Genomic DNA, 142,807 nt, shown 5'->3' with positions numbered 1-142,807 from the left:
GAGCAAGATGAATCTTAAGGTTATAAGAGGCCCATCAAATTGACCTACATGAGCTCACAGAAGTTACACGTTTCCTAAGGCCAAGGAACTGTTTCATGACCTTGAAGGGTATATTAGTATTTCTATTCAAGTCATTACATTTTCAAACATTGGAACTGCTCAGATTTGGTTCACTGCACAAACCAATCACTTAGAATGTTAAAGAGCATGACTTTGGTCTCCTGGAGACAGCTCTTCTGTGATTGAGCTCTCCTTTGCACGGCCTGTCTACCTTCCCTTTGAATTTTTTTTTCTTGTTGTTGTTGTTTTTTTTTTTTTTTCCCCTTGTCAGCCTACATTGTGAATGCAACTGATAGAACAAACACCAACACCTAACACTGGAAACTCTCTCCTCTGAACTCATTTGAAACACATGCTGAGGTTCTCAATCGGCAAGTTTTATAAAATGTCAGAACGTTTTATTAGAGTTGGGAGTGATTGTTGGACTCATTATAATCACACAGGGAGCTTAAGAAAATACTAATGCCTCAGCCCCACCTTCAGAAATTCTGAATTAACTTGTCTGGGGAAGGCTGCAGGCCCCTATGTTTTTAAAAAGTTTTCCAAGCAATTTGAATGTCCAGCCAATTGGAGAACCACTGGGCTAGTCCCATGCGATCAGATAAAAACAGAAATTCATATAGGATTGGACATAGCAAAGGGCACAAAACTAGACATCAGAATAGCTGAGACTAAACACTGACGGCGCCGGCCCTCCCCGCCCCGCAGAGGCCCGCGCGGCCTCCCTCCGCCGCGGGGACCCGGGGTGGCAGCCGCCGCAACCCCCGTCCTTCCCGCGCCCCGCGCCCTGCCGCCGCCGCCGCCGCCGCCGCCGCCGCCGCCCGCACTCACCTCAGGGGCGCAACCGGCACAGCCGGCCGGCGGCCTCGTTGCCGCCGAAGCGTCTCGGTGCGGTACTCACTGCGCGGGCCGGTTCTTCCCCGGCGGTCGCAGGGGGTTCAGGGATGGGGGGGCGGGGAACGGCCGTCACAGGAGCAACGAACCGAAGCGCCGCCTGGTGGCATTTTCCACAGGCCGGCGCCACCGCAGCCGCCTTGGGTCCGCACAGCCCCCTGCCGGCCGCAGCTCTTGCTGTCTCGCCGAGCCGACAAGCCTCCGCGGACAGGGGAGGGAGCCGCGGCGCGAGTCGGAGGCCGAGCGGGGGTGTGCGCAGACTCTTTCCTCTTGGGACTGCGCGCATGCGCACCAGCGGGGCGGGACCCGCGGCCCCTGCGTGGGGGCGGGACCCGCGGCCGCTGCGAGGGGGCCGGCCCCGCCCAGGGGCGCTGGCCCGGCTCAGCCAATCGCGAGCGCCGGGTACCTCTTGGCGCGGGCGATTTGAATGGTTCGCGGCCGCCGGAGGTGGCGGCAGGTGGGCACGCCGCTGCCCTTTTGGGAGCTTCTCTGAGATCGGGAGGGGAACCCGCCCCTCGTCCTTTCGCCGGAGCCCCACCCTCCCCAGGCCGCGGGACTGGCGAAAAAAAAAACAGCTGGGAAAGTAAAACAACACTGACTTCAGGATAACGGTTACCTCTTTGGATGCAAAGAAGGGAATGGGATAAAGGAAAGGTGAAAAAGAAACTTCAAGCATTTGTATATGATCTGATTTCTTAAAAGAAAGATTTTTAAATGCTAACGTTTTGCCACAATGCTTCAATGTTTTGAAGAAATAAAATGTTAATATGTAATTTTATTACATAAAAACCCAAAATATAGCCATGCATATGCACACAGATATGCATATTTTATATGTAAACATAAACAACATGATTCAATGAATAAAATGATAGAGATTTTCTTTATCATTGAGCTTTATTCTTTTCCTGAACTTACGGTTATTTCAGGTACTTCAGGGCTCCAGAGCTTGCCAGGAGACGCACATGTCCAAGAAGGCCAGTCCCCAGCAGGGAAGCAGGATGGAGCCCCAGGTGCAGGTAGGTCACGGCACGATGGGGGTACTGGGGATGGTCGAAGGCAGGCAGGGAGGCTCGGGGTCAGGCAACGGGGAGGGAAGCATCGGGGTGTATGTGGGGCACAGGTAGGCCAAGGCAGGATGCAGTGAGGGGCGCTGTGTGGGACCCAAGTAGGAAGGGAGGGGAGGGGTGCTTCAGGAGCCAGGGTCGGGCTATCCCCTCCCCCCACCTCCTGCCACCTCCCAAAGCAGCAGCTGAGTCCCTCCTGAGCTCCCTGTCGGACAGGCCCAGCTTTGGCATCTGCGTCCTTGCCCCAACTTGCTACACGGCTCCCCTCATCTGGAGCCCCCGGCCCACTTTTCTTTCCCACCACAGACTGAATGCATCTTTGGACATGTGGCTGGCTCTGGGATGAAATGTTTCCAGGGCACTTCATTGGCACTCTTAACTCGTGTCATAACGCACTGAATTGTTTTATAAGTACGTTTATAAATAGCTCATTCACAAGAATATCAAACTTCCTCACTCTTGGTCAACATTGACAGATTGTCATTTATCTTAGCATGTTATACATACTCCAGTTAAGTATTTTTCCCCCTTTGTCTGTGATCGTCTACAGATAAAACTGGCCTGCTAGTAGCTGAGAGTCCATCTCTGCCTTTGCTCTTTCATTTTTCCTGAACTTCCCGTGTGGGATAATTTCTCATATTGCTTTCCCTGATCCTAACTTACTTATTATAATTAAGCGGGGTGTAGGAATAGGAATATAGTATAGTTATGAATGTACAATAACATATATTCCATTATTCTAAATTGATTTAAATTTACTTAAAAATTATAGTTGAAGATAGAGTGCCTCATTTGGAAGGGAAGGGGGTCTACAGAATATTTGCTTTTATAAAGGGGGTATTGGGTCCGAAATGATAGCTATGGCCATAAGTTAGCAACGTTTGCTAGGAACTGGGTTGATGTTAACTCTGCTAGTTCTGATGCATAGATCATAGTCCTTTGTAGATCTATGGTCTATTGTAGACTTTGTGTGTTAGGTGCAGCATTTATCACATTTTATGTACCGCATTATATATATGACATTCTGTAGCTTACCCTTCTAAATGAAAAGATAAAAGGACTATAGATGAGTAGATTCTTAGTGAGCTGTTCCCCGCCCTCTCCCATTCCCACTAATTTGGTTAGAGATAGCCAATACAGAAGATTCTTTAAACATGTGGATGAGGATAGAAACTCAATCCTTAACCATTACACATTTTCAGGACTGACTTTAAATTAAATTTTAGGCTATCATTAGCAAGGTACCGCTATTCTCAGGTTTCTTTTATAGTCTCTTGTTTCGAAGACCTTTTCGTACTTCGGTCTTTGCTTAATTTCATTCAGAGGTAGAAAATATGGTAATTTTTAACACCTCCTTTGTAATTCTGCAAATACAAAGGAAGTTTTAAAAAGGCAGATTTAAAAGAAAAGAATTGATTTGATTCCAAAACTGGTATTAACATATTTTAATGCAGAGGAAAGATAAGGAGCAAGATGAATCTTAAGGTTATAAGAGGCCCATCAAATTGACCTACATGAGCTCACAGAAGTTACATGTTTCCTAAGGCCAAGGAACTGTTTCATGACCTTGAAGGGTATATTACTATTTCTATTTCAGTCAGTACATTTTCAAACATTGGAACTGCTCAGACTTGGTTCACTGCACAAACCAATCACTTAGAATGTTAAAGAGCATGACTTTGGCCTCCTGGAGACAGCTCTTCTGTGATTGAGCTCTCGTTTGCATGGCCTGTCTACCTTCCCTGTGAATTTTTTTTTTCTTGGTTTTTTTTTTTTTTTTTTTTTTTTTTTTTTTTTTTCCCCTTGTCAGCCTACATTGTGAATGCAACTGATAGAACAAACACCAACACCTAACACTGGAAATTCTCTCCTCTGAACTCATTTGAAACACATGCTGAGGTTCTCAATCGGCAAGTTTTATAAAATGTCAGAACGTTTTATTAGAGTTGGGAGTGATTGTTGGACTCATTATAATCACACAGGGAGCTTAAGAAAATACTAATGCCTCAGCCCCACCTTCAGAAATTCTGAATTAACTTGTCTGGGGAAGGCTGCAGGCCCCTATGTTTTGAAAAAGTTTTCCAAGCAATTTGAATGTCCAGCCAATTGGAGAACCACTGGGCTAGTCCCATTGGATCAGATAAAAACAGAAATTCATATAGGATTGGACATAGCAAAGGGCACAAAACTAGACATCAGAATAGCTGAGACTAAACACTGACGGCGCCGGCCCTCCCCGCCCCGCAGAGGCCCGCGCGGCCTCCCTCCGCCGCGGGGACCCGGGGTGGCAGCCGCCGCAACCCCCGTCCTTCCCGCGCCCCGCCGCCGCCGCCGCCGCCGCCCGCACTCACCTCAGGGGCGCAACCGGCACAGCCGGCCGTCGGCCTCGTTCCCGCCGAAGCGTCTCGGTGCGGTACTCACTGCGCGGGCCGGTTCTTCCCCGGCGGTCGCAGGGGGTTCAGGGATGGGGGGGCGGGGAACGGCCGTCACACGAGCAACGAACCGAAGCGCCGCCTGGTGGCATTTTCCACAGGCCGGCGCCACCGCAGCCGCCTTGGGTCCGCACAGCCCCCTGCCGGCCGCAGCTCTTGCTGTCTCGCCGAGCCGACAAGCCTCCGCGGAAACTGGAGGGAGCCGCAGCGCGAGTCGGAGGCTGGGCGGGGGTGTGCGCAGACTCTTTCCTCTTGGGACTGCGCGCATGCGCACCAGCGGGGCGGGGCACGGGCCCCTGCGTGGGGGCGGGACCCGCGGCCGCTGCGAGGGGGCCGGCCCCGCCCAGGGGCGCTGGTCCGGCTCAGCCAATCGCGAGCGCCGGGTACCTCTTGGCGCGGGCGATTTGAATGGTTCGCGGCCGCCGGAGGTGGCGGCAGGTGGGCACGCCGCTGCCCTTTTGGGAGCTTCTCTGAGATCGGGAGGGGAACCCGCCCCTCGTCCTTTCGCCGGAGCCCCACCCTCCCCAGGCCGCGGGACTGGCGAAAAAAAAAACAGCTGGGAAAGTAAAACAACACTGACTTCAGGATAACGGTTACCTCTTTGGATGCAAAGAAGGGAATGGGATAAAGGAAAGGTGAAAAAGAAACTTCAAGCATTTGTATATGATCTGATTTCTTAAAAGAAAGATTTTTAAATGCTAACGTTTTGCCACAATGCTTCAATGTTTTGAAGAAATAAAATGTTAATATGTAATTTTATTACATAAAAACCCAAAATATAGCCATGCATATGCACACAGATATGCATATTTTATATGTAAACATAAACAACATGATTCAATGAATAAAATGATAGAGATTTTCTTTATCATTGAGCTTTATTCTTTTCCTGAACTTACGGTTATTTCAGGTACTTCAGGGCTCCAGAGCTTGCCAGGAGACGCACATGTCCAAGAAGGCCAGTCCCCAGCAGGGAAGCAGGATGGAGCCCCAGGTGCAGGTAGGTCACGGCACGATGGGGGTACTGGGGATGGTCGAAGGCAGGCAGGGAGGCTCGGGCTCAGGCAACGGGGAGGGAAGCATCGGGGTGTATGTGGGGCACAGGTAGGCCAAGGCAGGATGCAGTGAGGGGCGCTGTGTGGGACCCAAGTAGGAAGGGAGGGGAGGGGTGCTTCAGGAGCCAGGGTCGGGCTATCCCCTCCCCCCACCTCCTGCCACCTCCCAAAGCAGCAGCTGAGTCCCTCCTGAGCTCCCTGTCGGACAGGCCCAGCTTTGGCATCTGCGTCCTTGCCCCAACTTGCTACACGGCTCCCCTCATCTGGAGCCCCCGGCCCACTTTTCTTTCCCACCACAGACTGAATGCATCTTTGGACATGTGGCTGGCTCTGGGATGAAATGTTTCCAGGGCACTTCATTGGCACTCTTAACTCGTGTCATAACGCACTGAATTGTTTTATAAGTACGTTTATAAATAGCTCATTCACAAGAATATCAAACTTCCTCACTCTTGGTCAACATTGACAGATTGTCATTTATCTTAGCATGTTATACATACTCCAGTTAAGTATTTTTCCCCCTTTGTCTGTGATCGTCTACAGATAAAACTGGCCTGCTAGTAGCTGAGAGTCCATCTCTGCCTTTGCTCTTTCATTTTTCCTGAACTTCCCGTGTGGGATAATTTCTCATATTGCTTTCCCTGATCCTAACTTACTTATTATAATTAAGCGGGGTGTAGGAATAGGAATATAGTATAGTTATGAATGTACAATAACATATATTCCATTATTCTAAATTGATTTAAATTTACTTAAAAATTATAGTTGAAGATAGAGTGCCTCATTTGGAAGGGAAGGGGGTCTACAGAATATTTGCTTTTATAAAGGGGGTATTGGGTCCGAAATGATAGCTATGGCCATAAGTTAGCAACGTTTGCTAGGAACTGGGTTGATGTTAACTCTGCTAGTTCTGATGCATAGATCATAGTCCTTTGTAGATCTATGGTCTATTGTAGACTTTGTGTGTTAGGTGCAGCATTTATCACATTTTATGTACCGCATTATATATATGACATTCTGTAGCTTACCCTTCTAAATGAAAAGATAAAAGGACTATAGATGAGTAGATTCTTAGTGAGCTGTTCCCCGCCCTCTCCCATTCCCACTAATTTGGTTAGAGATAGCCAATACAGAAGATTCTTTAAACATGTGGATGAGGATAGAAACTCAATCCTTAACCATTACACATTTTCAGGACTGACTTTAAATTAAATTTTAGGCTATCATTAGCAAGGTACCGCTATTCTCAGGATTCTTTTATAGTCTCTTGTTTCGAAGACCTTTTCGTACTTCGGTCTTTGCTTAATTTCATTCAGAGGTAGAAAATATGGTAATTTTTAACACCTCCTTTGTAATTCTGCAAATACAAAGGAAGTTTTAAAAAGGCAGATTTAAAAGAAAAGAATTGATTTGATTCCAAAACTGGTATTAACATATTTTAATGCAGAGGAAAGATAAGGAGCAAGATGAATCTTAAGGTTATAAGAGGCCCATCAAATTGACCTACATGAGCTCACAGAAGTTACATGTTTCCTAAGGCCAAGGAACTGTTTCATGACCTTGAAGGGTATATTACTATTTCTATTTCAGTCAGTACATTTTCAAACATTGGAACTGCTCAGACTTGGTTCACTGCACAAACCAATCACTTAGAATGTTAAAGAGCATGACTTTGGCCTCCTGGAGACAGCTCTTCTGTGATTGAGCTCTCGTTTGCATGGCCTGTCTACCTTCCCTGTGAATTTTTTTTTTCTTGGTTTTTTTTTTTTTTTTTTTTTTTTTTTTTTTTTTTTCCCCTTGTCAGCCTACATTGTGAATGCAACTGATAGAACAAACACCAACACCTAACACTGGAAATTCTCTCCTCTGAACTCATTTGAAACACATGCTGAGGTTCTCAATCGGCAAGTTTTATAAAATGTCAGAACGTTTTATTAGAGTTGGGAGTGATTGTTGGACTCATTATAATCACACAGGGAGCTTAAGAAAATACTAATGCCTCAGCCCCACCTTCAGAAATTCTGAATTAACTTGTCTGGGGAAGGCTGCAGGCCCCTATGTTTTGAAAAAGTTTTCCAAGCAATTTGAATGTCCAGCCAATTGGAGAACCACTGGGCTAGTCCCATTGGATCAGATAAAAACAGAAATTCATATAGGATTGGACATAGCAAAGGGCACAAAACTAGACATCAGAATAGCTGAGACTAAACACTGACGGCGCCGGCCCTCCCCGCCCCGCAGAGGCCCGCGCGGCCTCCCTCCGCCGCGGGGACCCGGGGTGGCAGCCGCCGCAACCCCCGTCCTTCCCGCGCCCCGCCGCCGCCGCCGCCGCCGCCCGCACTCACCTCAGGGGCGCAACCGGCACAGCCGGCCGTCGGCCTCGTTCCCGCCGAAGCGTCTCGGTGCGGTACTCACTGCGCGGGCCGGTTCTTCCCCGGCGGTCGCAGGGGGTTCAGGGATGGGGGGGCGGGGAACGGCCGTCACACGAGCAACGAACCGAAGCGCCGCCTGGTGGCATTTTCCACAGGCCGGCGCCACCGCAGCCGCCTTGGGTCCGCACAGCCCCCTGCCGGCCGCAGCTCTTGCTGTCTCGCCGAGCCGACAAGCCTCCGCGGAAACTGGAGGGAGCCGCAGCGCGAGTCGGAGGCTGGGCGGGGGTGTGCGCAGACTCTTTCCTCTTGGGACTGCGCGCATGCGCACCAGCGGGGCGGGGCACGGGCCCCTGCGTGGGGGCGGGACCCGCGGCCGCTGCGAGGGGGCCGGCCCCGCCCAGGGGCGCTGGTCCGGCTCAGCCAATCGCGAGCGCCGGGTACCTCTTGGCGCGGGCGATTTGAATGGTTCGCGGCCGCCGGAGGTGGCGGCAGGTGGGCACGCCGCTGCCCTTTTGGGAGCTTCTCTGAGATCGGGAGGGGAACCCGCCCCTCGTCCTTTCGCCGGAGCCCCACCCTCCCCAGGCCGCGGGACTGGCGAAAAAAAAAACAGCTGGGAAAGTAAAACAACACTGACTTCAGGATAACGGTTACCTCTTTGGATGCAAAGAAGGGAATGGGATAAAGGAAAGGTGAAAAAGAAACTTCAAGCATTTGTATATGATCTGATTTCTTAAAAGAAAGATTTTTAAATGCTAACGTTTTGCCACAATGCTTCAATGTTTTGAAGAAATAAAATGTTAATATGTAATTTTATTACATAAAAACCCAAAATATAGCCATGCATATGCACACAGATATGCATATTTTATATGTAAACATAAACAACATGATTCAATGAATAAAATGATAGAGATTTTCTTTATCATTGAGCTTTATTCTTTTCCTGAACTTACGGTTATTTCAGGTACTTCAGGGCTCCAGAGCTTGCCAGGAGACGCACATGTCCAAGAAGGCCAGTCCCCAGCAGGGAAGCAGGATGGAGCCCCAGGTGCAGGTAGGTCACGGCACGATGGGGGTACTGGGGATGGTCGAAGGCAGGCAGGGAGGCTCGGGCTCAGGCAACGGGGAGGGAAGCATCGGGGTGTATGTGGGGCACAGGTAGGCCAAGGCAGGATGCAGTGAGGGGCGCTGTGTGGGACCCAAGTAGGAAGGGAGGGGAGGGGTGCTTCAGGAGCCAGGGTCGGGCTATCCCCTCCCCCCACCTCCTGCCACCTCCCAAAGCAGCAGCTGAGTCCCTCCTGAGCTCCCTGTCGGACAGGCCCAGCTTTGGCATCTGCGTCCTTGCCCCAACTTGCTACACGGCTCCCCTCATCTGGAGCCCCCGGCCCACTTTTCTTTCCCACCACAGACTGAATGCATCTTTGGACATGTGGCTGGCTCTGGGATGAAATGTTTCCAGGGCACTTCATTGGCACTCTTAACTCGTGTCATAACGCACTGAATTGTTTTATAAGTACGTTTATAAATAGCTCATTCACAAGAATATCAAACTTCCTCACTCTTGGTCAACATTGACAGATTGTCATTTATCTTAGCATGTTATACATACTCCAGTTAAGTATTTTTCCCCCTTTGTCTGTGATCGTCTACAGATAAAACTGGCCTGCTAGTAGCTGAGAGTCCATCTCTGCCTTTGCTCTTTCATTTTTCCTGAACTTCCCGTGTGGGATAATTTCTCATATTGCTTTCCCTGATCCTAACTTACTTATTATAATTAAGCGGGGTGTAGGAATAGGAATATAGTATAGTTATGAATGTACAATAACATATATTCCATTATTCTAAATTGATTTAAATTTACTTAAAAATTATAGTTGAAGATAGAGTGCCTCATTTGGAAGGGAAGGGGGTCTACAGAATATTTGCTTTTATAAAGGGGGTATTGGGTCCGAAATGATAGCTATGGCCATAAGTTAGCAACGTTTGCTAGGAACTGGGTTGATGTTAACTCTGCTAGTTCTGATGCATAGATCATAGTCCTTTGTAGATCTATGGTCTATTGTAGACTTTGTGTGTTAGGTGCAGCATTTATCACATTTTATGTACCGCATTATATATATGACATTCTGTAGCTTACCCTTCTAAATGAAAAGATAAAAGGACTATAGATGAGTAGATTCTTAGTGAGCTGTTCCCCGCCCTCTCCCATTCCCACTAATTTGGTTAGAGATAGCCAATACAGAAGATTCTTTAAACATGTGGATGAGGATAGAAACTCAATCCTTAACCATTACACATTTTCAGGACTGACTTTAAATTAAATTTTAGGCTATCATTAGCAAGGTACCGCTATTCTCAGGTTTCTTTTATAGTCTCTTGTTTCGAAGACCTTTTCGTACTTCGGTCTTTGCTTAATTTCATTCAGAGGTAGAAAATATGGTAATTTTTAACACCTCCTTTGTAATTCTGCAAATACAAAGGAAGTTTTAAAAAGGCAGATTTAAAAGAAAAGAATTGATTTGATTCCAAAACTGGTATTAACATATTTTAATGCAGAGGAAAGATAAGGAGCAAGATGAATCTTAAGGTTATAAGAGGCCCATCAAATTGACCTACATGAGCTCACAGAAGTTACATGTTTCCTAAGGCCAAGGAACTGTTTCATGACCTTGAAGGGTATATTACTATTTCTATTTCAGTCAGTACATTTTCAAACATTGGAACTGCTCAGACTTGGTTCACTGCACAAACCAATCACTTAGAATGTTAAAGAGCATGACTTTGGCCTCCTGGAGACAGCTCTTCTGTGATTGAGCTCTCGTTTGCATGGCCTGTCTACCTTCCCTGTGAATTTTTTTTTTCTTGGTTTTTTTTTTTTTTTTTTTTTTTTTTTTTTTTTTTTTCCCCTTGTCAGCCTACATTGTGAATGCAACTGATAGAACAAACACCAACACCTAACACTGGAAATTCTCTCCTCTGAACTCATTTGAAACACATGCTGAGGTTCTCAATCGGCAAGTTTTATAAAATGTCAGAACGTTTTATTAGAGTTGGGAGTGATTGTTGGACTCATTATAATCACACAGGGAGCTTAAGAAAATACTAATGCCTCAGCCCCACCTTCAGAAATTCTGAATTAACTTGTCTGGGGAAGGCTGCAGGCCCCTATGTTTTGAAAAAGTTTTCCAAGCAATTTGAATGTCCAGCCAATTGGAGAACCACTGGGCTAGTCCCATTGGATCAGATAAAAACAGAAATTCATATAGGATTGGACATAGCAAAGGGCACAAAACTAGACATCAGAATAGCTGAGACTAAACACTGACGGCGCCGGCCCTCCCCGCCCCGCAGAGGCCCGCGCGGCCTCCCTCCGCCGCGGGGACCCGGGGTGGCAGCCGCCGCAACCCCCGTCCTTCCCGCGCCCCGCCGCCGCCGCCGCCGCCGCCCGCACTCACCTCAGGGGCGCAACCGGCACAGCCGGCCGTCGGCCTCGTTGCCGCCGAAGCGTCTCGGTGCGGTTCTCACTGCGCGGGCCGGTTCTTCCCCGGCGGTCGCAGGGGGTTCAGGGATGGGGGGGCGGGGAACGGCCGTCACACGAGCAACGAACCGAAGCGCCGCCTGGTGGCATTTTCCACAGGCCGGCGCCACCGCAGCCGCCTTGGGTCCGCACAGCCCCCTGCCGGCCGCAGCTCTTGCTGTCTCGCCGAGCCGACAAGCCTCCGCGGAAACTGGAGGGAGCCGCAGCGCGAGTCGGAGGCTGGGCGGGGGTGTGTGCAGACTCTTTCCTCTTGGGACTGCGCGCATGCGCACCAGCGGGGCGGGGCACGGGCCCCTGCGTGGGGGCGGGACCCGCGGCCGCTGCGAGGGGGCCGGCCCCGCCCAGGGGCGCTGGTCCGGCTCAGCCAATCGCGAGCGCCGGGTACCTCTTGGCGCGGGCGATTTGAATGGTTCGCGGCCGCCGGAGGTGGCGGCAGGTGGGCACGCCGCTGCCCTTTTGGGAGCTTCTCTGAGATCGGGAGGGGAACCCGCCCCTCGTCCTTTCGCCGGAGCCCCACCCTCCCCAGGCCGCGGGACTGGCGAAAAAAAAAACAGCTGGGAAAGTAAAACAACACTGACTTCAGGATAACGGTTACCTCTTTGGATGCAAAGAAGGGAATGGGATAAAGGAAAGGTGAAAAAGAAACTTCAAGCATTTGTATATGATCTGATTTCTTAAAAGAAAGATTTTTAAATGCTAACGTTTTGCCACAATGCTTCAATGTTTTGAAGAAATAAAATGTTAATATGTAATTTTATTACATAAAAACCCAAAATATAGCCATGCATATGCACACAGATATGCATATTTTATATGTAAACATAAACAACATGATTCAATGAATAAAATGATAGAGATTTTCTTTATCATTGAGCTTTATTCTTTTCCTGAACTTACGGTTATTTCAGGTACTTCAGGGCTCCAGAGCTTGCCAGGAGACGCACATGTCCAAGAAGGCCAGTCCCCAGCAGGGAAGCAGGATGGAGCCCCAGGTGCAGGTAGGTCACGGCACGATGGGGGTACTGGGGATGGTCGAAGGCAGGCAGGGAGGCTCGGGCTCAGGCAACGGGGAGGGAAGCATCGGGGTGTATGTGGGGCACAGGTAGGCCAAGGCAGGATGCAGTGAGGGGCGCTGTGTGGGACCCAAGTAGGAAGGGAGGGGAGGGGTGCTTCAGGAGCCAGGGTCGGGCTATCCCCTCCCCCCACCTCCTGCCACCTCCCAAAGCAGCAGCTGAGTCCCTCCTGAGCTCCCTGTCGGACAGGCCCAGCTTTGGCATCTGCGTCCTTGCCCCAACTTGCTACACGGCTCCCCTCATCTGGAGCCCCCGGCCCACTTTTCTTTCCCACCACAGACTGAATGCATCTTTGGACATGTGGCTGGCTCTGGGATGAAATGTTTCCAGGGCACTTCATTGGCACTCTTAACTCGTGTCATAACGCACTGAATTGTTTTATAAGTACGTTTATAAATAGCTCATTCACAAGAATATCAAACTTCCTCACTCTTGGTCAACATTGACAGATTGTCATTTATCTTAGCATGTTATACATACTCCAGTTAAGTATTTTTCCCCCTTTGTCTGTGATCGTCTACAGATAAAACTGGCCTGCTAGTAGCTGAGAGTCCATCTCTGCCTTTGCTCTTTCATTTTTCCTGAACTTCCCGTGTGGGATAATTTCTCATATTGCTTTCCCTGATCCTAACTTACTTATTATAATTAAGCGGGGTGTAGGAATAGGAATATAGTATAGTTATGAATGTACAATAACATATATTCCATTATTCTAAATTGATTTAAATTTACTTAAAAATTATAGTTGAAGATAGAGTGCCTCATTTGGAAGGGAAGGGGGTCTACAGAATATTTGCTTTTATAAAGGGGGTATTGGGTCCGAAATGATAGCTATGGCCATAAGTTAGCAACGTTTGCTAGGAACTGGGTTGATGTTAACTCTGCTAGTTCTGATGCATAGATCATAGTCCTTTGTAGATCTATGGTCTATTGTAGACTTTGTGTGTTAGGTGCAGCATTTATCACATTTTATGTACCGCATTATATATATGACATTCTGTAGCTTACCCTTCTAAATGAAAAGATAAAAGGACTATAGATGAGTAGGTTCTTAGTGAGCTGTTCCCCGCCCTCTCCCATTCCCACTAATTTGGTTAGAGATAGCCAATACAGAAGATTCTTTAAACATGTGGATGAGGATAGAAACTCAATCCTTAACCATTACACATTTTCAGGACTGACTTTAAATTAAATTTTAGGCTATCATTAGCAAGGTACCGCTATTCTCAGGTTTCTTTTATAGTCTCTTGTTTCGAAGACCTTTTCGTACTTCGGTCTTTGCTTAATTTCATTCAGAGGTAGAAAATATGGTAATTTTTAACACCTCCTTTGTAATTCTGCAAATACAAAGGAAGTTTTAAAAAGGCAGATTTAAAAGAAAAGAATTGATTTGATTCCAAAACTGGTATTAACATATTTTAATGCAGAGGAAAGATAAGGAGCAAGATGAATCTTAAGGTTATAAGAGGCCCATCAAATTGACCTACATGAGCTCACAGAAGTTACATGTTTCCTAAGGCCAAGGAACTGTTTCATGACCTTGAAGGGTATATTACTATTTCTATTTCAGTCAGTACATTTTCAAACATTGGAACTGCTCAGACTTGGTTCACTGCACAAACTAATCACTTAGAATGTTAAAGAGCATGACTTTGGCCTCCTGGAGACAGCTCTTCTGTGATTGAGCTCTCGTTTGCATGGCCTGTCTACCTTCCCTGTGAATTTTTTTTTTCTTGTTTTTTTTTTTTTTTTTTCCCCTTGTCAGCCTACATTGTGAATGCAACTGATAGAACAAACACCAACACCTAACACTGGAAATTCTCTCCTCTGAACTCATTTGAAACACATGCTGAGGTTCTCAATCGGCAAGTTTTATAAAATGTCAGAACGTTTTATTAGAGTTGGGAGTGATTGTTGGACTCATTATAATCACACAGGGAGCTTAAGAAAATACTAATGCCTCAGCCCCACCTTCAGAAATTCTGAATTAACTTGTCTGGGGAAGGCTGCAGGCCCCTATGTTTTGAAAAAGTTTTCCAAGCAATTTGAATGTCCAGCCAATTGGAGAACCACTGGGCTAGTCCCATTGGATCAGATAAAAACAGAAATTCATATAGGATTGGACATAGCAAAGGGCACAAAACTAGACATCAGAATAGCTGAGACTAAACACTGACGGCGCCGGCCCTCCCCGCCCCGCAGAGGCCCGCGCGGCCTCCCTCCGCCGCGGGGACCCGGGGTGGCAGCCGCCGCAACCCCCGTCCTTCCCGCGCCCCGCCGCCGCCGCCGCCGCCGCCCGCACTCACCTCAGGGGCGCAACCGGCACAGCCGGCCGTCGGCCTCGTTGCCGCCGAAGCGTCTTGGTGCGGTTCTCACTGCGCGGGCCGGTTCTTCCCCGGCGGTCGCAGGGGGTTCAGGGATGGGGGGGCGGGGAACGGCCGTCACACGAGCAACGAACCGAAGCGCCGCCTGGTGGCATTTTCCACAGGCCGGCGCCACCGCAGCCGCCTTGGGTCCGCACAGCCCCCTGCCGGCCGCAGCTCTTGCTGTCTCGCCGAGCCGACAAGCCTCCGCGGAAACTGGAGGGAGCCGCAGCGCGAGTCGGAGGCTGGGCGGGGGTGTGCGCAGACTCTTTCCTCTTGGGACTGCGCGCATGCGCACCAGCGGGGCGGGGCACGGGCCCCTGCGTGGGGGCGGGACCCGCGGCCGCTGCGAGGGGGCCGGCCCCGCCCAGGGGCGCTGGTCCGGCTCAGCCAATCGCGAGCGCCGGGTACCTCTTGGCGCGGGCGATTTGAATGGTTCGCGGCCGCCGGAGGTGGCGGCAGGTGGGCACGCCGCTGCCCTTTTGGGAGCTTCTCTGAGATCGGGAGGGGAACCCGCCCCTCGTCCTTTCGCCGGAGCCCCACCCTCCCCAGGCCGCGGGACTGGCGAAAAAAAAAACAGCTGGGAAAGTAAAACAACACTGACTTCAGGATAACGGTTACCTCTTTGGATGCAAAGAAGGGAATGGGATAAAGGAAAGGTGAAAAAGAAACTTCAAGCATTTGTATATGATCTGATTTCTTAAAAGAAAGATTTTTAAATGCTAACGTTTTGCCACAATGCTTCAATGTTTTGAAGAAATAAAATGTTAATATGTAATTTTATTACATAAAAACCCAAAATATAGCCATGCATATGCACACAGATATGCATATTTTATATGTAAACATAAACAACATGATTCAATGAATAAAATGATAGAGATTTTCTTTATCATTGAGCTTTATTCTTTTCCTGAACTTACGGTTATTTCAGGTACTTCAGGGCTCCAGAGCTTGCCAGGAGACGCACATGTCCAAGAAGGCCAGTCCCCAGCAGGGAAGCAGGATGGAGCCCCAGGTGCAGGTAGGTCACGGCACGATGGGGGTACTGGGGATGGTCGAAGGCAGGCAGGGAGGCTCGGGGTCAGGCAACGGGGAGGGAAGCATCGGGGTGTATGTGGGGCACAGGTAGGCCAAGGCAGGATGCAGTGAGGGGCGCTGTGTGGGACCCAAGTAGGAAGGGAGGGGAGGGGTGCTTCAGGAGCCAGGGTCGGGCTATCCCCTCCCCCCACCTCCTGCCACCTCCCAAAGCAGCAGCTGAGTCCCTCCTGAGCTCCCTGTCGGACAGGCCCAGCTTTGGCATCTGCGTCCTTGCCCCAAGTTGCTACACGGCTCCCCTCATCTGGAGCCCCCGGCCCACTTTTCTTTCCCACCACAGACTGAATGCATCTTTGGACATGTGGCTGGCTCTGGGATGAAATGTTTCCAGGGCACTTCATTGGCACTCTTAACTCGTGTCATAACGCACTGAATTGTTTTATAAGTACGTTTATAAATAGCTCATTCACAAGAATATCAAACTTCCTCACTCTTGGTCAACATTGACAGATTGTCATTTATCTTAGCATGTTATACATACTCCAGTTAAGTATTTTTCCCCCTTTGTCTGTGATCGTCTACAGATAAAACTGGCCTGCTAGTAGCTGAGAGTCCATCTCTGCCTTTGCTCTTTCATTTTTCCTGAACTTCCCGTGTGGGATAATTTCTCATATTGCTTTCCCTGATCCTAACTTACTTATTATAATTAAGCGGGGTGTAGGAATAGGAATATAGTATAGTTATGAATGTACAATAACATATATTCCATTATTCTAAATTGATTTAAATTTACTTAAAAATTATAGTTGAAGATAGAGTGCCTCATTTGGAAGGGAAGGGGGTCTACAGAATATTTGCTTTTATAAAGGGGGTATTGGGTCCGAAATGATAGCTATGGCCATAAGTTAGCAACGTTTGCTAGGAACTGGGTTGATGTTAACTCTGCTAGTTCTGATGCATAGATCATAGTCCTTTGTAGATCTATGGTCTATTGTAGACTTTGTGTGTTAGGTGCAGCATTTATCACATTTTATGTACCGCATTATATATATGACATTCTGTAGCTTACCCTTCTAAATGAAAAGATAAAAGGACTATAGATGAGTAGATTCTTAGTGAGCTGTTCCCCGCCCTCTCCCATTCCCACTAATTTGGTTAGAGATAGCCAATACAGAAGATTCTTTAAACATGTGGATGAGGATAGAAACTCAATCCTTAACCATTACACATTTTCAGGACTGACTTTAAATTAAATTTTAGGCTATCATTAGCAAGGTACCGCTATTCTCAGGTTTCTTTTATAGTCTCTTGTTTCGAAGACCTTTTCGTACTTCGGTCTTTGCTTAATTTCATTCAGAGGTAGAAAATATGGTAATTTTTAACACCTCCTTTGTAATTCTGCAAATACAAAGGAAGTTTTAAAAAGGCAGATTTAAAAGAAAAGAATTGATTTGATTCCAAAACTGGTATTAACATATTTTAATGCAGAGGAAAGATAAGGAGCAAGATGAATCTTAAGGTTATAAGAGGCCCATCAAATTGACCTACATGAGCTCACAGAAGTTACATGTTTCCTAAGGCCAAGGAACTGTTTCATGACCTTGAAGGGTATATTACTATTTCTATTTCAGTCAGTACATTTTCAAACATTGGAACTGCTCAGACTTGGTTCACTGCACAAACCAATCACTTAGAATGTTAAAGAGCATGACTTTGGCCTCCTGGAGACAGCTCTTCTGTGATTGAGCTCTCGTTTGCATGGCCTGTCTACCTTCCCTGTGAATTTTTTTTTTCTTGGTTTTTTTTTTTTTTTTTTTTTTTTTTTTTTTTTTTTTTCCCCTTGTCAGCCTACATTGTGAATGCAACTGATAGAACAAACACCAACACCTAACACTGGAAATTCTCTCCTCTGAACTCATTTGAAACACATGCTGAGGTTCTCAATCGGCAAGTTTTATAAAATGTCAGAACGTTTTATTAGAGTTGGGAGTGATTGTTGGACTCATTATAATCACACAGGGAGCTTAAGAAAATACTAATGCCTCAGCCCCACCTTCAGAAATTCTGAATTAACTTGTCTGGGGAAGGCTGCAGGCCCCTATGTTTTGAAAAAGTTTTCCAAGCAATTTGAATGTCCAGCCAATTGGAGAACCACTGGGCTAGTCCCATTGGATCAGATAAAAACAGAAATTCATATAGGATTGGACATAGCAAAGGGCACAAAACTAGACATCAGAATAGCTGAGACTAAACACTGACGGCGCCGGCCCTCCCCGCCCCGCAGAGGCCCGCGCGGCCTCCCTCCGCCGCGGGGACCCGGGGTGGCAGCCGCCGCAACCCCCGTCCTTCCCGCGCCCCGCCGCCGCCGCCGCCGCCGCCCGCACTCACCTCAGGGGCGCAACCGGCACAGCCGGCCGTCGGCCTCGTTGCCGCCGAAGCGTCTCGGTGCGGTTCTCACTGCGCGGGCCGGTTCTTCCCCGGCGGTCGCAGGGGGTTCAGGGATGGGGGGGCGGGGAACGGCCGTCACACGAGCAACGAACCGAAGCGCCGCCTGGTGGCATTTTCCACAGGCCGGCGCCACCGCAGCCGCCTTGGGTCCGCACAGCCCCCTGCCGGCCGCAGCTCTTGCTGTCTCGCCGAGCCGACAAGCCTCCGCGGAAACTGGAGGGAGCCGCAGCGCGAGTCGGAGGCTGGGCGGGGGTGTGCGCAGACTCTTTCCTCTTGGGACTGCGCGCATGCGCACCAGCGGGGCGGGGCACGGGCCCCTGCGTGGGGGCGGGACCCGCGGCCGCTGCGAGGGGGCCGGCCCCGCCCAGGGGCGCTGGTCCGGCTCAGCCAATCGCGAGCGCCGGGTACCTCTTGGCGCGGGCGATTTGAATGGTTCGCGGCCGCCGGAGGTGGCGGCAGGTGGGCACGCCGCTGCCCTTTTGGGAGCTTCTCTGAGATCGGGAGGGGAACCCGCCCCTCGTCCTTTCGCCGGAGCCCCACCCTCCCCAGGCCGCGGGACTGGCGAAAAAAAAAACAGCTGGGAAAGTAAAACAACACTGACTTCAGGATAACGGTTACCTCTTTGGATGCAAAGAAGGGAATGGGATAAAGGAAAGGTGAAAAAGAAACTTCAAGCATTTGTATATGATCTGATTTCTTAAAAGAAAGATTTTTAAATGCTAACGTTTTGCCACAATGCTTCAATGTTTTGAAGAAATAAAATGTTAATATGTAATTTTATTACATAAAAACCCAAAATATAGCCATGCATATGCACACAGATATGCATATTTTATATGTAAACATAAACAACATGATTCAATGAATAAAATGATAGAGATTTTCTTTATCATTGAGCTTTATTCTTTTCCTGAACTTACGGTTATTTCAGGTACTTCAGGGCTCCAGAGCTTGCCAGGAGACGCACATGTCCAAGAAGGCCAGTCCCCAGCAGGGAAGCAGGATGGAGCCCCAGGTGCAGGTAGGTCACGGCACGATGGGGGTACTGGGGATGGTCGAAGGCAGGCAGGGAGGCTCGGGCTCAGGCAACGGGGAGGGAAGCATCGGGGTGTATGTGGGGCACAGGTAGGCCAAGGCAGGATGCAGTGAGGGGCGCTGTGTGGGACCCAAGTAGGAAGGGAGGGGAGGGGTGCTTCAGGAGCCAGGGTCGGGCTATCCCCTCCCCCCACCTCCTGCCACCTCCCAAAGCAGCAGCTGAGTCCCTCCTGAGCTCCCTGTCGGACAGGCCCAGCTTTGGCATCTGCGTCCTTGCCCCAACTTGCTACACGGCTCCCCTCATCTGGAGCCCCCGGCCCACTTTTCTTTCCCACCACAGACTGAATGCATCTTTGGACATGTGGCTGGCTCTGGGATGAAATGTTTCCAGGGCACTTCATTGGCACTCTTAACTCGTGTCATAACGCACTGAATTGTTTTATAAGTACGTTTATAAATAGCTCATTCACAAGAATATCAAACTTCCTCACTCTTGGTCAACATTGACAGATTGTCATTTATCTTAGCATGTTATACATACTCCAGTTAAGTATTTTTCCCCCTTTGTCTGTGATCGTCTACAGATAAAACTGGCCTGCTAGTAGCTGAGAGTCCATCTCTGCCTTTGCTCTTTCATTTTTCCTGAACTTCCCGTGTGGGATAATTTCTCATATTGCTTTCCCTGATCCTAACTTACTTATTATAATTAAGCGGGGTGTAGGAATAGGAATATAGTATAGTTATGAATGTACAATAACATATATTCCATTATTCTAAATTGATTTAAATTTACTTAAAAATTATAGTTGAAGATAGAGTGCCTCATTTGGAAGGGAAGGGGGTCTACAGAATATTTGCTTTTATAAAGGGGGTATTGGGTCCGAAATGATAGCTATGGCCATAAGTTAGCAACGTTTGCTAGGAACTGGGTTGATGTTAACTCTGCTAGTTCTGATGCATAGATCATAGTCCTTTGTAGATCTATGGTCTATTGTAGACTTTGTGTGTTAGGTGCAGCATTTATCACATTTTATGTACCGCATTATATATATGACATTCTGTAGCTTACCCTTCTAAATGAAAAGATAAAAGGACTATAGATGAGTAGGTTCTTAGTGAGCTGTTCCCCGCCCTCTCCCATTCCCACTAATTTGGTTAGAGATAGCCAATACAGAAGATTCTTTAAACATGTGGATGAGGATAGAAACTCAATCCTTAACCATTACACATTTTCAGGACTGACTTTAAATTAAATTTTAGGCTATCATTAGCAAGGTACCGCTATTCTCAGGTTTCTTTTATAGTCTCTTGTTTCGAAGACCTTTTCGTACTTCGGTCTTTGCTTAATTTCATTCAGAGGTAGAAAATATGGTAATTTTTAACACCTCCTTTGTAATTCTGCAAATACAAAGGAAGTTTTAAAAAGGCAGATTTAAAAGAAAAGAATTGATTTGATTCCAAAACTGGTATTAACATATTTTAATGCAGAGGAAAGATAAGGAGCAAGATGAATCTTAAGGTTATAAGAGGCCCATCAAATTGACCTACATGAGCTCACAGAAGTTACATGTTTCCTAAGGCCAAGGAACTGTTTCATGACCTTGAAGGGTATATTACTATTTCTATTTCAGTCAGTACATTTTCAAACATTGGAACTGCTCAGACTTGGTTCACTGCACAAACTAATCACTTAGAATGTTAAAGAGCATGACTTTGGCCTCCTGGAGACAGCTCTTCTGTGATTGAGCTCTCGTTTGCATGGCCTGTCTACCTTCCCTGTGAATTTTTTTTTTCTTGTTTTTTTTTTTTTTTTTTCCCCTTGTCAGCCTACATTGTGAATGCAACTGATAGAACAAACACCAACACCTAACACTGGAAATTCTCTCCTCTGAACTCATTTGAAACACATGCTGAGGTTCTCAATCGGCAAGTTTTATAAAATGTCAGAACGTTTTATTAGAGTTGGGAGTGATTGTTGGACTCATTATAATCACACAGGGAGCTTAAGAAAATACTAATGCCTCAGCCCCACCTTCAGAAATTCTGAATTAACTTGTCTGGGGAAGGCTGCAGGCCCCTATGTTTTGAAAAAGTTTTCCAAGCAATTTGAATGTCCAGCCAATTGGAGAACCACTGGGCTAGTCCCATTGGATCAGATAAAAACAGAAATTCATATAGGATTGGACATAGCAAAGGGCACAAAACTAGACATCAGAATAGCTGAGACTAAACACTGACGGCGCCGGCCCTCCCCGCCCCGCAGAGGCCCGCGCGGCCTCCCTCCGCCGCGGGGACCCGGGGTGGCAGCCGCCGCAACCCCCGTCCTTCCCGCGCCCCGCCGCCGCCGCCGCCGCCGCCCGCACTCACCTCAGGGGCGCAACCGGCACAGCCGGCCGTCGGCCTCGTTGCCGCCGAAGCGTCTTGGTGCGGTTCTCACTGCGCGGGCCGGTTCTTCCCCGGCGGTCGCAGGGGGTTCAGGGATGGGGGGGCGGGGAACGGCCGTCACACGAGCAACGAACCGAAGCGCCGCCTGGTGGCATTTTCCACAGGCCGGCGCCACCGCAGCCGCCTTGGGTCCGCACAGCCCCCTGCCGGCCGCAGCTCTTGCTGTCTCGCCGAGCCGACAAGCCTCCGCGGAAACTGGAGGGAGCCGCAGCGCGAGTCGGAGGCTGGGCGGGGGTGTGCGCAGACTCTTTCCTCTTGGGACTGCGCGCATGCGCACCAGCGGGGCGGGGCACGGGCCCCTGCGTGGGGGCGGGACCCGCGGCCGCTGCGAGGGGGCCGGCCCCGCCCAGGGGCGCTGGTCCGGCTCAGCCAATCGCGAGCGCCGGGTACCTCTTGGCGCGGGCGATTTGAATGGTTCGCGGCCGCCGGAGGTGGCGGCAGGTGGGCACGCCGCTGCCCTTTTGGGAGCTTCTCTGAGATCGGGAGGGGAACCCGCCCCTCGTCCTTTCGCCGGAGCCCCACCCTCCCCAGGCCGCGGGACTGGCGAAAAAAAAAACAGCTGGGAAAGTAAAACAACACTGACTTCAGGATAACGGTTACCTCTTTGGATGCAAAGAAGGGAATGGGATAAAGGAAAGGTGAAAAAGAAACTTCAAGCATTTGTATATGATCTGATTTCTTAAAAGAAAGATTTTTAAATGCTAACGTTTTGCCACAATGCTTCAATGTTTTGAAGAAATAAAATGTTAATATGTAATTTTATTACATAAAACCCCAAAATATAGCCATGCATATGCACACAGATATGCATATTTTATATGTAAACATAAACAACATGATTCAATGAATAAAATGATAGAGATTTTCTTTATCATTGAGCTTTATTCTTTTCCTGAACTTACGGTTATTTCAGGTACTTCAGGGCTCCAGAGCTTGCCAGGAGACGCACATGTCCAAGAAGGCCAGTCCCCAGCAGGGAAGCAGGATGGAGCCCCAGGTGCAGGTAGGTCACGGCACGATGGGGGTACTGGGGATGGTCGAAGGCAGGCAGGGAGGCTCGGGCTCAGGCAACGGGGAGGGAAGCATCGGGGTGTATGTGGGGCACAGGTAGGCCAAGGCAGGATGCAGTGAGGGGCGCTGTGTGGGACCCAAGTAGGAAGGGAGGGGAGGGGTGCTTCAGGAGCCAGGGTCGGGCTATCCCCTCCCCCCACCTCCTGCCACCTCCCAAAGCAGCAGCTGAGTCCCTCCTGAGCTCCCTGTCGGACAGGCCCAGCTTTGGCATCTGCGTCCTTGCCCCAACTTGCTACACGGCTCCCCTCATCTGGAGCCCCCGGCCCACTTTTCTTTCCCACCACAGACTGAATGCATCTTTGGACATGTGGCTGGCTCTGGGATGAAATGTTTCCAGGGCACTTCATTGGCACTCTTAACTCGTGTCATAACGCACTGAATTGTTTTATAAGTACGTTTATAAATAGCTCATTCACAAGAATATCAAACTTCCTCACTCTTGGTCAACATTGACAGATTGTCATTTATCTTAGCATGTTATACATACTCCAGTTAAGTATTTTTCCCCCTTTGTCTGTGATCGTCTACAGATAAAACTGGCCTGCTAGTAGCTGAGAGTCCATCTCTGCCTTTGCTCTTTCATTTTTCCTGAACTTCCCGTGTGGGATAATTTCTCATATTGCTTTCCCTGATCCTAACTTACTTATTATAATTAAGCGGGGTGTAGGAATAGGAATATAGTATAGTTATGAATGTACAATAACATATATTCCATTATTCTAAATTGATTTAAATTTACTTAAAAATTATAGTTGAAGATAGAGTGCCTCATTTGGAAGGGAAGGGGGTCTACAGAATATTTGCTTTTATAAAGGGGGTATTGGGTCCGAAATGATAGCTATGGCCATAAGTTAGCAACGTTTGCTAGGAACTGGGTTGATGTTAACTCTGCTAGTTCTGATGCATAGATCATAGTCCTTTGTAGATCTATGGTCTATTGTAGACTTTGTGTGTTAGGTGCAGCATTTATCACATTTTATGTACCGCATTATATATATGACATTCTGTAGCTTACCCTTCTAAATGAAAAGATAAAAGGACTATAGATGAGTAGGTTCTTAGTGAGCTGTTCCCCGCCCTCTCCCATTCCCACTAATTTGGTTAGAGATAGCCAATACAGAAGATTCTTTAAACATGTGGATGAGGATAGAAACTCAATCCTTAACCATTACACATTTTCAGGACTGACTTTAAATTAAATTTTAGGCTATCATTAGCAAGGTACCGCTATTCTCAGGTTTCTTTTATAGTCTCTTGTTTCGAAGACCTTTTCGTACTTCGGTCTTTGCTTAATTTCATTCAGAGGTAGAAAATATGGTAATTTTTAACACCTCCTTTGTAATTCTGCAAATACAAAGGAAGTTTTAAAAAGGCAGATTTAAAAGAAAAGAATTGATTTGATTCCAAAACTGGTATTAACATATTTTAATGCAGAGGAAAGATAAGGAGCAAGATGAATCTTAAGGTTATAAGAGGCCCATCAAATTGACCTACATGAGCTCACAGAAGTTACATGTTTCCTAAGGCCAAGGAACTGTTTCATGACCTTGAAGGGTATATTACTATTTCTATTTCAGTCAGTACATTTTCAAACATTGGAACTGCTCAGACTTGGTTCACTGCACAAACTAATCACTTAGAATGTTAAAGAGCATGACTTTGGCCTCCTGGAGACAGCTCTTCTGTGATTGAGCTCTCGTTTGCATGGCCTGTCTACCTTCCCTGTGAATTTTTTTTTTCTTGTTTTTTTTTTTTTTTTTTCCCCTTGTCAGCCTACATTGTGAATGCAACTGATAGAACAAACACCAACACCTAACACTGGAAATTCTCTCCTCTGAACTCATTTGAAACACATGCTGAGGTTCTCAATCGGCAAGTTTTATAAAATGTCAGAACGTTTTATTAGAGTTGGGAGTGATTGTTGGACTCATTATAATCACACAGGGAGCTTAAGAAAATACTAATGCCTCAGCCCCACCTTCAGAAATTCTGAATTAACTTGTCTGGGGAAGGCTGCAGGCCCCTATGTTTTGAAAAAGTTTTCCAAGCAATTTGAATGTCCAGCCAATTGGAGAACCACTGGGCTAGTCCCATTGGATCAGATAAAAACAGAAATTCATATAGGATTGGACATAGCAAAGGGCACAAAACTAGACATCAGAATAGCTGAGACTAAACACTGACGGCGCCGGCCCTCCCCGCCCCGCAGAGGCCCGCGCGGCCTCCCTCCGCCGCGGGGACCCGGGGTGGCAGCCGCCGCAACCCCCGTCCTTCCCGCGCCCCGCCGCCGCCGCCGCCGCCGCCCGCACTCACCTCAGGGGCGCAACCGGCACAGCCGGCCGTCGGCCTCGTTGCCGCCGAAGCGTCTTGGTGCGGTTCTCACTGCGCGGGCCGGTTCTTCCCCGGCGGTCGCAGGGGGTTCAGGGATGGGGGGGCGGGGAACGGCCGTCACACGAGCAACGAACCGAAGCGCCGCCTGGTGGCATTTTCCACAGGCCGGCGCCACCGCAGCCGCCTTGGGTCCGCACAGCCCCCTGCCGGCCGCAGCTCTTGCTGTCTCGCCGAGCCGACAAGCCTCCGCGGAAACTGGAGGGAGCCGCAGCGCGAGTCGGAGGCTGGGCGGGGGTGTGCGCAGACTCTTTCCTCTTGGGACTGCGCGCATGCGCACCAGCGGGGCGGGGCACGGGCCCCTGCGTGGGGGCGGGACCCGCGGCCGCTGCGAGGGGGCCGGCCCCGCCCAGGGGCGCTGGTCCGGCTCAGCCAATCGCGAGCGCCGGGTACCTCTTGGCGCGGGCGATTTGAATGGTTCGCGGCCGCCGGAGGTGGCGGCAGGTGGGCACGCCGCTGCCCTTTTGGGAGCTTCTCTGAGATCGGGAGGGGAACCCGCCCCTCGTCCTTTCGCCGGAGCCCCACCCTCCCCAGGCCGCGGGACTGGCGAAAAAAAAAACAGCTGGGAAAGTAAAACAACACTGACTTCAGGATAACGGTTACCTCTTTGGATGCAAAGAAGGGAATGGGATAAAGGAAAGGTGAAAAAGAAACTTCAAGCATTTGTATATGATCTGATTTCTTAAAAGAAAGATTTTTAAATGCTAACGTTTTGCCACAATGCTTCAATGTTTTGAAGAAATAAAATGTTAATATGTAATTTTATTACATAAAAACCCAAAATATAGCCATGCATATGCACACAGATATGCATATTTTATATGTAAACATAAACAACATGATTCAATGAATAAAATGATAGAGATTTTCTTTATCATTGAGCTTTATTCTTTTCCTGAACTTACGGTTATTTCAGGTACTTCAGGGCTCCAGAGCTTGCCAGGAGACGCACATGTCCAAGAAGGCCAGTCCCCAGCAGGGAAGCAGGATGGAGCCCCAGGTGCAGGTATGTCACCGCACGATGGGGGTACTGGGGATGGTCGAAGGCAGGCAGGGAGGCTCGGGGTCAGGCAACGGGGAGGGAAGCATCGGGGTGTATGTGGGGCACAGGTAGGCCAAGGCAGGTTGCAGTGAGGGGCGCTGTGTGGGACCCAAGTAGGAAGGGAGGGGAGGGGTGCTTCAGGAGCCAGGGTCGGGCTATCCCCTCCCCCCACCTCCTGCCACCTCCCAAAGCAGCAGCTGAGTCCCTCCTGATCTCCCTGTCGGACAGGCCCAGCTTTGGCATCTGCGTCCTTGCCCCAACTTGCTACACGTCTCCCCTCATCTGGAGCCCCCGGCCCACTTTTCTTTCCCACCACAGACTGAATGCATCTTTGGACATGTGGCTGGCTCTGGGATGAAATGTTTCCAGGGCACTTCATTGGCACTCTTAACTCGTGTCATAACACACTGAATTGTTTTATAAGTATGTTTATAAATAGCTCATTCACAAGAATATCAAACTTCCTCACTCTTGGTCAACATTGACAGATTGTCATTTATCTTAGCATGTTATACATACTCCAGTTAAGTATTTTTCCCCCTTTGTCTGTGATCGTCTACAGATAAAACTGGCCTGCTAGTAGCTGAGAGTCCATCTCTGCCTTTGCTCTTTCATTTTTCCTGAACTTCCCGTGTGGGATAATTTCTCATATTGCTTTCCCTGATCCTAACTTACTTATTATAATTAAGCGGGGTGTAGGAATAGGAATATAGTATACTTATGAATGCACAATAACATATATTCCATTATTCTAAATTGATTTAAATTTACTTAAAAATTATAGGTGAAGATAGAGTGCCTCGTTTGGAAGGGAAGGGGGTCTACACAATATTTGCTTTTATAAAGGGCGTATTGGGTCTGCATTCCGGAACCCACTCGACCCTTCACCCCAGAGGCACAGTGTGCAGCCTTGGGGACCCCGGGCAGCCCTGACTGGCTCCACATCTGCCCTGCCTCCGCCTCCCTCAGCCCTCACGTGGAAGACCCTTCTCTTCTTCAAGACAAAGGTGAACTGCGTCCACGTGTGCGGGAACTCCCTCTGGTCCCATCACACGTGCATCGACCACGTGTCTGCTTCAACCCCCCTGTCCCGCTCTCCCCCCGATGCCGACAGAGGTGCCTGCGCAGTCAGTTTCCAGCACGTGCTTGCCGGACACCCAGCTGATGAAGGGGTACCGATAAGAACAGGAGATTTCCATGTTGAAAATCGGAAATGCCGGCATTAAGCATCTCAGAAATTCCCTTGCATTTAGAAACACAGAAATATTTCACTAGCAGACACACACGTGCTCTGTGCGTGATGCCAAGTCCTGATAGGAGCCCCCCTTTCTGTAAAGAGAAAGGGGGAGGGACGAAGGGGGGTTAGGGCTGAGCCCCAGGCCCCCACACACAAGGGAAACATGAAGAAGTGGGTCCCACCCGGATCATCTGAATTTGCTCAACGGCAGTCCTTCCAGAAGCAAAACAGAATGTTCCTATGTCCGTGGTCCCTCCTTCCTGTTCCCTGGATCCCAAGGCGGGGGTGTTCCCACACCCCAGCACAAATTCCATGTCCCCGGGGAAAGCAGGCCTCCGCACTCTGCAGCCCCGGGCAGGTGGGCTCCCTCCCGGCCTGGCCTCCGCGTCCCAGAGACGGAGCCCTGGCTTAGCCCCCACACCCCTCTCCAGCCTCAGCTCAGACCACACCCTCCGGATGCCCAGCCGCTAGCTGGCACTGTCCCCGGACTCTCAGGGCAGGGCCCCCCTGTGGGCACCCCGCCTGCTGACTGCCAGGGTGCCCTCCCAGGAGTCCGTACCTTGACGGCCCCTTTGAAGACTGATGGTGGTGTCATGTGGGGGCCACCCGCCTCCCCGCCACGGCACTGGCACTCAGCGTTGGCAGGGGCAGCTGTGCTGGCTTGCAAGGCCCACTCACCTCTCCCTCCACTGGCTGGGGCTGCCGCCGGACACCGTGCAGGAGGACAAGAAGGCCCGCTGCAAGGAGGGCGCCATGGGCACGTCGGCCCAGAACACTGTGGGCGTGGGTCCATCCGGGCTCTGTGACATCCCCACGGAGTGACCGAGAATCTCAGGGCAGCCTCCTGGTTCTGGGGCGAGACACAGGGTGGGCTGTGAGGAACGGGGTCCCTGCAGAAGCTCTCTGCTGCAGAAGGTGACAAGTGCCACCGAGCGCGGCTGCCTCTCTCCAAGCACAAGGAACAACCCCAGTGGGCACCCGCGTCCGTGACAGCGTGGGCCCCAGTTACCCTGATGCAGGTGCCACGCTGATGAGGCCGGCTGCCTCCACTCTGGGAAGGGCACGGCCCCTGTGCAAACCAGCCACCGGGCCCTCAAAGGAAAGACACACTTCGCATAAAGTGCTGGCACAGCGGCTGCGGGCCGGGGGCGCCTGACCTCCCTCTGTGCCCCAGGCTGGGCCGCGTGCTCTGGGGTAACACTTCCCACCTCCAGCACAGCCCTGCCAATGATGTCCTCGCCCCAGAGAGGGGCAGAGACCACCCTGCCTGGCCCCCGTCCGCCACCGGGGATCCAGAGGCCTTGAACCAGGAAAGCCTGCCTTCCGACGCCCGCACACCCCGTCCATCCATCCATCCAACCACCCAGCCATCGCACGTCCCACTGACAGGTGTCTGTCCGGCTGACGGCCCCGCATCACCACTACTTCTGGGTATTTTTTTAAATGTTGCCTTTTTTAAGAAAAACACTAAGATTTGAGAACCCGACAGATCCACCACACTCAAGAAAATAATATTTTGAGAACAGGTTATTTTGTTTTCTGCCTTAGAACAAGGGGGGACTGATCAGAAAATACTACAAAGTTCCGTCTCACTCATGTTACTCAGTTCCAGGACCAGGACGGCACCGAGGCAAGTGGTTTGTCCTTGGTGGTTTGTCCCCAGCCCCGGACCCGTTGGGAGCAGAGGGAACAGAGGCCAGACAGACCTGTGAAACCCCACAGTTCTGGGGAGGTAAAAACGGGTCCAGAATGACCCAGGCAGCCAGGAATTGAGGCGTCTGCCTGGTGACCAACACAAACACAGCAGCTGAGGAAACAAAAGCTAAGCGGGGAGCTCGGCGTTTCCTGGGGGGCGGGGGAGCTCAAGGCACTGAAGCAGGAAGAGAGGACTCTGCAGACACTGCGAGGATTCCAGGGCAGGTCCCCAAAGGCTGCAGCCCCGGAGGACAGGCACTAGTCACAAGTCAGCCTGCCTAGGGCTAAAGAGTCTGCCCAAGAGACGGTCCTGTCCTCTGGGGAATACACCACCATCCAGAGCCTGCCGCTGTCTGTCTGTCTGCCATCCATCCATCCACCCACCCAACCATCCATCCAACCATCCACCCACCCACCCACCCACCCATCCATCCACCCATCCATCGACCCACCCATCCATCCACCCATCCATCCATCCATCCATCCACCCATCCATCTATCCATCCATCCATCCATCTAACCATCCATTCATCCATCCATCCATCCATCTAACCATCCATCCACCTATCCATCCATCCATCCACCCATCAAATCATCTATCATTTTTAGGCATTTGATATATCAAATATTTAATAGAAAACCTGATCAGGCATGCCACGTAACAAAACAAAGAAATAAAAAGACACAAAAAAAGAAGATAAAAAATGCCCACAACCAGTATAAACATGGGAGTTAAAAGACACAGCCTCTGAGCTGAAAATGTAAGAACAGATAGGAGAATTTCACCAGAGGACTGAAGTCCATTAAGAACAATCCAGTGGAAACCCCAGAACTTCAAAACAAAATTAACGCCAGTGAGCACGGGGTCGGTGGTTCCGTGGGCAGATCAGACGAGGAGGAATGATGAGTGACCTGGGAAGTAAGTCGGACGCGAATCTCCAGCCTGAAGCAGTGAGAGGGAAAAGATGGAAACACGGAAAAGAGCAGAAAACCCCAGGGGATGTGGTGAAAGGTGCTGACACGTGCATAACTGGAGTCCAAGAAGAGGGGGGAGAAACGTAACGAGGCAGAAGCAGACTGGAAAAGATTTTCCCAGAGAATTTCCCAAAACAGACCGAAGAAATCAAGCCACAGGTTTAAAACCAACTTATGGCTTCTAAGCAGGATCAATGAAAAGGAAAGTATGCATATTCACTTAGTTGTAAAACTTAGGGAAACCAAAGACAGACACTTCAAGGGGGGGAGCCCAATGCAGCATGATTTTTTTTTTTTTAATATTTAGTCAACTTTTCATCATGGGAAAGTCCGGGGCTGGTGTTTCATTTGTACAACCCACTCTGTGAGCCCTGGGGACGGGCACTGCCTCCCGCATCCCCTGCAAACGCTCCGTGGGCACCCCGGGCTGCGCTTGGTGCCCGCCTGCTGCCCAGACTCACCCATGAGTCCCCAGAGCAGACACAGCCGTTAGGCTCGAGCGGCAGGCGGCGCGCAAGCCAGGGTGACACCCCCGGTCAATACACACACACATATATATATATTCTAAGACAAATGTGTGCTGAATTAATTAACCAACCAGATGGTCTTCAGAGCCCACCCTTCAGCCCTGCTGATCAAAGTTGGGATAGGAAACCGGACGCTTGGTGTCGCAGAGGGCCCCTGCACTCCTCCCTCACGTCTGCCTGGGTCCACCTTCCCCCTCAGGTGTGTCTGCTGAGCGGTTACCTGCCAGCACCACGCTGGGTGCTGTGGGAAACCAGGCCCCTGCCCGCCAGGTGAGCGTTTTGTCCACATGGGGAGACTGGCATTAGCATCACACTGAGGGGCCCATGAGCTTCAGAAAGGCCTGTGGGGGGAACTGCTTCTGTCTGGGGAGAGCTGGAAGGCTTCCTGGAGGAAGTGGTAACTGCTAGAAGCCTGGAAGGTTGGCGGGATTCTGACGGACCAAAAGCTGTGCGCGTAGGGGTGTGATGGGCAGCTTCCCGGGCTCTGCGCTCACAGAACAGGAGCTGGCAGCTGGCGGGGGCTTCGGGTCAGTGGTTCTGTGAATCAGTGAGTGAGTCCACAGAGGCCAAGAGGTGAAAGGGGAAAGTTCAGGGCGCGATGTGCAAATATGGGTCGGGGGCTGGCCCGAGGCGGGGGAGGAGAGGAGCTGATCAGCCCCCAGGGTCCCGCGACAAGAAACAGCACAGAACTGTGGCATCAGAAGAACGTTTATCCATCGAGTCTGGTGCACCTGCTTCAGGGATGTGCGAGCATTTGCTGGGCCACGTGGAGAGGTCGCGGCCCGGAGGGCACGCGCAGCCCCTGCTCCTGGGATCACCTCCTCTGTTAATGGCCGTCACAGCTCTGGGCCAACCTGCTCTGGGCCTCTTCTCAGTCCCGGCATCTCCCGGCTCCTCCTCACCATGTTCTCACATTGTACCTTCCCTGGTGACGCCCAGAGACAGACGATGACACCTTCAGTTTGGAAATCCGCCTCGTCCCCCTTCCTGGTTCCCAGCAGACGGGGTACTGGGGCACCGCGGGCGGAAGGAGGGAGCGGGCCTCTCCCGCTGGGCTCGGGGATGTCCAGCCCCCTCCCTGCACTTCCTTTACCCAGTCAGGCCGGGCAGGGGTCCGAACGCTGACCGAGGCTCCGTGGGAAGCTGGCTGACGTGTGTGCTGTCTGCTCGCCACAGTTTACATCACACGTCAGTTCCCAGGAAGAAAGGGGACTCGTGCTGCTTGCAGGAGGGGCCCTGGCTGCCGGTCCTCCACAGCCTGGTGCTGGCCGGAGGGAGTGGCCAGGCAGAAAAAATGACAGAGGGGGCCAAACATCACCCTTCACCCACACGCAGCTCTTCTCAGAGACGCAGGACCCACCACCTTTAACAAAAGTCAGGCACGTGACATTACAAAAAAACAAAAAACAAAACAAAAACATTTCCTTGTCTTCCTAGTTACATTTAAAAAAATCTTAAAAACATAAAAAGTATTCACTTGTGCATTAAATTACTCTCAATAATTACAAATTGCCGTTCAATCTTTTCTATGACTTAGCGAAAAAGAAAATAAATTTAGCTGAGGTCAAGACTGTACTTGCCCATCCAGGTGAAGAAACTTTAGTTTTGTTATTTAACTGCCTGGAAAGTCAGCTTCCACCTCTGGCCCGTAATAAACAGACAAATTCATGGTAAACTTTTAGAAGTGAGTGAGACCACCTGCATCTGTCTGTCTGTCTGTCTGTCTCTCTGTCTCTCTACCTGTCTATCCAACCGTCTACCAATCTGTCTGTCTGTCTATACATCTGTCTATCTATCTGTCTGTCTGTCTGTCTATCCATCCGTCTACCGACCTATAATCCATCCGTCTTCCGACCTATAATCCATCCGTCTTCTCCATCTATCTCTCATCGACTGCTGTCCATCTGCCTCCCAGATCTATGCTCCACCCCCTGTCTCCATCCCTCCACCCCTTCCTCCTGGTCACACTCTGGGGTGAGGCACCAAACTGGGAAGCTCTTGTCTCCACCATTTGAGAGAGTTCTGCGAAATGAAGCAGTAACACCTCTCTGGTCTCCTCCTTTCTCTCTAGTTCCAGGTGTGAACCTCGGGGCTGCTGGAAGGAGAGCCCAGACCTCCAGGTTCCGGTCGCAGACCACGGAGCATGGTGCCCCTCTCTGGGACCCCAGCTGCTTCACCCTCAGAATCCCATCAGCAGAGTCGACGCATTGGTGGGTGGGTTTGGCTCCAAGCTCACCTCCCCACTGTTTCCTTCTCCTTCCATCTCCCTTTGTAAATCGGAGGTTTCCGTCCACGGGGAATCGCTCAGTCTGTGTTTCATGTCTGAGCTCTTGATTTTTGCCTTCTGGTTACCACGAATTTCCCACAAAACATCTCATAGGTAAAACAGTCCTCTTCCAGCTGCCAAACTCTAAATTTAAAGTATTATTTTAAAAGCAAGAGCGTACAAGAAGTTTGATAGCAGTGATCTTTTTTTTAAAGGGAAGCTTATAATCCTCTCGTTTGTCTACAAACAGCAGACCATTTCGCCAACCTTCTTTCAAGCAGGGGAATGAGGCACAGGCAGCCAGATATAAAGACAATTTAGCAGAGAAAACTCCCTAAAGACTGAAAAAGTGATGCCACAGCTGTTTTTTGATGAAAATCAAAGACCTCACAGAAGGAAATGATCACATCTACAGGTGACTGGATAAGGAAGGTGTGGTGTGTTTACACAATGGAATACTACTCAGCCATAAAAAAGAATGAAACATGCCATTTGCAGCAACACAGATGGACCTGGAGATCGTCATTCCAAGTGAAGGAAGCCAGAAAGAGAAAGAAAAATACCACATGTGGAATCTAAAAAAAGAGAATAAAAGGACACTGTGAACTCAGCTACAAAATAGAAACAGACTGGCAGACATAGTAACAAACTTATGGCTACCAGGGAAAAGGGGGTGGGAAGGGATAAATTTGGGAGTTTGAGATTTGCAAACGTTAGCCACTATTTATAAAAATAGATTTTAAAAAAACCAAATGCCTTCTGCACAGCACAGAGAACTATAGACAATACCTTGTAATAACCTATAATGAAAAAGCATATGAAAACGAATACATGTGTGTCTATGCATGACTGGGACGGTGTGCTGTGCACCAGACATTGACACACTGTAACTGACTGCACTTCAATTACTAAAGGAGTAAGAAGGAAATGATCAATGGTCCCCAATGGATAAACACACACTTCCTTGGCTTTGAGTGAAAATTCTCCTCTGTGAATCCTTATGTCAAACAGTCACATCACACGGACGTGCCCTGTGGGTGAAGGCCAGCGGGGGGCCCTCCCAAGGATGAACCCGCTCCCTCCTGTTGCAGCGTCCACGCCCTCATCACCCCCGACAGAGCCAGACAAGGCGCCAGCAGCGCAGACGTCGGGCGCCCTGCGCTGCCCACAGCCGGGGACTCTTCTGTGAAGTCCCCGTATCCAAACTGGAGTTACCCCTCCAAAAAACACGCCACCACCACCTTCCTTTCACTCAGTAACACACAAGAACCCGAGAATGCAGGCAAAACCACCCACTGCAATTGGGACCTTGTTCCTTCTCGTCTTCTGACGACATCCCGTTTCTGTTCAGAGGTTTCGATCCAAACACACTGGGAAGAAAACACACTGGGCCCCGTTCCACGGGTGCTGCGCAGGGAATCCTAATGTGGGAACAGCTTTCTCTTCACAGTGAGTCTTGCCCAAGCAGTGTCTGCTCTGCAAGATGCCCGGAGAGAAGCCAGCTTCTCCACTGATGATGGAGGGCACTTGGCAACCGGCAAGGAACGAGCACACCGCAAACCGGGCTCAGGAAAACACACCCCTGCTCTCCTGCGGGCTGTAAGGAGGAATGGCCTCGGGGCTGCAGGCCCCCCAAAGCCTGCACACGGGGCTGCGGAACGGGGGCCGGGGAAGGGGCCCTCGTGTCTCCTAGCCTGAGGCAGGACCACCCTCTGGGGCCCTCGTACGCTTTCCTCTTTAGAAAAAGCTGAGCCAAACCAGACACAACACGCTTCTTGTGCGCAGTCATGGGTGCGAAGACGGCTCACATGTGGGGCAGCCCTCCGCCCACCGCTCTCCGGGACTCTCTTGCAAAACAGGAGCGCCATCCCCATGAAACCCTAACCCCAGGGCCTCGCGCGTGCTAAGCGCGCTCTACCACTGAGCTACAACCCCCCCACCAACTGATCTTTAAAAAACGAGTATCAGGCCTGGGAACCGGGTTCTGGCCACAACAGAGCAGCCCACTCCTCCCGGGTCCCACCATGTCCAGCCACAGCCCCGGGCACCACACAGCCACGGGCATGGGGATGCTGACAGACAGAAGGAAGGATGCAGGCTGGAGAGGTGCCCTGACTGCCTCCCGGGATCCCGGACCGTCAGACAGAAACAGCTCCAGGGAAAGCCTGCGGCTAACCAAAGACCCAAAACAGAAACAAAAACAGTGTTGTAACAGCAGCAAACCTCGGCAATACCTGCCCTGTTCTGACCCAACACCCAGGGGACCCACAGCCTAGCCCACCATACCACACCGAGCGGAAAGTGGACCCTTCATGTCACCAGCACCCCCAACCCTGTCACAGGAGCAGTGGCCCTGGCTGCCCAGTGGGGCAGGGTCCGCAGGGTGCAGGGAGAGCTGGCGCCCCCCACTGAGCCTCCAGACCGAGTGCAGGGCTGCAAGTCCGAGGGCCAGCCCTGCACCCACCACCCCACTGCCCCAGGGTCACGGCCGGCTGGAAGGTGCGTCTGAACATCCAAACACCCACGTGGCTCAGGACCACCGCCGGGCAGGTGCGCTGCCTGAAAACAAGGGGGCAACCAGAGCTCGGGCGCGCACACCAGAGAAGTCCAGGGTACAACCTAAACCCACAGGCGGCAGGACCTCGGGAGCAGAGGGACGGGATGGCGGGGTACAGACACCCACAGACACCCAGGAGGGACCCCGAGACCCACACCTTCCAGGACCAGAGCGTGCGCTCACCTTCACAGGGCTGCCCGGGACCCCCGGCATTCTAGGAGCGTGTCTCTGTGCGCCCAGGCGCCCAGGAGAGCTGGCTGCCCAGTGCGTCCCAGAGCCGTCACACCCTCATCCCAGTCCTCCCACCCCTCCACCCCCTCCCACTGCGTCTGTGAGGCCCGCCTGGCCTTCATGTAGCCAACGGGCCTTCATGTAGCCAATCCGGCCCCTGCCCTGCCTGAGGCGACCTGCACATCAGATACCAGAGGTGCCTGGTATTCAGCAGCAGAGCTGGAAGGTGAACTGGTTCCCGGCCCCCTCAGGCCGGGACAAGGCAGTGACCAGCCTGAAGCAGGACACGGGAGAGTGGGGTCCGGGGGAGGGGCTTTTGGACATCCAGCGCCTCCATGAACTACACTCGGTTACCTTTGAGTCCCAAGATCAGACCTGCGGTGCCGACGCTTAGGTGGGCCGTCTGCAAAGCAGGTGGGACCCCGGGGCCAGGGCCAACCCCTGACTGGCCTTAACACCCTGTGGCCACACCCCCCTCACCCCCACGTGGGGATTCCGACTCAGCTGAGCGCTTCACACCTTTGGATGTCATTCAACTGTTTTCTTCAAATACAGGGAGGGGAAGCTGAAGGGGACAAGTGGGCGGCAGCAGAATGACCGTCGATTAATGGTCCTCAGTGCGCGCACTGCTTGCCTAGAATGCACACTGACCATCACACCCAAACTCCACCCGGTTTCACTTTCCTCCTGCTCTCAGAGCCGCACCCCCCCCCGTCCCCAGGCGCCGATCGGAGTGTCCGCGGCTCTGAAATCATGAGTGTCTCAGACGTTTTTAAATCTGGGCAACGTCACATATACCAACTTCCTTTATAGCGAGGACAGTAACAGAAATTGGAGAGACAGTGGCTTTTGCGGAGCGCCTACTGCTGTACAGAAAAGGGTCGCCCCCTCCTACGGACGAGGAGAGCACTGCTGAAAGGGGAGCTCAAGAAACTTGCTCGGGGAATTGCAGCTCTTGGGGACGGATGGAAATGCTGGCTGTCGTGACCGTGGTGGTGGTTTCCTGGGTGCGGACGCCTCCACCAAATCCATCAGCCTGAGCATCTGAAACATGTGTGGTTTGCAGACAGGAACCACACCACCGCAAAGGTGTTAAGAATTAAAAAGGAAAAAACAAAGTTGTTCAAACAACTTACTATACGTAAGGTGAACAGCACAGGGAACTATATTCAGTACCCTGTCATGGCCTGTAATGAAAAAGAGTATGAGAATATATATATAAATGGATCTCTGTGCTATACACCGGACACTAACACTAGTTTGTAAATCAGCTACACTTCATTTAGAAAGAATGCAGCTTGCTCAAAGGCGGTCAGCTCATCTCTATGCCTGAAAGCTGTGTTTTCCAACAAGACACCCTTGCCCCTCCATCAGGGAAATCTCAAAGTCAGCAGCCTCAACGCAATAAAACAGCCCTGTCCTAAAGGAACTGCCTCTTTGCTCCAAAAGCAGTGGAACGCCTGCCTCGGAGGGGCCCGCCAGCCAGCTTCCCGCGCGTGGATGGGGCCCGGGGCCTCCGGGGTAGCCTGCAGCCCTGGGACCAAGGCTCCCGGGCTCCTGCCAGCCACCGTCAGCAGCAGAGAGAGACCACTCTCTCCCTGGATGTACAGGGGCCAAAATGCTCTTAAATTCACCTCTGGAGCTGGAAAAAGATTTCTGTCCCACCCGGACAGTTTCTAACATGTCAACACCCACATGGAGCGCGTGGAAAATTACTGCCATGCATACAGATGGCATTAAAGTGACGGGAGATGTCTGGAGAGACATTATCTTCCCTTCAGCCACGGATAAGTTAAGTCTCCCACACCTGGAAGGCACTGCTCGCAGGACGTTCAGGCTGGAGAGGCGAGCGGGCAGTGGGAGCACCAGCCCAGGCTTGCTGCGCTGAGCGTGACTGCCCCCTCCCCCGGAATCGCCCCCCCCCCGGAATCGCCCCCCCCCTCCAGTCCTTCCAGCTGAGACACGCACACAGGCCTCGTCACTCTGGCCAGGCCCGTGCCTACCCGCCCTCCGCGGCAGCCTGGGCCACAAGCCGCCAGGCTCACCTGGAGATTGCAGAGGTGAGCCTCTGGGAGCCCTGGTGACAACCGGGTGGGTTACCTTGCTGACTGTGTGTTCTGCTTTAAAGTCTTGGGCTCTGAAACCCTCCAACAGGCAAGGTGAGGCTCATTCAGAAGCCCCCACTTTGACCCCCAGGCCGGCTTTCGGCGCCGAGTGAAGCAATGCTCTCCCAGGAAGGTGAAGAAGCACCTGGGCCCTGCGTCCTCCCGGGGCAGCCGGCGACCCCTCTGGGCCGGGGAGGAACCGGGCAGGCGGAGGAGTGATCCGAGCCGGGAAGCAGCCGGCTCCAGACCGCACATCTGTAAGCAGGCTTCCCTCTGCCCCGGGAGCCCTGGCCGCTGAGACAAAGCAGAGCTTTCTTCTGGAAGGAGGCGCCTCCGGACTGCAGGGCCGGGCGTCCTGTCCCACAGCCGTGGGACCCGGGGACACTGGGAAGAGCAGGCCCCTCAGCAGCTGGGTCCCCCATCGGGCCCTGCGCCCGCATCCCAGCCCCTCCCGCTCCCCTCCGCCCCTCCCCCACCTCCGGGAGGTCAGTTCTCAGCCTCACAGAGACATGGCCAGAGGCTGTGGGGAGGGGACCGGCGTGTACCTGGACGCCGCGGGCGCCGGGCAGTCCTAGGATAGGCCGGGAGACCGGGCAGCGGGAGGCGACTGCAGGAGGGCTGTCCCCAGAGGCGGCCCCCACCCGCCGGGGCCGGGCGACTCTGGTTCCGGTGTCCCGGGGGAGTCGGGGCGGGTCGCGGGGCGGCCACCTCCGAGGAGGCCCATTCAGAGGGTGGCGGGAGAGCTCCTCCGAGGAAAGAATCTGGCTGTCCGGGCGGCCTGCCCAGCGAGTGCCTCCCTCCGATGGCACGGCCGGCCCCACCCGCTCCCTGCCTGGTTTGCTTCCTCTCCGTTTCTTCCCCCTTTTCCTTTTCCCTCCCTTTCATCTCTCCAGGCTCCTGGCTGAACCCTGCACCACTGGGCTCCAGCCCACGGCCAGTGCCACCCGAGCAGCTAGCGCGAGTGTCTGTGGGGCTGGGACCCCAGGGAGACAGCCACCCCGAACGAGCCCCCCAAGGCCCCCGTCCAGGACCTGCGCCTTGACAGAGGCAGACGCGCTTCCCTGGGATCCCAGGCTCACAGCGAAGCCTCCTGCCCTGTCCCCTTCCCTGGGACCAGGGCACCGCCTCTCATCGCCCCAGGCCTTCACTCCATCCCCTGCCCGGGGCAGCCGGGGGTGAGCGCTTTCCTCAAACCCCGAAGGGCTTCCTCCCACAGCAGTGGCTCCCATACCCTCCTGCTGGCTGACTCTCTTTTCCAACCAATCAGCCGGCTTCACCTGGCCAGTGGCTTAGCTCAAACACACTAGATCCCTTTCTTCCCTCTGCTCTGCTCAAGTTCTTCCCTCTACATGGAAGACCTCCCCTGTCCCCGACCCTAAGCAATCCAGCGAGCTCCTATATACTCGTCAAAGCCCATTTCAAATGACCCTACACTTGGGACACTGTCCACCCTCAGTCAGGTAAGTCCATGCTCCATCCCTCATGGCCTCAGATCTGACTGTAAGAAGTCCGTTCAGCAGAGCAGAAGGGACTTGTCCTGGGTGTGGCCTCTGACATCGAAGTCCCGGGTGGTAGGCAGTGTATCACGAGGTCTACATCCACCTAGTGCAGCACAGAGTGGGTGCTCACCCCTCGCCTCTCCTGCCTCACGGGCCAGGCACAGTCCCACTCGTCCGCCAAATCCTAGTGCGGACGCCACATTCCCTGAAGTCCTCCCTGGAAGAGGGACCCATGACCCTCCTGGGAGGCCAGGGGGCCAGCACTCGCCCCACCTCCAGGGCTGCATGGAGGCACCGGGCACGGTGCACGTGGCGGGCTTCCAGGACACCTTCTAGCCACGCCGTGCAGAGTCACCCCTGCGCAGCCCTGCCGTGACCCTCTGACCCACTTACCAAGCCAGTGGAAGCTCACAGGCACTCACCTCTCACAGGATGGACGCCTGGCCCACCTCCCCAAGTTCAAGGCCAGGAAGACCCCAAGGACCCTCCACCCTGAGGGCCACGCAGGGCACTTCCTCTGGGTTGTTTATGGCCTGCAGGGTCTGCAGGAAATGCCCGGCCACAGCCCAGGGCAGGCCCAGCCGGCGGACGGACGGGCTTTTCCCGTGGCCCACGGCTCCCCGAACAGAGAGGAAGGCGGCCATCCAGCAGGGCAGCCAGGCCCAGGAAGGGCTGAGATGGACAGCACTCCCCAGGGTGGGTCCTTCCCCTGGTGCGGGCGGGGCAGCCCACGGGTGGGCAGAGGGGACAGCCGGGCCCGCTTTCTGAGATGCCACCTCTGTGCTGTGTCCAGCCTCTCTGTGACCAGGGCAGCTCTGGTGCAGACGCTTGCAGACTGGCCTGCCCTTCCTCCTTGTCCCCTCTGCTTGGCAGGGTGGGAGCAGCGGGGACTCGGCTGATGGCGCGGGCGTGCTCCAGGCGGAAGCAACTCCCATGAAAGGTCACATTCAGAAAACTCGTCCCTAAAACCGTGCTGCCCCCAGGAAGCATCCAGGACCTGGGTCAGAGGGAGGTGGGCGCCCACTCACCCCTTGTGCAGTCACCACCCAGTGCAGACACAGCGTCCCATCGGCAACGCCGACCCTCCCGCCCACGTCCGCAGCCACCGTGCGCCGGGCTCCCCGAGGGAACAGAGTCTCCCTCCCACTCACTCACAGGTGCTCACGCCTTAAAAACAACAGAGTTTCACCCAGAACCTCTTGGACGCTGGATGCCGAGAACGTAAGGGTGAGTGAGGAGCAGACGGAGGACAGTTTGGAAGTTAAAGGGGGCAGAGACGGAAACCCCATGCAGGCCTCTGCCTCCTGCAGGCTCTTCCCCGCCAGCCCACCCTCCCAGTGCCCCTGAGAACAGGAGGGCCATCGGGGACAGCCTGCCACCCCTCCACCCCGACAGGCAGGGCTGGGCGCCCCTCCTGACCCACTGCACACCGCAGCCACACCGGTGGTGACGTGAGACCGTGACACGCGGCAGGGGTGGGGGGGGCAGCAACCACGGGGCGGGGGGCCAATCTCTGGGAACCCCACCCCTTCCCCAAGGAGCTGGAATAACCCTCCTGCCTGTTAGCATATGAAGTTATTGGGGCACCTCGGGGCTCATCTCAGTTTCCTGGACGACCCCGTGCTCCGGGGCCACCTCTGGCCTCTCCAGACAGCCTGCATTCTGTCTGTGGGGTGCGTCCCCCTGAATAAATCTACCTTCACTCCACTGCTCTTGAATTCTTTCCTGCATGGAGCCAGGGACCCTCACATGATGGGGCACATCCCCGGGGCTCCGCCCAGCCCTGGGACCTGGCCGTGCCCCGCCCCATGCCCCCACAACCCCAGCCCCAAGTAAACCTCTCCCCGCACCACTGACTGGTGTCCGGCTCTGTTTCTCCCTGACCTCATCGGCTGGCTGGCTGGGGGACAACCCGACACGTCTGGGTTACGCCAAGCCAGCACCCGGTTCAGTCCGATGTGGGAAGACACACTAGTCAGAAGTCAGAGCCCAGCTGAGACCATAACATCACAACCAGGCAAACTGGGAACAGCCACGGAGCCCCGAGTCAGGTCAGCTGCTCGAACCACCCGCATCTCCCCCAAGTGCAGCCCCGTCCTCCCCTCTTTCCAGAAACCACTGCGGCCCGAGCACTCCACCCGCCTGGCACTGCTCTGCACACGGCAGCCGGACCAGCGTGTCTCCGGTGGACCCGGTTGTGGCGGCGTGGCACCCACTGACTTGGCCCAAACCCACTAACTGGGTTCCAGTGAGCTGCCCATCGTGGGGGACAGGGGACGGGGCTGTGTGGAGACGGAGACACCATCCCTTTGCGTCTGAGTTATTGAAACAGAAGAACACGCACGAGGCTACACACGGCAGCGTGGGCACCTGTCCGCCATCCTTGCATTCGACGTTCAGAGGCGCCAACACAGCACACACTTCTCCACACCCTCCACGCACTCATGCTTGCTAAGGAGCTGGTCTCTGCATGTGCACACTGGGCCACACGGGAAACTCTGCAGGACAGACGGCCCTTCTGTTAAACGACCTGGGATCTGGGTTCCTCAGGAGGGAGGGGCAGTGGAGCGGCCATCGTCCCCAGGACAAGAAGTGGGATTAAACACACAGTCAGCCTCCCACCTTCCCAGAGGTGCACCTGAGGGACCCCCTCCCCACTTTCCGGGGCAGAAAGCAGCGACATGGAGAACCCACGATGACTGAGAAGAGCGATTTTTAAATGGGAACACGGCTTGAGCCGCAGCCCCTCCACCGCCTGACTATGGACTCTCCAGGCAAGTGGCGTCTACCCGGGAGGCGGAGCTGAGTAGCCCAACCAGCACGCATCCACGCTCCCTCCGTGGGGTGGGCGCAGGGGCATGGAAGGTGCCCAGGAGGGAGCAGACCCACCCCTGTGCTGGGGGACCCAGGATGGGGACCACACCCAGGACGTAGGAGCCAGGACAGGGCCCCGGAGGCGGCAGAGGTCCAACGCCCCAGCAGATCCTAGCTCACCCCTGCACCCCTCCACCCCATGGCCAGTGCTGCCCTTGCCGTCCAGGCTGCTGCGGTGCGACCCAGGCACGTGGCGGTGCTCCTGCATGAGAGGACGCCCAGGGTGGAAGAGAGCGGGGTCTTAACCTGAGCTCCTCTGTACAGGCTGCTGCCACCCATCGGGGGCCCTGGGGGGCTGAATGGAGGGTAACGGGGGGTCGTCACTGCGGAATAAAGCAGAGTGAGGCGCCGTCCGTCCCCGAGTCCTCCCTGAGGGGCCATCATGCAGGCGGCCAGCTATGCTCCCTCCTTACCGTACGGCGTCTCCGGAGACATGGGGAACGCAGGCGTGAGGGGCAGGGTCTCACTGCCACTGCCAGTGGGCGAGAAGACCCTGCCGTCGACCCCGTCCAGGTCCTGGGGGTACGCGGGGATCGCCGTCTGGAAGTGGCACGGGGTGGGGGTCAGGTGAGCCAGCCCTGGTCTGAGCGCGGGCCCAGGAGGCAGGGGTGGAAACCCAGGAAGTGCAGTGGCCATAAAGGTGGGGGAGCGTCGGGTGGTCCGGCTGGTGACAGCCACGTGGTGAGTGGAGCTGGTGGGGAGTCTGTGTGGGGGTGAGCGCCCGGGGAATGAAGTAGGTGAGTGACCTTCGCCCGCAGTGTGTCCCCAGGCAGGTACGCACATGGTGCACTGAACCCACAGCTCAGGGAAGAGGCTGCCTGGACCCGTTTCCTCTATGGGCCCTGGCTCGGTGCCTGGGTTAACATTAACGGTGACGTTCTCCTCCCCGTCTGCTCTGGGCCCCAGCGCTCCCACCTGGACAGCACGTGAAACCTGACTTGAAAGGGTTCCTGGTCTGGGGGCTTGCTGACCCGTCCTACTTCGATTCTGGTTAAAACCCTGAACCATGCCTCCCGGAAGATGCTCTGATGTTCTCCACGGGGGGTGGGGCGGGCGTCCCATGTCCACACTGACCCACACGTTCTCCCTGCCCCCCTCCCGGGGACCCCGAGGGGCCTTGGGTGGGGACTTGGGCCCCCCTGCGAGGACCTGGAGGAAGTCTGTTTGCGGCTGGTGGCTGCTGTCCGCCCGCGGAGTTCCGGGCCCTCATCCCTCCCACGGGTCAGAACACAGAGGTCCGATGACCAGAGCGAGGCACACGCCCAGGGCCCGCTCGGGACAGCAACCGCGCACCCGTGCTCTGCACCCACACCCTGCCTCGGGCCAGGCCCCGGGCGCGCTGTGGCTACCTCCTTGGCGCTGGCTGGAGAGAGAAAGAACACCAGGCTTGGGGCCTGTTCCGCGCTGGTGGGCTTCCCCCAGCCGCACTTGGACTTGGAGAAGGCTGGGGGCCCCCCGGTGTTATTGTCATACTGCCCAACGCTCAGCTTCTGGAACCTTCCGCTCGGGGGCTCGTCACCTGCAGGGAGGGAAACACGTGGGCTGCAGGCGCGTTCCGCGCGGGGCAGACCGCCAGCCCGTAACCGCGACCGACTTTAAACCTCTCAGAGACACTCGATTCATTATTTTTTCTTTTTCTGGTTCCAGAGCACCTTCCTCGCCCGACAGGAAACCCCAGCCCCCTCCCGCGGCCCCAGCAACCACTAACCCACTTTCCGTCTTGACGGGTTTGCCTGTTTGGACATTTCATTGACAGGGAACCCCGGGGCTCCGGCCGCTCTCCGCCGGCATGACCGGTTACCACCCGCTGTCAGTCTCTCCCACCACCGGTTCCACCAGGACCTGTGTCCAGCGGGCTCCCCAGAACCGAGAGCTGGCCGGGCACCCAGCGGGGGCTCAGGAAGCACGGGGTGGGGGAACCCGGGGCCCTGGACCGAGCCCGCTTCCCACCCCCCAGAGTCAGCAAGAAGGACTCTCCGTGGTGGTCGAGCTTGGAAAGGCCCCGGCGGCCACAGGCACGGGGACTCACAGTCTGAGACCCCTGCCCGAGCTCAGCGCCCCCTCCTGCAGCACCTGCAGGCACCTCTGAGGCCAGAGGGCCTGCGTGCCGCTTCAGGACCACCACGGAGGGAACAGCCACTTTGACCAGACACAGACGTCTTTTTCTTGGGTCACGAACGTGTACACATTTCCACCTGCCTACACGGTCGGTCGCCTTCTTTACATGTTGTACTGCGTCTTTTAGAAACATTTTACCCCTTCTCGTTTTTACAGAGAGGGCGTGGGAGGGGGGTGCGGGGCCCCGGAGGGAGGTTGGCCCCCACCCCGGCACAGGCAGGGCCCAGGCGCCATTCCCAGGGCAGGACAGGTGCATGGTGGGGGCCCAGCGCTTTTGGAAGGTGGATCGGGTGGAAACGCCCGTGGGTGTCAGTCAGTGATGGGCAGGAGGACCCTGTGAGCCTGGCCACCCCAGGAGGGGATGACTGATGCCCCCCAAGGCTGTCGGGTCACAGCACGCGAAGCATGTCACCCAGGGAGACACCCAAAGGTGCTGCTCTGAAATGGTGCACAGCGGGGCGGCCCTTGACCTGCCTCCTGCGGCCCATCAGAGCTGAGAAATGCAGAGGCCTTCCCGGAAGGGACGGGGGGACCAGGAGATGGCCTCTGTCCGACAGGCAGGGCAGAAACGGTGTCCTGCAGACGTGGCCCACTGCGGCCATGCCAGCACGCTGGGAGCAGGGTGTGGGTGCTCCCCAGGGGTCTGCTGCTGGCCTGCAGAGGACAACCTGCACCCTGACCTCCACGTGATGTGACCTCATCCCTGACCTTTGAGCCAGAGGGCTTCAGGAACCGAGGCCCCCTCCAGCGTGCGGTCCTGTGTATGAGACCAGCCTCAAGGATGCACTCAAAGGCACTGCTGTGAAAACACATCCGGGTGGGACCAGGGCCCACGAGGAAACACGCAGAGCCGAGCAGGCAGTCTCAGGAGCCGTCCGTCCCTGCAGCTGGTGCGGATCTGTGGGTGGCCCCGCTCCTGGGCTTCCTCCAGGCCCCGGAAACATCCCCTGGGAGGCAGGACACACCTCCACAGCCAGGCGGTGCTGTGGGCACGTCAGTGATTAAGCACATGTGTGGCCGCATCACCGTGCCGCGTGCCAGAAACTGACACGGCGTTGTGCACTGACCGCACTTCAATAAAGAATGTAATAAACACAAAAATACAACAAAAAAGGAATAATCTATGTGGACCATGGAGTAGGGGGGACCCCTGGCTGAGATCGGGGACCCCTCCTTCTGCACACATGCCAGCGCGGCCGTGGACGCCCCCTCCACCTCTCATGTCCTTCACCCCTCGTGAACTTCGGGTAACGACGTCTGAGTCCTCCCAGCTTTGGAACTGCCCCCAGCAGGCAGAAGTGCCCCGTCCCCGGGCAGCAGCCAGGCTCCAGGTGGCCAGGACACAGACGAACACAGACAGGCTCCAGGCGACGCTCAGGCCGCCTGGCTGCGCGCAGGAATCACATTCGTGGTCTGGACCCTCGGGCCGACCCTGCCCTGTGAAGTCACAGCCTGCGGAGTGAGGCCAGGAGGCTGGCGTCTTCGTAAAATTCCCCAGCATTTCCAAACACACAAACCAGCGGGAGGACCAGGGCCAGTCTCCAGCATAGAGTCACGCACGGGGGAGCGTTTAAAATCACTCTGACACCAAGAAGGATCCAGGCCAATTCACCCCAACCTCCTGGGGGAAGCCCGCGGGCATGTGCAAAGCTCCTGCGACTGACACACTCCCAGGTGGCAGTGCCGAGCGGGCGGATGCACGACCTTCGCCTCCACCTGGGTGGCTGCCAGGGGCAGCATCTTCACACGGGGGCCTGCCCACGGGTTCTGGAAACTCCCTCACATTCCTGGGAGCAAAAGCCACCACCAGGGATGCACGCAGACGGCCTGCCCCCGAGTTAGCTCCAGGCTCCCCATTCGGATAAACGTGCTTCCTCTGCAGAGCGAGTGTCAATGGGAGAAGGGCAGAGCAACAAGGAGACGCCCAAACGCGCTTCCAGACTGATTCAAGCGGCTCTGCTCTCCCTGACGCGGAAATGCAGACGGACTCCCCCACAGGGCGTGTTCCCAGGGAGCGGAGACATCTGTCAGTTAGTCCCCATCCGACCCCAGGGCCTCAGGGGACGTGGGAACCAGGCCAGCAGGCTCTGCAGATCTGTGCCCAGAGGCCCGGGGAGGGCAGCTGCCTTGAGGACTGTGGGACTGGATGTCCTCCGCACCGGGAAACGCAGAAGAGCTGGGCAGGAGGGAGCCTCTCCTCTAAAGACATTTTTTAATGGAAATGATCATGTCCAGAAAGCTAGGAGGCGCACCCTTGCACTGCGAGGAGTGCAGGAGACCGTGTCCTGCGCAGGCATGCCTGCGACTCACGGCACAGACCCCATGGGACTGCTGCCCTCAGGGCGCCAGCGGCAGAGGCTGGCGCCTACTTTCCACTCCTTTCTGCTTCTTTGAGTCTCTTCCTTTTCTGTCATTGCCTGCCCGCTCCGCCCCCGCCCCAGAGCCCTGGATCTCACCGGCCGCCTCCTCAAACACTTGAGGAAGCATGATGTTTCCACCACACACCTCAGGACGGTCACAAGGACTGTCCACTTGTGGGGCCTCCTTCCACAGAAGGTGAGCCAGGAAGGTGCAGCCCCAGGCACGCACGGCTGATGGCGGTGAGGAGGAATGGCACAGGACTTCGGGTCCCGGGCCATCTTCCCATCATCTCCTCCCTGTCCTGACCCAGGGGGCTCACCACCACCCACCCCGGGATGAGGCAAATTCCACGTCTCGCCCGTGAAGGCCCATCGTGCATCGGGGGTCACGTCCGTGCAGACCAGCTCGTGTCCACCACGCCGAGATAGAGCTTCCAGAAACATGCCCCCGACACCGGACGCCCGGGGTCTCCAAAGAGGGCTTGCCAGCACCTGAGGAGGCATCTCCTCAGCACGTCAACGAAAGAGCCACTGGGGGAGGGGGTTATAGCTCAGGGGTAGAGCATGAGCTTAGCAGGCACGGGGTCCTGGTTCAATCCCCAGCAGAAAAGAACTGTTAAAGAAAAAGGAAAGAAGGAATTGCCACGTGGCCCGGCAGCCCCACTCCCGTGTGTGTGCCCCAGGGAACTGAGAAGAGGTGATGGAACGAACACTTGTGCACGAACGTTCACACGGCCCTGCTCACAAACACTGGAGGTCCCCACCCACGGACGGAGCACAGCGCAGTGCAGCTGTGCAGAGGAACGCCACTCAGCCCTGAGCACAGCAGGGATGAACCCGACAAATGTTAGTTATGGCTGCATTGACACGGAACACCCCGAAGAGGCCGATCCACGGAGACAGAAGGCAGACCGGGGGCGGTGGGATCTGGGGAAGTGTGGAGCGGGGCCGACTGCAGTGGGTGCAGACTCCTCCTGAAATGACAGAAGTGTCCTGGACCCAGACAGTGGGGACAGCTACGCAACACGGAAGGCACATGATGTCACGATACTGTGCACTTGAAAACGGTGAAAATGGTCAATTTTATGTCACATGTATTTTTCTGCAGTGAGAATGTGAGGGTGATCCACAGATCTCTGATGGCTGCGTGTGTGAGCAGCTTACGGGAGCCACAACCTTGGTTTCACGATGGTGAAGACGGTGCCAGGAGACAGAAGTTCTAAAAGCAGGACCGTGGGCCCGGGAGGGTTCAGAACCAGAGCTGCAGGCCAGCCCAGCATCCAGGGACGTGGGAACACGCCCGTCAAGGTGACCTCGTGGGGCCCCGAAACCCCTGTGTGTGGAGCAAGGGTCGTTGGGGGCAAAAGGAACTGAGTCACTCACCCCAAATTCAAAGGGCGCTTCTGCAGAAAAACAGAAAGCAGCTCCAACAAGAGCTACCTTACTTCCCACCATGAAGGATGTTCCCACCCGGAGCGCGGAGCTTCCACGTGCCTGCGGGCACCCGACTCGCGGCCCCTGCTCACAGTCCTGAAGAATCCGTCTGAAGCCACGTGGGGCGCCCGGCGTCCGGACCCCAGGCAGGAGTGTCTTTTTAGATCTCACGGCACAAGCACATCCCACCCGCCCCTTCATCTCAGGCAATGAGAGCTCAGCTGGAGAAACTCCAGTTTTGTCTGCGGCTGCGAACAGAGGGAAGAGTCCTTCACAGGAACACAACCGACCCCCTGGCCCTGGTCGCTGGCCCTCAGCCCGCAACCTCCCCCATCCTGGGTCCCTGGTGGGCCTGGCAGGAGCAGCCCCCCCGTATTCCCGGGGCCCCCTGTTCTGCAGGAGCTCCTGATGGGGGAGGGGACAGTGGTGTCTGGGAGGAGCTGGGACCCCTGGGCACAAGGGGAAGAGACGGGTCGGGAGGCATCTCAGAGAGAACGTGACCCTGGGCTGACCCTGGGGACTTGCTCAGCTCTTAAAACGGCATGAATGAGCCCAAATCCAGGCTGCATGAGGCCTGAGAGCCTGACATCTCAAGACAGGTCTGTCTGTGGCCAGGCCCCCTCGCGGTCTGAAACCCACCAAGAGAACCGAACCGTGGCTCCAGGGGGTGAGCTCTTGCTGTCTCCCGGGTGACCGGGGGCGTGACCTCCACCCTCTTGTCCCTGAGACCGCCTGCCATTGCCAACGTTGGGCCTCTGCCAGGCGGGACACAGAGCTGCCGCGCGGGGACACCGGGCCGGCCCGCCCCCAGGACCCAGGAGCAGCCCCGTCTGCAGCTGGTCGCCTGGACTTGGAAGGGCAAGGAGGACAGGCCCGAGGGTGGAGAGGTGAGGCCGGAGCCCTCCTTCTTGGCCCCACACATCCCCAGACCTCGGGCTCTGCCCCTGAGCTGGGACCCTCTTCCCGGACATGCCTGGGAACACACACAGGGTGGCCACGCAGGAAGTGCCCCAGGCCGGGTCTGAGCCTGAGTCACCCACCCTCTCTGACCTGGCGCTTCCTGTCTGAACGGACAGGACAGCCCATCCTTGGGCGCGTCTACCCAGAGGAGCCAGGAGTGCCCCGCGCACGCCGCCTCCTTGGTTCTGTGCAGCCCAGCTCCTCTGTCCCGTGCCTGGGCAGGCACGAGGCTGCTCCCCAGAGCCGCAGAGGGGGCGCAGTCTTGCGGCATCGGGCTGGGTTCCCCAGCAGGCGGGGGTCCTGCTGCTGTGGGGTCGGCCTGAGATGCCCTTTCTGAGAAGCCTGCAGAGTCTGCGTCCCCGGGGAAAGGAGGTGACCCCGAGGGCAGCCGTTCCATCTCCTGACCGGGTCAGGGGCCTGTCCGGGCACCTGGCCCCCCAGCCCTGGGACACCCGTGCACTCCCCACACCTCGGCTCTCCCCGCGTCTGCACAGCCCGGGGCAGCCATCCTCCAGGAAAGTCCATGCTTCCTGCTCCCCAGTGCCCCTGGCTCTCTGCCCCGCCCACCACCTGGGGCTCGTGCGCGCCACCTCCCCGCCACACGCCCCCGGAGACCCACACGGTGGGAATCCATGGCTGAGGTCCTCGCTTTCCACACTGGATCCCTGTGGCGGGGCACGTGTAGCTTTACGTAACTTAAACTGATGGGCTCCCACTGTCAGCAGCTGAAGTCGGTACTTGTCACTGCTCTGAACTGCCTGCAGCATAAATCAGTCCTTGGACGCAGGCAAGACACCTGTGTCTGCAGAAGCCCTCGAAGGCAGCACTGGCCATGACGTCCCAGAGTGTCTGTAAGCAGAACGGGGGGCTGCCGGGGCCCTGCGACTGTTGGCGGCGGTTGATGTAACAGAAACACGGTATTTGGACAACAGGAGGCAAGTTGCCCTTAGGTATGTGGGAAACGGAGGGCTGCCTGCCATCCATCCTTAATTGTCACAGACTTCTTCTGTTTCTTGGGTACCATCCGTTGAAATCTCCCCCCATGTAGAGGATGTGATGGAAGAAACCCCTGTGGGCAGGGCGGCAGAGCAGCGGGGAGACCTGGGGTGTGGGGTGGCACCAGGTCCCAGGGCGCCCAGACCAGAGCCGGGTAGCCACGGGGGCACCGTGAGATGCCCCCACATCTCAGCCCATTTACAAGCTCCTCCGAGGCTCTCTGAGACCAGACCCCACCTCTGCAGGGCCTCTCTCTTGTCCTGTAGGGAGACTGGCTCCCTGACCTGTCCCATGATGAATCTCGCTGAGGTCCCCACGCCAACCCAGTGGAGCCACAGGGGACCCGGGAGAGTCCTCTGCATTTCCGCCAGCACCGCACCCTCTATTCACAACATCAGCACGTGCCAGGAAACAAGATGAATACGTCACTGGCACTGCCCTTGAGGGGTTATACGGCTGGTGGCAAAACATGAGACTGTGCAATAAGGACACAGCCATGGGATGCAGAGTCAGATACACAGAAGCTCAGTTTACACATCATGGTGAGTGTGAAGGCCAGGGTGACGCCGACAAGCTTCAGTGTAGTGCCTGGAGTAGTACAGGTGCTCAGAGCAGCAGGGCTTACCAGCACATTTACCACTAGCATCCTCATCACCACCATCACCATCACCACCATCACCATCACCACCAACATCATCACCATCATCACCACCACCATCATCATCATCACCATCATCACCACCATCACCACCATCATCATCACCATCATCATCACCAACATCATCACCATCATCATCGCCATCAGCACCATCATCACCATCACGACCATCATCACCATCATCATCACCACCATCATCACCACTATCATCACCATCATCATCACCATCAGCACCACCATCATCATCGCCATCAGCACCATGATCATCACCATCACCATCATCGTCTTGACAATCATCACCATGATCTCCACCGTCACCACCATCACCACCATCATCACCACCATCACCATCACCACCATCATCACCACCATCATCATCACCTCAGGGCATTACCTGTATGATCCTTACTAACTTCATGACACTGGGGTCTCTGTGACGACCCCTTGTCCACAGCCAGAATGAAGACACGTGTGGCAGTCAGCACCTGGGGTCAAGATGCCAGGCAGGCCAGGGAGGGTCTCATGCAGAAGAGCCAGCGTCTTGGAATTTTCCAGCCTATTTCCCATCTGTAAGCAAGACTGGAGGTGGCTCTGATCAGACACTATCCCGTCCCAAGAGGGCTGAGCCTCAGGCACACAGACATGGAACAACACCTCTGGGGGTGACAGCCACCGTCCTCAGCGTGTCACGGGGCCTTTCAGACTCGCTGCGCCCTCCAACTCAGTAAGATTGGACTGAGAGCCATGTGTGGACCGGCTCAGCTGCACAGCCCTGGCTCCCCAATCTGGGGGAAGGAAACCTGCTGGGGCTGGAGTGCCTTCAAAGCACAGGTTTCCAGCACCCCCAAGCCTTCTGCAATGTTCCACGCCTCAGGGTCAGCAGGGCAGCTCTACAGTTTTATGACTTCCCTTGCATCAGTGACTTTTTTCCTCTCCCTGGCTGATCTAGCTTTCTGCACCTGAGAGATGTAAATACCGACATTTAAGTATTAAAATCAAGTGGGTAAACAATGAGGTCCTGCTGTACGGCACAGAGAACTACACTCTATACCTTGTAATGACCTATAATAGTAGAACATGAAAAGGAATATTTATCTGTATAAATGAATCACTACTCTGTACACCAGAAATTAACACAACATTGTAATTGGACTATACTTAAAATTTTTTTTTCAATTTAAAAATTTTAAAAATCAAACAAAAATCTCTCTGTACCTGCCAGGGAGGGAAGGACGGTCTCCTGCCCCCTCAGTTCTAATAGCTGAGAGCTACAGATGTGTGCATTCTTGGCAAGATCTCTATCAAGACAAGATGTCCCAGAAGGAGAACCAGAAGTCAGCGTGCAGGCTGTTCTGAGAGCCCCCCACACTGTCCACGAGCTGCATCAGATGCCGTGTGAGTCCCAATGCGCTGCACCTCCCAGCTTGGCACTGCCCTCACACAGGAGCTCACTGTGGGTGGAACACCGGCTCTGGGGTGGGAGGCCAGTCCCTGAGCCATGAGCCACCCTCGTGCTCCTACCAGAAGCTCACTTCCAAACTTCAGGAAGGTCTCTGAGGATGAGCATCCAATTTGCTCACCTCTACTCCCCAGACACCACCAGAGCTCTAAAAGCACAGGGGAAAAAACCCAACGCATGCCCGAGATTCCTACCAGGCAAGAAATGGATTAAGAAACACTCCAATTGGATCTGCATAATTAATAACCAAACATGCTGAGTGTTACGGATCTGTTGACGTATTCAAGTCCTTTCATTTCAAAAATGACACTGAATTATTTTTATGATAAAAGGAACTGGAGAAGATCTAAAAATCAAAATAAAAATTCCAGTAATTCCAGTAGTGAGTTTATCAAGTCACTGAAGCATGGCCACCTGGAAGGGGAGGAGATGGGGACCTGGAAGGGGAGATGAGGACCTGGAAGGGGAGGAGATGAGGACCTGGAAGGGGAGGAGATGAGGACCTGGAAGGGGAGATGAGGACATGGGAAGGGAGGAGATGAGGACATGGAAGGCGAGGAGATGAGAACCTGGAAGGGGAGGAGATGAGGACCTGGAAGGGGAGATGAAGACCTGGAAGGGGAGATGAGGACGTGGAAGGGGAGGAGATGAGGGACTTGGAAGGGGGGAGATGAGGAACATGGAAGGGGAGATGAGGACGTGGGAAGGGAGGAGATGAGGACGTGGAAGGGGAGGAGATGAGGAACCTGGAAGGGGAGATGAGGACGTGGGAAGGAAGGAGATGAGGATGTGGAAAGGGAGGAGATGAGGACGTGGAAAGGGAGGAAATGAGGGACCTAAAAGGGGAGGAGATAAGGACCTGGAAGGGGAGATGAGGACGTGGAAGGGGAGGAGATGAGGACCTGGAAGGGGAGGAGATGAGGACCTGGAAGGGGAGATGAAGACCTGGAAGGGGAGATGAGGACGTGGAAGGGGAGATGAGGACCTAGAAGAGGAGATGAGGACCTAGAAGGGGAGGAGATGAGAACCTAGAAGGGGAGGAGATGAGGGACCTGGAAGGGGAGATGAGGACCTAGAAGGGGAGATGAGGACGTGGAAGGGGAGGAGATGAGGGACTTCCTCAAACCCCGGGCTCTCTGCTTTACGGTCGTCATGAGGACTGACACCCATCATGGGAGAGAGAGGCCATCAGACAGTAACCGGAGCCTTGGACTTCTTTCCCCCAATATACTCGCATGCTTCCGACCTCCTCCAGGTCTCAAAGGAGGTTTCAATCGAAGGAAAAATAAGATTTCCGGTTTTAACTTTCCCAAGTGCTTTCTTTTAAGTAGGTTCAGCGAGCTGAGACAGTTTTATTCCCACTGAAGCGTGTTTTAAACTCAGAATCTCCTGAACGTACTTGACCGAGCGAGTCCACAAGGCAAACCCTCGCACCCGGGCCTGGCCGTATTCAGCTGCTGCCATCAGGGCTGTGGTCAGCTCCTCCCGGGGACCCCTCCAGCTTCGCCCAGCTCTGCGCACCAACACCCAGGGTCGCAGGTGCTCGGGGGGCCGGGATGTCACTCCTGATGCAGGTGCAGGATGCTGCGTGCAGACCCGCGCTCCCTGGCCCGCCCATCACCCGGGCACGGGACAGGGTTTCTTTTAACAGATGAAGTGAACAGAAGTCCTTTACTCAAGTCACACAGGGGACCCTAAACAGGACCCAGGTCTGCAGAGCTGAGGTTCCCCCAGCCACCTGGACCCGGGAGGGTCTGAAATCCTCCCCGTTGGACTACCAAGCGGGCAGGGTCCCTGGGTGCAGCCACAGGGGCCGATTCCTGTTCTCTGCCAACGACCCGTGTGACCTTGGGCAGGCCACTAACTGACACCTCCGGAGGCTCCACTGTGAGATGGGAGGTCCCTGCACCGAGGGGCCTCAGAGGACGAAGGGCCTGAGGACAAGGCAGCGTGGTCCATCCCCATCGGTGATCCCAGCTCGGATTTTGGCCGGCATGCGGGCAGACTCGGGAGCAGGAGGCAGCCGTGGGGCCCTTCCTTCCTCACCCTTCCTGTCCTCAGATTTAGAGGCAGGGCCACCAAGGAACCAGTGATGCCCCAGGTGGGGATATACGGGCATGCTGACACTGGAGGGAGGGCCTGGCCTCACCGGGTGCCCCACACCCAGCCCTGAGGTGGCCTCTGGGTCCTCGCAGCCCCTCTCCTTCCACCTCCCCAGGCCTCAGGGCACCCACGCCTGGATGCCTGACCCGGCCCCATTCTCCTCCATGTGGAAGCCTCTAGACACACCTTCCCCTGTGACTTCACACCGTTCCTAGAGCCAGATGCCCCCACTCTGTTCCAGTGCCCTCTCCTCCAGGCCACCCTGGCCACCTCTCCTGGGCCCCATGGCCTGTGTCTCCCGCCTTGAAGAGCCTGTCTCAGACCCCAGTGCCTGCCCCCACGTCCATGCAGCCACGAACCCAGGTCACCTTGTCCACGACAGCCACCCTGGCCTTTCCAGGCCTCCCAGCAGGACAGGAAGGCCTGGCACTGCCGCTGCACTGCCACGTCCCAGGGGTGACAGCCTGCCAGCCCCGGCCACCATGGAGCACGGCCCCCACTGCTCTGTGGCCTGGATTTCCGCTGCACCTCTCAGCCCCGACTCTCTGGACCTGCCCCTTGGTCACCGCTCCCAAGACCCTCTTCCTCTGGCTTGTAGGCTGCTGCCCCAGGAACAGCCTCCCCAGTCCTGGCTCGGAGAATCTCCCACACCCAGTTGGGGCAGTTCTTCCCCTGCCCCCACAAGCCCATGCTCCAGACACAGTAAGGAGCCAGGCATCCTGCAAACCCAGACGCTGACCAGCACACCTCCCGTGAAATGCCAGCTCACCTTGTCTCGCGGGGCCCCTGCCAGGGCCTCCCCCAATGTCCTGCAGGTGGCCGCTGGCCCGCAGTCCACCTCCCACGCCATCTGGGGGCGCGGGGCCATTGGCCGGGCTGCCCGGCACGCTCATGTGGGTGGGGATGGGCTCGAAGGTGGGGTCCAGCTCCAAGATCAGTCTGTTCAGCTGCTCGATGGACTGGTCGATGTCCAGGGTTGGGGAGCCCGGGGAGGGGTCTGCGCTCAGCTCCGGGACGGTGCCATTCACAACACTAACGTCCGGAGCCCTGGGCTTGAAGGCCACTCTGCCGGGAGGGGGTCTTTGTGTGTCGGGGGGATGTGGCCCGGGGCCCACGCCCCTCTGGATGGCCACTCGACTGCTGGCCCCCTGGGTCGGGGTGACCGGGACCCTGGGCTGGGTCTGTGCCGGGCTGCGGCCGCCGAGCCTGGCCTCCCCGTCGGGGGCGAAGCCATACTGGTGGGCAGCCACCATCTGCTGCTGGCGCACCCAGGTCTGCGTGGAGTAGCCGCTCTGCCCATAGGCCTGCGTCGGGGCAGGCGCGGGGGGCTTCCTGAGCACGGGCTGTGGTGGCCTGGGCTCGCGGCCCCAGAAGGCGCACTCGCGCTCGTACAGGGGGTCCCCGCCCAGGCCCAGGTCGGGGGCAGGGGCTCCGTGCTGGTCCTCGCCGGTGCTGCTGCCAAACCCGTCTGACAGGAGCGAGTTCTGGCTGCTCTGGTGGCAGGCGAAGGGGCTCAAGTGGGCGGACGCGTGGCCCTCTGAGGAGGACAGCGTCCCCATGCTCTCCACGTTGCACAGGTCGTGGCCGGGCATCTCGTCATCCAGAATGTCCATCTCCCGGTCCTTGGGGGCAGCGTCCCCGTTCACGTGCACCTGGGCCGGCACCATGTGGTGGGTCCCACCGCACTTGCTGTGGCCATCGCTCATGTCCTGCAGGGGGCTTCCAGGGTCCTCCAGGCCAAAGCCGCTGAGCAGCTGGTCCAGCTCAGCCTTCTCCTGGGGGCTCAGGCCCCTCTTGGGTCCTGGGCCCGGGTGCTCCTCGGTCCTGTCGGTCCTCCCCGAGGCCATGGAGTGGCCGGAGTCACTGCTGACGGACAGGGTGTGGTCGCTGTGGTTCGGGCTGCTGGTGGCGGGGACAGCCGGGGGCCCACCAGGGACGCCGGGGTCCGAGCTGCTCTTCTTTCTCACCTTGGCGTAAAGGCTGTCATCGACGGGGCCCTGCGTGTGCAGCACTGGTGGGGAGAAAATGAGGTGAGTCAGGGATGAAAGGCGCTCCAGGTTCTTGGAAGGGGTCTGCTCATCTGACTGAAGACGTAAATAATCTCACAGCAGACAATCCAGAACAGTCAGGCCCGGAGACTCCCCAAAGCTCTGCATACACCCCTGCGACGTGAACGCCAAGCAGTTAGCACACTCACACGTCTCGGCCCCAGACTCGTCTCCACCTTTTCATGCAAAGGGCACAGGGTCCCTTAGAGAGCTATGGGATTCTCCACCCTCGGCGTCACCCGACTGGAGGACTCACTATTAATGTTACCCCTCGTCTGAATGCTGAGCTCAGCTCAGCTCACAAACCCCCCAGATTCAGGCATGGACGGCGTGTGTCAGACAAGAGGGAGCTCCTGCCAACTCTGCTGAGCGCCTCCCCGGGCGCTGGGTACCAAAGTCCTAGCAAACAGAGCCTCTGAGTCGGGAGCTGCTGAAATCTAAAACGGAACTCAGTGGAAGGCCTCGGGCCTTCCTATAAGTGCAGCATCTCTGGGCCCGGAAGGTGCCATGAACACAGGGCAGGGCCTGAGAACACTGGACCAGGTCTGGAACCACAGACCTCCACGCATCGGGATGGCTGGGAAAACAGAGCCCGGCCTCTGATGGGAAACTGCGCCGCTCAGTCAGCCATCCCCCCAAGCCCCAAACTGCTGCCGAAGTCCCTGATAACTGGGAGGGAGGGCGCCCCACAGGTAGGAGGCTTACCATCAGCACCTCCCCGCCACCCTCCTCTGTCCCCATTTCCCCAACCATGAAACTGGATTCCAAGCAAGGGCCTGACCCACGCCGTGTGGGCCCCGGGGGGCGCTGAGTACCAGCGGCCACGGGGCCTGGAGCCGCTCACTCCGCAGAGGCCCAGTGTGCTGGGTGTGCTGCACCGTCAGTGGCCCCAGCTTTTTTGAAGGCACTGAGGTGACACTTGAGCACAGAGACCTGTGGGGTCTGCAGGGTGCGGGGCCAAGGGCAGGCACGACCCCGGGCTTCCTTCCCGTTTCAACTGCACCCCAGGGAAAGCAGGGTGAGAAGTGATGCGGACAGCGGACACTGGGGTCCCGGCCGGGGTGGAATCTCAGTGACTCAGCCTAAAGCCGTGCCCGGCGGGGAGAGCTGGGCGGAGAAACGGCGCACACAGCGCTGTCCATAAACCAGGCCATAGATGGGCACCTGGTGACGTGCGTGCCTCAGGGGAGCAGCTGGACTGAGCATTTGGAGCAAGCACCTGCCGGCATCACCCCTACCACTGTGAAGGTGCCACATGAACCTGCATGTGTGTTTCCAGGTCATCACTCAGGTCGCTGTTGGGTCATGCAGGAGGGCTGGAGCTAAGATCAGACAGCCGTCCTCACATCCTGGCTCGACCCCACCCCACCCCAGGGCCACCACCCTGCGTCTGCCGAGCATGGGCCCAGAGGTCACAGCTCATGAACCAGTGTCCTTCTAGCCCTGAGGAAACACCAGCTTAACCTGGCTTTGGAGAGGGACCTGCTAGGGTGGCCAGGAAAATGCAACCAGCGTGCAGCCTGGGGGCCAGGTCTCTCTTGTCTCTTCTGCTGAGTGTGAGTGGGGACGACACTCCGCTCCCTGAGAACCCCAGGCCCCCCAGAACGGAGGGTCGGACCAGCGCCAGGCCTGGGAGGGCGGGCCGCCAGAGGACAGACCACTGGTCTCACAGCTGGATGGGCGAGGGGCGGGGTCAGTGGGAGTCTGCGATTTCTAGAAACAGATGTCATAGCACAAAGGCTGGGCGTCTACGTCCCTCTCCCTGAATTGGAATGAAAATGGACCGTCACAATGAGTTAAGAGGAGAAAAGAAAGAAGCCAAGAATGAGCTGGGTGAAAATGCCTCTGATCCGAGTTAGGGTGGTGCCCACAAGTGCAGGGTCACCAGTCTGACTGGGGCCCCAGGGCAGCCCCAGGCCGAAGACGGCAGGCCCGGGAGCACCTGCGGGAGACAGGACGGGACAGTCCCTTGGCCGGGGAGCTATGAGGAATCTCATTCTTGTCATTTGCATTAGTAGGAGAAATCTTACAATAAGAGTGAACTCAGGATAAAAACATGACGGCTGCCTGGAGTAAGCAGGTGGCTGAGCGTCCAGACCTGGGTCTCCCTGGCCCGCGCGGCCGGGCGGGCACAGGCTGCCATCCCCGGGAGCTCGGGACACAGCCAGATGCCTCCACGGACTCTTCCCAACTTCCTACCATGCACACAGATCACTGCCCGCAGCAGAAAACGCCCGGTGAAAGTCACATCTACAGCAAAGTGTGAACCAAATCAGGGAACCCTCGTGACAGGCCCGCCCAACCTTCCAAAGCTCTCTGTAGGAGCTCACAGGGCCCTGGGGGGGGCGGGGGCTGTCGGGACCTCGTCCATGCTTTGCGCCCCCAGGGAGGGGGAGTCGGACTGGGGGGTGCGAGGAGGAAAGGGCCTCCAGCATCCACTGCCCCCGCCCTGCATTCTTGGCCAAAGGAGTCCGACTGACTTTCCCGATGGACAAACGAGATGCCCGATTTCCCCAACAGCCTCGGGTGGGGGGGTCCTGTTCTGCCTTGGCTCTGCCTTCCTGGGCACAACATGAATGTTCAAGCCCCCAACTCTCCTGTTATGACGGAGAAAGATTATTTGTATCCTTCAGTGCAGTTACAAGAATGAGAGGACACGTACGAAATCCCCAGGTCCTGGGCCCCCAGCCATAACTACTAAAAACTCCTCCCGGGGTGGATGAGGCCTGGCATGTCCCACCTGCTCTCACCGCCGCCTGGCCCACCCTGCTGCTCCCAGACCACAGCGGGCGCGCCTGCCCCAGGGCCTTTGCCCGAGCTGTGCCTTGCCTCCAGAGCGGTCCTGGCATGCTCCCGAGCCTCCTCGGGATGGGCTCTCCTGACCTTCCTTCCCGCCCACGGGGTGTTGGTCTGTGGCACACCCTGACATGTGACATCCCACATATGTGTCCAATGTCACCCCCACAGGAGCGTGGGCTCCGGGAGCGAAGTCCCCTTTTCACTCCCCATGGTGTCCCCGTCATTAGGGACCAGCCCTGTGCCCGGGGGCACCGAGTCACTGAGACCCTGCGCCCGGGGGCACCGAGTCACTGAGACCCTGCACCCAGGGGCACCGAGTCACCGAGAGGCAGAACGTTCTAGCGTGTTCTCATGTGGCAAAGCCCCAGGAGCCACTATGGAAAGATGGGCAGCTGCCTCAGTGGGCAAAGGAAGCTAAAACCAGCCCACCCTTCCCGAAGGTCAACGCGCCCACGTCCCCTTCTCCCTGCTGCCCCTGGGCCTCCCCACCGGACATCAGAACAAGCTCTCCCCATGGCGGGCGGCACAGCCCCGCCAGCTGCATTTCCAGGGATGCCACCGCTCCCCACCCTCCTGGCTGGTACTCAAATGCCCCGAACAAGACTGGAAAGGAGCTGAAGCCCCTCAACGCGAGGTTCCAAGATGTTGAAGGAAACGGACGCTGTGAATGTACATGCCATGTGAGCCCAGTGTGCCCGCCAAGCAGGCAGAGGGGCCAAGGGTCTGAGGGGCATCGGGACACTCTGTGCAGCCCCTGGGGGTGTGATGGGGACCAGACAGGCCCAGGCACATGGCGGGCGCCAGCGGGCAGGGGGCACGCCCATCCCACCCGCACCCGTGTCCCCCCACTTGAACGTGGCCCACCCACCTCTAACCACACCTACAGGGCACGAGCTGGCCCACCCGGGCTGGGGTCCTGTCTTCTGAAACCCTCGCGTGAGAACTGCAGGGCGAGAGCAATGAGGCCAGAATCACAACCAGGAGCACAACTTATTCAGGGAGCCTGAGGGGTTCCAGGGGGGTACTGCAGAGCCGACTGCCAAGCCCTCCGTGTGAAACGGGACAGGAACCCCACTCCTGCCATGTGAAGCCCCCCAGAACTCTGGTCAGTCATTAAGGGCACCCTGGTTTACCTGATGGCGGAGTGCCCCTTATACTGTGGCCCAGCTCAGGAAAATTGACGCAGAAGGTTAACTTTCAAACCCTGTTCTGGGGTCCCTGGCAAGGCTGGAGCTGGGGCCCTGCCACCACCACCCACCCCAGGGGCTTCCCTCAGGGAAAGGAGGCTCGGGGCTGCGAAGCTCTGCTCCAGCTCAGAACTCAGGGGGAGGTGGAAGCCATGGTGTGGGTGTGGGGCCAGGACGCGAATTCTGCAAAGTGGGTTTGTTCACTCCTGCCCCAGGCATCCTTTCGGACATTTGAACGAGTTGTTTGAACACCATGTGTCCAGCTCAGGGGCATGTGGGGTAGTCTGAATTGATCCCCATTCTGCAAATGAGGACCCAGGTCCCCAGTCAGGGAAGTGACACGCCCAAGACCCCAGCTTCTCCACTGCAGACACAGGACGGGAGCCTTTGCCCATCTCAGCTCGGGACGGACCCCTCCCTCCACATCCCCCCTGCCCACCGCCCCCACCACCAGAGCCCCGGCCCTTCCAGGGGAGGCCTGCGTGTTGTCTGGTAATGGTTTCCCTGCAGCCAGAGCCCAGTGCACCATCAAACAGCGTGACAGCTCTGGCCGCTTCTGCTGACGACCCACCAGGGAGGTTCTTGTCTGGAAAAGAACCAGTGGACGGTCCTGCCCCAGGAGGGGCTGCAGGACAGACTCCCACCCCTCACCCCGTGACTGCTGAAAGGGGGCGATCTCACCAGGAGGGAGAGAGACACACAGAAAATACGGCAAAACTAAGCAAAGACAATGGGGAAGACAGGAAAAACAAAACAATGAAAATGAAAAAAAAAATCCCCATTCTAGCTGAACACAGACTGATAAATGTGCACCTGTGCTCACAGGTGTGCACCCACAGGTGTGCTCACAGGGGTGTGCTCACAGGTGTGACCACAGGTGTGTGCCCACAGGTGTGTGAAGGGTTGCATCTCAGTTCCACCTCCTTGCACGTACCAGCCACTCAGCCACTAAAAAGGTGCAGAACTGACCTGGAATACGTTCAGCTGCCCAGGCCCCACTTCCCACAAAAAAATTGATGCAAAACCTGAGGGGTTCATTAAGCTCCCTGTAACCATCCTCTCTTCTACGTATCAAGTCTACGAAGCTCATGTTGTACTTTTGTGACAGGTTCGCTTAAAAAGCAACTTTTCATTTCAAAAGCACTCACCACAGCCTCCCTGCAAGTCTTCAATGGAGGAAAACAGAAAAATCCTCTCCAGAAAAGTTTACCTGGCACTGGTCACGGCTGCTAGTTAGCTGGGAAAGGAGGCGGACACGGAATATTCAGCAGAGTCCTGACTGTGTGCGAGCGGACCAGCCTGGGATCCGGGAAAGGAGGGCCAGGTGGAGGGGGGCAGGGATGCTTCCTGGACTCTGGTGGGTCAGCGGAGGCAGAAAAGGGGAGCAGGACTGCAGGAAGGGGTGCATCCAGGTGAGGCCACAGGAATCACGCCCATCATCAGAGGAAGAGGGACCGTGGGGAACACCCACTCCTGCGATGTGGCCAACGTCCTGGAGCCAGGCTCTGCTGAAGGATGTGCTAGGATCGCTCTGCTCCCGGGATGGCCTCACCCAACTCCTGAAGCCCTCTCATGAAGCAGGCACCCACAAACCCATTTCTCAGAGGAGAAAACAGAGTATTCCCTAGAATAAAGTCTCCTGAATAGATCACCTGGAATTCAAGCCTGCCTCCACCCCCTCCACCGTCCACGCTTTCCTTTTTGAAGACGCTGGAATTCTAAACCCGACCAACCACTTCAGTGTGAAATTAACAGTTTAATTTTGGAAGGGAATTTGCCTGAATGTTTTCTTTGCAGCTCTCTCTCTCACACATACACTCCTCAGAAACCACTTAAGCACGCTGTGTTTTCCTCCCTAAATCCTGAGATGGTGCATGGCCCAGGGACAGTGGTCTGGGCGGTGAGGCCGCTGGGGGATGGTGGCAGGACTGTCCACCTGCTGGGAGTCCGGGGCGGGCTGCGTGTTTCTGTCTTGACCATGAACGGCCTGCTCCCAGGTTCCCGCACACCGCGCCCACAGCGCCTGGTGGGGGGGCCTGGTAACGGGAAGGCTCCCGGCCCGCCCTGACTCACCACAGCCGGGCTGTTTCTCTGGACACAGACTGCTGACCACTGTGCTCACTTCTGGTCCTACAACACCGCCTCCCGCTCGCCCCTGAAATAACTCATGGCCCGGGGCCACCCGGCTAAACCCAGGCAGCAGCAAGACATGCCCATATCGGACACCATGAGCCCCGCAGAGGGTCCTCCCAGGGAAAGAGTGCGAGATGAGGACACAGATGACACCACCACCTGCACCTGCCCCCAGAGCACTGAGTGGAAGCACCCACATTCCAAAGGCTTCTACTGCGGGCTCCGACCGTGGGCAGAGATGGGTGCCGGGAAGGCGGGAAGGGAGGGGAGGTGGCAGATGGGCATCGGGGACTGTGTGGGTGACAGAAGCATTCTGTATCTTAGTTGTAGCGGGGGTTTCAGGAGAGGACGCTGAACTCCTGGAAGTGCACGGTAAACAGAGTGAACTTTGCTGTTTGTGAACCATGCCTCGACTTTAAAAAGGATGATGACTTCAAGACAGAAATGAAACTCACCGTGCCAAGGGCCCACCCTGCCGTGTCCCCCTCCCCACCATCCCTCCACCCTCCCCCTCCCTCCCAGGGCCTTCCTGCCTCCTCTTCCTGGACTCCCTGAGACAGTGCATGCCTCTCTTCCTCGGGGCAGCTTTGTGGTCTCTTTGTGCCCACCTTGTGGAACAGAGATAGTTTTAACCTTCTCTTCGATGTAATTTATGGGCACATCTTCTGTCCCCTTCTAGACTTTCTGGCAGAGTCCCACCCAGGCGTGAGTCCCGATTAAAACTCCTCACAGCTGTGTGGCCTTGGGTGAGTTACTCAACCTCTCTGTGCTTCACTCCCCTAACTGGCAGAGCAGTTGCTTGGTGACGGGGTGTGTGATGAGGGCTGTCCTGGGGTGGCCGTGGCGATTTGGAGAGGCCAAGGCAAAGGGAATAGCAGGGGTGGGCACTGTGTGACCCCCATCCTGCGTGTCCCCACAACTGCACTGGTGACCGGTTCCTGCCTGCGCTCCCGCTGGCCCAGAGCCCGGGAACGAAAATGCCTCATGGTGTCCAGGCAATGACTGTTCTTAACTCAGCCTCGTTAGCTGGGATGGATTATGGTGAGGAATTGCTTTTTCATGGAAATGTAAAGAAAAAATGGAATCTTTAAACCCTCTCGGAAAGTTCTCTATGTCACTGATTGTCTCTAGTGACACAAACTGCCAGGTGTCAACTGTCCTGCACATCTGCACAGGGTGGCCCTCTGGCCCCAGACAGCCCCCTCCAGCTCTCACCAGCTGGGACACCGTTTGAGCCCCATAGTCGGCCGTCTCTGCTTCTTCAGGGACCGATGACCCTGAGCGACCCCCGGGCCTTTGCACTGTCCGCAGCTTCAACACTCACTGGCCCCTGTTGGACCCGGGGGATCGTGGGGCCGTGCCCCGGCCCACAGGGCTCAGGGGGAGGGTGTCAGCCACGCCTTCGCCCCCTCGGTGCACCTGGGAACCCTCAGCCTAGGGGTCAGAGACCGTTTCTCCCAGGCTTGCTGCTTTCAGTGACCAGCTGCAGGACCAGCGACAAACTGCCCACCTTTCAGTTCTGAGAACAGGCCCAGTGGCACTGGTCCAGCCCTGCAAGGTGCCCAGAAGCAGGCAGGCATCTCAGTGCCCGCAGTCTCATGCACCGAGGGGTCCCGGCCTCTGAGGCGTGGACGGGGTATCACCGACCGGGCAGCTGGAAGGGGTGTGGGCCCAGAGAGGAGGCTGTTCCAGGGGGTGAGCGGCCCTGCACGCCCTCTGACCAGGTGTGGAACTGCAGATGGCTTTGGAAGTGTCCCAAGATGCCTCCTCCCTCGGGGGCCGAAGGGCTCGCCTCACAACCACGGGAAACGCCTGGGCTTGGCCGGTGTCCCTCTTAGGGGAGACCCGTCATCTCACCAAGTCACTCACACTGAGATCTCTCTCTCATTTCTTCCACTTGGACGTTTGCAAGTGTGGTGTTTGTAACCTCTTGGGAAACAAGGTTTGCTTTTATTTTTCTTGCAGCAGGAATCTGCCTCTGTGCTAATTACAGACTCCCCTGCACGTGGACTGAATCAGTTTCTATTCCCAAGAAAATCGAGACCTCTAAAGTGATGGCCACGCCAGGGCCTTTGAGCCTACGATCTTTAGTCCTGTTACAGCAGCAGAGACTGGGAGAGATGCAAAGTGCCTGCTCCTCGAACTTAGAGGCCAAACATGGTGCTGGATGGCCAGGAACCTCCAGACACCTCGACTCCCTTCCTCTGCTAGGGCCGAGTTCCAGAAACCACTCACTGCTCCTGAGTGGCCAGCTCACACCCTGAGACCCCTGGCCTGCCAGGGGGCGGATGGAAAGTGCTCCCTCCCTTGTAAAAGTTTCCTAAAAACAAAGCAGGCTGGAAGTGCCTTGAGAAACCCAGACTAGAAAAACTAGGGCGAGAGTGGGGTTTTCCAGCCAGAAAGGGGGGGCGGCGCCACCAGCATCACAGATTCCTGGCACCCTGGCTGGGGACACGAGCTGGAGGGCTGCTGGGGTTCGCGGCAGGGCTGGGGCAGGCGTGTCCCCACCCCAGTGACCACGCCCGGACAGCCCACACAAATGGAACGCTGGCAGGGCCGCTCCCATGGGCGCCTGTCCTGCCCACCCAACACCCACGCTCGGGCCTCCCGTCAACAGCACTCCTAACTGAGCAAACACACCGAGCCATGGCCGGCCGGGGACATGGGGGTGCCCGGGGCTGACTCAGCAGCCAGCCGGCCAGCCAGCCACGGAGCAGCCACAGGCTTCTGGCCATCACTGACCTCCAAGGGCAGAAGCAGCCCCGACGCCCCTGACCTGCAAACTGTCTTCCCCGAGGCCGCCTGACCTCCCCGCTGCCAGGTGAAAACTGCCCTCAGCTCACTGCGTGTCATCAGAAGCCCTCTGCCTTCACGGGGTGCCGTCCTGCCCCTCTGGTCTCAAGGACACAGCCTAGCAGAAGTGTGTGCGCGCGTGCACACACACACACACATGCATACACATGCACACAGGCTCCCTGCTTACCTTCCTTCCAACCAGCCTGGCAGCCCGTTCAGCCCACAACTGCTCACCCCTCTCTTCCACGAAGGAAAGCCTTCCAGCCCAGAACACAGCATCCCCGGGGCGGGGGCGTGTCCCCCTCCCTCCCAGGGACCTGGCCTCCCTCTCTAGTCTGGGCAGAAGGAGGAAGATCCGCTAAGTGACGGACTTTGGTTCCACCAAAAAAAGCCAGGGCAACGTAAACAGGAGGGTGGGGCTCCCTGCAATCAGGTGGAGTGCAATCTGAACCCTGGAGGCAGAGGAGGAGGTGGGGCAAGGGCTTCCCTCCAGCGTGTCCCTCCCCGAGCTGAGAGGCTGATGGGAGGAGCCAGAGCCAGCCCATCACTTGACCGACGCAGTTCTAGCCTCACTTGGTTCTTCAGCACGTGAGCCAGGGCATGCCCTGCCCCAGCACCTGCTGGGGCTGTGGTCTGTGCAGCTGAGGGGGCTCCAGCCAGCGGCTGACCAGGTGCTCTGAGTCTTTAAATGCACAGAACACACCGAGCAAACAGCAGAGCCCCCTCTGATGCCAGAACATGCCGGAACTTCACAGACATCAGCACCCATCAGGGACATGGAGCACAGCCAGCAGGTCAGCACGGCCCGCCCCCCGCCCCTGGAACAGCCATCCCGGCATGCGGCACATTTGCACCGTGGAGAAAGCGTCTTTTGCTGTGGGACACACTGCAATTCTTGGGCAGGGCCCACTCTGCCTGGTGTTGGGTGGAGGAAACTGAGCAGCCCGCCTCCCCTCCAGGGAACTGGCCCACTTCACAAATAACAGTGCCACTGCGAGTAAAGGAGGGTCGGACTGACCACATTCATTTTCCTCCGAAGAGCTCACGTTGGAAGAAATGAGATGGGGGGAGGGGCTAGCTCAGCGGTGGAGCGTGTGCTTAGCGTGCACGAGGTCCTGGGTTCAATCCCCAGCACCTCCATTAAAAAAAGACCCCTAATTACTTCTGCCTCCCAAAAAACAAAAAGAAAAAGAAACGAGATTAGAAACGGAACTCTGAACGATCGGGTTTGAGGACTGGGGTGCCAGAGCGGGTGGGGTCCCCCGCCTCCTGAAAGACGGAGTCCTCAAAGCTGACCCTTCCATCCCAAGGCTGACAGCCGTGCGGAAAACACCAGCTAAGGTGCCCATGACGAGGAAGGGACGAAATCGCGGCAGTCTGGTCTCTTCTCTCCACTTCCAGCTGTGTCAGAGGGAGCCTGGGCTCGTCTCCCACTGCCTGGGGCTCGGGGCGTGCTTTCCTCCTGCAGCAGGGGCGTCACACAAGCGCTGGGATGGCCTCCAGGAGTCCGTGGCAGGGGTGCCAGCGGGCATCAGGTCTCGGCGGTGCCGCTGCAGATGGCCTCCGGGCACTCGCGCTGGGAACGCTGCCCTGTCCCCGGGTCCCAGCGGCGGGGCCCGACCATGCAGCCCACGCGGGCAGGCGATGACAGCTGAGCTCCCCTGCAACGGCGGGGTCTGTGCGGCCGACGGGGGGCTCTGGGCACCATGCTCCAAAGGGCCTCCGGCCTCCCAATGCTGCACGGGGGGATTCTGTGCCCGGGCCTCCGCAGCTAACCCAGAGCAGACCTGGAGGTTCTCCCGCATGACCCTGCGGACAGGAGGCCTGCGGCACATGGCGAGCGATCCCCGGTGCGGGGCCCGAAAGCACAGAGAAGGCACCCAGAAAGCACAACCTTATGAGGACTACGTGACAAGAGGCGGAAACTTCACAACGTGGGAGGGAAGACCAGCAGCGGTGGGGGACAGCATGGGGTCAACACGCGCACAGAGCGTCCCGCGGCTGTAGTCACAACAGCCAGACGCGCGAACAACCCCCGCGCCCAGGCGCTGCTGCGTGCGCGGACTCGCGGTGGGCCTGACTCTGACCTCACAGGCCAGCCTGGGCAGCACCACCCCCACGTCCGCAGCAGTGCGCCCACGGCCGAGAAGGTGCCGGTAGCTTCACTATGCAAGAGTTTTTTCCTTGCTGGATCAATCAGTCTTTTGTGGAACTGCATAACTTAACAATGGGCTAATTTACAGAGGTGGGGAGGGAGGCACAAGGTGGCGGCAGGGGACGTCTGCACACACCTGGTGGGGGGGCCTCACCTTTGCAGGCATTGTCCAGGTCCTCCTTTCCAAACATGAGGCCATAGCCCTGGATGGTGCCCATGTGGAACTGCAGGCGGAAGACGACGTCGCGGGTGGCCAAGCGGTATCTCTTGTGGTAGCACTTCACCTGGAAACAAGGGCACGCTGTGGACACTGGACCATGGATGACACTGGACCATGGACGAGACTTGACCATGGATAACACCAGACCATGGACAACACCGGGACAACGGACAACAGCCAGATCACAGACAGCACTAGGACCACGGATGACACTGGACCACAGACACTGGACCATGGGTGACACTAGACCACGGGTGACACTCAAGGGGCGCACAGGCAGAGCACTGCAGGAGGGCCCAGGGAGCGCCCCGCCCCCGAGTCGGGCTGCTGGCGTCACCGCCCCAGGTGTGGGTCCCTCTGAAGTACGCCGAGCTGTCCCAGCAGGGCAGGAAGCCCGCAGCCCTGCAAACTCGGGTGCACTGCACCTCTAACTCTGAGAGACATCCACAGAATGAAATTCTGTGGCCTCTTTTTCCTAGTTTGACCTGAACTCTCCGTGCTTCACCTAAAGCCTCCCTGTCCTCGGGGAAGAAGATGCTGGTCAGGACCTCCTGTAATGTGCTCGATGCTTCTCTGCAGGTTGTAATTCACACAGAGACGGAGACGCGGGGTGGAGGGGAGGGGAGGGGAGAGAGGCCTGGCTCTTAAATTCCAGTGCCAGGCTGTCCAGGCGTCCTGAGTGGTCATTTGAGACCAGCCTCCAGAAGCACCAGGGATGTGATTTGACCTTGGGCTGTTTGTGGCGGCCCAGGGTCCCGGGGTGCAGCTCAGGCCTCCGGGTTGACCGCACTGACGCACAGGGTGGAGGCACCCCTCTAGGCACCTGGTACCACCAGGGGAGGGCAGGCAGGGGAGGGGCCCTGAGCATCACTTCCCACCCCAACCTGGGCAGCGCTGGCCACGGGGAGGGCTAGAAGGCCACAGAGGGGCGGCGTGCTGCAGAGAGGGGACCCCTCTTCCCTCCCACAGCAGGGCAGGGGCTCCTCTCCAGGGCCCCCAGGGGTCTGCGGCCAGAATCAGCCTGGATTCTGCTCTCAGATGCACAGAATGGAGGGGGCACTCCCTTCACCCCACGTGCCCAGCAGAAGGGGCACCTGGAGGCTTCAGGGCCCTGCCCAGCCATCTGGAACCAGCCAACAAGAATTCTGCAGAAACGTGAAAACTTCAACTTGCTTGCCAACAGCAGATGGCTCGCCGGCCACACGTCCTCCGGCCCCTCAGCAGGGTTGGATCAGAGGCTGACTTCTCAGCTTCCTTCCAGAATGTGCTGCCTGCCCCTCACTGCACCAGGGCCCACGTCCTGCACTGACCGCTCGGCCGAGGCCCCCACCCCAGTGCCGCAGGTGAGACCCCACAGGACGGTGGTCCCCCACGAGCCTGTGTCCACGGGCTGACGCGACCCACCTGCCCTCTCCCCGTGGTGCCTTGGAAGTTAGGGCAAGAGAGGGGATGAGCTGGACAAAAGGAAAGAGAGGTTCAGAGATGCCCCAGTCTGGGCGCTCAAGTCTTTATAAACACTGAGGTGCGGCCCAGTTGCCCAAAACACGGCCTCCAGGCACTGATCTCCCCTAAGCAGGCGGCCCCAGGCCAGGCCAGCCCGCAGATGGCACCCCGGACCGCCAGCAGCGGGCCAGTGCCCATGGGCAGGTGGAGCCCGGGGGAGCCGGGGCCGGGCACCTCCCTGGGCCCAGCGAGACTTGGGTGTCTGAAGATGCCTAGTTTTTCCAGGGACAAGAAGGGCTCAGGGGGAGGGAGGGGGAGCCTCCCAAGAACAGCCCCCTCCTGAGACCTGAGCCCCCCCCGAAGCCCTCCCACTGTTTCATGGTGGATGGACCTCCCTCCCCCCTCCTTAGGGTGGACCCCCCACCTGTCCCACTCCTGGGCACCTCAGGAATGACCCCGGCTGTCTCCCGAAGGCACAGAAGACCACGGGTGTCTCCCTCATTCGGGGTCTGGGCGGCTCTGACCAGAGAGGGGATGGACCCATCCTACAGGAGCCCTGCCGGGGGGCCTCCGCAGAGCCGGACTGATCACCGTCCACGACGGCCAACCTCGGTGGCGTTGGTGACAAGAGACCAGAATCACCTGTCTACGTGCCATGGGAGAACTGCTGAAGATATCAAGTGTTGGTGACGTTGCATAAAGATTCGAGCCACCAAGGTCTGCAATTTACCCCTCATCCATCTACGTTAGCAGTTTTATTTACCTAGGTCTCCCCAGTGAGTCTCTAGGACATGGCAATCCTTGGCCTTCAGATTTTAGACTATCTGCATTTGAAAGGACACTCACAAGAGCCAGTGCTCAACTTTGCACGAGGGGAAACCAGTGAAACAGTGGGAAAACAGAGGGAAAAATTGAAACAGTGAGTGGGGCACCAAAGGCCATCGGCTGTCACAGGCCATCCTCCAAAGCCCACAGCGGAGACACACGGTGTGGGCGGGGTGGGCCTGCGGCTCGGGGAACACCCTTACTTCCTCTGGCGACACGACTTTCTCTGTTTTAAAATCACGGCCTTGCGAATTTGTGACAAGGATCAAATCAGCACCATGTAGGAACACAGTATGTGAATCCAAACATTCGCTGTATCTGCTGCGTTTTATGCACTTGTTACCAACGGCCCTGAGAGAAACATTCTCCAACAATCTGGAGCCTAAAGACTGACACATTTTAATTTTTTTAATTTAAAAAATTAAAAAAAAATTTAAATGACTGATATACTACCAGACCTGCTTAATCCTGAGGTGGCACTGGTGTGTTTTTATTTCACACTTTCCACCTACAGGAGTAAAAGCACCTTGGACCAAGGGGTATTTTCCCCACGTGCAAAACTGAGACCCAGCTCTTGGAATTGTCATTTCAAATGCAAATATTCTAAAATCTGAAGGCCAAGGGTTGATGCGTTCTAGAAATTCCAAACCAGAGGACGCGTTCCCCGGAGCACCTGCCTCAGGGTCAGAGGTCGGCCCTCTGGGGTCCCAGCCTGGTCAGTGGAGGCCCCTCTTCAGTTCCATCCTCCCTCAGTCATCAAAGCTGCCATGTGCCCCCTCCAGGAAGAGGGTCACCTGTTTCCACCCACTTTGCTGGTGGCCGTCTAGACGGCCCCAAGGAACGTGTGTCCTCAAAGACACAGCCACAGCCACACACCCTAAGGTTTCACAAGCCTGTCGGCTGCCCTGGTGTGTCAGAGTGCCTGCGTTAGCCAGGGCCAGCGTGCTTTCACTCAGATGGAGGTCACAGTGATGTCAGAGGGTGGTAGGGCCCCGCGGCCCAACGGGGGAGAAAGACGCCTGACAGCACATACTCGCAGGGCAATACACAGACAGACACACGACCGCCTCCGACAACAGCCCCCGCAGGAGCAAGTCCGGGGACCCCGGGCGCGTCCTCCGCCCGGACGTCACCCAAGTGCCCTGAGTAGGAAGCAGGAGCTACACAGGCTGGTTGCTGGGGCCAGGTCGGGGCTGCCACCACGGCGGTGGGATTCAGCGGCCACGGGGCACCAGCAGAGACAGCAAGACAAGGCACGTGTCTGAGAAATTGTTTACCAGCCCTCAGGGCCTGGACCTCGGCCAGGCTCCCGGCGGCCGCGCCCACGCGGATTCCTCAGCGAGGTTACATACCGACACGCCGGCAGACCCCAATGGCAGCGAGTCTGCTGAGCACCCGAGGGGGTGGCCTCGAAAATCTGGCCCTCGGGCGAGCACAGTGCAAAGACGGGGAGGTGGGGTGGGGGTGTGCAGAGGGAGGGAGGGACAGCCCTCCCGCCAGCCCCCCAGGGGAAGGGAGGAAGGACGGAGCCCTCCACCTTCCCACACAGTGTTCCCAACCCACCAGAGCGGACGCGGCCTTACCTCTCGGAACTCGACCCCTGAGACCCGTGTTAACCGGTCTTGACACAGAATCCCAGGGGCGGGAAGTGGGCGGCCCTGTAAGCAGAGGAGATGAGCCCACAGACCCCGTGAGGATGCGGGGAGGAGACGGCACCTGTGACAAGGATGCATTCACCAAACTCCAGGAGGGAAAAATCCGAGGACAATGTCGTCTCAGAACGGTGGCCGGGGCCGCCAGCCGGCCCGGGGAGCCCCTCCTGCCGTCCAGAGCCCAGCACACACCAGACAGACAGCCTGGCCGAGCCCTCAGCCCCTGTGGTGGGAACTCAGACACTCATTCCCTGCAGCTAGGTGTCCGTCCAAGTCCCGGCCTCTGCCAGGTTCTCGCTGAGAGATGAAAACGCCTGTGTATTTGAACCTTTACACAGAAAAGGCCCTGAAGCGTCCCCTCCCCCGACGCAGCTTCCTCCACTCGAGGGCCGTCTGCTGGGTCCACAGAGGAGGACGCCAGGCGCTAACTGGCCAGAATGCAGGACCAGGCAAACCAAAGTTCACCCGAGCTGGGAGAGGCTGGGAGGAGACGTGCAGGAGGGCAGCTCAGGCCGCCCCCAGGACGCTCTGCCACTGCGAGGGACATTCCGGGCACCTGCCCTTCCCGTGCGGTTTCTCGGGCTGTCTTCAGGTGGAGCCAACAGCCCTGGGGTTTCGAGCAAGGAGCCAATGTACTGCGCTCTGAGTGTGGCTGCGCTGACACCCGGGGCCTGTCCCCGAGTGCCTCTTCCTCCCCAGGCTGGGATCACCACTCCCGCCGTGACTGTCCCGGCGCGAGCCTCCCGTGTGTCTCTGTGCACAGGTGAGCACGCACGAGGATCCGCCGGCTCGTCCCACTCTACAGCTGGAATCTAAACTCGCGGGAGTGGGGGCTGCGTGTGACTCACCCTCTCGTCCTCTAAGAATGAACGAGCGGTCAGGTCACAGCCCGGGGCGGGGGGAGGGGGGAACAATGAGCCCGATTTCACCGCTGATCTCACTAGGGCAGGTTTACTTGATGGACACAAGTATTAGGAACTGAATTCTGTCCCCCCCAAATTCATACACTGAAGTCCTAAAGGTGATTAACATAAAATGAGGTCGTATTGAGGTGGGGCAACCCCATGGGACTGGTGTCCTTGTAAGCAGAGATGACACAGACACGCAGAGGGAGACCCCGTGAGGACTCAGGGAGGAGACAGTGTCTGCAGGAGACACCAGCCCTGCCGACACCTTGCTCTTGGGCTCCGGCCTCCAGGATGGGGAGAGGATGATCACGGGTTGTCTGAGCCCCCAGGCAGCGGGACTTTGTCCTGGGAGCGCGGGGAACACCAACATGGGAGGTCACAGCTACCTGGAGGCCTCCTCGATCAGTAAACCAAACCTCCTTTCTACAAACGGCACAAGGGGAACCCACCCTGTGTGATGGAAAAGTACGCCTTTCCAGCTGTAACTCACATCCTCCTCCTCCCATCTGATAATGCTGCAAAAATAAGTGCAGAGTGTGCAAAAGTGAACAGTAAACACAGGAAGTACAAAGCAAGTCATAATGCACTCCCAAAATTCTCTGCATTGGGAGAGCACAGAGGTGTGGGAGGGGCTGGCCTACGGAGGGGCTGTGTGCTGGGAAGGGTCTGGGAGACCCTATCTGCCTGCCGGCATCTCTCCCAGGAACAGAAAACCACGGAGATGTCTTTATGTTGGAAACATTCCCCCAGGAGGCTCCCGAGCCCTCGAGCTGCCGGGGTGCCTGCACCTCGACTTGTGCTGTGATGCAGACGGGCCTGGACACGTGTCCCTAAAGCAGCACCACGGCTGGTCCCCTGGGGAAGACAGTGGCCCACAGTGCTTGTGGGCTGTGGGCCTGCCCAGGGACTCCAGCCGGGGGTGGGCTCTGGACTGTCAGGTGTGGACGGGGCCCCGGGCGGAGCGCCCCGTCAGCTCACAGGGCTGGGCAGCGGTAAGACCGGTGGGTTGGGGCCTCCTGGGGTCGGGGGTCTCCCGAGGTGGAGGCCCCCAGGCCAAGCCGCAGCAGGCCCAAGGTCACATCGAGTGGCCTTCACCCCGCCAGCTACGCTGACCCATCGCGTCCTCACGAACCCCCATGTGGTTCCCATGCAGCAGGGGGGCTCGGGTCTGGACAGTGACCCATCCAAGGCCACCCAGTCCCTTTAAGCCGCAAACCTGGCGGAAGCCCAGGCATGGGCCGAGGCCTGTCCTGGCCAAATCCGCTGTGGCTGGAGCGTGCCTTCAGTCGGAGACCAAGGGCTTTCTCCCCTGACCACCGCGCCTCCAACTCAGTCCTGCGGCGGGGACCCTCGGGTGTAGCTCAGTGCATCGTCAGGACACGGGAAAGAGCTTCGGTAACACCACGCTTCCCAGAAGCAAGCTGCAAAAGCCCTGAACCACCCAGCTTCAGTCTCGCAGGACAGCTAACCCCCACAGTGGCACCCTCAGGGTCGGCGCTGCGCCTTTCACACCCCGCCCAGCGCCTTGCGCCCGGCCTGAGGGCACGTCCTCCTGGAGCCCCTGGCCCGCCAGCCTTGTCTGGCAGGACCATCTCTGCGGGGCTCTCCGGATCCCCTCCTGGAGATGACCACTCCCCAGGCTCCTCCAGGACAAAGATGTCCCCCCACCCCCCCCAGTGCCAGGGCCCCACGCAGACACTCAGAAAGCTACCAACATTCAGAAAGGGCTGCTGGACAAATGAATTAATGGGAAGGAAGGAAGGGGAAAGGGAGGGACGGAGGCAGGGCTGGTGAGGCCCCCAACAGGCCCTTGGCTGACAACGGGCCCTTGGCCCAGGCAAGGGGAGGACCTGCAGCCTCCAGCCCACAGTCAGGCGCTCCTTCTGGGAGAGGACCCCACGACCTGGTGTGGGAGTCACCCGCCACGTCCCGGGCTTTTGGCCACCTCCCTCAGGCCATCACAAAGGGACTTGGGCCCTTTGTGGGTCCACAGACCCACCATAGACCCCAGCGAGCCCCCAGCCTGGAGATGCTGGCAGCAGGCTCTCCCCCAGGCCATGGGCTGGAGGCGAGGCCTGGAGCCAGCGGCTGGGTGCCCATCACAACAGCAGCCTCGCCGTTCTCTCTCGGCCTCTCTGGGTCTTCTGGCCTCCTTCTGGCTGGAGGACTAGAGCCGGGGCCCAGAGCCGGGGGGCAGACTACTAATGATGAATGAACACTTTCCATCTGCATCTACGCCTGGGAGGCCTGGGTCACGTAAAGACGGGCATTACGGTCGAGAAGTGGGAACCCGGAAAGAGCAGTGGCTGGGTTAGGACTTCAACTTCAAGGGTGCACATTGCAAGTAGCCTTGTTTACTCCCTTTGTTAAAAAGGCTGTACTCACTCTGTAAAGAAGGTCATTTGCCTCATTTTTTTTAGAGTCCACATATAAGTGTATCATAGGGTATCTGTCTTTCTCTGTCTGACCAACTTCACTTAGTATAGAACCTCTAGGTCCATCCATGTTGCTGCAAAAGGTATTATTTCTTTTTCATGGCTGAATAGTATTCCACTGCAAAAGCAGGAACAGACTCACAGACACAAAAAAAACTTATGGTCACCAAAGGGGGAAGGGGGTTGGGATACACTAGGAGCTTGGAATTTGCAAGTACAAATTACTGGATATAAAACAGATTAACAACAAGGTCCTACTGTACAGCACAGGGAACTATATTTAATTTCTTGTAATAAATTATAATGAAAAAGAATCTGAAAAGGAACAAGTATGTGTAACTGAATCGCTATGCTGTACACCAGAAACTAACACTGAATCAACTATATTCAATTTAAAAAAAAGCAAACAAAAACCTGCACAGCTTTACTCAAAAAATCAACCAACTGCCTAAAGAGAAAGGCTTGCTTCTCACTCTTCCTGTGGGTTTTCTCTGGGTGGGGGGATGGCGGGGGCCTTTGGGGTGTGATGTGGGAGAGCGGGGCAGGGGACCACTCACCATGACGTCCCCCTTCAGGAGCTGGGCCGGCTCCACGGAGATGCAGACCCTGCCTTGGTTTTCTGGGCCAACGTTGCTTCAGAACAAACAAAAAGGTTCGTTGTCACAGGGTTCGTGATTTAGTGGGAAGAATGCATTCTGAGAACAGCAGCCCCATGATGGACATCACACAAGGTACCCTGCTCCGCCCAGGAACCCAAATCCTTAGACTCTCCCCTGCGGAAATGGGTCCAAAAGGTGCGAAAAAGCCATGGGGCCGGCAAGGTCCTGGGGGCAACACCAGAGACCCCAGGCAGCGTGGAACCCAGGGGCGTTCACAGCCCCGCTTCTGTAATAAGCTAAGAGTGTGACCACCCGCGTGTCACCAACGCCCGGGTCCAACAGGAGTCCAGACACGTGGTAACAGCTCCTTCCGAGCAATGAGAAGCCTTTTTTTCACCTTTGTTCATTTTCCATCAATGTGCATAAAATGCTCATCCAAACAGAAACAAACCCAATCAAAAAGATCTAGAAACTCATACACATTCTGGAAATGTGTGCCTGCCCTTTGTCTAAACGCAAAAAGGAGAGAGAGGCAAATTGTGGTCGGCCCCCAAATGAGAGCCGTATCCGATTCCTTCCATGCAGCATGGGGCCCCTCAGCCCCACTCCGGTCCCAGCGTCCGGGCCCCTGGATGGAGCCAACCGCTGTGACAGTAGCAAGACGCCTGCCAGAGGTATGGCGGAGGTCCCCCACCTCGGCTTCCCGGGCGGCTTCCTGGGGGTCCATCTGGGCTCTGCCACAGCCCCCGCCCCCGCCCTGCAGTGGGACCCCCGCCCCCACCCCACCCCCACCCCCCACTCCTGGCCAGGCCCCTCACTCGCTCTTCAGTGCTCCCACGCAGGCAACCCACTCACTAGATCCCCGATGTGTACACCAGCTGCATGGCCTGGTAGAGCTTCAGAAAGGGCCGGCAGGCTGAAAGACACACAGAGTGCTCTGTAAAGATGCGAAGCCAACAGGCGAACCGCAGTCTGACGGACGGATGCGTGGACAGAGGGGAGCCGGGGCCTGCCCTCGAGGCCTGGGGCAGCAGCACTGGAGTCACCCACAGCGAGGGACACCGCGCTCCCGGGGCAGGTCCCGCTCCCCTCACTGGCCACCGGTGCCCCTGATAGGCAGGTCGGCCCTGCCGCACCCTGGCAGCTTTGTGTGGTCAGGGGCCAGGGGAACTGAGGACCAGCCCCCGGCGTGGACATCTCAGGAGGGAACGGGAGGCAGGGCCGGCACTGGGAAGCAGGTGTGGAGACACTCACCTCCACCCGTGTCGAAGTTCGGGGTCCCGTGCAGGATGACGAAATGCAGGAACAGGGGTGACGCGTTCATCTTCACCGTTCCTGACAGGAGCCCGCTGAGAAACTGAACGTACCTGCGGAGGGCAGCGGCTTAGAGTGCCCGTGAGGTCCCTCCCGCCCCCACGCCCTGGGGGGGCCCCCTGGGGAGGAGGGAGGAGCCCTAGGAGAGACCTCAATGTGACTGCTCACAGCCGGGAGGGGTCCCAGCACCCCAGGCTCTGGTCCCCGCCCTGGAGCGCAAACCAGGCCCAACACCCGTTGAGAACCTCCGGGCCCCCACGCTGACGTGGCCCACGACCTGGACACAGAACCCTGGGCACCACCTGCTCTGCACCCCAAGCACCGGGCACCACCTCTGTCCACGGAACCCCAAGCCAGGCAAGGCCAGGGCATGGCACTGTCACGGTCCCCAGGCCGGGAGACGGGACAGCAGGAGCCCTGCGGTCCCATGCACGTGTTCTCTGAACCAGCTCACACCTCTGAAGTCACCCAACCCATCTCTCATCCTGCTCTCCCTGGGAAACCCAAGGCACGGGGGTCCGCACTCCGTGACACATCTGATGGTGAGGGCCCCCACATGAGCTCCTGCATTGCCCTCCTGCCCTCTGCCTTCTCCTCCTCTGTGCCTGCCCTCCCCACGGCCTGTCTCACCCTGCTCTCTGAAGACCCTGCCGGCTGACAGCCCTGTGGGTGCACCTGGCGGTCCAGAGAGACCCTACCCAAGGAGTGCTTCCCCCTTGCTCCTCCCGGGACACGAGGTGCTGGCTGTGACCCCAGGTGGGCGCAGACCTGCCGGGATCTCACACACAGCCTGGCCTCAGCCTCTCCCTCCCCCTGCAGCGCCTCACTCCGGAGCAAACCAAAAGCCCACGGTACGCAGCACCTCCGTGCACCTCGGAACCCCAACGCCGACACAGAACCCCCCAGGTGCAGGGAGGAGGCGCCCGCTGACTCATGGGCTCCTCCATGCCCCCCCACCCCGTCCACTCCCCCTGGAGCCAGGGACCCCCGCCCCATGACTGGGACCCCTGCCAGGCTCAGCGTACTTATGCTAAGAAACTTGTCTGCTTATTTCACTCAGCATACTGTCCACCCACGTTGTCACAGGTGGCACATTTTCATCCATTTGTTACGGCTGAGTCCTCTTTCACGTGTGTACACCACATCTTCCTCGTCCACTCATCCCCGGAGCGACACCTGGGTGCTCCGACATCTCAGCTGCTGTGGACGATGCTGCAGTGAACACGGGGTGGAGGCGTCTCTTCCAGGTCCTGCTTTCATTCTTTCAGGTGTACAGCTGGGATTGGGGCTGCTGGGTCACACGGCAGTTCTGTTTTTAATATTTTGAGGATCCTGCAACACCGTCGCCCACAGTGGCTACACCAGTTTAGATCCCCACCCACAGTGCACGAGGGTCCCTTCCCACCACGTCCCCGCCGACGCTCGTTTTCTCATCCTTTTGATGACGGCCATCTGAATGGTGGGAGGTAGCGTCTCTTCACATTGTGTCAGTCATATATATGGAATCTTAAAGAGCCAAACTTTTAAAAAAAGAAAGGGAAATGGTGGTCCCCAGGGTCTGGGGGCTTGGGGACAAGAGGGGTTTGAGGGTACAGACCTGCACGGAGGAGGAGTGAGTCCTGGAGGTCTCCTCACAGGACGGGAATGCATCACATCAATGTGTGTATGCCTTAAACTTACACAACGCCACATGCTGGGCACACTCACATTTTTTAAAAGTATCTGATTGACCCCAGCAATTCAGAGGCAGTCCGTTATCTCAAGCTGCTTAATTTGCAAGCAAAGCAAACAGAACAAGAAGGAAATTTCTAGTAAACTGTAAAAACAGAAGTTTAAAACCTCCACTTATAGTAGAGGGAGGGTAGATCTCAGGGATACAGCACATGCCTAGCACTCACGAGTCCTGGGTTTAATCCCAAGTGCCGCCTCTAAAGATAAAGCAATAAACCGAATTACCCCCCCACACACAAATAAGACCAAAAAACCCCCTACCTATAATCTATCCTTTTAGAAAAAACGTTAGAACATTGGCTTCAGCTTGGGTGTCCTTTGCAGTGTTTCCACTTTCCGGGTGGCAGATGCCCCTCTTCCCTTTCGGAGACCTCACCGCAGGATGGCAAGGCTGGATGGAAGCCCTGGGTGGTGGGCGGCCCCGTGGCCGGGCCGTGGCTGCAGGGATGGATCACCAGGTGGCTCCACTCGGCTTCTTGTCCCACCTTCTAGCCGGACAGCAGGTGTCTTTATTCTCCTGTTCAGACGTGAGGACACAGGTGTCCATCCTCTCATGCAGACTGAGGGACACGGGTGTCTCCATCCTCAGGACCCATCTGCCTGCTTATCACCCAGTGCACACCCTGCAGTTTGCAGGCCCTGCAGCTCCCTGGTCTTGAGCACAAGAGAAGGGACCACGGACGTGGTCATCGCCGGCTCCAGAGAGCGGTCGTCCTCCCTGCAGTGCCAGGCAGCCCTGGTCACAACCCTTGACCCCTCGGCCTCCTCATGGCCCAGCCAGTGTGTCTCCTCTGTGGGCACCTGGCTGCTCGCTCCGCCTGCACTGGTCACTCCGGACAAGGTGGCCCTTCACTCGGGGACCCATGAGCACACAGACCAGGTGTCAGGAAGGAGGGGTGGTGGTCAGTTTGTTTCACATTTTTGTGCACGTACGGAGGGTCCTCCACTTCCACTGACACAGCCCGGCCACCACTGCCACCCAGCAGCCAGAGGGAGCATGGACGTTGCTTCTTTCGGGTGAGGAGGGTCAAGGGTCAGGGTGACGGCAGAAGAAGACCGTTTCCCTGCAAGCTCCCAGAGCCCAGGCCGTGCTTCCAGGGGTCAGAGACGGAACTGAGGTGGGCATCCCCCTGCCTGGGCCCCGGGCGCACTGCCCAGTGGGGCCAGTTCCTCATGGCATTGCACCAAAAACCCTCCTCTTGAAGCAGCTCATGTGTAAATTCTCACCTGCCCATTTCAGACGTCTGCTGTGCATGCAGACTTCTCACCTTTCTAGGTGAATCAAAGACATAAAGTGTTAGGATGAAATGCAGCCGAGTTCTTCCTCCCCGCGCTTCCTTTGTCGGGAAGAAACACAAAGTCATTTTGTAAGTCAGTGTTTCCTATTCATGAAGCGCCACTTCCCGGCGATCCTGCTGCCTGACCTTGTGGAGCTGAAGTCGTTGCAGGCAACTTGTTCACAGGATGCGATGCAGCCGTAACTCCCGAGCCCCAGGCCTGGATTTTGTGACACTGCAGTTTTACCACCCGGTTGTTAGACACCTGACCGGGATCGGAACGGCCTTTTAGGAAAATCTCCGGAGAGAAGACCTGCACGTGTGCCCTCTGCACCTTCCCTGCTTCCCATCCAAGGTCCTCTCGGACACTCACGGCATCGTGTCAAAAACGGGAGAAATGGGGAGGGTGTCGCTCAGGGGTGGAGCGCGTGCTTAGCAGGCACGAGGTCCTGGGTTCCATCCCCAGCCCCTCCTCTAAAAATAATTCAGTAAAACTACCTACCTCCCCTCCATCCAAAATGACAGAAATATTCCAAACCACATAATCCTACAGCCTGGGGAACTTTCGGCTACTAGACACCCAGGAATCCTGGGGTGTACCCGGACTTTTGGCTTCCCCCTCGCCTCACAGAGGGGACATGGGAACCACCCCACCGGGGTCTCCCCAGGGTCCCTTCTTGTCCGCACCCCTGCGAGGGGTTTGCTGCCCCAAAGGAGCCGGTCACCCGTCATCCCCCACCGCTCTCAGAGGGGGGACCCCAGAAGCGTGTGCCGTCTTGCTCCTTCTGGGAACAGGGAAGTGGGAGAAAGGGTGAGCTTGCCACCACTTCACTCATCGCTCCCGCCGGGCTGTGCTGACGAAGGCCGGAGAAGAAGTTTCTTTTCTTAATTCCCCATCAAACTGAAGGGGCCTCCATGTTCATGGGCCACGCTGACGCAGCAGGGCCGTCGGCCTCCGCTGGAGGCCGCCCCGGGGCTTCCACCCGCTGCCCTCGGTCTGCTCAGGTGACAGGTGCGGGGAGAGGGCACCCCCGCCCAGAAACCCCACTGGGAACCAGCGACTTCCAAGGGGCCTCTGTTGCCACAGGCCGCCTGCTCGGTGGCTTTTAGGAGGAAGGCACAAAGTGACAGAGAATCTGCCATCCGTCAGACGGGCCTCCGGCCTCCCAGGCCCATAAACTAATCACGTGAAGGCTGGAGGAGCCTTGCTGCCAGGCTCCGAGCTTCCAGAACCACAAGCCTCAGCTCATGAATCCACTCTCACCACCAGACTGGCTTTGAGATGGTTTCCTGAGCTCAGTCCTGAAACGGCCTGCAAGGCCTGCCCTCGGGGCCATCTGGGGCCACAGCCACGGCTCCCACCCTGGCCTGTGCCCGCGGACATGGTCACCACGCCTCCTGGAGGTCTCAGATGCTCCTGCATTGCTTCGCTCAGTTGTGACCAGCTGGATTATGGTGTGACCAGCATCTTCCCCGGCAGGCGCTGGGCGGGGTGACCTGCGGGGCTGGAGATGAGCCTCGGAGTGCAAACGTAATCCACGCCGCCCTGACCACTCGTCAACGCTCCGGCCTCCATCCTCACTAGATGCACCATGACTGGGGCACGTCAGAGGGAGAAGTTTCCCTCCTCCATCAGTGCTGTTAATAAGCTGCAGGGAAGGGTGACCAGCACCCGTCCCCAGTGAGCACTGCGCTCTGGGCTGCACTACCCCTGCTCACCCTCCCGCTGGGGCGCGTACAAATGTCACCGTTCTAGAAAAAGCTCAGCCCAGAAATGACACTCTCTGGCTCAAAATAGAACACGGGGCCGTTTAACTGCAAGGCTAATAAAATCCTGGTTTTCCTCGGTGACTCACGTGTCCCACGGTCCCACACCCACAACACATGCCCCAGCCGCGAGAATCTCCCAGGATGGAGCAGCAGGAGCCTCTGCGGTCCCCGAAGCTCCTTCCCCAGTGTAAACATCACGACTCGGCCCTGGACCAACACACCTGTGGCCCTGCCTCCCCCCAGGTGCGGCTGGAACTTTCTGTGCCCTGCATCTGTGGGCCCAGCCCTCAGCCCTGGGGAAACAGACGTGAGCTCAGGAAAACCGTCTCAGTAACTGTTCACTTTACAGTGAAAACACGGTGACCGTGTCCTTAGCCCCCTGGCCCCACCTGCAGAGAAAGGGTGTCTGCCAGGCACGGGCTGCCGGCACCCGGCGCTGCTCCACGGGCCTGAGGGCGGCGTGGCTCACCTGGGTGGGGCCTGCTCCCCGGCCCCCCGCAGCTTCTGCCTCTGAGGCTAACGCCGGGCGCAGGGGCCACCAACCCCAAACCTGCATGTGTCCACACTCGTCCTGGAGAGCGTGCGGCTGCATCCCGCCGCCCGCAGCCACCCTGGCAGAGGCTGCGTGGCCCCCCGCTCAGCTCAGATGCAGCTCCCTGCCCCTGGTCCTGGAGGCAGGACACCAGCCAAGTGCACGGAGGGACCGATGACTGAGCGCAGGGAGGGGCCCTGGGTCCACGCCAGAGCCGGCCAGGGCGGGTCATGATCCACCCCGGATCCACCCCGGGCACCGACCACCACCCCTCCTGCCTCGGCCGCTCCCAGGAGGCACCCCCTCCGCCCCGATGTCCTCAGGTGTGAGGCCTCGTCGGCCTTTGCGCTCTGACTCTGGGACGACACGCATCATTTCTGGGAAGGCTGCATCAAAGTCAAGACTTTGTCATCATAGAACTTCTTCATGGCAAATCTGTCGAGGGCCTGGTCAGCACTGGGGAGGCAGAGGGAGAGAGTTAGCCCCACGGCCACCATGGGGGCCCCCAGGCTGCTCTGAGGGACCCGCACCCTCAGGAGCCCCACTGCCCGGCACACCCACTCAGCACCTCCTCTCGGGCCTCTTCCCCCGCCAGAAGATGAGGGGCCGAGGGGGCCAGGCCTGCAGGGTCTGAGTCCCTTCTGCTGGGCATCACTGGGCCCCACGCATGCTGGCAGGGGGTCGCCCACCCCTGCTTCCCACAGGCGGGCTCAGGCCCGGCGTCCACTCTCCTGCCACATGGGCGCCACATGGGGGCAGCATCAGTGGGCTCTGCGGAGGCCAGCAGGCACACCCAGGCCTCTGGACCAGGAGGGGCCCTGCACGCCCTGCGGTTGGTGCCGCCCACCAGCCCCACGAGGCGAGTCTGGGACCCGCAGGGGACACTCTGAGTTCCAGTCTAGGAACACCTTGAGATGGGGAGAAGGCTTCAGCTGGTGGGGCGGAGAGCTGACAGAGGCCATGTCTCCGAAGTGACCGCCACAACGGCCACTCGGTTCTCCAACAGCCCACGGGACCTTAAACTCCAGCCACACGGGGCCCACAGGTTCACCCCAGACGGGCACTCATGCAGCTTCCTGATCTGACCTCAGCACAAGCCGAGGGGCAGGACGCACAAAGTCCTCAGATCACCTGAGCCCAAAGCTTCCTTGAAACCCTGATCACACACAATGTGGCCCTTCCCTGGACTGTGTGTGTGTGCGCGTGCCCCTTCCGGAAAACGGGGCGTGCAGGAACGTGGACACCAGAAAGACCTAGACAAGCACGCAGAGATAGGTGCACAGATGGGCTGCTCACGTCCGTCTAACAAGGGGCTGGGTGGGGCCTGCACGGAGGCAGGGGTAGGTGCAGGCGCCCTGAATATCTAAGACTCTGCATGTGCATGTGTTTTAAGTCACAAAGCAGAGTTCCATACCCACACGTGCATCTCTAAGCCTTCGGTCCCCTGGAATTCACTTCTACTAAACGCTGACACTGCATTGTGGCCAGCATTCAAGACGTCAGAACCGACGCTTTATCGACCCTCATCTTCCTGGGGCCATTACAAGAATGTTCATCCTCCTTCATGACCTGAAGTGTCTGCTCCAAGATGTGCACGGTGTGTGGCAAAGGCCTTCCAGACATCTGCTCCTTAGGACTGCTCTGCTTCTGGGAAGAACGTGTAAGAGGAAGTGGTAGGAATGACTGAGATGTTCTTACTGTGTGTCTGGCTGGGGCGTGATGCTGTGCACCAGAAACTGACACATTGTAAACTGACTACACTTTGTTTTTTTTTTTTTTAATGTGGGGAAAAAAGATGTGCTGGTGAGAACGCATGCATCTCATGCATGCATTAGGGACACAAGATCACAGAAGGAAGCAACCAAAATTCTAAAGAAAAACTTCAAACGACCCGGAGAGGCAGTGTCAGTAAATGCTTAAATACATGACACCCTGCACACCGAGCGGTGAACGGTGCAGCCACTGAAATGATGTCAGGAAAGACATTTAGGAAGGAGCGTTCGTTGAGGAAAGCGGGTTACAGCGAGCGTGGTGGGTCACTCCGTCTTAGGGAGGGGGCACCAGCGTCACCCCCACCGGTACCAGCACGGCCGCTGGGCTAGTGTCACAGCATCCTGCGAGGCACCAGCGTCGAGCCCACTTCCCAGGGGAGGCCCCGAGGCTCGGAGCCGCCCACGAGGGCCTCCTGACAGGCGTAGCTGAGACGCACTGACTATTTGGAAAGAGCAGGGCTTTTAAGGAGGGTATCGGTGATGTGCTGTGAGTGAAAAAGCTGCGTGTCCGCGCTTTCCATAAACGCGGGCCTGCCCAGGGCGCCGGAATGCTGGCTCCGGACAGAGCCGCCCTGTCGCGGGCAGAGACGAGAGGTGTGCCCCGCAGCCCGCCGGGCGGAACCGGCTCCCTGACCGAGTCCCTGGCTTGTCGAGGGAGGCGGGGTGACCAGGAAGCCAGGTGGTCTGCACACACAGGTGCTGAGTGTCCCCAGGAAGGGCTCTGATTTGCACCGGGGGGTTGGGCTTCCTGCCTGGCAAGCATGGCCCGCCCCCAGTGTGTTTCCAGAGAAAACACGTGGAAAGTCAGGTTTCACTCCCAAATACGAGACAGGGAGGCTGATGGGCCGATGTGAATGGGCCTGGATCCCGTCAGAAAGGAGGGGTTCATGCCCTGCGAGGGGCTGCTGAACGCAGCCTCAGTTGCAGACGCAAACCCACGGGGACATGCATGTGGTCCCCCACCCTATGGACCCCGTCGTCCCCAGGGGCCCGGACCCCTCCCGCTCATGGGCCATGAGACTGCGAGCGAGCTGCCTGCGCCCGCCAGGCCCCAGTGTCTTCACCTCTGAAGTGGGAGTGAGGACTGCCCTGCCGTGACGGTGCACAGAGCGCAGGTGAGCAGTGACACGGCCCCGCCCTGGCTCTGCTAACTCGCTTCATCTCCCGCAGAAGGACCCGGGGTGACCCTCGCCCCACACCTAGGAAAGCGTCTCTCTCACGGCCGGACGCCCCGAGCTCGCGGCCGGGTCTCCGGGCACCCAGGACGCGCCGAGCACACGGCCGTCCTCGGCCTGCAGGTCGGGTCCTGGCCGCGCCGCCTCCCCCCCATGCCCAGGGCAGCGAGGACACCCTCCTACCTGGCGGAGATGTTGGTGAAGTGCATGTAGGATGAGATGACCACTCTGATGCGTCCCTTCCAGCCCTGCAGGAGGGGAGAGAGGTGGTCAGAGCGGGGCGCAGCCCTTCACCCCGTGGCGTGGCGTGGAGCCTGTCTGGAGGGGAGCGTCCTCTGTGCAGACCTGCCCTGGGGCGGGGCACACGCCTACGGGAGGCCGCTGGCCGGCAGCCGGCTGAAGCAGGTGCTCCCTGGGCATCCAAGGATGCCCCCCAGGCTGGTCTGCACAGAGGCGGCCACTCGGTTCCCCGTGTCCCAGTGAAGCCGGGGCAGAAGCAATGGACACGACTCATGCCCCACGCACAGGCCCAGGGCTCGGAGGGCTGCACACACGGCCCAGAGGAGCAGGAAAGCCGAGCCCAGCCAGCCGCCAGCATCACAGAGGACCAAGGAGCCCAGACAGGGCAGCCCGGCAGGACCGAGGTCTCTGCTACCACCATAAGCTGGCTGCAGGCACCTGGGCTCCGTGACGGGCCCCCTCCCCCTGGTGGAACCAGGGACCACCACCTTCCGGAACACACCGCCACGACCCCGGACAGCGGTCGGCAGACCAGCCACCTCTGCCCATGCCCGGAGCACCGGCCACCTGTGAGTTAAGAGCTGTTTTTACACTTTCAAACAGCTGAAGAAAAACCGAAAGGATGCCATTCCAATGACACATAAAGTCACGTGAACGTCACACGTCGGTGTCCCCGGGGAAACTCTGTCAGAACACGGCCACGCCTGGCTGCTCAGGAACCTCGGGGCTGTGTCCACCGGCGACAGGAGGTGTGACGGGCCCACGGGGCCCAGAGCTGTGGGTGCTCGTCTGGGTCTCTCCAGAACAGTGGGCAACAGCCCTGGTCCAGAATCACGTGGGCCAGACGGCTGTGCCACCAGCACGCAGGTCCCCGGTGCGTCCTGGACAAGGGAGGACGGAGGACACTTGGGGCTGGATCCTGACACGTGAACGGCATCAGGAGCATCCTCCCCTCGGCCTCATGACCCCCGTGTCCTCGTGGACACTCAGTGCACTGGGGCAGACGCACAGCCAGCCGTCCACACTGGACCCCAGCACCTGCAGCTGGAACCGTGCACCCCCTGGGGGGCTTCTGTTGTCAATCCCTGCACGTAGACAGCACCTCCGCCCAGTTTGCATCCGCGGGGGCCTCCGCGCGGCTGTCCCCAACCACCAGCCACTGTTTCCGGGGCACTGCTGACGAGCAGGAAGTCTTCAAGCACAAGCAACCGTCTCTGGGACTTGAAGTTTTCATCTGGATCACTGATCGCAGGATTCGCCGTGAACATTCCTCTCCAATGACTCCAAACTCAACGGTGCAGAGGGGGCGAAACCATCCAGAAGAATCGCGGGGTGGTTCTGCTCAACCGGTACCAGCGAGTGAGGGGAGTCTGGGGACACATCCCCGTGAACGCCACCCCGTGTACCCACCTGGGCAGGGCCGTGGCAGGCTGGCCCGTCGGCCCCATGCACTGGGCCCTCTCCTGGGAGGAGGGGCACACCTGCAGGCCCAGCACGTCTGGACAGACGTCCACAATATCCCGCCTGCAGCAGGGTGACCGACTTCCCTCAGCGTCCACGCCTGCAGGTCCCAATCACGAGGCTGCTTCTCCCCCACAGCATGCTTCCTAGAACGTCTCGGGAAGGGCTCACGGCCTCCCCGACAGTGTGAGGTGGGCAAACTGCTCTTGAGATACTTCAAGGTGTTGCCGGTGAATCCCATTAACAAGATGCGTCTGGAGAGCCAAGCGCTGTCTAGGAAAGGGCGTGCTCTGGAGGTCACTGAATGCCAAGTCCCTTGTGGTCCAGAGATGATCAGCTTCGCTTGTCTCTTCAAAGACGCAGCTTTTGATTTCACTACTTTTTCTCTGTTGTTTCTCCATTTTAACTTGGTTAATTTGGCAGGAGAACCACTGGAACCACCTGGCTGCTGGCGAGACAATGTGATCACGTCAGATGCGAGAGAAAGACAGGCAGAGAGACGCCTTCTGTGCGCCCGGCGGCTATTCTTCGGGCAAGCGACCGTCAGGTGCCCGGGGCGTGGGAGCTTTGTTTCACCCTCGGGGCCGGTCTCAGGGCTCCTGCGGGGCCACAACACGAAGGGGCGGCTCTTTTAAATGCAGGTCCCTGATGCAGAGGGTTTTGTGCAGCTTCTGAGCGTGCCAAGTCGGAGAGAAGAAACACTTCCAGGCAGAGACGTCTTCACCTACGAGACATGCTGATGGCCTCGGAGTTCAGTGTAAAATGCACAGAGCAGGGGCAGCCCCTCCCTCCGGGCCGGAGCCCGCCCTCCGCACCTTCCCTGGGCAAAGAATTCCTCTCCGGGCGCGGCATGAGATGGTGGTGTCTGGGGAAAGGATCAGGCATGCAGAATCGGGGGCTGCGGGGGAGGCTGGGAACACTCCAAGGCAGCCGAGAAGCTGCAGAAGCAGGAGACGGGAGGAGGGAGGGAAGCAGGTCCGGGCAGCCCGGATGCTGCCCACGCCAGGGTGGACACGTCCCGTCCCGTCGGGAGCCTGCAGGGGAAGCAGCCTGTCCGCCGTGTCTGGCCAGCTCGGCCGTGCAGAGCAGATGGCCCGTGTCGTAGCAGCGCCCTGCTTCTGGAGAAGGGGCTTCCGTTGATAACAGTGCGTGGAAATGAAGGCACGCGCTCTCCTGCGGTATTTTACTGCGTGCAGCTCAGCCCCACACGTGCTGAAGCTGGATGCTGGGAGGCTGCAAGACTCTTGGGTTTTTTTTCCCCTAAGGATGGTTTCTGAAAACTGACCCACAAACCCCAGTGGGCGGGCGCTCACCCTGCAGTGAATGATGACCACGTGCTGGGGGTCGCTGTTCAGCCAGGCCTCCTGCACCTTACAAATGGTGCACACCTTGTCCAGGGGTGGCGCGTGCAGCTCAGGCCAGCCCACGTCCAGGATCTGCGGGGCACATAGAGAAGGTGATGATGGTGCGAATGAGAAGGGTGCCCCGCTGCATCAGTGAACAAAGGATGCCGACGCCGTCCAGCCGTCAGCCGCTGCGCCACCCCCGGCGGTGCCCGGGGGTACTCAGGACAGGGGGGGACAGGACACTGGCCCTGGAGAGCTCAGGTGCACATCCAAGGTGATTCCAATGAGCCCAGACTTTGTACCTTCCCGTACATAAAAAAGCACTAAATTCCTTAACCTGAGATGCCTGGTTTTCATTAATTAACAGGCATCGCTTCATGTTCCAACTACCCCGTCTTTGATGCAACATCTCATATCCTGGCTCCTCCCTTACCTCTTCAGAGAAGTCCCACCCAGAGATTTGAGACGCTGTCTCCCGGGCTTCAGTCCTCAGTTTCTTCCACTGAATAAAACCTCGTTCTCAACTATTAGGTTGTGCTTTTTTTTTTTTTTCCAGTCGACAGTGTTTCTTTCTTTCTTTCTTTCTTTTTAATTTAGCAAAATATTTCATTTTAGAGTCAAGAACAACACTGCCTGTTCCTTTTCTAAAACGTAGTGGGAATTGCGGCCAGGCTGCTTTACTGGACGGAAGAACATGAAAGATTGTGTTTTCCCCCGGGGTCTTAGCTGTTTTTCTGCAGCTGGGAGGGCAACTCGGGGAATGGCTTTCGGGAGCCGCTGAATGCCTGGCTCACAGGGAGAAGCCCCGCCTGGCCGGCCCTGGGTCAGGGGTGCTTGGCCCCAGCCGCTGCCAAGATTCCTCTGCTCAGACTGCAATGGCAGCTTGGGAAAGCTCACAAGCCACCCCTGCGCCCACTCACGGGGCAGATAACTTCTCCTCAGAGGAGAGGGCCCTGCCCCGCAGAGAGGAAGGCCTCCGAACCTGGGTCACAACCGAGAAACACAGAAAGCCATCGTCATGTGACGAGGTCTGTGCACAGACACACACACCCCGGTCTACATCCGCGGGCGCAAGGGTGTCATCTTTGCTTTCCTCTCCTTTTTTCAGCGGGGAGGGGAGGCAGAGCTCTGACTTCTTATAAAAGCAATAGAAATTGTGCCAAGTGATGGCGAAATTCAGAAACAGGCCGGGAGCAGAGAAAGTCACACACCCCTTCCCCACTCGGAGCCGACAGCTGTACAGTGCCATGACCCCCTTGCACTGCATTTCTGTGCACACTGTGCAGAGCTGAATCCCTGTTAAGACTTAAATCCTTGCTTTTGCCTTGTTGACCAGCAGTGACACAGGCAGCTCACCGCACCCTGCTTTGTATTCCAATGGCTCCAAATATCCCAACATGTGTAATATATATATATATATATATATATATATATATATATATATATATATATATATATATACATGCACCATATATACCATAACTTACACTTACAACAATCCCCAAAATGTCCCCTAAATCTTGCCTATTAAAAAGAACACTGTACCAAAAACAAAGAATATTGAGGGGAGGGTCTAGCTCAGTGGTAGAGCACGTGCTTAGCATGCGCAAGGTCCTGGATTCAACCCCCGGGAACTCCATTAAGTAAATATATTAAATATATTAAACAGATAGATAAACTCAATTATCTCATTATGTCCCCCCCAAAAAAAAGAATAATGGATGGAGGGGGGAGATCTTTGAGGTGAAAGTGTTCTGGATCTGATCGTGGCGGTGGTCTCAGACACACACAGCTGCAGGGAAACCCAGTGGAAGCTTCATGCAGTCTGTGGATGGTACCAAGGTCCACTTCTTGGCATTAATATTTTACTCTGAGTTATGCAAGACATGACCCCCAGGGAAGACAGGGCCAGGGCTCTGTGGGATCTCTCTGTATTATTTTTTTCAACTTCCTGTGAGTTTATAACTATTTTGAACTCTAAAAAGGTTAATTAAAAAAAATTAGTCATAGAGAGGAGGATATAGCTCAAGTGGTAAAGCACAAGCTCACGTGCATGAGGGTCTGGGTCCAGACCCCACAACCTCCTCCAAAAATAAATAAATAAACAAACCTAACTCCCCCTCTCAAAAAAAACAGATGAAACAAAATTAGTCCTGGATGTGAACAGTCCCTAACACCCCTTCTTACGTCGTATCCCACAAAGACCTGCTGAGGCGGGAAGCCCCATAAAAAGACGGGCAGGACCCCCAGGCAGGGCCATTGCTCTCCTGCTGGCACCATCTGGGTGCTGGCACCATCCCAGAGGCTCTGTCTCACTTTTTGCCTCTGAACCAGGTTACTTACCCCTAAAATTCTATTGGTTCCCTGAGCTCACTTCTGATTGGTCCATTTGTAGTGCTTCATTTGCATGGAGCTCACTCCTGATTGGTTATTTCTCTCACTCCTGATTAGTCCATTTCCCTCACTCCTGATTGGTCCATGTGTAGTATTTCTTTTGCATGGAGCTCACTTCTGATTGGTTATTTCTCTCACTCTTGATTGGTCCATTTCCCTCACTCCTGATTGGTTATTTCTCTCCCTCCTGATTGGTCCATTTTTACAAAGCTTGTTCCTAATTAGTCAACTTTCGTTATACCTTATTTGCATATGATGTTGCAAAGTGTAAACTGGCAGCCTATAAACACCTGTGTAAACCTACAGCCGGGGTCCAGAGCCTGGAGTGTTAACTCCTCTGGGCCCGCTGGTGTAATAAACCTGAGTTCTCCACCCCTCCCAGTGCTGCTTGGTCTCTCGCCTGGATCCAGGTTGCTGTCACAACTGAGCTGTCACACCTTTTCTGCAGCACTGCCACAAACTACTTTCATATGAGCAGGACAAACATCATGGACCTACCTTTGGGTTAAGCTTTGTCAGGTCACATCTGTTTTCCAAAAGGTTTAACACCTACGGGGGGAAGAAGCAGCCGTTAGTCAAACTGTCACCCTCAGGGGTCAGAGAAGAGAGACCTGCCTTCTCAGCGCCATTTGCCTTTGAGATATCAAGGAGGACGGAAGACTGAGGTGTACGGCGTGTAACTGTCACGGAATGAAAAACCAACAAAACAAATGGATGTTTCAGGCCAGCAGACACACCCAGAGGGCGTGGCATTCCTGGGAGGATGGCAGCAGGGTGAGGAGATTGTCCTTGCCCTGGAGCTGCGAGGGGACTGGTCTGGGAGACCCCAGGGCCACATGCTGCGCCCCTGGACCAGTGTGGTCTGTGGAACCGACCACACCCCTGGGAAAGCAGAAGGGGAACAAGGGGGTACTTCAGCACAGACCTGGGTCCTGGCTCTTTGCCTCCCATGCCCTGGGACATGTGCCCTTTAGCACCTCCCTTGAAGGGCCAGCGCCTGGGGCTAACACACCTCACCCTGGAGGGTCAGCGTGCCGGTGGGGACGTTCTGTCCCCGCAGTCACCTATCAGAGCAGACAATTCAGATGTCCCTGGGGAAGACAGGCGCAGTCTGGGGTCCTTAGAGTTGCAGAAGACACTGCATGTCTTTCCTCCGATTTTTCTGAGTTCCTTGTTCCCAAAAGTGGTGGGGACCCACACTCTTGCTGTTTGCAAGAGGGGCTGTGGCCTCGACAAGGCCCCACTGGCATCAGGGGAGGACCTGCCCCCCAGCACCAGCCCCAGGCCCTGGCAAGACCCCTGTGGACAGTGAGTTGGAGCAGGGAGGAAGGAGGGACCAGGCTCAGCACGTACACTGCCTGGGAGGGGTCAGGAGGAGACGGCCCGCAGGGAGGAGGACCGGACACTGCCTCCATGTGTGGCCCTGGCCGAGCTGCCTCTGGGTCCTGCCTGGCCATTCGTCACCTGAGGGGGCTGATAAGGATGTCGGCTTGGGGTAAAGATTAGAGCTTCAAGGAGATACCCGAGGCCACACCCGGCAGGTCCAGGGAGGCGAGGAGCTGGAATTTAAGTCAAGTCATGATCAGAACCCACGGAGGACACAGACACAGGGCCACTGACAAGCACAGGGTTGGGGGAGACGGAGGGGGTTCGGGAAGATGCTGTCCCCCACTTCTCCTCACTGTGGACTCCAGCCAGAGATGCCCCGCGTTTCACAGTGGACCTGGGCAATGCTCGGTCCTCCAAGCTGACCTCGGGGGGACGGAAAGCAGGCATCCACACCAGGGAGGCCAACCACCACCCTCAACCCAGCGGGGAGGCGGGCCTTGCCCTGCCCATGGCTGCCCTGGCCCAAGGAGACCTGGGCGTCCCCCAGGGCGGCCCTGCCCGGACCACCACGGCCCTGTGAGTCCTGCTCCCTGGGGACCTTGCTCGTGACCCATGGGTCCCAGAGCACCAACCTGTGGAAAGATGGACGGACGGCCAGAGAGGCCCCCAGGACACAGGGGCAGCGGCTTCCTCAAGTTTCAGCAAACTCAGTGTCCTCCCAGCTGAACCCGTGATCAGGGCTCCCCTCAGTGTGTTCACCCTGTGTCCACCCCCGTCCCCACACTCAGCGTTCCCCACACTTGGCGTCCCCCCACCCCGACGCTCAATGCCCCCCCAGCCCCGCTTACCAGGTAGTTGTCCCCGTCCTTGGACCTCAGCATGCGTGTCACCTCCTGCAGGTTGTGCAGGTAGGACTCCTCGGAGCATCCGGCGGGGAAGGACATGGCGATGATGCGCTCGATGATGTAGGTGAGGTCCAGCTCGCGGCCGTCCTCCATGGTGGGGCTCCACGTCGCAGGCCTGGGGGAGGGGCGGCTTTCAGGAGAGGCCCTGAGGACCAGGGCCAGGGGAGGGGGGACGTTCGCTTTGTGCACGCCGGACCTGATGCCGGCACCTGCAGGATTCCTGTCCACAGTCTGAGTACTTCCCGTCACGGGAGGGCCCGCGTCTCAGTGGCCTTAACAGACTGGGGCAGGGCGTATGCAGAGGACAAGGGGCTCCCGGCAGCGCTGTGGGCCTGATGGAGATGCCTGCAGCGGGCCGGCCGGGTTCAGGAAGCCGGGACCCTGGAGTGAGGAGCCTTCCTCACTCTAGGGCGTCAGGCCCGCGGCAGGGAGCTGGGAAGAAGCAGCCCATCGTGTGGGGTGGGTGGTGGAGGCATCTATGCCGGCAGCTAGTCCTGTGTGCACCAGCCCCTGCCAGGTGTGGGGGCCGCAGGCCCAGGGACGGGCTGGGGAGGAATCCCAGCCGTGGGAGGTGAGAGCTAACGTCTGCAGGAACCGAGGGCGAGCAGACCAGGGCAGATGGCAGGAACCGGAGGATGGGGTCTGGGGAGGGAGGGAGGGGGGTAGAAACGCCCAGGGCATGAAGCCGGTGGCGGAGGGCAGCCCCTGGCCAGAGCTGGCTGGTGTGGGGAGGCCCGGGGAACCCGGGCAGTGCCCCGCTTCCCATCACGAGGACGCGCTGCACGGGGGACCGCAGCCCGAGGTCACCTCCCAGCAGAGGCCCCGGGGAGGCGGGTGGCCTCAGGGATGAACATTTTTACATTTATTTCTAAACAACAAAGACAAGTTTGAGAGATATCTACTACAAGGTCAAATACTCAACATCATGAACCTTTCAAAGTGGGTTTATTCAAATCTACACAATGGCCAAGGTTTTTTTCTCTACCTTATGCCCCAGACATGGATGTGAAAGAGTTTTGATTCCTTTTTGAAAACCAAGTCACGTGGTTTTTGACACTGGTGTTAAAAAACAGCAGTGTGTCCTGGACAACCGTCATCTCCCTGGGGGCCCGTGCGCGTGGGGTGCTGGCTGGGGCCGTCCCGGGCACCTGCGTGTTCCGCGGGCTGGAGTCTGCTCTGGAACTCACCCCTGGCCCCCGTCCCAAATTGCATTTCACCATCAAATTGCGGCTATGTAATTATTTACTGAGCGTTTCCACAGTCAGGGATTCTAACGCTGGGCGATCACACCCAGAAAAAGAGACAGCGCCATGGCGTGACGCCCCCTCGAGCATTCATCTTAAAACTGAAGACGACATCTCAATGACCACGGGTAATGCTGGGAGGTCTGCCCGCGGCCAGGGGCACCCCGAGGAGCCGGGGTGACCGACACTCACCTGCACGGTCTGTCACAGCACAGAGACGTGGCCAGCGAGGGGGCCCGCAGAGCCTGCAAATGACAAGACACGGTCACTTGGAGTCTCCCGCCACCCACACGTTGCAAGCCCCGTGGAGAGGGAGGGGCCGCGGCCTCTCTGCAGCTTAATCGTAAACATTAAGTCACAGCCGCCACTACCGGCCACCTCCCCACCTGGAGGGTCACCCACTTAGCAGGTCCTCTCGGCGCTAAGACTCCACACACAGGGGACACGATTCTGGGAACCAACAGCGCGTGATTCCAAGGGGGACGAAGTGATGCCCTGGGCCAGCACGTGTAAATGTGCTCATAAACAGAAGGCGCTCAGTCCACGCCGGCCCCCATGACGATCATCATTGTCAGCGCTGACGTGAATGAGCCAGCTAATGACTGAGAGAATTTTCAATTTTATCTGCTCTTTTTTTTTTTAAAGCTTATCCAACAGCAGGGAAAGCGTCAGGTTGTAATTACTTTCTGGTTCACACACCCTCCCCTGTGCATGTGTGTGCGTGTGTGCGTGTGTGCGTGTGGTGAGGGCTGTGTTAGTTACAGTCTAGGGAGCAGGCACAGTATCTCAGGAGATGCACCCCCAGCTTTGTGAGGACGAGTCACCTCTGCGGTGTCAGAAGTGGGGACGCCCAGGCTCAGAGGGGTGTGCGGTCTTGTCACAGGGATGGAGGGGAGAACCCTGGGGCCCCTGTCATGGCTCTCCTGAATGCCTTCCTCCATGAGCCCTGCCTGCCCGCCACATCTCCACCCTGCTCTGTGGCCCAGCCCAGGACACACGCTCCGGGTGGGTAGACAGATCCCCCGGCTCTGTGCTGACGCCACTCCCAAGCCCGGTGAGTGCCCCCACTGGGCACCTGGCTCACGTGGTCCCCACGGTGTGAAATGAAGGGATGGAGGATGAAGATAAAGGCTGTTTCAGCGATGGTCACAGATGTTGTCCTGCAACCGCACAACACATACCCAGGCCAGCCCCCAACCCCAGAGGTCATGAGCTCAGCCCCGAACAGACGCAGGACCCGGAAGCCCCCTCCTCCGTGCAGACATGAGAGGGGCCCCGGGCTGTCCACTCTTCCCTGGCAAAGACACGTGCCGAGGTGGTCTCCTCTAACAGAGGGGGCTGGGGACCGACGGGGCTGACTGTCCTTGGGGGCTCCCTGCAGGCTTGACAGCCGGGCCGGGCGCAGAACCACCAAGCCCTCCACCCATTGCATCTCCCCGACCTCGCAGACCCACCCTCCCCGGGGCCCCACGCTGGCTCTGCCACTGATGGCTCAGACTGCCCCTGTATACAGGAGGTGCTCAATCAACGCTGGCCACGGTGGGCTCCAGTTAGACAGGCCCCAATAATGAGATTTTTTTCCTATTAGAACAGCAGAGATTAAAATCTTAAATTGTTTTTTTTTTAAGTATTGGTGAAACGTAAGCTGATCCATTTTACAAAACAGCGTGTCTGCACATATAAAAATCCCTTAAAAGGCCTGAAGCTGGTGACTTAGCAACATGAGGGATGCTCCTGAGGAAATGACCAGAAAATCCCTAAGTCCACGTGGACAGGGTGCTCACTGCACCGAGCACAAAACAGACAACAGCCTAACAGGGCGGCCACATGCCTCGGTGACACGGGACAAATCACGTGGCTGGGAGGGTGGCCACATGCCTCGATTACGTGGGAGAAACATGGCTGGGAGGGCAGCCACGTGCCTCAGTGACACAGGACAGACCATGTGGCCGAGAGAGAGGCCCACGGGGGCCCGAGAGGGGCCGTGATGCCTGCCCCCACCGGCCACAAGCCCGCTCCCCGGGGAAGGGTGGGTGATCACACCTGCACTCACTCCCACTCGAACACACACCCGGAAACATCTGGCCAGACGGCGGGTGGACGGGGCAGCGGTTGGCTTCTGAACGTTCGTTTATATTTTTTCCTTACTTTTTCTTCCATGGGCGTTTTCTCCTTTCCTCCTTAGAGCACAGTTTACTTCTGTAGCTGGCAGGAGGCGGCACAATACCTCAGGGTCGGCCCAGATGGAGTTCCAGCTCCCGGCGTGGCACTCTGGCCTCCCCGCTGCCGTCACGGGACTCGGGTGCCCTCCTGGAAGCACCGTCTACTGTCTGCTGTTCCTTCGGGTCCAGCAGCCGCGCTCACCGAGCTGCGTTACACTGAGTGTGTGAGGAGTGCACACAACACGTCTGCCCAGTGGGCCCTGCGCGTAACTCATAACTGAACAGAGCGGCTGGCCCTCCCCGAGGCCCCACCACAGAGAGATAGCAGCAGGTCTCAGCCCTGCAGGGGCCACCGGCGCTGATGGGGACCGCCGCCCGCAACGGCAGGCCAGCACGGGGGGACCGAGCCGTCCCCTGGTCCTTTCCAAACTGCCTGCGTCTTCATTAAGAGCTGCAAACTCTCGTCAGCAGGTTGTGCAAACAAATGGGGACAAAGCAAAGCAGGAGAGACAGCAACACCCCGAGGAGTGGAGGGGCCTGGGTACCTGCGATGTCCCAGCACTGACCACCACGTGACCAGGCCGCCTCGCCGCTGCTTTGCCCGCGGGGCTCCTGCGTCACTGCCGACACAGCCCCCTAAAGCCCCCATCTTGCCAAATGCTCCTCTCCTGGCTTGGCTAGAAGGTTCCAGAAAACCATTCGGGGTTTGCTCTGTAATTTCCCCAGAATTAAGCTCGCACGACACATCCTGGAGGGGCGCAGGCTGCGGTCGAGCACCCTGATTAGAATCCAATGCCTGGGTCTTGCCCCGAGCAGCCTGACCTCGGGAAGCGACCTCTGTGACTCAGTTTTCTCATCTGGGAAGTGGAGGTACTGGAGGGTTGAAGGAGACACACGCGCAGAGCTCAGAGAAGCCCCTGGCATGTGGGACGTGACAGATAAACACCACGCCCCGTGTGTGGATGCCAGAAGGGACTGGCAACTTCCGCCACAAATGCAGTAACCAGCCAAGAGCAGTGAGACTCAGGGGGAGCTGTCCCCAAAGGCACCCGGCCAGCCAGACCATGTCCCCCAGAGCGAGGACGCGGGGACCAAACTGATTATCTTCTTAACGCTGTCACATGTGAGCAGCGATCACGGGGGTTACCAAAAAAAGTACACGCCCCGCCCCGAAGTTAGGGAGCTACAGTGATGGCACACTGCCCCCAACTCCATGGTGAGGGTTTGGTTCAGGCTGAGGCTCTGTCTGTGCTGATGTGTCCCCCAGACACTCAGATTTCTGAGACACAGACACTGATGAAAGGAGGAAGGGAGGTGTCCCCAGGACAGGTGGCAGAGACCAGCTCCTCTGTCAACTCCTCTGTCCCCAGAGGGGCTGGCTGGGCAGAGGTCCCAGGCAGCGGCCGCCCCCAGGAAGTGACGGGCAGGGGCCAGCGGCAGGCCACGCGCTCCAGGAAACTGTCACCACCCATTGCCGTGGGACGAGGATGGAAGCAAACAAATGGAGGAGGGCGCCGGGGACAGGCTCAGTGCCAAGCGCATGCAGTGGGGCCGCTGCAGGTCCCCCTCGGGTGGAACTTACTGTGCTGGGAAGGGGGCATGGAGGGGCTTCCTGTCCAGAAGCAGCTGCCCCCGCACACCCTGCCGCGGGCCCAGGGCAGGTGGCCAGGCTGGGAGCGCGGGCTCGGGGCTCCAACACCAGGAGCTGCAGGCACACGGGAGCAGGGGGCCCAGCGTGCAGGGCAGGGACACGGGCCAGGCTCAGGGCCACCTGCCAGGGCCCTGCAGGAACCAGAGGGACCCACAAGCCCCGGACTGAGCAGGAGGCTGTGTCCTGCTGGCACAGGAGCCCCGCCTCCAGGGGAGCTGGCTCCCCATCCTGGGAGGCAGGCGTCCCAGAACCCAGCAGGTGTCCGCCCACCTTCTGTCCTTGTTAACAAGCTCAGAACCAGGAAGCAAACACAAAAACAAGAACAAAGCTCATCACTGGACCAGAAAGGAAAAGCGGGTGCTGTGAAACCTCCGTTACATCCAGAAACGTCTTGTTCCTTGGGCGCCGGGTTCCCAGGCGGCGAAAACAAGAGGGAGGTGGCACCTGGACGCACGTCAGACCAGGAGGACTGCAGGTGACCCGACCTGCCTGGGGCCGGACGCAGCCGGCTCACTGGATGCCGGAGCTGTGGGCAGGGACAGGGAGCTGCCCAGACCGGAGTCTCGGCCCTGCTGTCAGACCCGCCCCCACCAGCTGTCTACACTGCAGGCCGGTGGAGGGGCTTGTCCCCTAAGTTGAGAGGGAGATGCATATGGCTCATTCTATAATCCCGTCTTACACAGGTTTCTCTTTGTATCAAGTACTTCCTACCGGGGCGTTTCCTCCCACGAGGACCACGGGAAGGGCGGGGGTCCCACGTGGCCCTCACAGCCCCACCCCTGGCATGACGGCCTTGGGGGGCTCTGGAGGAAACCACGGGGATCTCCACCTGGGCCAGCGCCGTCCCTGCAGGACAGCAGGGGCTTCCTGAGCGGGACTGTGGGGGCGAGGAGTCACCGGGCCACCCGTCCCTTTACCTCCATGTCAGCGGGATTTTCCACCCCTCTGAGCATCAGTTCCCAGCCCCGTGAAGTGGGCGGGCAGTGGCCATCTCACAGGCCTCCTGGGAGGGCAGAAAGGTCCAGAGACCCCAGTCCCAGAGCACAAAGCCCGACCCTTCACCGTCGCGGCACGGGATGGGAAGGGGGCTCAGCCCAACTCTGGCATTTCACATCACGATGATGAGGCGCCCCAAGGACGGTGGGCATGGAGGACTCGCGGGGCAGGGCCCCGGCTCTCAGAGACACGCCCAGTTCCCAACAGCAGCCTCCGGACAGCGGCCCAGCCTGACGTGAGTGACGCAGGATGCTCGGAGCAGGCCGGGGTGACCTGTGGCCCAGCAGAGACCCGGTGCCCTCTTTAGAACGTCCATCACTCACCCCGGGCCAGGTCAGCTCTCCACAGAGGGAGGGCATCTGCAGCAGGGAGGTGAGGCCACTCCAGGGGGCCCAGCCAGGCAGCGTCTGGCCCTGCAGGCCCACCCTGCCTCAGCCCAGGCCTCCCACCAGGATGGCCCCACTGAAACCGAGGGGCGGCAAAGCCACCCCACACAGCCAGAGACCCTCAGGTGCCGACAGCACGGGCCGAGGGGCAGGCCCCCCCGTGGCCAGGATCTGGCCTAAGCGCAGGGCTCAGGGTCCCGGGAGGGGCCCGAGGAGCCCGCCAGCCTGCCCTGCTGGGATGTCCATGCAGCCCAGGACAGGACGGTGCCTTCTTGGGCTCCAGGACAAACCACGGACCAACTTCAGCTGGAGGAATCGGGCTCAGAGTGGGTCAGGGAAGAGACCGGCAGAGGCGTCCCCGCCAGCCCCACGCGCTGGACACACGGAGGCAGACCAGGGCCTCCGTCCTCTCACACGTCTGTCCAGTGACACACAGCGAGGGGCAGCCCCTGCTGGGCGGGCCCTGGACAAACAGTGCGCAAATCAAAACCAGGCCCCATGGGCTTGGCCGCCAGCTCCAAGGACCGAGGGTGTCCCAAGCAGGGCCCGTGTGTCTGTGGAAATAAAGTAAGGCCCTTGAGGGAGGCCCAGGAGCCGAAGGCCGGGTCTGCAGGCCGCTGGCCCCCTCCCCGTGCCCCCTCCCCAAGCAGGGGTCTCCCTGCAGAGGGCGGCCAGGGAGCCCTGGTCGGGTGCACACCAGGGTTCCGGAGAAGGCAGGCCTGCCATTTGGGAGAATCTCTGAAACGAGGCTCCCTTTTGACAGGCGAGGGTATTCCCCATGTTTGAGATGCTTACCATGGGGGGCTGGTAAACAGAAACTGGAATTAAAGGCTGGATGACAAGGGATTACGTTCAAGAAAAGACAGACACATGTTGCATTAAAATGGAAAGCGGGTCTTGGCTGCAGCAGCCAGAAAAGCCACGTCAAAGCTTGGGTCCTTCGGTCTGCTGACTGGAATTAAACTGTCTTGCCCCCAAGAACCAAATAAAGAGGTCCCAGCGAAGCAGCCCTGCAGGCCCCCATCAGTCCCTGGCTGGTCAGCCCTGCATCCTGGGAGGGGAGGAGGCCTGTTCAGCGGAGCTCAGACCCAATCGGGGCGGGTAGACCCAGGGTGGGGAGCTGACCCAGAGGGCTGGTGCAGCCAGATCACCTCCAGGGTCCCTCTAAGCTTTCACAAAGCCCTGAGGACGCCCAAACGGGACTTTTAGAGGCATCATCGTGGGTGGACATTATGCAAAAACAGGACAGGGGAACCTGAGGCGGCCACACCAGCCACTCGCGGGTGAGTCCTGAGCCATCGGGTGTTGGAAGAGAGAATGGTGCAGGCTGGTGAGCTGGCTGTGGACCGTGAAACACAGTGGGCAAACCATACGACGGGAAACAGCTCCCGGTCGCTGGGCCTCCATCCCCAGCCCCTGAACCCAGAGCTCACATGCAAAGCCCACCTCAGACATCACGTGACTTCATCTGAAAACACTTCAATTTGCATCTGCAGGAAACAGACTTCTTTTGTAAATACAACCGCAAAATACATTAGCCATCCCTCTTAAATGAAAACCAAACACGCAATCATACTTGCACACAAATGTGTAATCAGTGCTCAGAGGTCCCTGTCTTACAAGTTTCGCTCTGGTTTTGTTTGGTTACGGTCTGACCGTCTGATTCGGAATCAAGTCCCACCACGTTGATTTAATCCATCTCTTCAGTCCCGTTACCATGCAGGGACCTCCTCCTCCTCCTCCTTGTCTGGCAATTTATTTGAAAACCACAGGGGCTCTGTTCACCGAGTAAGAATTTCCCCATTCTGGAAGCCACTGACCGCACCGGAATTATCTCCCAGGTCACCCCGGCCCTGCGTTTCCTGCAAGCTGAGGGTGGGCCTGGCCTCGCTGCAGTTCTGGTTTCTCCAGAAGGGACTAAGCGGACGGGCAGACTGCCCTTCACGTGAGGCCCACGTGACCTCACCCGCTTCCTTCTGTGACTGAGAAGGCTACCGAAGGTCACAGCCTGGAGCCCACGGTCTGGTGACCAGAGTCTGAGACACGGGCTGGTCTCAGTCCACCGCTTTCTCAACGTTCGGCAGCCGGCGGAATTCCTCACCAAACGAAAACTTTCTCTCTTCATCTATTTTTAACCCTGAAGTGCTGTTTGTGCAAGAAATGAGGCTTAAACATTTTCTGCGTCTCTGCACCCAATTCCACGAGCTGGCCCCCCAGCACCCCATCAAGGGTAACAAACAAGGACTTGTCGTTTCTTTAAGCACCTGTTAGGTTGTGCAGGTCAGAGAAGGACGCCTCGCCGTCACAAAGCTGAAGCTGTGACAGCCCGGATGGGGGCCCCTGATCCCGGATTCCACGCCTGCTCCAGACCCAGTTATGGAGACTAGACAGGGCTGGAGGGGGTGGTCCGGGGCACGTAGACCCTGGGGGGGTCTAACTCCACCCCCTCTGGGCTCCCAGACGGACGGGCAGGGTCACCCGGCCCCCGGCCGCTGCTCCCCAGTAGAGACAGATTCTGGGGAGCTTGCTGCTGTCTGCTTTTTCGAACGAGCCCCTCTTGCGGGTGAAAATACACTCTGGTAATTCAAGTGCTGTGGGAACCCGATTGATTAGGGGATTAAAAAAAGCAGCAGTGGCTTCCCTTCAAAAGTCCTGCAGTTCCCACCACCGATCACCCAGAACCTCGGTCTCCACACACCCCCACGTTTAACCCCCACGACGGCCACGGGACCCAGGCCGTGAGGGAAAGCAAGACCCACCAAGCTGCTCCTCTCCACCCGCTGCAGACGTCCAGCCTTGGATGTGGGGCAGACCCACCTGTCCCCTGAGGACACTTCCTCGGCCCTTTACTGGGGGGAGCTGCCACTCTGGAAGCTGTCACCCCGGAGCGCAGATGGGGGGATGCGGGGCCATGTGGGCCACCTGGCAGTGGGCGGGCAGGGGCGCTGACGGCCGACGGGACGGGAACAGACAGGGTGAGCGTCCCTGCGGATTTGATAATCAGCCAGGCTCTGTGCTGCCCCCGGGTTAGGTGTCCCTGAAGCATCTCCTCAAGGTCCCCACACCTGCGGGGGGGCCTGGCCACCACCAACAGCAGGTGGCCCTCCGGCCTTCAAACCCCGGGACAAGGCGGGTAGCTTAAATGGGCTTTTTCTTAATTTGTGGAGGGCAGTCCCTCGGCCTCCGAAGTGAGACATAAGGGCAGGCTCCAGATGGCCGACCTGGAGGGAGGCCCCACTAAGGAAAACCAGATGTAGCCTGGCCCCTTCCCCGCCACCTTTCCCAGAAACCCGGGCAACTCTCCCCACCTGGGGCTGAACGAGGTCGCAGGCCAGGGTGTTGCTTCAGGTGTGGGAGGGAGCGGAGCCTGGGGCTAGGGGAGGGCGGAGGCACGTGCCTCTTCCCGGGTGTGTGGGGGCGGGGGGCCACCACACAGTGGCAGGCAGAGGCCGGGGCAAAGGTCAGGCCCTCTCCCCTAATGGGAACGGGCTGGGCTCTGCCAGTCTGGCCTGGAAGGAAGGGAAGGGGTCTCCCTGCCCCACCTGGGCCCACGGGGACTTGACGCCAGTCCAGCTCCCAACCTCCACAGAGGACTCATGACAACCAGTGCGCAACTGAGAACTGAAGTGGAGCAGTGACATCACCAGCCCAGCCCCAGAGCCCGTGCACCTGCTCTGGGACGGCCGGGGGCGGGGGTCAGCACCACCGAGGGGGCCCTGGGCACACGGAGCCCCCAGGCCACATCTAAACTCAGGTTCACCGGATCCTCAACGCCCCCGCCCTTCCCCCGAGCTGCACATCCCAGGACACTCTGTGCACCCTTCCGTCCGTCCTTGCCGAGATGACGCAGAACCAGCCAGCGTCTGTGGAAGTGGCAGCAGGAGAAATGGCCAGAGGCTCCCCGAGAGCAAACACAGGCCCTCCAGCCACCTGGGAGGGCAGGGGGGCCCACACATGCTGACCTCACATGCGCCCCCTCCTACCCCTGTGACCCGGGCCCCTCCTGCAGAGGTGCGCCCAGCACGCCCCTCCCACCCTAGCCGGGCCGCGGGTCTGGACAGCCCGTGTCCACGTGGCTGTGATTCCCAGGTCACAGCGCTTCTCACTCAGCTGAGACCCTGCCGTCTAGGCACCCCGCCTCCAGACTTCTGAAGTTCACTGCAGGGGCCGCAGAAGAACCAGCACCCCAGGAACACCTGCACTGAGTGACCACGGGGACAAGAAGTTCACGCACAGTCTGCGTGGCTGCAGCCGGCAGGGGAGACCGGGGTTCCCTGAGCCCCAGGGACACCTCCTTACAAATCAGGGTGGGACAGGTGGACCGTGGGAACGGTGCTGTTTCTACCTAATTCTGCAATAAAATAAAGGGAACGTGCTCTGAAGAGATGCCTTCTCCTCCATCCCGCGATTCCAGTCACGCAGTCGGGTGGGCGTTCCTGCTGCAACAGCTCAGTGCTTCGGAGAGAATGGGTCATGGGCCACCGGAGGGAAAGGTGACCCTGACAGCCCGTGCTTACGGGCACGTGTCCTGAAGTCACGCCGCCCTTGGGTCAACCTCGCCGCTCACGGTCACGTCCTCTGCCTTTGTGAGTTTAAGCAAACCAGGCTGGACAAAGTCCACACACACACACACACACGCAGCTGCCAGCACCCAGCTTGCACATGCTAGCCTCAGACGGTAACCTGACTCCAGGTGTCACCTTTGGCAGAAACTACCCATTGTCCTCACTTTAATTAAACAGAGACAAACAGCCATCAGTGTTCGGTAAACAGAGGACTCAGATTTCAGAAGCTGTTCTCGCACAACCTCTCCTCCAGCGTGAGAAACCGCCAGGGCCAAGCAAAGACAATGGGGGAGCCAGTGCCAGCGCCAGGTGAGGGCCTGCACCTGCATCCGAGCTGCGCCTGCGCTGCCCCCGGGCCGCCCCGACCGCCTCCTGCACGCGGCCTGCGGCCTCTTTCAAGGACGGCGGCTGCTCTGAAGAGCGTGCACCTCTCCGACTCGCGCAGGGCGGCTACTGGGGGCCTCTCCTGCCGGGGACGGCGGCCCCGGGGGTGGCCCGTGGGTGTGGCTGGGCGGCTGGTTCAGACACGTGGACCCAGGGTCCCAGTGACAGCGACACCTGCCCCCCAGCAGAGTTTCCGTTGGTGCACTGAGTCCACGCCCTCGGGCAGCAGGGAAAAGGCAAAGATAAGGTGGAAAAACAAACAGCCCTGCTTTGGACAGTCTGTAAAAGCTGTCAGGCCACGTTTGGCGTGTCATGAGGCCGGCGTCATAAAAGGCCCTGCGATCGCCCCCGCCCGCCAACTGCATCCTGCCCGCGGGCTCTCTCCATCGGCTTCCGGGCAGCCTCTGTCTGGAAGGGCCCTCACCCTCCCGCAGCCAAGGACACGCTCTGGAACTGACCAAACTGGTTCCGTCTGGGCCGACGGCAGAAGAGCAATGATCCAAAACAAGCCTCCAATGCCGAAGGCCACAGGGACTGGGCCGCCCTCCCGAAGCCACCGGACCCCGGCTGAGGCCCTTTGCCACCCACGGTGCCCGCTCCGGGGGCCCAGCCCCCGCTGAGAATCTCCACCTGGAACTTGCCCCCATCCGCACAGGGGCCCGTGGGGCACGTGGGAGCGGCCCCACTCTCCAGGAGAGGGATGTGGTGCCCGGAGCGAGAGGACTCAGGCCAGGGTCACTCGCTGTCCTACGGTCACAGGCGGGGGGACCCGCCGGGCTCCAGCCCCCCGTTCTGTTGCACACTGTGTGTGTGAGCAGCGTGCGCGTCTCCAGAGCGGCCAGGACACACGTGGGACTCGGTCCTGGCGACCCTGCCCCCTCGCCCATCGCTAAAGATCACAGTCACCCAGCAAAGCAGGGATGCACCTGCCACACGAGCTGGCAGAACCCATCCCGGGCGAGGCCCCCATGTGTGACCCAGACAGACAGCAGAGCATCCAGCCCCGTAAAGCCACAGAGCCTGTGTCTGCCGCCCCCCAAAACAGTCCCTGGACTGGATCTGGGCTCTGCGGGTCAGCACCCGTCCCCGCCGGCACAGCCCACACCGGAGGGCATAACTTCCCATGGGGCACTGTCTCCCCCTCTGCGCTGCGAAGGCATGTGCCAATCACGCCGCGTCCCTGCTGCGCGGCTCCCAGGAGAGCCGGAGCACGTTTCGTCAGCGAGGTTTCCATTCACAGAGGGAGTGAATCCCAGAAAGTAACTGTCACGGATCCAAAAGGTTTCCATTTTTAGCCCATGTGTTCCTGGAACCTCACACCCACTTTTTACACCATTGAAATAAACCAAAGGGCCTGCTACCGGGAACATTCTAGAAAAGCGGGCACCAGGGCAAACGGCCAAGGGTGCGGATGCGACCCGCAGAGGAAGGGTCCTTGGTTCATTCGCATGTCCCCAGGGCACCCGCCTGGCTGACAAAGACCCTGGCAGAGCAGAACCGCGGGCCCGATGCAGTCACAGGAAGCCGGCTGGCACCCCCAACGCCTCCGCTCTGGCCGGAACGGTGAACGGTGACCGGGGGTGTCCGAACACTCGTGCCGCAAGCCAACGCCCCAGGAATTCAGCAGACCCAGCGGCTCGGAGACCTAGAGGGAGCTGAGGTGCAGCTGCCCCGCCACCTCCCAGGAGGGCTCCCTGCATGCGGCAACATCCCACAGCAGCGGAGCGCCCCCAGGAGAAGGGGCCCCGCACCGCAGGTGATGGGATGCAGCCGGTCAGGGGGCCAACACAGATGTGTGGGAAGGCACAGTCACACCCAGAGCTGGCTGCTGAGCGCAGCCTCGGGGGTCAAGGAGGCAGGACACCTGCTCCCTAAGGCGGAGGCGGACGGCTGCCCACGACCACCGTGGATACAGGAGGGACGGGACGGGGACAGGTCCCTATGGACCCTGTGCGCCTCAGCCAAGAGGGCTGGGCTGAGGGCTGGGGAGGCCTGACACCCTCATCTCCGCGGGGCATTTTCACACGGTGACGTTGCACGCCGTGTTCAGCAAACGTGAAAAGTACTCAAAAAGATGCTACAGTTGCTAAAAATGAGGGAAGTAAAATCAAAATGCATGGATGTTAACGTGAACAAAAAGCAGTCTTTCCAGGTATAGAAATAGTAAGTTTTCAAAACGGTTTTGAATTAAAAAATAAAAAGAAAGGGCAGCTGGGGTCTGGAGCCCAGGGGGCATGGAATCACCACCGACGTCCTCTCCAGCCACACAGACAGAGTGGTCCCTGCTCAGGTGTCCCTGTGGGGTTCAAACACTCAGAAGCAGGGCCAACAAGCCTGTCTCACCTCGAACGTCCAGGGGCCAGCAAAAGAGGCCAAGACCAGAGGTGATGGCCGCTCAGGGTCTGCGGCCTGGGGAGCCCCCTTCACCCTTCTCAGCCCTGTGCCCCCGTCTCTGGGTGAGCCGAGGTGGCCTTCCATGGGGCAGTGCAGGAACTCAGTGAAGGTAACAGAGAAAGAAGCGGGACCAGGCTCTCAGGTGGCCTGGTCGGGCCTGTGGTTCCCAAGGTGGCATCCGGAAGCCTGGCGTCACCTGGAGGTGCATCCGTGCTGATCCTAAATGCCAGGTCCACGGCGCCAGGAGTTTCTTGGCCGGTGCAGGGCCGGGAAGGGAAAGGCTGCCTCTGTGCTTTCTGCCCCGAGAAGTGACACCGTGTGGGTGTCCCCAAAGCTCCACCAGACACAGCCGGCCGCTTACACCACCCTGCCCGCACCCGTCCCACCGTTCCCCCTCCAGCAGGGACAGGCACCCCGCCAGTTTCCGGGAGGAAGCCACACCCAGGACACAGAGCTGAGCCCCTTGGAAGGCGTCCACTGCTGCTGCAGGGAAGGCCCCCCTGGGTGTAGAGGCCACCAGGCTCTCAGCCATCAGAGGCACCGGAAGCAGGCAGGTGGCAAAGTTCCACCACGATTTTGGTTCTGTAAATGGCAACACCGGGGCCCAGGGCGCGGGGTCGCATCCTCTCTGGGAAGCACCGCGGACTCACCCAGCAGGTGGCCCGGAGGAGACACAGGCACACCTGTTTCCTCCCCGCACAGGTGAGGCTGGGAAGGCAGGCGCCCCCACGGTGAGTCACCTCCATGTGTGGGAATCTGCCATCCTTTGGTCCTGGGAGCCCCCACTCAGTCCTCCACACCAGGCTGAACCCCCGGTCGCCAACCATCAGGGTCAGCAGACAGCACCCAGAGGGACCAGGCCGTTCAAAGAACATTTCCACTTAAAAAGCAGACAGCCATTCATGTTTGCCAAAGACAGTGTCATTGCTGTGTTTACCTTCCATCTGACAGAGCGTCCTGTTCCGGAGCCGCGGCACCGTGCCACCCACACAGAACCCTGGGCACAGGGCTTTGCCCACGCCTTTATCACTAAGAGAAACAGGCAAGCCGCATCTTTATGTCACGGCCGGGGAACTCGGGCTCAGGGACTGAATCCTGGAAGGTAACTCACGGATCCAAAAGGTGCTCTTACGGAGGCGTGCACGGTTCGCTCATCTTCAGGACGGCGTGCACGTGACTAGTGCGGGGAGGTCCGGGATCCCTGCGAGCCCCGTGAGTGGAAGCTGCAGCTAACCAGACGGACGGGACCCTCGAGGGACCAGGAGGCTCCCCAGAGAGGGCAAAGCAGGAAGAGCCCCAGGAGAGGCTGAGGGCTTACCTGTTCCAGGTGGGCTCGCGCACAGTGGGGACTCACCAACTGGAGGGAGAAGAAACACGGTCAGCAGATGCGTCCTCTCTCTCCAGGGAAAACGAGGCATCACGGCCAGGTGAGGCTCCCATGCCCGCATCCACCCCGACCACAGGCACGGCCCCAGAGCCCCAGCATCACAGGACACAAAGACCCGACTTAGCGAGTGCAAGCTTTTGCTCACTTCTTTTGTAAAGTCGGGGTGCTTTTTGGAGACTGCATGAAACCAGGGCGCCTGCCCCCAAGAGAAGTGCCCACGGCTCGTAAACACAGACCCTCATCTCTAATGGGGGGGACCTGGGGGACTCCCAGCTGGTGCCAGCCCTCCTCACCCAGCAGTGGGGGGAGCGGGGCCAGGAGAAGGAGGCGGGGCTCCACCTGGGGGTCTTCCAGCCGCCCCCCGCCCCCCCCACAAACACACCCAGGGCTCCCATTCATGAAGCGACTGCCTTTCCTAGAACGATTTCCACAAGTGGAACTGAAAACAGAGTCGAACAGGAGGCAAGCTCAGCGCGGACACTTCACCCTAGGCTGGAGCTCTGAGCATGAGCCGGTGGGAGGGGGTCCCTTTGGCGCCACCACCACCGGCCCCTGCAGACGTGAGTGCACGGAGGAAGACACACGGGCCAGCGTGATGAGGCCACCACTGCAGTCAGGTCATGAGAGACACGGCTGCCGGCAGCCGGGACGACAGACCTAACGGAGATAAAGACCCCGGAGCAGGTGGGACCCCTGCTCCGCCCCCTCCTGGCCATGGGGCCTCGGGCTCTGATCACCCTGGGCCTCGACTTCATGGTCCGAGAGCCTCAGGGAGCAGGAGCCTGTGGTCTCAGAACAGGGCAGCCTCCCTAGGCAGGCGGGGCGGTTGGCAGGGGAGGGGACCAGCTCGTGCAGCTCCAGAAGGCCCAGATCCTGGCACTGCAAGACAGACCAGCTCCCGTGAGCTGCCTCCTGGCTCTGTTCCCCCAGGACTCCTTGCATCCCCATCCTCAGAGATTTTTCTGAAAGTGTGCACAGCAGGAGAAACTGCAGGGATCTGACGAACTGTCCTTGTGGGCTGGAGTGTGCAGCCGGTGACCTTGGCTCCTGCCCTGATGACTATTTATAGTTCCTATGCCAAGGAACTTCTTTTACCAAGTTCCTCAAGGAACGTGACACACAGTCATTCATTTGTCTGGGGCGTGTCATTACTCCCCCAGGACTCTGACTCACGCTCTCGCCTGGGGCAGGGCCCTCTACCTGGGACCCCATCCCCTCCCCTACACCCAGCAGCCCCCTCCCCACACACTCCACAGCCCCTCCCACTGCCCAGAGTGGCTGACCCAACAGTTGGCTTTGCTCGACACTGAGAATTCCCGGGAAGCAGGAACAATCTGGAAAAGCAGGGTGTTACAGGATGGTGCTGGCAGTCAGACCAGGAGCCCCATGGTTACTGGAGCAGGATGACTAATTCCATCCTTTGTCCAGTTTTCATTTGGTACAGGCTTGTGTCCTGGTGCCTCACTAAACACTTGACACAGGTGAGGAACGTGCAAGGAATCAGAGCTCCCATCTTTGAAAAAATCACTATCTGAATTCCACACAGTGGAATATTATTCAGCAATAAAAAGGAATGTGCTATCAGGCCATGAAAAGACCTGGACGACCCTCAACTGCTGATTCACTAAATGGAAGAAGCCAACCTGAAAAGGCAAGGTACTGAATGAGTCCAACTTTGTGGCATCTGGGAGAGGCACAACCGTGGAGACGGTAAAGGAGATCAGAGGTTGCCAGGGACCTGCCCCGAGGCTGCAGGGGTGCAGGCCCGGCCTAGGGAGTCCTCCAGAACACGAGGCAGGGTGCTGTGCTCTGGGCACCCCCGGGCCCCCTGCTCCCCGGCCAGCACAGTGAGTCTGGGCTGTGGTCAAGTCACTGAGAGCTGTGCCAGCTGCACCAGTCTTGTCACTTTTGCAGAGTGCCTTCTCCTGTCGGGCACACGTTACTACACAAATGGACAAGCCCTCAGGGAGCAGGCAGTTCTCCCACACACCGTATGGACTGTCCCCTCCGTCAGTCCGTGAGCTGGGCGTGGGGCGGGGTGAGCGGGGTTCCCAGCTCAGAGGAGCAAAACTCCCCGGGGTTCCTGCCAGAAAGGGGCCAGAGGACCGACTCCGACCCTCCTGTCTGTCTTTCACACGCACTGCTGTGCAAGGCAGACAGCAAACGTCTGAGGAAAGGCCTCGGGGCAGAATGCCTGCAAATGACCATGCACAGGACATACTGACTTGGAGACAAGAGTGTCTGGGGGGAAGCCACCGGCCAGGAGGAGAAAACTAACGTTTGCATCAGCACTGCAGACACCTGACTGAGTAAAGGCCACCGACCACTGGACACACGGACACCCATTCCTTCCACATGGCACAAAGAACCCCAGGATGGGAATTACCTGCACGTGACATGTCCTCCCTTCTGGTAAGGAAGAGGGGGTGGCTGACCACAGCCTGGCAGCACCTGGAGCTGGACCACCGTGCTCGGCACTACGGGTGTGAGCAGAGTGCAGTCAGCACCCTGGCTGCACCTCCTGGAGCCTCAGGCGGCCCCCAGCCCCCAGCTCTGCATCCTGACCACAGAGACAGAAGCACCGGGCTCCCGGGACCCAGGGCTGGAGCCACACAGCTGCAGGCTCCCCACCTGCCCCTCTGACCTCCAGGCCCTGCCTGCCTCCCAGTCGGAAGCAGTGCTCTCTCAGGATGGAGGCCCCGAGTAACCATGCGGTGGCTGTCCTGGGTTCAGGTCGGGTCAGGAGCGGCGGCGCAAGCTCACGGCTTTCCCTTCCGGTCCCCGGTGCGACCTGTGACCACACGCCTCGCAGTGCTGTCTGGGTTCCTGCTGTTTTCATGGGACAGACAGAAACACCGAGGCGCTAGGGCGTTTCCAGGTGGCCTGGGCACCCTCCGCGTGAAAGAGTCTCTTCAGCCTCTGCAGGGCCGCCCCCACTCACTGATGGGGCTGAAAACCAAGGGGGCAGCCAGCACACATTCAGGACCGGGGAGGGTGGGGGTCCCAACGCGGCTCTGTTCCTCAATCCCACCCTGTGTGTGCGGCCCACACACCCAAGGGCCAGACCAGTGTGCTCGGGGGCACCAGGCACCCCCTCGGGGTCTGGGCAGGCGCCTCCCCTGAGCAGCCCCTTCCCCGCCCAAGTGGCGGGATGAGGACAGCTTCCTCCAGCAGCCGCAAGGCCCGGGATGCGCGGAAAGCAACGAGCCGATGGGGATGCGCAGAAGGGACTCAGATGCAGAGATGCGCGGACGGGGATGCACCTGCGGGGATGCGCGGAGGGAGACGAGCGGACGGGGATACAGGGATTGGGGATGCATCTGCAAGAATGCGCAGACCGGGATGTACGGAAAGAGAGGAGCGGAAGGGATGCACTTGCAGGGACGCGCGGAGAGAGATGCGTGGGAGATGCGCGGAAGATGCGCAGACGGAGATGCAGGGATCGAGATGCACATGCAGCGAGCGATGCACGGACAGGGATGCACCTGCACGAACGCTCGGACCGGGATGTGCAATTCGGTATGTGTGGATGGGGATGCCCTCGGCCCAGTCCCAACAGGTCCAGGCACACCTGCAGGCCCTTCTGGCTGCCGCACAACCTGGGAAGCTGCTGAGCGTCCCGTCTGGGCCACGTAGGTTGGTCTTACAGGGAGGAGGCGCGACGCTGGGTCCAAACTCCACATTCCTCCCCTGACAGGAACGGAAGCCTCGGTAAGGGTGTCAGGGAGGCGACGTTGAGGGATGGGGTAGGAGGCAGAGCCAGTGCCCACTAGTGACTAAGGAAGCCGCAGAGGGGGCCCCAGAGGCCTGCACTTCATGGCCCTATCACAGGTCCACGTGGGGCGAGTCGCCGTTACCAAGGACGACCACAAACAAACAGGGCTGCGCCCAGCCGCACCCGCCTGCAGGGCGCCTGCTGCCTGCCCTTATCAGCAGCAGCCTGCCCCGGAGCCGCAGCGTGGGCCAGTGGGCAGGACAGAGGGGGCCTTGCAGGCGGGAGCAACCGTGCCCCGGGGAATGGGAGTGAGTGTGCCCGTGTGACTGTGCGTGTGACAGTGAGCGAACACCCCACAAAGGCGCAGCCTGCACCTGGCTTCCGAGGGAGCCGCCATGCTGCGGATGCCCAGGGCCAATGTGGGGCTCCTTCTCCAGGAGGAGTGCGGCCGTCTCTGACAGCCCCCCGGGGCGCCTCCGGTCACCCCGCCAGGAGAGACGAGACACAGGGCTGGGAGGGGGACGCAAAGACCCCCACTCAGGGCAGAGGTGCACACCCTTCCCCAGGAGCCCGCCCGCTTCCAGGGTGAAGAAGCAGGGTCCGAGCAGGCGGGGTCCACAGAGGCGCAGAAGGGCTTCCGGGCGCCGGGCATGCTCCATCTCTCCACCTGGGATCTGATCACACAGGTGCGTCCAGCATCAAAACACGTTGGGCTGGACACTTAGGACATGGGACTTTTCTGAATGTGGGCTTCAATTTTAAATAAAGTTGATTTTCAAATATATGCTTAGTTTCCAGTGCCACAGAGTCAGCTGGATAGAACAGAAAAGGCTGAGGACCTTAAATTCTGGAGCGCCCCTGCCCGATTGACTCAGGGAGCCCTTGCTCTGTGAACTCAGCCTTCCTTGGCTGTGAAATGCGGATCCCACCTCCTGGGGGATGCGGGGCCATGAACCAAGAGATACCAGGAGCAGCTTTGATAAAGCGGGTGGGGGGCACCCAGATCCCTACAAGAGGGGGACAGTGAAGGAAGACCATCCCATTGAGCTGGGGGACACTCCCTGCAGAGCACAGATAGCGTGTTCTGGCAGCAGGGCTGGTTCTGGAATCACCCGCAGCAGGGAGCGAGCTGGCATTTGCCTGGGTGGGTCCGGGAGGCGAGGACACCTGAAAGGTGGTGTCCCACGGCGGGGACAGGACCCCTGCTGCTCCCCGGAATTCCATGTGCTTCTGGGGAAGGACCTGTCTGGATGTCAGGTCTGGCAGGTAACGTGGAAAACAACTTGCCTGGTGGTCTTAGTGAGTGAAGGAGCACGTTTTGCTTCAATTTACTCATACTCAGAATAAAAGTTAAGGTCCTGGCCGAGGAGAAGGCACATGGGGACAATGGAGGGGACCCCAGCACTGAGCCAGGACTGCCCTGAGGACCCCCAACAGCAGGGCAGGAGCAGGGTACCCATGCACCTATCCCGCCTGGAGCATCTGTCCCTGGCCAGTCTGTGCCCCACAGGACCACTGCAGGTGTCCTCCTGGGGGGGGATGTCCCACCCATCACACAGGCACCAGCCCCTCCCCTCACCCTCCCACACCAAGCCCCCTCCCCCAACACTGCAGGCTGACAGCTGCATGGCCAGGGCGTCCTTGCAGCCAGGGACCCAGGGCCCAGGACAGGGATCAGGACACCATCCCTCAGGGTTGAACACCTCGACCAGACTGGCCCAGATAACAGTCTCTGTGCACAAGGTTGGCAGAGCCAGGACACACGGGACCATGAGCTGCACTGAAACTTCAGGACAAATAAAGGGGGGACGTTTCCTTTTTCTTAAAAGAAGAGCTTAAAAATGATATGGTGCCACCCCCACGACTTTTTCACACCCTCCTTGTTGCAAACAGAAAGGAATAAAAGATGCAAACAGAAACAACAGTTGCTTAAGGATGGAAATGGTGCAGTCCACAAAGGGGGATACCGAGGGGATTTCCCCCAAAATACCTAAAAGAACACAATTTACATGTCTAAAAATGGGACAATGAGCAGCCTGGCCTTTTCCAACTGTCCTCTGATCCAGGGAAGGTCTGAGGAGAAAAGGAAAAAGTGACAAATTTTAATAGCTTGCAACTTACCACCAAATCTTAAAAGAGATTCAATTAAAAAAAAAAAAAAAGAAAAAAAGTAGGGTTCCTTCTGGATATACGCCCAGGAGCGGGATTCCTGGGTCATATGGTAAGTCTGTTCCTAATCTTTTGAGGAATATCCATACTGTTTTCCACAGTGGCTGCACCAAACTGCATTCCCACCAGCAGTGGAGGAGGGTTCCCCTTTCTCCACAGCCTCTCCAGCATTTGTCGTTTGTGGATTTTTGAATGATGGCCATTCTGGCTGGTGTGAGGTGATACCTCATTGTAGCTTTGATTTGCATTTCTCTGATAATTAGTGATACTGAGCATTGTTTCATGTGCCTATTGATCATTTGTATTTCTTCCTTGGAGAATTGATTGTTTAGGTCTTCTGCCCATTTTTGGATTGGGTTGTTTGGTTGTTTCTTATTAAGTCGTATGAGCTGCTTATATATTCTCGAGATCAAGCCTTTGAAGGAACCCTACTTCAAAAAGACACCTGCACCCCAGTGTTCACAGCAGCACTATTTGCAATACCGAAGACATGGAAACAGCCTAAATGTCCACCGACAGATGACTGGGTAAAGAAGAGGTGGTATATTTATACAATGGAATACTACTCAGCCATAAAAACTGACAACATCACGCCATTTGCAGCAACATGGATGTCCCTGGAGAATGTCATTCTAAGTGAAGTAAGCCAGAAAGAGAAAGAAAAATATCATATGAGATCGCTCATATGTGGAATCTAAACAAAAAACAAAACAGAAACAGACTCATAGACATAGAATCAAACTTGTGGTTGCCAAGGGGGCGGGGGGTGGGAAGGGACAGACTGGGATTTCAAAATGTAGAATAGATAAATAAGATTATACTGTATAGCACAGGGAAATATATACAAGATCTTGTGGTGGCTCACAGAGAAAAAAACTGTGACAATGAATATATGTATGTTCATGTATAACTGAAAAATTGTGCTCTACACTGGAATTTGATATAACATTGTAAAATGATTGTAAATCAATAAAAAAAGTTAAAATAAATAAATAAAACAAAGTAAAAAAAATCTTAAAAGAGGGTACTTTTTGATAGCTCAGTGGTAGAGCGTGTGGTAGACCGTGTGCTTAGCAGGCATGAGGTCCTGGGTTCCGTGCCCAGTTCCTCCATTAAAAAAAAAAAATCTTAGAAGAAAATGTTGCAGATTTAGCCACATAAGGCCAGCTAGCTCAGTCTGAATGTCCACGTACCCATGTCCCATAAACCCGCCTGGGTTCACCTGATGCCGCGAAACTTCCACCCACGTCTGCTAAATCCTGCTCATGGGGGTCACTCTCCACCCAGAATCCCAACCCAAGAGCCTAAGAACTGCCTGCAGCCCCAGCCCCTCTGATCGGGGCCCATTCCATTTGCCAGGCCTTCCTTCAAAGGCCCAGCAGTTCCCTCCTGCCGCCCCTTCCCCAGAACCCAGCCCTCCCCTCTCCTGGGCAGCTCCCAGCTCCCCCACAGGCTTCTCCCACAAAATGCTTTTCCCAAGTAAAGGAGGAAATCTCTAAGGAGAAAAAGGTTTCAGATTAAGACTCCAGAACCAGGATATCTGCCTTCCACCCTGCGAGAGGCCGGGTGAGTTTCCTCTGAAGAAGCCCTGAGTGGGGCTGGGGGAGGCCGGCCGCCCAGAGCCCCGTGCACAGCCCCGGGCAGAAACCACGGCACACCTGCTCTGGGAAGTTCCAGGGGGGCTTGGGGGGTGAGCAGAGCAGAGACACAGAAGAAGAAGAATGCCCTGAGACACGCCGACGAGACCCCGAGGGGACAGAGGGGCCCCTAGGAGCTATTTCTGTGCCTGATGGAAAACGGAGGCGGGCACATCCTGAATCCCTGCTCAAAATAAACAGCTTCTCTGGAGAGAAAAGAAAGCGCAGGGCGAGACTGGAGTTTAACTCTGCAAATTAAAATGTGGAGGCGGGGACTCCAATGCGTGGCTGACTACTGTCATCCTGCTGCTCAAAATGGAGCTGAAAGAAGGAGAAACCGGGGCTTTTTCAGCTGAAACCCAGCCTGTACAAGCAGCCTCGCAGAAGCACTGCCAGCAGCTTGGTTAGAAATCTTCCTCTCCTCCAACTACAAGTAACTTCAAACAGGAGGCATGAGGGAGCCCACAGACCCCATGAAACCCCCGCGTGTCCATCCACAGTCCTGACATCGGTGGGGGGGCCCCCCAAGGTGGCGGGGGTGCCCACGGACACATGCGGTGGGGAGGGGGTCTGACACGAGGCACCGGGTGTCCAGAGCTGTGTGGACGGGTCCAAAGCCAGTGCCCTGAGCATGAGGCCTGCAGAGCAGAGGTCCCACAGCCCACAAGCCTGTCCTCCCCACGGGGGACAGGGGACACTGACATTGGCACAGGGTTCTGTCACCCCTCCCAGCTTGAATGTAACGCTTGGGAGACAACAGAGGGAAAGGGCAGCAGAGGGGGGACCTTGGAGACCATGACCCGGCTGGAACCCCCTCTCCCGGACAGGACGTGTCATGACCTCACCACCCCCAAACCACCAGGGACTGCAGGCCCGACTCCAGAACAGACGGCCCAGGGGGGAGGAGGGGCCGGGAGGACCGATCTGCGGATAGCGGAAGACACAAAACCCTGCCAGACCCGGGGACAGGCAGGGACTCGCTGCCATCCTCTTAGCTGTAGGGGGACCACCATAGTCACGAGCTACCACGGGGCCATCAGAACCCAGACCCAGTCCCGGGGGTCCTTCCCCGGGGGTCCCCTGGCTCGAGGGGCAGCTTCCAACAGCCACACATGGACACGCCCGTTTACTACTTCTGTTCCCCCATAAGGGCGCGGCTGCAGGGAGAGAAACAACCACTTGAGACAGGGTTCCATGCACAGGGAGCCCCGTCTCTGACAGGCAGCAGGGCAGATAATCACGGCCGAGGGCGTCGTCCTGTTTTTGTTTACACGGCAGTGGCAGGTGCCCCGCCCACAGCACGTTTCAGGGCTGCAGGGGCCTGTCTCGGCCCGGCTCCCGCCTCACCGCCTGACCCACCAGGACACGCATTTGACATGTCACCAGAGGGACATCTGCTTTGAATCGAGGGGCCTCGCGGTCCTGCTGCCCTTACTCTGTCCCCAAAGCCCGGCCACGTGGGTCAGGTGGGACAGCCCTCCCGATGCCCCGCAGGCAGGCGCCCCTCTGCTCCCCGCCTCCGGCCTCAGCGAGCCAGCTCACCTGTGTCTGACCATCTCCCGGGAAACTGGGTCCCCTGTGCCCAAGGCAGGTCCCAGAGAAAACTGGAATCACTTTGTTTAAAATATCTCTCAAAACACTGCTGTTACCATCCATCCTGTCCCCCTAGGTCCTCGGGATGGGGTGGGGGCGGGGACAGGGCCCTGGTCCTTGGTCTCCCTATAAAGGACCACAAGGTGCCTGGCCAAAGATGACGGTGCTGGAAGGAACCTTCCAGAATGTACACATTTAAATGACCGCAGCTCTCCAAGGCTCACCTGGAGACACCATGTGTCTAGCATCCAACTGTGTTATGACTACAAAAAAAGCTGATGGAACTAAAACCCCGCTGGGACTGACCAAGGGCCTGAGTCAGGCCCAGGAGCAGACCGCTGTGACAAAGGGTCCCAGGACCCACGGTCAAGGGGTTTATCAAACATCTGGAGCACGGAGCCGCCTCCAGTGAATGCGGAGAAACGCGTGTTCCCAGAATTTCAGACGCTGTTTTGAGCAACGTAAGCGGCCCCCAGGCCCAGGTGCCCCTCCCCTCAGGGATGGCCTCTCCAGTAAGAATGTGTGACACACGTGGCTCCAGGAGTGGGAAGGATGTGGCCCAAAAGTCGGTTCCCAGGGCGCCTCCCATGTATAAATAGCAGAGTGCGTCTGGACGTGTGGTGGCCCAGGCTGTCCCACCGCCTCCTGTTCCCCAGGTAAGGAGGCTGCCGGGCAGCAGGTGAGTGCAGGTCTACCTTGGGTCTGCGTGGGCCCTGCCTCGTGGGCCACCCACTCCACAATGTGGAACAAAAAGTGACGATTTGGGGAAAACAGGGCAGGTTTTTATATTCTATGATTTACTTAAAATGAATGTATTTCAAAAGATTAGAATTCCCTTCTGGGCTCTTCTGGGGGCAGGCTGGTGAATCCTACATAAACATCACTTAGACGTGGGCTGCACTGGGGAGCGAATCAGTCATGGGGGGGCGAGACTTTCAATGACGCGACCACATCCATGCCGGCCTCCACGTCGGCCTCTGTCTCCTCCCGTGAAACGGCAGACGCGGTGCCACCAGCCTGCCTGGTGCCCAGCAAGGCCCCCGAGACGGGCACGGAGAATGGGGACCCGCGGCCACCGACAGCAGAGCCAGCCGGTCCCCGGGGGACCTGTCCTGCTGGCTGCCTCCGAGCTCAAGGCAGACCCAAGGCCCAGACCGACGCCCCAGCTCGGGCCCAGATGACTCGTGGTTTTAAAAACACAAATTTCTGCACAAAGGAAGCCGCTGTGTTTACAGAAAACTAGCACTTCCCTGGCACGGCTGCACGAGGCGTGCTGACCTCCCGAGCAGCCCCCGCGCGTGGGCCACGGCCTCTGCTGGTAGGAATTCACGTGGTGGGGGCAGCCCCCAAACTCTGGGCCTTGGGGTAACAGCTTCGGGGTTGCAATGTGCAGAGTGACTTTCTTCTAATTAAAAAGCCAAAAAAGGGGTAGGGTATACTTCAAGTGGTAGAGCACACGCTCAGCATGCGTGAGGCCCTGGGTTCGAGCCCCAGCCCCTCCTCCAGGAATAAACAGACAAACCTAATTACCTTTCCTCACCAAAAATAAACAAATAAAAATGTGGAACACAATTAAAGAAAAAAAAAATCAAAAAAGATGGGTGGGGACGGCCTACCAGGAAAGCGGTCTTACAGGAAAAGGGACGGGAGCTTAATGGCTCTTCCAACCACAGTGACAACTTGTGAAAATGAAACACAGGACAGGGAAGCAGCTGGGATGTCCTTCCGTGGCTGATGGATAAATAAACTGCGGTTCCTCCGGACAGGGGGATATTATTCAGCAGTAAAGAGAAGTGAATGGTCAAGTCACGAGAAGACAGGGAGGGACCTTCGATGCACGTGGCTAAGTGAAAAACGCCAGTCCGAAAAGGCTGCCGGCGGCATGGTTCCCCCCATACGGAAAACCATGGAGACAGCAAAGGGGCTGCCAGGGGTCGGGGGAGGACGGAGGAACAGGCGGTGTTCCGAAGACGTGCGGCGCAGGGAAGCTGCTCTCTGTGGGACCCTAACGGGGAGTACATGTCATCGGACGCTTGTCCAGATCCGCGGGGCGAACGACACAGTGAGCCGCCGTGTGCACTGCGGACTCCGTCAGCCATAAGGCAGCAGTGCTGGAGCGTCGCTGAACAGGTGGCACTGTGCCTGCGCGCACACCAGTGGGAAGAGGGCTCTGGGCGAGTCCCTGAATTCGTACTCTCCCCTCGATTTTGCTGCGACCCCGAAACTGCCCTAAAACAGAACTATTCATTAAAAAAAAAATGGCCAAATGTGAAAACGCATGCACACGTGGATCAACGGAACCTCTACCCAGACTGACCTCCCTGCTTGGTCCCGGATGGCGGCAGCCCACGTGGCCCTGGCAGCCAGCTTGGGGCCTGGCCCACAGCAAATCTGGGAACATTGCTAACCTGGGCAGTTTAGACATTAACCGGCTCCTCCCTTAACGGGCGGAGTGGGAGGAGGGGAGGGCGGGGTGAACACTCCTGAGACACAGAGGCTGAGCCCCGGGCCTCCTTGGAGGCTGGGCAAGGACAGGACAACCTCCCAGAGAGGCCGTGGTGCTCACAGACAGACTGTCACGGATGACCCTCAGGGACGTGGCTGACGGCTCTCACTTCTGAGATGTGTTAGTGGCCAGTTGCTGGTTCCACATTGGGCTGCACGATCTCCTCACCCCAAAGCCACCCGCTGGGTCACAGGCACCACTGTGCTTCACGAGGCTGTCAGGCTGCCCGTGGACGTGGGGCCGGGGTGACGCGCACACAGACCCTCACAGGCGCCCTGCTCGTGGGACCAGGGGTCTTAGAGAAAACTCCCTCGTTCCTTTTTACTAACTCAGGTCATTTGTTCCCAGGAGAAGGAATGCCACAGCCGACATCCTGCGGGAGGTAAAGGCAGACCCCTCTCCCACCATGAGACCAGTTCATTCCTGCACCGGATGCCTCTGAAGGCTCAGTGCGGGCAAAGGGGGGCGCTTTGCCCGGATCGGAGCTGGCTAGTGGGCTTGGGGCCTCGAGGGACGGGAGGGCTGGGCAGGAGGATGGGGCTCAGCACCCCAGCTCCCTCGTGCAGGGCTGTCTCGGGCTCCAGCAGCGAGGCCGTCGGACGTCCACACTCACATTCCCAGCAGCTCAGGCCCAGCCCAGCTGACCAGGAGCTGCCGGGAGCCGGGGAGACATGCTCTCCTGCCTGTGTCTCCGGGGAGGGCCGGGGTCTCAGGGAAGACATCACAGACATGAGGTGAGCAGGGCCACGGGGAGGGGCGGGCAGGCGCCTGGGTCCTCGGGGCATCCTTCCGGGCAGCGCAGGGAAGCCCAGGCCCGAGCCTGCGGGTGGGGGTTCCAAGGAGACTGGCAGCAAGCTGGAGCTCCCAACGGTTGGGGGCTTCCACCAGGAGCACACACAGACTCACGTCAGCTCCATGGCCGATGTGTGAGGGACGCAAAGCACCAAAGCGACCCGGAACAGCAGAAACCTGAACTCAGAAACCCAGCGCCCCTGAACGCCAGCATCTGGAAGTCGTGTGACAGTGGGTGGGTCATGTCACTGCGGGATCTCATCCAGTGACCAACCAGGCCAGAGACACAGCAGCCCCAGAAGGGAAGCCACTGACCTTCTTACACGGAGAAGAGCCGTCTGAAGACAAAGGTCAACCAGCAGACATATAAGTTAATGTTTACAGGTCGTAAGTTAAATGTTCATTGCAGCACCATTTACAATAACCAAGACATGGAAACAACCTAAATGTCCATCAACAAGAAACTGTGGTATATTTATACAATGGAATACTACTCAGCCATAAAAAAGACAACATAATGCCATTTGCAGCAACATGGATGGCCCTGGAGATTGTCATTCTAAGTGATGTAAGCCAGAAAGAGAAAGAAAAATACCACATGAGATCACTCATATGTAGGATCTAAAAAAATTACACAAATGAACTTATTTATAAATCAGAAACAGACTCAGACACAGAAAACAAACTTGTGGTTACCAAAGGGGAAAGGGTGGGGAGGGATAAATTGGGAGTTCGGAATTAGCAGACACACACTACTGTATATAAAAGAGATAAACAACATGGTCCTACTGTACAGCACGGGGAACTGTATTCAATACCTCGCAATAGCCTATAATGGAAAAGAATCTGAAAAAGAACAGATACACATGTACTGAACGCTGTACACCAGAAACCAGCACAACACTGGTCATCCACCATCCTTCAATTAAAAACCAAACAGACCCGTGCGTGAAGCCAGTGGGTACCTGTGGACACCCAGGCGAGGCGTGGTGGCTGGTGCTGGGGAGGTCGCCGGCTCTGGGCCTCATCCGTCCCTTGGCACAGAGATGCCATCTGGAAGACGGCCTGTCCGACCAAGTCACTGCAGCTCCTGCATCAGCCATCAGCGTGACGTGGGTCCCTGGGGCCATGGCAAAGGCAGAGTGGGTGGCGGTCTGCGGCAGGGTGCTATGCTCCTTCTCAGGGCAGAGACTTCTGCTTCTGTGTGAAGCGGAAGTGGGCGGCGGCCCCCAGCTGGGACACCACGTGAAGCCACAGGGAGGATGGAGGAGGGAGCGGCCCCCGCGGGAGCCAGGCGGGCTGGGCAGAGCACGGGACGCCCCTCCCATCCTGAAACCAAGCAGGCAGCACTCGTGGTCGGTCCTGGGCTGTGTCTCCGACCAGGCGCCCATCACAGCAGGTCCAGAAAGGGGCCCGGCCGGCGTGCTGTGTAGCCCAGATGGACAGAGGGGCCCAGGGGCATCCTCTGAGCCAGTGGCACGTGCTCCCAGCTCTGGGGCCGACAGTAGCAGGAACCTCTGGGGGTCTGTGCAGCCTCTGAGACTGAACCCAGGATGCCTCTCAGAGCAGGGGCCGGGCAGGGACAGGCCTGGGCGACAGGCGGCCCAGCAAGGACCCTCCTCTGTCACAGCTTGAGGGCACTGCCAGCAGCCCCGCCCTCCCGTCCGCTCTCCATCGTCCACCTTCCTGAATCGGCTTGGTTTCTCCCACTTCCTTCTTCCTCTCACCAGGAGCGAACAGCGGCCAGGAAAAAGCCAAATCACGATGCCCCAAGAGCACACGTGGCCGTGAAGGCGCACGGCCCCCCAGCGAGCAAGACCCCCGGAGTTCCAGCCTCCCCGGCGGGCACCCATGAGTGACTCCTCGTCCTTAAAGCTTCAGGGATTACAGTCACTGCCACTAACAGCTAACAGCAAGCTGCTTCAGGGGAACTGCAGAAGGATCATGCACCCATTTGATGCACGAAGAAACTGAGGCTCGGGGAAGTGGACGCGCCCCAGCAGACGAGTGCCCTGCTGGGATGCAGCCCAGGTCTCTGCCTCCCGGTGCCCTTGGACTGGACCATGCAGCCTCACCTCGGCACACACGAGGCCCGAGACCCAGAAGACAGTGGCCTGATGCGAGCTCCCAGCCCAACTTCCCGACCCCTTTTCTGCAGGAGGACCCTCTCCTCCCACGTCCCCCAGGGGCCATCCAGGCCCTCTGGGAGCCTCTGACGGTGGCCCTGGTGGCGTCGGCATGACGTCAACACTGGCGGGTTCCCATGCTCCGCAGAGTGAGCCCTCCCCTCTGGTCCTCCCCAGGGCCGCAGAGGAGGGCAGAGGGACCTGCAGCCACTCCACCCCCGAGTCAGTAAGTGGACGGACCAGATGTTAGACTGAAGCCCATGTTCCTGACCAAAGCATCCCCAGAGAAACCCGGCACACACAGTCAGGTGCACACCCGGAGTGAGCGGGGACCAGCCGTCAGAGAGCACGTCTCAGATCCTGGGAGACTGAGCGGCCCCCTGACCACCCGTCCTCCGGGGGCGGCTGAGAATTTAACGGCCCTCGTCTGCCCAGCAGCAACGGCGCTGCGGTTCTGGAATCAGAAGGGCCTTTGTCGCTGCTTGGCGCTCTCTCCTGCCATTCAAAGCCGCGTTATCGAAAAAATGGACACGGATACGCTTCCCCCGACCATGATCTAATACGAAGAAAAGCTCACCTAGCCAAGCACGCTGCAGTTACGGGGCTCGCGATGCCAGGATCCGGGATAGGAGAGCCTCCTGGAGTTTCCTTTGAACCAAAGAATTCAATCCCCTGGGGCGTTGGTCCTGGGCTGCCTTTTAGGAGCCGGTGCCGTGTGCAGCTGCAGGTCCGGAGCTGCCGGCTGGCCAGAGTGTCACAGGTGGGGGCCCGCACAGGCACACCCGAGCACGCGCACACACACACATGCATGCACACACATGCACAAACACATCCACGTGCACGCCCGAGCATGCACACACGTGCACAAACACGTCCACACACGCACATGCATGCACACACATGCAGAATGACACATCTTGCTGTGCCCCTGGGGGTGGCTCTCCCCTCAGCCTCCCCACCTGGGTGAGGAGCCACGAGCTACACAGGACAGAGACCCTCGGGGGCTGGGGGCCCAGATAAATCCTCACAAGGGGTGGGGAACCCTCTCCGAAATTCAGAATCCTCCCCCAAGGGGACGTCCTCCCTCCCACCAGGGCACACCCCTAGACACCAGCAGTGAGGCGTAAAGCACGCAGCGGGGATGGAGAACAGTGCACTTGCAGGCGAAGCAGACCCCAAGGAGAGCCGGGTCAGAAATCAGTCAGGCCAGGGGTGGGTGTGAGCGGGAGCGCCTGGCCTCGGACAGAAGGGGAAGCTTCTCCAGAGCAAGACTGGAAACGCCTGCAGTGGGGCCTGGTCTCAGACGGGCTACAGCACACATCCCATGACACCTCGGGAGAGGTGGGGGGCCAGCATGGGGTCTGGGCCACGGGTCCCACGGAGCCCAGCTCACCTCCCCGACTCCCGTGTGGGCCCCAAACGCTCCAAAATGGAAAGTTACACAGGAAAAGTCATTTAACCACTTTCTTGGAAAAAAGCAGGGCTGGACCCACCTCTGGTTTCTCCAACTCTGCGTGTGCATGTCTGTGGGTGTGCGTGCACACGTGCTGGTGTGTGGGTGCGTGTGCACGGGTGTGGATGTGTGTGGGTGTGCGTGCACAGGTGTGCATGTGTGTGGGTGCGTGTGCACGGGCGTGCGTGTGGGTGGGTGCATGTCCATGGGTGTGCGTGTGTGTGGGAGGTGTGCACTACGGGGACCCCCGTGAGTGCGTCTTCCTGCCTGTGCACGTGGCAGGGAGTGTGGAGGGGCCAGGACCCTGGTCCTCACACGGAGAACACACGCATGTGAAGCCAGCTCGTGGTTCGTCACCAAGCCAGCCTGCAGCGCACGTATGCCCCTTCCGCTTGGAGCCCCAGGACCAGCTGGAAATTCTCAGGAGTGACAAAATCCCCACACTCCCCAAAACCCCATCTCCCTGGACCTCCACCCAAGGCACAGCCTGCAGGACCCCTGAGGGGTCCGCAAAGGTGGGGCTGGCCAGTCAGCAGGGGCGATCCATGGGTAACATCGTACGTGGACCCCCTGGCCGGTGCAGACACTGTGGCCCAGGCACATTCCACCTCCAGGAACCTTCATTCCTACTAACTTAAGTCCCAACTCAACCGAGCAACTGAACCCCTCCGGAGAAGACACAAACGCAGGCACCCAGCCCGATCCAGGGCCCCAGACCTCCGTGACAGCCCGAAACCCCATCCCAATTCTGAACTACCCTCAAAAGAGGCCAGAAAATCCCCATGCCGGGCGCGTGCCCTCGACCTCGTCCCCACGCCCGCCCTGCCCCAAAAAGCGGCAGAAAAAAGGGATCATTTGTTGTGGAGAAAAAGCTGTCACACAGCCAGGACACAATGACCGAAGTCTTATCTGAAACCAAATTCTTCGGAGTTATTTTTCTATAATTCGAAAACACGGATTTCACTGCGACTGGGCATATTCTTGGGCTGAAAACGATACACCCGTATCAGAAAGCCTCGAGCAGCCGTGCCCGTGGCCGCGGCCCAAAGCGCCCCCCGCGACGCTGTCCAAAGCGGCCAGGCGGCCCCAGCAGCCCCTCGGGAGCCGGGCGGCGCTTACCTTGGCTTCACATGTCCTGTGGCAGGCGTACTTGCAGGCTGCAAGAGAAAGAGACAGACGGGGTGCTGAGCGGTTCCCGGCCCTTCCTGCGTCTCCGAACTCCCCATCCTTGGAAAAGTCCTGCCCGAGGGAGGTTCTCTGCTTAGGGTACCGAGGCCAACAGAGGGAGGGGCAGACGGACGTCGTGCCCACGAGCCAGCCGCCCACGGCAGGTGCGGACCTCAGGGGGCGGTTACGGACACGCCAGCCTTTCCAGGGCTCCAGGTGGCCGAATCGGGCCCCTGGAGGAGAAGGGCGGTGAATCTGGGCAGCAGGAAGCAGCAGCGTTGGCCTGCACATGATGGCATGTCCCCAAAGAATCAGGACAGGTGCCTTGGCATCAGGGAGAAACTGGAACACCGTCAGCACCGTGTGGCTGCCTTTCTTCAGGCGGCGCGGAGGGCAGCCTGACCCGGGGTCCTTGGAGCGGGCGCCGTGGCCACGCCCCCTTCTTTTGGGCGGGCCCTGTGGCCACGCCCTCTTCCGGGGCGGGCCCCGCCCCCGCCCCCGCCCCCGCCCCCGCCCCGCCTTGTTCCAGCGGCTTCCAGAAGGGACCTACACCGAGGGGAAGCGGAGCGGTGAGCGCTGTGTGTTCTCCAGGCATTTTAGCAAACGTGGAGTGGCTCCTGGGGCCCCATACACGCGGAGTTACAAGAAAAGGGGCCTTGGAGCCTTCGAGGGCATAGGTACTGTTGGAAAAGGCAGGCCCCGCGAACGGCACCACGAAGCGGCGGCGGCGGTACCCAGCGCGCTGCTGGCATCGCTGTGAACGAACGAGGGCCCGGTTCCCGTCGCGCGGAGCGGAAGCGCTTCCTGACTCGTGTCGGCGGAGTGGTCGGAGAAAGAGGGAAGCCGGAGAGGGCTCCAGTGAGGCGGCAGCCTGCCCCGGGCCAGAGGCAGGCGGCGTGAGAGCCGAGGGGAAGGAGCCAGCCCCGCGGAAGCCTCGCAGAAGCCCCGCGGAAACCCACCCCTGTGAATTAATGGCCCGATGGGTGTAAAGAAAGGAAAGACTTGCGAGGGGCGGCCGAAGTGCCCTGTTTCCGGAGGTGCAGTTCCCTAGGAAGCCTGAGTCAGCGATCGTCGCCAGGAGCTGGCCTTCCCGGAGGGACGACGGGACAGAGCACCGTGAGAACCAGGGCCAGGTATGGTTCCGTCGCCGGGGGGCTCAGAGCCGGGAGAGCCGGGCGGAGGGGGCTGAGGAGAAGCCGGGCAGGATCATGAAAGATCTGCTGTATACTTGGCTGCTTTGCTCTTTGCCAAAGTTATGAGGGGTGACAAACTTTCTGAAAAGGGCCAGATAGTAAATATTTCAGACCTGGCAGGGAACATACATCTCTGTCAAATATTCCTTTTTTATTTTTTTACAGTTCTTTCTTTAATTGAAGTAGAGTTGATTTACAGTGTTGTGTTAATTTCTAGTGTACAGCATAGTGATTCGGATATATATATTTTTTTCCATTATGGTTTATTATAAGATTTTGAATATAGTACCCTTGCTCTGCAGTGGACCTTGCTGCTTATCTATTTTATATATAGTAGTTTGTATCTGCAAATCCCGAACTGCTAATTTATTTCTCCCTTTCCCCTTTGGTAACCATAAGTTTGTTTTCTATGTCTGTGAGCCTGTTTCTGTTTTATAAATAAGTTCACTTGTCATATTTTAGATTCCATATATAAGTGATAGCATATATTTTTCTTTGACTTACTTCACTTAGTATAGATAATCTCTGGGCCCATCTATGTTGCTGCAGATGGCATTATTTCCTTCTTTTTTATGGCTGAGTAGTATTCCAGTATTATTATTATTATTATTACAGCTCTTTAAACACATTAAACCCATTTGTCACTTGCAGGCTAGATTTGGTCCACAGGTCAGCTTGCTGACCGCTGTAGAGAGTGGGAGGCATTGTAGACATTTAAGCAGGAAAGGACGTTATCAGATTTGTGCATTGGAAAGCGTACTCTGCTGGCAAGCAGTGTGGCAGAGATTTGGTGGGGCTGAGGTGTAGGGAGAGTTAGGTCAGAAGAGATGTGTGGAAGACTCTAATCATGATGGTCCAGGGAGAAATAATGAGGGCCAGGACCAGGGTGGTGGCAGTGATGCCAGTGACTTCTTCATAGCTGGGCTGAATCACACATGCAGGAGTGAACGGGCATGTCGTAGTGCTACCTTTCTGTCTTCCTCCTTCCCAACTCCAGGAGACATCTTCTTGTCCACCTAGGGTGTGAGTGACAAGCAGAGGAAGGATACCTTAGCTTAAGTCCTGCTGTGTCCAGGCACAGCTTCATCCTGGGGCACAGCTTCACCCTGGAAGACAGAGCCCATCCCTTCCCTGTGGACCCCACATGCCAGGTTCTCCCTCCAGCTGGTGGCAGCCGTAGGAGGGCAGCTCCCATCCCTCCTGCCCCTCCTCAGGCTTCACACTGGGCTATGCCTAGTCTCCTCTTCTTTGAGACCAGAGTCTCATTTTTCTCTTGAAAATAAGCATTTCCCCAGAATATCTCACTGTATGTGCCACCTCCACTTTATTCTAATTGCCCTCAGTGCCAGGCAGCTCAAGCCTGACACTTTTCACCCCGCTTCTTCTGTTTACTTCCAAGAAGAGTTTCCTGTTTCAGGTTTAAAAGATAGGACTAGGGCAGAGGGACCCCGGGCAGGGTGGAATCACGTCTTACCCTTTCACTCGGTGCCGATGACAATGGCCCTCCTTGTGGGAACTGGGCTGCCTCCCAGCAGACAATTTGTGTACGTGGTCTTTGCATGTTTTTTGTCACTTAGATTTCTGAAGCTCCTCACTGACGTGGGTCCCTTTTATCCCAGGCCCCATCTCGCCTCCCCTTATCTGCTAGTCCTCCTTTCTCTGTGAGTGCCTCTTTCATCTCTTCAGGGTTAGCTTTCTCTCCCCAGGACACGAACACGTTGTTTCCAGATTTTCTTGCTGTACCCAGGGTAGAACTCTTGCCCTTTTTACTTGTGTTTCCTTCTCAAATACTTTCTTGCAATTTCTTGAATTACGTTTTGAATGGTGAGTTGCTCATTCTGGTCGGATTTGTTTTCAAATACTTCAAATATCTGTGACAACAGGTTACGTTTTTGCTTTCCCCTTTTCTGCTATTTTACTTGATAAAACTTTGCCGTTGACTTTGGAGCTACAAGCGGCTTCCCTTCAGTGGTGCTTGGTAGGGGTGCAGGCCTCATTGTATTGACTCTGGCCCTTGTTTATGTAACTTAGTTTTGAGCATAAGTACCCTCACTGATAGATCACTGAGCAATGTTTCCACAGAGGATGTCTTCTCCTTTTGCACAGCTGCCTTAGTCAGTGGCTCTGATCTCTGGGCTTTTCTTTATTATTATTAAACTCATGAAGCAGAGCTGTTAGATCTAGCGCAAGTGCCCTCTGTTGTAGCTGAAGACATTCCCCTGTTCTGGATTCTTTGGAGGTCACCTATCTCCCCTGTTCCAGAATCAGCCTCGGGACAGAACACATTTTCTTGGTTGCTTCCTGATGGAGACTGGATTTAAGGGATAGAATCAGAGGAGCTGTGGCTTGTGCAGGCTGAGAATCCAGAAGCGGGTTCTCTTTCTCCATCCATGTGAAGCTGGGTCAGGCAGGAGGAGGCTGCAAGCGGCCTGCCTCTCCCCTCCCAACCTTTGGAGCTGATGCTGGGCTGGATCATGGTGGGCTGTGGGCCGGGAAGTACAGCTCTGGCTTTCCCTGAACCTTTCTCGTCCTGCTGAAAGATTGGGTTTGGGGCCTACTGATTAGGGACTGTGGTTTTGCTGGTGATTTTTCTTTTCCAGGAAAGACCTCTAAGCTAAGGAGAAAGTGTGAACACTAGCTTTGCTTGGATATGGTACTTTTCAGTGAAAATCACAGCATTTCATCTTAGTATTTGCACCCTTTGCTCCCTCAGCCCCAGAGCGGCCCCTGCCTAAATTTCAGGCGTTCCCCAGGACAGCTGAGCCCCTGGGCACCCAGTGTGGGAATCTGAGACACAGCCTGTGGGCTGCTTATAAGACAGGGAAAAGGTATCCCGGGGCTTTGTAGCTTCAGAACTCTCTGCAGGGCTGCAGGGGTTTAAATTGAAAATCCAGTCCCTTACAGGACGATATGCATTTCAAGCAGAAAGGGGATTTTAGAGATCATCAAATCTAATGTCTGTTTCATAGATGTGGAAATAGAAACCCAGAGGGATTAAGTTGTTTGAGGTCATATGTTGGATGACCCCCAGAGCAGGACTTGAAACCTAGGTCTCCTAACTCCCAACCTAGTGTTTTTCTCATGGAGGCATTCATATAGCATGTTTATACTTTGGTTTTTTTAAATTATTATTTTTTTATTGAAGCATAGTTGCTGTACAGTATTATATAAGTTATAGGTGTACACTATAGTTATTAACAGTTTTTAAAGGTTATATGCCATTTATAGTTATTTTAAAATATTGGCCTCTATTCCCATGGTGTACCATATATCCTTGTAGCTTATTTTATATCTAATAGTTTGTACCTCTTAGTCCCCTACCCCTGTATTTCCCTTCCGCCTTTCCTCTCCCCATCGGTTACCACTAGTTTGTTCTTTGTATCTGTGAGTCTGTGTTTTTGTTATATTCACTAGTTGTATTTTTTACATTGCATATGTAAGTGATACCATGTAGTATTTGTCTCATATACTGATGTTTAGATTGGCCCCTCTTTTTGTTCATGGAATAATTCATTTGTCTCTAAACTTTTTTGGGGGACTATCCCCTATATCCTATTGCTGTTCCAGACATCAGCTGTGACAGCTTTGTGAGGTCACTTGTCATTAGCTGTATTTAGCGGTGTTTCTGGTTTTATAGGTAAACTGAAGCACTAGAACCATAGTCTTTCCGAATTAGAAATTTTTACAATGGGAAAATGTAATTTAAAAAAGGTTTACATTTTAGTTCTAGTTCTGTTAGAAACTGCCCAATTTCACATGTGTTTCCAGGGGGCTTTCTTTCCCTGTTTACTGAGAAATGTAAATTGTGCTGGGGGCACGATGGTCCTCGAGCTGTAGCTGTCAGGGTCTTCGCTGTCTACCCTCTGAATGACATGCTGTCTCTTGGGCTGCACGGAATGATCGAGGTGAGGTTGCCAGTGGGCGACCTGCTGGTCTGAAGCTGTTCCCTCCCAGCTTCCTACTTTCAAGGGCTGTCCCAGATCACAAGAGCGTGTCAGCCATCTGCTGGTCTAATCTGCTTCTATTCTGAGTTTAGGGAAACAAACAGAAGGCAGAAGGCATAGGACCTGCAACGGAAGGCAATATTTTGGGTGGTGTCATAGGGGGTTGGGTTTACTATGAGTTAAAAGGCTACATGCAGGGCTAGCTGATCACTCACCATCATGCAGTCTTGGCCTAAAGGCCTTTTCCTTGCCTGGCGCTGGATATGAAGGCATTTGACCATGGAGCATCTGGGACTTGGGTTTGCTAGGGTTGGCTCCTGGCATGTGGAGGTGCATGAGAAGCTAGCTGAAAGCCTAATGAATGGATTTCAGGAATTTCCAGGAATACATGTTCAATATGCCACTTTGGTTGAAGAATGAATAAATATAGCTTGTGGGAATGAATGAAGCCGTTAGCAGAGCGTTTCTCCACTGGCAGAGAATTTGCAGCGTATATGTGCTTGGAGCCTTTGGGAAATAACAGAAACAAGGAGCGCTTTGTTAAGCACCCAGAACGTGCTGGGATACTTTCTGTGTATCACACTAGCCTCTGCATCACCACTCTGGATGCAGCACATAGATTGTTTCATTTCCAGGTTGTTGTTGTTTTTAACTTGACATAGTCCTTTGACTTGATTTTAGACCTCAGTTTCATGGCCAAAGCGTACATCCTGGAGGAATAGTTATCTTTTCTTTCCCCAAAACAAGGACAACAACAGTATACTGGCTGCATCTTGTATTTATAAAGCGACATTTCCACATCTGCCCTGTGCATTTCTGTTAGTCAAGTGGTTGTAAAGAAGGGAAAGAAAAAAATGAAAGAAACGGGAGTAATTTAAGGAAAGAATAACTTCCTTTTTATTAGGTTGAACATGATACCAGGTATCATATTTGTATAAATACTATGGAAAATATTTAACCTATTCATACAGGTTAAGTAACTACCTGATAAGCTTTGTAGGGAAAGTCTGTTTAAATGCTCTCGTTAAACCGTGAGAGGCAATTTTTCAGATTATCAGATACATAACCATTAGGAAGCTGAGGGACAGAAAGAATTTCTGGTGGACAAATACACTTGTTCATTGTAGAAATTGTTGCTACTTTATATGTCAGAGAGTGCAAAGCAAGTCAAAAAGTCAAAATAACAAGGTTTAGATGGAAGCCTTAATGAGACAATTTAGTCTTCAGTGAAGGCAAAGGTAAATTCCTTCAGCTGTTGGCTAGAGGGAATCAAAGGGCAGGATATTTTAGGTTGGTCTCTGTCTATAAATAATACATGAAATGATTAGACAGCAAAGGCTGAGGGGCCTGGAGGATGCAAACAGAACTTCTGGGAGACTGGCCAAACTGTGTATTAGGATAAAATTTAGCAGTGTTACATTTGTAGATTTCATCTTTGAGTGGCGTGATCTTATAGTTTATCCCCCAACCAGGAAACTTTGAGAGTGGAAGTGGACAGTTTTAATAACTATGGCAGGACAGTGTGTGCAACCCAGGACCAGCATGGGACACCCAGCACGTGTGGCCACCTTTCCTTTGAACCTTCCTTTATAGTGAATGATTTAAACACAGAGAATTAAATAGGCCATTATCTTTTTTTGGAGGGGCTAGGAGATCTTATGTACAATTTAAAGGGCTTGTACTGTTTCTGTTGTATCGAAGAAAAAATGTTTGTAAAACCATCAGACCATAAAATGTATAACTTAATGTTATATTATGTTATACATATTATATTATGAAATGTTAAAACCTTACTTGCATTTACCAAGAAGTGAAAGACTGAATACAACCTCATCCCCCACAGACAACCATTATTGCCTTTTTATCTACCAGTGTGGATTTTTCTTTATTAGGTAATCTATCATCTATCTACATACCTACCTGTCTGTCTATCTACCTTCCTATCTATATTTTAACATAAAAGGGATCCTGCTCTACAAGTTGTTTAACAGCCTGATTTTTAGTCACTTTAATATTGTTAACTTGTTAATATTATTTATAGTATGGCTATCTTTCCTTTCAGTAAATGTTATTCTTAGTAGCTGTATAGTTTTTCATTAATTCAAAAAGTATTGGAATTTATTTAACCAGTCCCCTATTTATGTACATTTGTTTCCAATGTAGTATAAACAATACTATGTTAAATGTTTGGGGCGTATATACATTTTTTATACTTATTTGATTATTTCCTTAGAATTTATTCCTAGAAGTGAAATTGCTGGATTAGAGAGCATACACACACACACACACACACACACACACACACACACACGCACGCACGCACACACACACACACACACTGTTGTATCTAGTCACAGTCTCCATAGGGAATAGGTAGCATTCTCAAGGTAGAGTTTGATGACTAGAAAGATGCAGGCTGGGTGAAGGGACACCAACAAAGATGGCCAAACCCCCAGGGTAAGTAACACCAGAGGACCCTCAGATCTTCGGTGGGTGAGCGTGGGGAGTGGCTAACAGAATCTGGAGGGGGAGCTGCAGCTTTAGGCAACTACTGAAAGTGGGAGGTGAGTGTTTCAGTAGAAGAGCACAGCCCTTCTGACCAGTTGCCTGAAGAGAGGGGGCAGGAGGACAACGCCTAGGCTTACTCTCTTCCTGTGATCTCCTGGCCATTGCTTATTTCCATCCCTCTTGGGAGTCAGGATGCAGGGACTTCCTGATGTAGCATCTACAGAGTTCATCTCCTGGGCACAGGGCATGATGGGAATGGTGAAGGGCACTTTCGAGGGCAAAGGGAGAATGCCCATCACACATTTAACAAATGCCCTGCAGGTCCTTTAATGTAGACACATACAGTTGTATTCAACCACAATAAAGGAAACTAAGTAAATGGAGAAAGAACCATATTCATGGTAGGAAGACTTATCACAAACATGTCAGTTCTCTACCACTGATTATTAAATTCTCAATTGACGCAAATTCTGTCAATTCTCGATCTCTGATTAGAGGCTGAAAGCCATTTAATAAAAATTCCAACAGGATATTTTTTGTGGGACTTGACTAGCAGATTCTAAAATTTAAATAGAAGGGTAAATTGATGAAAATAACCAAGGCAGTCTTAAGAAGATCCAGGCAGAACATATAACTCTATAAGATAACAAGTCTTTTTATAAAGTTTTAGCAGTTAAGACACAATCAGCACAATGAGACCAGAGGAATAGAATAGAGAACCCAGAAATATGCCTGTAAAACAGAAATCTCATAAATAGCAGAGCTCACAATTGCAGGTCCACATGGAAATGATGGGTTATTGGACAAGTGGTGCTGGGGTCTGTTATGTATATGGGAAAATCATAAAAGCTATCTCATAGTCCAGATTCAAATGACAATCCTGAAGCCAGAGGGCAAGGTGGATTAAAATCCAAAATGTGAAAGGCAAAACTTTAACATACTTAGAAGAAAACATAGAAGAATATCTTTACGACTTTGGGACTAGAGCAGGATTTCTTATCAAGTACAAAAGGCAGGAACCATAAAGGAAAAGTGGATAAATTAAACCACAGTACAGTTAAGACCCTCTGGCCTTCAAAAAGCACCAGTGAGAGAGTGAAAAAGCAAATCACAATCTGGGATATTTCAACACATACCTGGCAAAGGATTAGTATTCTGAAGATACATACAAATGCTTACAAATTAATAGGGAAACGATGAATACCCCACTTAAAACAGAGACAGAAACTATGAAGAGGGAAGACACAGAAGAGGAATGAGGAACTATTGAACACGTGAAAAGTGCTTGGCCTCACTAGTTATCAGGACAGTCGGCAATGAGATGTCACTGTACACCCTCCACTGGCCCCAATTAAAGTGTCTCACAATGGCAAGTGTTGTTTGGAACAAAAGGAGCTTTCAAACACTGCTGTTCCTGAGTGAGTTGATGAAACCAATTTAGGAAACAATTTATTAGGAGTTAGGTCTAACACATGTATATCCTACAAGCTAATCACTCAACCACTTTTAACGTTCAAAAATGATCATTTCATGTGGGCAGATCTAAGCGATATCCTAGGGGATCTCTCGCACTGTTTGATTGGGAGGCACGTGGAGGATTATTCACAGCCGTATTGCTTGTGGCAGCTCTGAAGAGAAAATGCCCTAAATCTCTGTGTCCACTGACAGCACGATGGATATGCATATTGGGGTGTGTTATGCAATGGAAGACTTTAGATCAGTGGAAATGATGAATCTGTAGTCAACACAGATCAGGTAAAAACACAGTGTATGCAAAAGCCAAATAGAACAAAACAAACAAAATACTAATTTGCGGAAGAACTTACACACAATTCAAAGCCAGGCGAAACTCAACAGTATGTTATTCAGGGATACCCTCACATCTGGGAAAATTTAGAAAGAAAATCAAGGAGTGGCTTATATAAGATGCAGCAGCTAACCTCTTGGAAGGAAGGAGGGGCAGGTGGAGGCATCATAGGAGGGCTTCAGGGTAGTCAGCTGTGTTTGTTGCTTAAGCTGGGTGATAGGTGTGTGGGCATTTGGTTCATTTATTTTCAAATTATAGTTCTTTAAAATGTTAACTTGTATGTATTTTGTTGTATGTAGTATATGTACAAAACAAAAAGTTTAAAAAGAGATTACAAGAAGAAAAAAATGCATCTGATCCAATTTCCTTTTCATACTGTAGCTCTTGAAATGACTGTCCCTTCTAAGTCTTATTTGCTTTGTGTTATGTCTCCTAGTATTTCATTATTCTTCACATGATTTGCAAAGCACTAATCTTCCCCAGAGCCTAGAACTGATCTGTAACATAATAGGTACTCAATAAGTGCCTTTTATTGTTGATTGAAGGAACAAGCTAGCCAAATGAGAAAAAGCTCAATTTCCCTAATAATTGAAAACACTGCAGGTCAAAATGATGTGTCATTTTTACCTAGCAAATTGGTAAAATTTGAAAAAAGGATCAATTTTTGGAACAGAAATCACATACTGTTGGTGGGAATATAAAATATAAGTATTGGATAATTTGGTAATAAGTTTGGAAAATCCTTTAAAAAACGTGTTCTTTGATATAGTAAGCTTACCTATAAGAACTTACGATCATGAAACCGTCATCGATGTGTGTACAGCTTCCATTTAGCATAGTACTTTTAATTACATAAAAGGCATATGCTTAGCAATCATAGTTTGTTTAAATAATGGTCCATCAATACATTTAATGGAATATTATATAGCTATTAATATGGTATACAGTAGGTGATATAAAATGTTTTTAATATATTAGTATATATCAGCTTAAAGTCCTATGTAGAAAATATTTCCATGTTTTAAATATATGCATATTTATCTATAGATAAAGAACAGAAAGAATATATGTAGTCCTGGCCCTTAATTGGTGCTAAATAAAGAACTGAGTAACAAAGGAGTAAAGGAATGAGTGACATACACCAGAATTCTAACATTGGTTACCTCTGTGGGCTAAGATCAGAGATGACACCAATTTTCTCCTTTTTGCATATATATATTCTAAGATTTTATATTACGTTCATGTATTCCTGTTGCAATAAGAAAAGTTGCAAATAATTAGAATTAAAATGAAAGACTAGTAGTCTCTGTACATAACCATCTTGTTTTGTATCACAGCGAGCACAGCATTCTCACAAATGAATGTACTGAGTGTCTCTGAAGTTGAGGTTTGCATTCAGATTGGCTTTTCCCCAACCTTCTTAACTACCTGTTTATTCAATATCCTGCAGGTTTGAAATCTTTAAAAGAAATAATTACATGTTCATACCCAGATCCTGAAAGTGCCCTCTTTAAGGTTACTATTTGGCCAAAATTTAACTAGCTGGCTCCATGTGTGCTTGCTCTGTGGGGCTGCCAACCCACATCAGCAGAGAGGATTGGGAGGCAGTTACCACCCAAAGATCCAGCTCTGGATTTTCACCCAGAGGCTGAAAATGGCCCCTAAGTCTGAGAGTTTCAATGCAGGACCTCCATCCCCCTGCTGTGGGTCTCGACTAGCAATTGGGTGCTGCCTAATACTGCTTTGAAAATGTTGAAAGGTCTAAACTTTCTTAAACTCCCTAGCTTGGATGCCCTTAAATCAACCTGGGTAGATCTTTCCAGATCTGATTTCTATTCATGTGGCTATTGTTTTCAAATACATTCATGGCAAGACTTGAAGAAGTGTTTGATTCTTATTGAGAATCATCTTATTAGAAACATTTCTGTGCTATGGAACACACAGGAAACATAGGAAATCATTCAGGATCTCAAGGTCTGTCCTTTTCTGTGATGTCGTATGCACACCCTTGGGTGCTGCCTTCCTTCTGGAGTTTTTGTGGGTTTGAGGCAGGGCCAAACGTTTCCACACCACCCACAGTTTTCATGTGCATTAGTTCTATTATAATTTGAATCTTCCAGCAATTTACTTAGGAAGAGAAGGAAAAGACAGGGGCTCTGTGGTACTCAAGATTACGGGTTGCCTTGAGTGATAGGAATTCTCAAACCTGAAAGGGCGTTATCGTTGAGTGGTTTGCTAAATTATGCTGAAGTTTGGAGAACTCTCAAGAGCTTCCATCTTGAAAGGGTTGCACCTGTACTAAAAATACATCAGAAAACTTGACTCTCCTTTGATGCTTTTAGTATATCCTTTCTGGGTTTTAGAACAAATGTCTAACTTAAAAGCCAATCTTAAGTAAACCCTTGGAGTCCAGTGACAAATTTTAATTGGTACCCCACAAACCCCTTTTGGAAAACCTATGAATTTTCAGTTACTTGTGTAGGCGTGGAATTCTTTTGGACATTAAGGAAAAAGCCCTGCTACAGACAGCCTGGGGTGAAACACTAGCTGAAAAACACAACTGTCTTACAGGAAGTACTAAAAACATGAGCTCCAAACAGCATCAACACCAGTGGCTGCATCCACTGTGATGGCTTGCTATGGTGCGCATCCGGAAGACACGCTGGGAGTCTCACAGGATCCTGGTGATCCGTGCTAATCACTTCCAGGAGGAAACTGCACAGATGTGGAGAGGGGAGAACTTTCCAGTGGGTTTTATTTAAAGAAGCTAACATTTAACAGATTAGCTGAGCCTAGGAAAACATGTTGAAATACAGTTCCTACAGTGTGGTCTCATATCTGCAAATCTTTGGGGATTATAATTAAAGCCAGTTCATCAGACTAAGGGTTGGGCCTGCTGGAGGATGTGGGATGAGGAAGGTTGGCAAAGTGGAAATCCACAGGCAATTAACATTAGACACCAAAAGAAGTGGTGCTTCAGAATTAACAGGTACCTATGTCTACTCACAGGATTCCTGCTAAGCAAGCAGTGATACATTGAATAGTCTATTTTCCTTTTCTAAACCTGAGGCCATGTTTTGCTTCTTGTGGCCCCTGATGGCACATCTGAAAGGTAGGAGTCCAGGTTTTGCCTGTAGGCGGATATTTTCAGCCAGATCTGGCTTTGCTTTGCCATATTGTTAACCCCCCTTTTCCCTGCCACATTTGTTTTCTTTTTATTAAATTTCCCATCTGGATCCTCACATCCACATTTCTAATGTCAACAACTGCTTTTATCACAGATAATAACTTCCTTTTACAAAAAGGCTGTTTATCATCCGACATGTATTTCAAATTATGTTTTATGAACAAACACTGAAATATAGTATTTGGCAGTATGCGCAGTGGAGTATATTTATAGTAGTCTAAATCTAATTTTTGCAAGAGCCAAGAACCATGTTGGTTGCTGTTCTCTTATTTCTTGAGAGTGTTGTTGCTTCGCACCAGACTTAATTAAGTTCACATTGGGATGTTTATGAAGTAAATTATGCAGTATGGCCAAACATGCCGTGAAAAGTTATCAAAACACTCAGCCAATTCCTTAACACTCCAGAGTTTTCTCAACCACGATCATGAAATGTTCCCAAATTGGTTATTTGTTAATAGATAAGTAGAATAAAATGACAAAAAGAATGGCTGAGGAATAGGATGGAAAGCCCGACTTTTACAGCCTTCTTGGCACAGGACTAAGCAAGGGCCAAGATGTCTCTTGTTGTGCCTGATTTATTGCCCTCATCACAGCATAGACACACATTGGGAAGGGTGCTAAGTTCAGGTTCTAGGCCCTGCTGCTGACCTGCTCTGGGCTTTGCCAATGTCTGGTCCTTGTGGACCACTGGGAGGAAAATAGAGGACAGTTAGGAAGCTATTGGCCAAAATGAGGTTAAAATGACTTTCTTGTTCCTTTTGCTAAAGGTGTTGAGTGTTTATTTACTATATAGTGTATTTAATCTAGTGAATAATCCTTCATAGCCATGTGTTGCTGCCTGTAGCCCACACTGAAAACTGAGTGAGTGACAGATAATTAGATTGAAAACTTAAGCATTGAGTTTCTGATGTTTCCAGTTTTGAGAAGTGGCCTGACAAGATGATGATGATCATGCAGGAAAAAGTACACAAGCCATTTCAGTATGGAAACAGAGTTGGCAGAACAGATTACATATTTTAATCTTAGATTTATGTAATAATGTTTCAAGTGCAGACTTCTGTTTTCATTGCTTTCTTGATGACTCCAGGTATATTTTGAAGAAAGAGACAATGGAAATTCCTGATAGATTGGATATAGGGCGTGAGAGAAAGAGGAGTCAAGGGTGAGTCCAAGGAGACTTCAGTTTTAGACTAGAGTAGCCAGAAGGATGGAATTGCTGTCCACTAATATGGGAAATGTTGTGGCTGAGCAAGCTTGGTGGGGGAAGCCAGCTCAGTTGTGGACGTGTGAGTTTGAGACATGTATTATATAATCAAGTGAAAAAGATGAGTAGACTACTGGATGTCCAGTTCTGGAGTTCAGGATAGAGGACAGGACTGGAGATACTCATTTGGGCATCATCGGCGTGTGGATGGTATTTCTGGCCATGAACTTGGATGAGATCTCCAGGGAGCAAGTAGAGACAGAGACAAAAAGAGGACCGATTACTGAGCCTGGGGACTCTCCAGTACTTAGAAGTCCGGAGGGGCAAAGCACCATAATAACTGGTCATGACAAGATGTGGGTGTGTCCGTGGAAATCAGCGGCTGTTTATGTGAAGAAGGAAGTCAAGGTGATGGGAAGGTAGAAGTTCAGTGGAATGAAAGGGTGGGGCACAGGAAGGATTATTACCCTTGTATTGGACATGCTAAGAGAAGGCAGGAGGTATGGTAGAGAGGGCACCAATGAGCCAGGAACTGATATTGCTGGAAAAGGTGGGGAATAATGAGGGGCAATGATGTGATTTAAAGTAGAAGGGAGGGAGAAGGATCTGGAAGTGGAAGGAGATTGAGGAGGGACCCTCTATCATCTCCAGGTCTGGTGTGTGATAGACGGGAGAGCTTTCTAGTCACTGGGATGTGGGGTGAAGGATGAGGCTTCTTGAGAGGCAGGTAGAAAGGGCCTGGATATAAATATAAAGTACTTAGCCCACTGTCTGCAACAAGGTGAGCTCTCCATAAATGCTCAGTTTTAATTGTTTTGTCAGGAATTGATGAATTATTGAGGAAAAGTATATATCAGAAAAGGATCAATTATAGTAATACTTCTAACTTCTAATCCATACATTCAGTCAATGTTATCAAAACCTGTGTTAACTCAAAGGATTAGATAAAACTGTTTTCTGATCTAAATGTCTTCCTAAAAGCTGGGAGCTATAAAACTCAGGCAATATTGGACTTTCCAGTAATGCTTATATACTGACTTGCAAAAATAACATTAGAACATTTTAAAAATTCACATTTCCCATCAGGATAAGGGTAAATGGTTTTATTTTTACATTCCCCCTTGAGTGAACATGGTTTACTTTCTATAGACTCATAACTTCACAAGGTTTTTGAGGACTACAAAGGGAATGGAGACACGGCACAATGATAATTCTTGGCTTCTTAACAGCATCTTTCTTTTGTATAGCAAACTGTGTCTTGCCATAACTAATGTTACGAGTAGAATATCTCTCAAGAAATGTTTTCACTCTGAGTTCCTGAGCTCAGAATCTGATCTGGCATATTTTACTACTGGAGTAAACCCTTAACCTCAAAATATTAAGTAAGAGTGAGGTCTTTTGGATTTAAAAAGTGGATTGAAAGATACTCTGGAAAGGATTAAACGTGCCTCTATTCAGTGAAATTTATTAGACATTTTCAGAACTCTGAGACACTGAGGTATTCTCTTTCCCCAGTTATGATTTCCAGTTGCACAGGATCATCCTAGCTAGTGTTTCACAGAAGAGGTCATCTGACAGTTATACAGCTCAGGGATGCAGAGGGCAACATCCTAGTTCCAGGAATAGCATCTTCCTCTGGTGGAAGGGCACCTGACACTTCATCTTACATAAATTCTCTGCAGCACTGTGTAACACTTCCTCCTTCTTCAACCTTTCTTCTCTCTTGGCTTTTGTGACCATGGTCTCTCAGTTCTACTCTGATTTCTTAATTTTCCATCATAGTTTCCTTCATTGGGCTTATTCTTCTTTTGTGTCTCTGAAATTACTTAATTAACCCGATTTAGTTATTACTGTGGGCTGAATTGTGCCCCCCACCAATTTCATACTTTGAAGTTCTAACCCCCAGTGCTTTGAAATGTGATTGTATTTGGAGATGGGGTCTTTAAGGAGGATAGTTAGGTTGAAATGAGGTCATTAGGGTGGGCTTAATCCATTATGACTGGTGTCCTTACAAGAAAAGGAGATTAGGACACAGACAGATACAAAGGGTAGAGCTGAACCACTGGCCATCTTCACGAGATTTAAACATCTTTCGTTTGGTAAAACTCAAAAAGGAATTAATACACCTTTTATGGGAGATGTGAGGTTTTTTTTTTAAACTATTATAGCATTTTTCTTGTGCCTCTAACCCAGAATGCAAACGTCTTCTTATTGGATTCATAACAGTTTGACTGAGTCACATATAGATTTTGAGTTAATTCAGCTAAGATGGAGGAAAGTCTCATAAAAGTGCAGGGAAAGTCCAGGCTCCCTGGCCCCTAAGGCTGTTTTTAGTAATAAGTGAAGAAGTTAGAGATCTGGAGCCGGTGGCTTTGGCTTCTGACTTAATATTTGACAGAATTAAGAAGCTCCTTTAGGTACCTAATTTCCTGCCAGAAAGAAGGCTTAATGCTCAAAAACTTAAGGACTTAAGTGTATCAATTGAAATTCAGTTGTGGGAAAATAAGAAGTTTTGAGCATTCTCTTCATAATCACATGCCTGTCAAGATGAAAAATTTTTTGCAACACTTTCCCGGGGTAAAGTGAACAAATCTAAGTATAAAGCCCAATGACATCAATAGCCACGTGACTGCCACACAGGTAAAAATTTAGAACCTTTCCTTCACCACGGAAAGTTACCTTTCTCACTCGTATCACGACCCCAGTTTAACCACTCTTTTGAGTTCTTTCCCCATAGGTAGGTTTGGTCTGTTTTTCAGCATTAGGTAAAAGGACTTGTACACTATGCTTTCTTGCATAGAAATGTGTCTGGTTCCTTTCACTAGATGTAAATAGTCTTAAGTTTACCTACAGTTGAATTCATTGTCTTTCTACATATACATTTCTATGAGTTTTAACACATAATAGATTCCTGTAACCACCACCATGGTCAGGATACAGCCCCCAAATCTCCCGTTAGAATCCAAATGCTCCTCCCCACAACGGATCCTGGCAACCAGTGATCTGTTCTCCATCCCTAGCGTTCTACCTTTCCCAGAATGTCATATAAATCATACATATGCAACCTTTGATGCTGGCTTCTTTCATTTAGCATAATGTGTTTGAGGTTCTTCCGTGTGCAGTAATAGCTTGTTCCTTTGTATCATATTCATTCTGCTGTTGATGGTCATTGGTGCACTTACCATTTTTTGTTTGTGAATAAAGCTGCTATGAACATTTCTGTACACTTTTTTTGTGGACATATAGACTAACTTCTCTTTGTCATATGAGTGAGACTGCTTAAGTGTAAGTTCAGTTTTGTTAGCAACTGCTAACCAGTTTTCCAAACACGGGATGCCATTTTACAAGCAGTGTACCAAAGTTCCCACTTGCCTTTGTCCTCACCAACACTTGGCATCACCAGTCTTTTAGATTTTGTCCTTTTGGGAGGATCTCTTAATATCTCACTGTGGTTTAATTTATTTCCCTTGATAACTAATGATGTTGAGTATTTTTCATTCTTCTATTTTTATGATTATCTTTTTACTGTTGATTTGTAGTAATTCTTTATGTATTTTTAATACAGATCCTTTGTTAAATATATGTACTATGATTGTTTGCTACTAGTCGATAGATTGCCTTTTCACTCTCTTAATGGTGTTTCTGATGAATAAAAGTTTTGCCTTTTGATGAAGTCTATTATCATATTTTTTCCACTTTATAATTAGTGCTTTTTGCATCTTAGCTAAGAAATCTTTGCCACAGTTCCCAAATACATCATTCTAGGGTTTCCTCCAAAAAGCTTTATTGTTTTAGCCATCGCATTTAAGTATTAGA

General features: G+C 55.4%; 1 protein-coding gene across 1 annotated transcript; it reads right to left on the bottom strand.

Annotated features, from left to right (window-relative positions):
• Positions 1-26,425: 26,425 nt before the first annotated feature.
• LOC141575571 (tensin-3-like) lies at positions 26,426-125,545 on the bottom strand. Its single transcript, XM_074355071.1, has 15 exons — positions 125,101-125,545; positions 94,258-94,310; positions 92,765-92,936; positions 91,086-91,136; positions 88,161-88,283; positions 85,330-85,394; positions 76,830-76,942; positions 76,431-76,491; positions 75,534-75,609; positions 67,648-67,777; positions 55,145-56,386; positions 43,637-43,806; positions 42,701-42,827; positions 28,237-28,408; positions 26,426-27,650 (listed from the first exon to the last, which is right to left on the bottom strand). The coding sequence occupies exons 1-15, from the start codon at positions 125,437-125,439 to the stop codon at positions 27,593-27,595; spliced, it is 2,952 nt and encodes a 983-aa protein (XP_074211172.1). The 5' UTR covers positions 125,440-125,545; the 3' UTR covers positions 26,426-27,592.
• Between the last annotated feature and the right edge of the window lie 17,262 nt (positions 125,546-142,807).

Source organism: Camelus bactrianus, chromosome 29 (assembly GCF_048773025.1).
Source record: "Camelus bactrianus isolate YW-2024 breed Bactrian camel chromosome 29, ASM4877302v1, whole genome shotgun sequence".
Taxonomy (NCBI): Eukaryota; Metazoa; Chordata; class Mammalia; order Artiodactyla; family Camelidae; genus Camelus; species Camelus bactrianus.
This window is presented reverse-complemented; position numbering and strand designations above follow the sequence as displayed.

Bases quoted from the DNA above. Each gene is read 5' to 3' on its own strand.
- LOC141575571 (XM_074355071.1), bottom strand. From the start codon at position 125,439: ATGTGCAGGCCAACGCTGCTGCTTCCTGCTGCCCAGATTCACCGCCCT. The intron at 94,311-125,100 runs GTAAGCGCCGCC...TGTCATTTGCAG, and splicing joins ACAGGACATGTGAAGCCAAG to GCTCTGCGGGCCCCCTCGCT. The intron at 85,395-88,160 runs GTGAGCGCCCGC...CCCCTCCTGCAG, and splicing joins TGGTCATCATTCACTGCAGG to GGCTGGAAGGGACGCATCAG.